This window comes from Molossus molossus, unplaced genomic scaffold (assembly GCF_014108415.1).
Source record: "Molossus molossus isolate mMolMol1 unplaced genomic scaffold, mMolMol1.p scaffold_m16_p_18, whole genome shotgun sequence".
Classification (NCBI taxonomy): Eukaryota; Metazoa; Chordata; class Mammalia; order Chiroptera; family Molossidae; genus Molossus; species Molossus molossus.
The window spans coordinates 61,871,706-61,994,552 of record NW_023425353.1 but is presented as its reverse complement, the minus strand read 5'-3'; the positions used below and the strand labels follow the sequence as shown (position 1 = coordinate 61,994,552).

The 122,847-nt window shown below is 49.5% G+C and overlaps 4 protein-coding genes across 5 annotated transcripts; 1 reads left to right on the top strand and 3 right to left on the bottom strand.

The window, feature by feature from the left end:
* Positions 1–18,165: 18,165 nt before the first annotated feature.
* On the top strand, positions 18,166–49,799 carry LTF (lactotransferrin). The gene is made up of 17 exons (XM_036267053.1): positions 18,166–18,256; positions 23,079–23,242; positions 26,268–26,376; positions 26,686–26,868; positions 27,845–27,992; positions 28,852–28,907; positions 30,501–30,679; positions 31,112–31,286; positions 32,130–32,284; positions 33,351–33,441; positions 34,013–34,060; positions 34,957–35,112; positions 36,684–36,825; positions 43,054–43,121; positions 47,482–47,666; positions 48,698–48,887; positions 49,740–49,799. The coding sequence occupies exons 1-17, from the start codon at positions 18,205–18,207 to the stop codon at positions 49,772–49,774; spliced, it is 2,136 nt and encodes a 711-aa protein (XP_036122946.1). The 5' UTR covers positions 18,166–18,204; the 3' UTR covers positions 49,775–49,799.
* A 7,485-nt stretch (positions 49,800–57,284) lies between these two features.
* Positions 57,285–63,137, bottom strand: CCRL2 (C-C motif chemokine receptor like 2). 2 transcript variants are annotated; one of them, XM_036266589.1, is made up of 4 exons: positions 62,991–63,137; positions 61,337–61,490; positions 60,461–60,535; positions 57,285–59,960 (listed from the first exon to the last, which is right to left on the bottom strand). In XM_036266589.1, exon 4 carries the CDS (start codon positions 59,946–59,948, stop codon positions 58,872–58,874), a length of 1,077 nt encoding a protein of 358 aa, XP_036122482.1. In that variant the 5' UTR covers positions 59,949–59,960; positions 60,461–60,535; positions 61,337–61,490; positions 62,991–63,137; the 3' UTR covers positions 57,285–58,871. The 2 variants fall into 2 exon arrangements, with proteins under 2 accessions (XP_036122482.1, XP_036122483.1); XM_036266590.1 differs by lacking the exons at positions 60,461–60,535; positions 61,337–61,490; positions 62,991–63,137 and adding an exon at positions 60,327–60,452.
* A 14,899-nt stretch (positions 63,138–78,036) lies between these two features.
* Positions 78,037–81,337, bottom strand: LOC118633424 (C-C chemokine receptor type 5-like). The gene is made up of 2 exons (XM_036267328.1): positions 81,226–81,337; positions 78,037–79,695 (listed from the first exon to the last, which is right to left on the bottom strand). The coding sequence occupies exon 2, from the start codon at positions 79,682–79,684 to the stop codon at positions 78,626–78,628; it is 1,059 nt and encodes a 352-aa protein (XP_036123221.1). The 5' UTR covers positions 79,685–79,695; positions 81,226–81,337; the 3' UTR covers positions 78,037–78,625.
* A 10,420-nt stretch (positions 81,338–91,757) lies between these two features.
* CCR2 (C-C motif chemokine receptor 2) lies at positions 91,758–97,969 on the bottom strand. The gene is made up of 2 exons (XM_036267256.1): positions 97,818–97,969; positions 91,758–94,030 (listed from the first exon to the last, which is right to left on the bottom strand). Exon 2 carries the CDS (start codon positions 94,017–94,019, stop codon positions 92,892–92,894), a length of 1,128 nt encoding a protein of 375 aa, XP_036123149.1. The 5' UTR covers positions 94,020–94,030; positions 97,818–97,969; the 3' UTR covers positions 91,758–92,891.
* Between the last annotated feature and the right edge of the window lie 24,878 nt (positions 97,970–122,847).

Genomic DNA, 122,847 nt, shown 5'->3' with positions numbered 1-122,847 from the left:
CTGAACAAGACGACTCTCTACCTTTTTGTTTCAACTCTCAGAACAACAGTTTGTTTCACGGTCTATCTGTGCCATGTTTTCCAAATTTGGGTGCTTTGTGTTGGTGACTTCATTGTTTCAAGCGCCCGAAACAGTGCTGAAGTGTGGTCCTGTGTTCCTAAGCCCGGGAAGGCCATGGATCATCGCTCCCGGGAACAACATCTTGGTTAACTGATCAAGACATAGCCTTGTGTTTAAAGACACTTAGCATATGTTGATTTATTAACACGGAGTGAAGCTTCCCTAACAAACATCTTTCCTCTGTAAGGGACGTCACAGCCTTCTCGTGCCGAATGGCCCGGAATCTGGGGACGGGAGGGTGAGTTCCAGAAAGCAGGTCTGCTCTGCTCTCGGTGTCTGCCAAGCCCTGTGCCTAAGGTGGGCCCTCAGCCTCCCTTTCCCTGCAGTGATCGACGGCCTGCCACCTCTGTGTCGGCCCCGCCGTGGTCTGTGGGGTGTCACTGGGTGCCATCACACACCACTGGGAGCGTCAACCATTTGTTCCCCATGTGACTGGTGAAGAGACATCCACAGACATCATTAAGATGCTCTCCTGTTTATTAAAACAGTATTAGTGTCAGTTTCTGTGCTCTAGGCGCTAGGGACACAGAGGTGACCAGAACACAGACTGCCCTCACAGAGCCCACGTTTTGTGCAGACAGACAGAAGAGATGGACACAGATCCAATAGACGAGCCGGCGGACGCTGTCATGTCAGTGATTAAGTCTCAGTTTGGTGGAGTGGGCTTAGCATTAAGGACGCTGTTTTTGGCCTGTTGTCTTGTTCTTCACAGTATATAGATTTAACCCTTTCATATCTGTCTATTCTGGCTTTTAAGATCTGACTTTCCTCCCCCCAAAATATTTTATGCAACATACAGACAGAATAGTGGATAAAACATATATACTCAGCATAATGAATAATTACAGAGCCACTACTTGCAGAAAAACCACCGAATTAAAAATAGAATATTGTCATTATTCTAGGAGCTCCCTCAAGTGTCTCTTTCTATCAAAACTCTCTCCTCTTCCCTAGAAGTAACCACACTCCTGACGCTGGTGTAATAATCACCACCTGTGTACGCAACTCTAAACTATATTTTAATGTTGCCTTTAAAAAAATGTTACATAGCCTGACTGGTGGCTCAGTGGTTGAGCGTTGACCCATGCACCAAAAGGTCACTGGTTCAATTCCTGGTCAGGGCACATGCCCAGGTTGTGGGCCAAATCCCCAGTGGGGAGCATGTAGGAGGCGGCCAATTGATGTTCTCTCTCATTGATGTTTCTATCTCTCCCTCTCCCTTCCTCTCTCTCTGGAATCAATAAAGAAAAAAAAAAGTTACATACATATAATCAAATTATATGTCTTTTTTTTGAGTCTTGCTTTGGTTAAAGTAATGAAACAGAGACAAGTAGACCGAGGTGGCTCTAACGCTTGGTGGCCTAGCCAGGCAAACCAAGCTAAGCACTGAAACCCGACAAAATGAAACTTAGGAGCCGCCACTCACAGACAGCCACCTGGGCTCGCCCAGGGCACCTGCTGCAGCTGCAGCCAATGAAATCATCTCCTCGCTGAGCATCCGGGTCTTCTCTATGAAAACCCCTCCCCCAGCTTCTGGCCTTGGGGCACAGCCAGCCGAGCTTGGTCTGGCGGGGTCTGATCCCAATGAATGTATGCTTAAATAAACTCTTGAAAAGCAAATGCTAACAGGCCTCAGTTTACCTTTCATTCAGTAGCATATAGGAGAGTCATCTGTGTTGTTCCGCAGGCAGTGACTGATTCACGCCCGATCCGGACAAGCCCACTGAATGGAAACTGCGATGTATTTATCCACACCACTGTGGCGCCCTGTGGGTTGTTCCCAGTGTTTGTTTATTAGGAGTAATGGGCTGTTTCTATACTTAGACGTGTGTTCGTTCACCTTTGTGTGCCGTGTAGCTGGGAACATAACTAAGAGTGGAAGGGCCCGGTCGCTGGCGTTTGTGACAATAACTCCAGCAGTGTGTGAGGGGTCCGGCTGCCCCTGTCCTCCCTGACACGCGGTACTGCCGTCTCCCACGGTTCGGCCTGTGGACAGGGGGAGCTCACGGAGATTTCAGTGTGTTTCCCGGACGACGGGGGAGGTTGTGCATCATTTCATAACGTTGAATGACCTCAGTGGAGAAGTCCTCAGTCAAGGCTTTCGCTCACTTTACAGACGGGGCTTTCTTTTCTCTACTGGCTTCTAGAAATTTCTAAAATGGATTTTCCATACTTCTCTTTTTCAGTTACATGTGTGACAAATACACGTGTCTTGCTTTCTACTTTGGAGCTCTTTTTTTTTAATCCTCACCCGAGGACACTTTTCCATATTTTGTTCAGATAGAGTGAGGGAGAGAGAGAGAAACATCAACGTGAGAGGGACCCATCGAGTGGCTGCCACCCGCACAACCCAACCAGGGCCGGGGACAAACTGCAACCGAGGTACGTGTCCTTAGCGGGAACCGAACCCGGGTCTCTCTGGACCGCAGGCCGACGCTCTAACTGCTGAGCCAAACCGGCCAGGGCTACTTTGGAGATCTTTATAACAATAAATTTAAATAAGACACATACTTATTACTTAAAACAAATAAAATAAAACCTAGAGGAAATGAACAGCTCCCTAAAATTAATAGAACACTAAACCTGACTTAACGGAAAACTCCCATAGTTATGAAAGAAAGCCACAGAAACCGGTTCTAGGTGAGTCCTACAAAGCACGAAAGGAGACCATTAGACTCTTACACAGCGTTTGTCCAAGTCCTAGAAAAAGAAGTGACACAAAGTGTCGCTGACCTCTGACCTGAGCTGCGTATGTCAGCAAGGACACGGCGCAGTCCCAGTACTGAGCAAAGGACTCAAGTTGCTAGAGAATGACACAGTGTGACCCCACTTATGTGAAGAACAGAACCCCAACACCCCACTCTGTGCTGCTTAGGGAACCCTCGCTCGTGCTGAAACATGAAGAGATTCACAACAAGGGGGGAGGCGTGACCGAGGAGGGCACGCGGAGGGGTTGCCTACACTGACCACACTTCTTCAGCTGGAGGTACAGTCTCTTCAGTGTTTCTGCATTCATGTACGTATTAAGTATCTTATAATAAACTAAAGGCACAGGTTAGTGAGGGCCTCGGCTTCCCGAGCCTCCTCCAGGGCTGTGGCAGGACTTCAAAGACTCCGAGGAAGGTTCTGCAGGATGTTTTCCTCTGCTTCCTTCCTGAGCCCTTCGCACGCAGGGCGACAGCTCCGGCACCTTCCTTACCCAAGTCCTCCAGCTCGGATTCGCTCCACCGCCTCCCCTCCTCCAGGAGACGTAGCCCAGGACGTGGACCGGAGCCCACCTCGCACGTGTGCACAAAGGGGCCACAGCACACACCCTGACCCATCGGGAGGCCTTGGTCCCAGTGACAGTGCGTGGACAGCTGTCTGCCTGGGCCGTTGCTACGCCTAGCAAATGGTAGTGACTATTTGTGTGATGGCCTGAAGCTGTGGGAAGCAGAGGAGCTAGTCAGCACGAGAGGGTTCTATGGGGCGGGGGGCACGGGAGTGTGGGGCTGGAGGGCCTTCTGGGTGACAGGCACCTCCTGCAGTCTTTCCTCTGAGGAGGCCCCATACTCTCCCTAGGAGTCAGCTCAGAACCCCAGCCTCCTCCCGCCTTGCCTGCGACCTCAGCATTCCCAGGACTGACATTAAGTGAGCACAGGGTCCTCTATTGCCCCCAGGAGCTGTCACGGGACCTGTGGGGACATCCTGCACCACGGTTCGCTCTCTTGTCTCAGAACCCCATTCCTGCTCACTCTTGCTCCCCAGCAGGGAGCTCCCCTCCCAGGGGCAGGCAGGTCTCCTCGCTCTCGTGGCTGGTCTGGGCCCAGAGCACAGGCGGGACCCAGGAGAACGAGGCCTGGAGCCCGGCCAGCCGAGTGCTCACCTCCTTCAAAGCCACCTGCCTTCAAGGCTCACCACCTGCAAGGCCACCTGCCTTCAAGGCTCACCACCTGCAAGGCTGCACCTGAACTTTCTGACACCAGCTTCCCTGATCCCCGAAACTCCACTAGACCCTGGGCTGCGGTCTGACCTGGTCCAGAATTTAATCAACAGAGGAAAAGGAAGAAGGCTGGGAGTGGGCAGGGCTTGGGAGAGCAGGGGCGGGGAGGGAGGAAGGCCCCTCAGGCCCAGGCCCACAGGGCATGGCGACTCTTTCCGGTCTGGAGCTCACCCGCAGACCCCAGGTGTGGAGCTGGCCGTCTGCCCCAGGGTGGCGGGTTCTTGCCCTGCCCTAGGGGATGGGGACAGGAGACAGCACGGCTTAGGTATCAGTGCGGGCTGAGGATGTCTTTCCCTCTCTCCTTCTCTCCTGCGCACTCCTTTGATGTCTCTGCGTCATCAACCACAGCTACTTTGATGGGCAGCGATGTGCTGGGGCCCTCAGGCCACAGGACTTGATACCAGTGTGGGAGGAGGGGGACATTGGCAGAACATTCCGGGGCAGAACATTCCGGGCCCTTCTGGGCACTGCCTTCCCAGCAGAGACATGCACTTCCCCGCAGGGACACCCCTCTCCCCTGCTTTCTAGAGGGGCAGAGGTGGGGTGTGGCCAGGAGAGCACTGTCCCTGGGGCCTACTGCGACTGGGGCACCATGTCTCGTCCATTCAGATACCCACCCCTCCCCCTCTCCTCCCTTCCGCTCAGCCGCTGGCCAGGGTTGGCCTGTGAGGGAGGAGGTGGCTTTTTCAGGACAGCCCTGCCAGGCAGGCTGCAGAGGGCACCCAGAGGAGCACTACTGATGCCTCCCAGGCGAGGGCAGCACCTTGGGGTGCCGAGGAGACGAGCCAGAGAGCTGCCATCACAGGCATGCCCTCCTGCTGGTGCCTTCTGGAAAGGAACCTCTCCTGGGTTGAACACACATGCAGAGAAGTGGGTTAAGATTCACAGGGCCAGGTGAGTCAGCACAAGATGAACACCGGCATGCAGTCACCACCCGTCAAGGAAAACCTCGTCACCAGCACCGCCAAGTGCCACTCCCGCCCCCTCCATCACTGCCCCCCTATCCTGTGACCTCATGGGCAAATCCCACCTGTTCCCGAGCTTCATGTAAATGCAGCCAGGGGGAGGTGCTCCTGGGCGGCATCCTCTCTGGGAAGATTCGGCCAAGTGGGAGCAGGTGGGAGCACTTGGTTCATTCATTTTTTCTCAGTGGTTAGTTTATAGTATTATAATTTGTTGATCCCATCGACCACTAAGAAACGTTTTGGGTGTTGATGGGTAACGCTTCTGTGAACATCGCTGTGGGTGCTTCTGGTGCACACAGGCCACGCTCGTGCTGGGTGCAGACCAGCAGAGGGGCTCAGTCCCAGCGAGCTGTGCGGGCTGGCCCCCTCTGACCTTCCTCCTGCTGCACTCTGTGGCTCTGCAGTGACTTAGGCCTCTTGCGTGCACCTGGTGGGGATGGTACCTAATGTGACGTTACTCATCTCTTCCTACAGCCAAATTCAGGGATGTCCATCCACGCTGGTAGCAAGGAAACGGCTGTGGGTTTCATACCGTGGAAATCAGCAAATGCTACAAATCAGGGCTTCACAGTTATCGTTTTGCTGTGTCTACAGGTACATTCATGCAAGTAACAGAGGAATTGTTAAGAAGGCAGATTAAACTTGTGACATCTCTACAACTGTAGCGGAGTCTATGGCACACGCACGAACACCAAGGAGACGGTGCGCCGGTGTTGGGGAATGGGTCTGATGCGCCGGTGTTGGGGAATGGATCTGACTCGGGAAGCGGCTGCTCATGTCGCTGATGAATGAATCACGTTCGTACAAAGGTGTCGCTGTGTTTCACCTTACTCTCCAACGCAAACAGAAACATCAACCAAAACTCACGGTGGAACTACACTCGCCCACAGTCAGCGGTTGTTCCGATCTATAGCCTGTTGAGGGTTTTAAACAAAATCGGTTGTTCTCTGTACCCCTGTCTCCAGACCAGCATTTCCTAGAAGCTCAGATTGTGGCGGACTCAGGCTGGTTGATCCTTGTTGGCAGGAGATTCCGTCACAAGTGCTCCTGCCATCGAGCCCCTTGCTGAAGTGTCTGGGAAGGGCAGAGGGCTGCAGGCAGGAAGAGGTCACGTGGTCAACACTCGCAGCTGTTGGCTTCTGGGGCGGGGGCGGGGGCTGCACTCTGGGCCGAGAGTGAACCGAGAAGGGACAGGACACCAGGCACGGGGCAGGGCAGCCTGTGAGTGCGGTGGCATGAAGTATGGCTGGGGCAGAGGGCTGGGGCATTTCCACTGGCAGGGGCGTCCCTGCTGTCCAGGTCCCCGTTCTTTCTGCATCAGCCTATGGCCCACCTGGAAGGAAGCCTGGGCCAGGCTGTCCCTGGGGCAGCAGCCTGGTATGAGGAAGCCCGGCCTCCTTCCTGAGGTTTCTCTCATGGGTTTCATTCTCACATCTTGTCCAATCTCAACACATTGTCTGGTGCACTGACGTTTGCGAGCAACAGAGTGAGCATGAAACAATAAATATTGTCCCAAATGCACACAAAGCCCTGAAGCCTGTGAACATCTCCATTGTTCTTGTGCAGCCAGGGTCAACGTTTCCTGTTCCTTCTCTCACGGAGAGGAGAGGCCGCGGGGTGGGCAGGACCAGCCACAAATCTGTGTGTGTTGTGAAACTGGCCGAGGCAGGCTCTGCAGGAGACAGGGCTGCGTGGAGCAAAGCTTCAGCCTCCTGGATTCACGTGCGAGCGAGGAGCCAACACCTTGCAACAGCGCTGCTGAGCCCCAGGCTTGCGTGGGACGTGGCCTGCACCCCGCCTCAGGCACAGTGGGGCTTGAAGGGGTGGTCAGGGAAGCTGTGGAGTTCCCGACCCCCAAAATGTGAGAATGTCCATGGACATGACACGGAGCATTTCATGCGTCTGTGGAGTGGGACACAGTGCTTTGTGCAGCTGGGCCTCAGTGCTATCTCGGGACCCATGGCTGACACGTAATTTCAAATGAAGTCCCAGACTCTGCCCTCGCAGTCCCGGGGCCACTCCGGTGGCAGCCCATCAGGAGCTTCGTGTCTCACAGTCCATTTAGAGGTCCAAGGGTCTGTCAATCTGCTGGTGTCCAGAACAAACATCTGGTCTACCCCCTTCTAGTGTGTTTCATCGGGTCTTCCCCACCTCCCGTTACTGCAGGTCCATCCTTCCAGCTTCTCAGGCTGGGCACCTGGCGTCATACCCCACTCCTGACCTTCACCCCTCAACCCTTGTACTGTAAACATATCCTATGGTCTCCACCTTTAAGATGCGTCTAGAATCCAGCCCCTGTCCCACTTCCCACTGCTGCGCCCAGACTGCGTTGTCTCATCTCCCTCCTGGATCGTTGCTGAACCTCCACGCTTGTCTCTCTGCTCCTCCCTTGCCCCTTTCTCTCACTCTGCTCTCAGCCCCTCCAGTGGCTCCTACCTCCGCAAGGAAAGGGGGGCGTTCTTCCAGTTGCCCACACAGCCCCCAGTTCCTGGTGCCTATAATTTCCCTCTCAGTTGCTTAGCTCCAGCCCAGCTCCCCTTGCAGAGGTTGCTGGGAGACGGGGGAGGGGGAGGGGAGGCTTCCCTTCCTCCTCAGGACCTGCCACAGGTGGGAGGCAGACCCCTCCCCCATCACGAGGTCTCGGGCACAGCCTGCCATGCCTTTCCCTGGTCATTCTCCTCTCCCCTGTGGTGGTCACTGCCTGCTCCCTCGGCTGCCGTCCTTGGGGGAGGGACCAAGTCTGCTTCATATGGATGACCCAGACCTTGACAAGGGCCTGGTCCAGAATCAATGCTCCACGAGGATGTTTTCATCCCCCCTCCCCCAACACAGCGAGGAGCCAGAAGCCGGGTTCTGTGTAGCCCCACCAGGCGGGTCTGGGTAGGCCACATGCCCCCTTTGGGCTTGGAGACCCCATTCGTAAAATGGCATCAAAAGAAACATTTAGCTCTGAGACTGTCGGATTTTTTTAGTCAAATTATTTCATAGGCGCAACCTCAAGCCAGAATGTTTCCAAATATCCTGGAAATTGCTCACTTTCCCACCTCTTTCCTTCATTTCCAAATAGCCATCAGGTTCTGCTTTATCTCCTAGGTCCACAGGCTTTGCCCACCAGTTCCTCATCCTACAAGCCACCTTCTGCTTTGACAGCCTCCCCTGGTCCTCTGGCAGCCAGTCGCATCCTGCTGCTGCTTCCTCGTCAGCTGCACCGTCCCGATGGCCGGGGGGTGACGGCTGCGAGCCAGCTGGACCTGGCCTCTCACAGGTTTAATTCTCACATCTTACACGTCACCGCTCAGATGGAATCTCAATAAATTCTCTGGCGCACTGACATTTGTGGGCAGCAGGATGACCCGTAAAATAATAAATACTGTTCAAAATGCACACAAACCCTTCCGAGGCTTGTGAACATGCCCATTGTTCTCCCTGCAACCAGGGTAAACATTTCCTGCTCCTTCTCTCGCGGAGAGGTTATGGTGCGGGCAGTAACCGACCCTAAGTAGGTTTGAGCTGCGAAGCTCACAGAGGCAGGCTCTGGGGAGACAGGACCGGGCCAAGCTTCAGCCTCCTCCTGGGTTCATGTGTGCTCTCCATGGCCCGCGCCATTGCCTGCGCACAGGCAAAGTCCATCCCCTGGCCTTAGTCGCCAACACAGGGACATTCGGCTCTCGGGGAAGTGACGCAGTGGCCACACAGGTTCTGGGAAGGCTTCCCTTGCAGCCCGGAGAACCTTATCGGTGGGAGACAGATGCTGCAAAGCAGAGGAAGGACCTCAGAGCTGGGTGGCAGCAGGCTGGGAGACAAACTAGAAAGTGCCCAGAAGAGCCCCTGAGGCTGCTGGGAGGGGACGTTGGAGAAACTGGGGCTGAGGGAAGACAACAGGAGTGGTGAGAGAGAGGGTGAGGCACAGAGACACCTGGGGAAAACGAGGCTGGCAGATGAATAATTTCCCCAGATCTGGGAGTGGGTAAGAGGTAGCGCTGGCTTCAAACCCCGTGTCTGAGACTTCACTCACTGCACTGCCTTCTGGGGCACCAGACTACCTGGTGAATGAAGGAAGGGACAAGGGGTCACCTGGAATGGAGGTGTGGCCTTGGGGTGTGAAGGAAACAGTGGCTCTGAAGAACAGACACAGGCTCCTTTACCCCGGCCAGTGTGGCTCCGTCGGTTGAGCGTCGACCGATGCACCCAAAGGTCACCGGTGCACTGGTCGGGGCACATAACCAGGTGTGGGTTCATCCTAGGTCAGCATCCGGACAGGAAGTGGCCAATCAGCATTTCTCTTTCTCTTCCCCCTCTCCCTCTTTCTCTAAAAAAATCAAAATATATTAACAAAAAAATAAATATATATACATATATTAAAAAAAAACACTTTTTTAAACCAATGAGAATAAGGCTGACCAACCAATTAAAAATCGATGGATGATACCAGCAGCTGCATGACAAAGAGGATATCCACGCGCCCCCAGCCCCCCAAAATGAAGAGGTGCTCAGCTTCGTTCGTCCTCAGGGAAAGCTCAGATTAAAGCCAGATGCTCTCTCACGATAACCTCGGCAGAATGGCTGCAGCGAAGACAGAGAATTCCACGGGTGTGAAGCAGCAGGAACTCACATGTTCGTGGGAAACTGGAAAACCGCAGGACTTTCTGCAGCAGGACATACGGGCTACACATGTACCCCACAGAAGTGAGCACACGTTTACCACAGCAGTTTGTCATAGCCCCGTACTAGAAAGTACCCAGATGTCTACTACTAATAGAAAAGGGTAATATTTGGTATATTCTCAAAGATTACATAAACAAAGATTAGACAGTAATGAAAACATAGGAACTCTTTCTTTTTTTTTTTTAATTAATTTATTTGTTTAATTCTCACCCGAGGACATTTTTCCATTTTTTGTATAGATAGAGTGGGAGGGAGAGAGAGGAAGGGAGAGAGAGAGAGAAACATCGATGCGAAAGGGACACATCGAGTGGCTGCCACCCGCACGACCAACCAGGGCCAGGGACAAACTGCAACCGAAGTACGTGCCCTTAGCGGGAACCGAACCCGGGTCTCTCCGGACCGCAGGCCGACGCTCTAACCGCTGAGCAAAACTGGCCAGGGCAGGAACTCTTTCTTTATGGACCACCATGGGAGCATCTCCTAAACAAAATTTCAAACAAAAGAAACCAGACACGTTCTATATTACTCCATTTATAAAAACCTTCAACACTCAAAACAAATACACTGTGTTAGATGTTAGGAGAGTGGTTACCTTTTGGGGTTAGTCATTGGAAAGAGGCCTGTGTAGGGCTTCTGTTGGCTGGTGATATTCTGTTTTTTGAATTGGGAACTGTTTTCTAGAGAGGTGTTCAGATTTTTTAAATCTGTCAGACTGTATACTTATGATTTGCGCATTTGTTATATTATGTAAATTTCATTTCAATAAAAAGTTTACTTTTAAAAGCTGAATATTACCAGTTGGTTTGGCATTCAAAAATAAGTCAATGCAATTCATCACAAAAGAGAAAAATCAAATGATTAGCTCAATAGATGCTGAAATTCAACATTCATTTATGTTAAAAACCAGAATCAAAGAAAAATGCCTTCATTTACAAATATTTAATGGGGGAAATTCTGAAAAATTTCCAACCTGGATGTCAGTATTTCCACATCTATTAAACATTGTACCCAAAGTCTCTTCCAGTAAAACATGATGGGGAAAAAAAAGTGATGAAGCATTTTGTGGAAAAAGCTTTGTGGAAATTCCCAAATAATTAGGATTAATAAATGAATTTAGCAAGGTTGCCAGATATAAGGATAATACACAAAAATAGATTGTATTTCTTTGTTTTTTGTTAATCCTCAGTCAAGGATATTTTTGCATTGATTTTTAGAGAAAGTGGAAGGGAGGGAAGGAAGGATGGGGAGAGAAAGGGAAAGAGAAAGAGAGAAACGTTGATGTGAGAGAGATACATCGATGGGTTGCCCTCTGCCTGCACCTGACTAGGCCGGGGATTGAACCTGCAACCCAGGTACATGCTCTTGACCAGGAATTGAATTCGAGACCCTTCAGTCCAGGCCAAAGCTCTAACCACTGAGCAACTGGACAGGGCAGATTGTATTTCTCATACTATAAATTGTTAGAAAAGTAAGAAAAATCAGAAAATGAAAGAATACGTATTGTATAATTCCATTTATATGATGTTCAAATATAGGCAAAAATAAACTATAGTGTTAACAATTAGGATAGTAGTTAATTTTGGGCACGGGGAGAGGGTGCTTGTTTGAGTGGGGGCTCTGGACATTGGTAATGTGTTTTTTTGACCAGGGTGGTGGTTACATGAGTGTTCTATTTGGGGTAATTTATTGAATTGTACATTTATGTTTTTACACTTTTTTGTATGAGAGTCAAATTTTTTTTGAAAAAAAAAATTTGGCCAGCTTGAGTTAGATCATCCAAACGGTCAGTTGTCTACAGCCAGATCAAAGAGCCATGCGGTGTAAGGGTTGCCCTGTGCAGGGCAGCAGGGCAAAAAGGGGAGACGTGTGGGAGGGAGAACAAGAATCTCCTCTCGCAGGAGTTACCCAAAGAACAGTGGGTCTCCCCCCACCCCCACTTATATCTCTGTTTCTCAAATATGTCGGCTTGGCCTAATCGGATGCTTATTCAAAGTCATAGTTTCGGAGTTTGGGGAGGAACTCAGGATCCTATTTTTCTTTTCTTTCCTTTTCTCCCCCCCCCCCCAATAGACAACATTTTAACTGAATAGTAGTTCCCCTGACTGAACACAGTTTATAATAAAATAAAACAGAAAGCAGACTAGAGTGAGTGCATGGTGGCTGGTGTGGACTTGGCTTATTGGAAAAGCCTGTGTATTCCAGAGGAGGAAGGAGGGTGTTTTCCTCAAGGACAGGATGGGGAGAAGAGAGGAGGGGCACGGACAGGTGCCTGGGGCCACCGTCAGCTCTGTGGTCTTGAAGATCCCCGAGGGCTGGCCTGCAGTGGGGAGGCAGGAGGCGAGGAGAGTGAGCAGGAGCCCGGCCGCTCGTGGCCAGGGATGGAAAGGGTGGCCGGGCGCGAGGCAGAGGAGCAAGACTGTGCGACGGCACCTGGTCGCATGTCGTGAGCGAAGGAGAAGGGGCCACTGGAAAGGGCACACAGGTGTTGACCTAGAGCGACTGAGAGCCTGGGCCTACCCTGCCCGACAGGGGTGAGGAGAGCACCAGAGGAGGGGCAGGGTTCAGAGAAGCAAGAGGAAGACAGGAGGAGGGCAGGAGGAACAAGCAGAGAGCAGCTCTCTGAGGGCTGAGTTTCCCTCGCAGATGAGGTAACATTGGGCAACAGTGCTATTGGGTCAGAGCCACTGTCCCCACCCCCTTAGCTTCCTCCTGTTCCCCCACAAACTCCGGATGCTCCAGGGACGCCATGTCTCTCTTCAAGAGGGTCAACTAGGTGGCCGAACTTGTAGAGTCTCTTCCCAAATGAATTTTTCTGGAAATTAATACTCTCTGAGAAAGAGTTTGCTCAGGACCAATAACTGCTCGGAGGATGAAGAAAAGGGGGCATCTGCTCCCCCTCTCAGCTCTCCTCTCATTTTTTAAACAAAGATTTTTCAAATCAATTTTTAGAGAGGAAGGGAGAGGGAGAGAGAGAAACATTGATGTGAGAACAAAACATTGAACCCCTACCGGGAATCAAACTGGCAACCTTTTGGTGGGACGACACCCAACCAATGAGCCACACAAACCAGAGCCGGCTCGTCCCTTTCACCGTGAACACACAGGGGCTTGAGGACGAGTGGACAGCACCCTGGCGAGCACCCTGGGCCAGCGCTCTCGGGAACTCGCCTGCCGCAGCCACGGGAGAGCGTATTTCAGTGACGCTCACTTTAAGAGCGAACAGCACAGCACCTCCTAAAGGGGCCCGAGCTTGTGTCTGAACAAGAGTGGAGGGAGAAAGGGGAGGACGGAACCCAGAGCTGGGAGGGAGAGGGAAGGAAGCCATGCTTGTCCTGTGCTGTTATGCTGGGCTTGCCCTCCTCTGTTCCTCCGATGACATCTTGGCTTCAGCCCTGATGAGCCTGCTCCTCAAGGTCGGGGCAGGAGCCGAATGTCTGACCTGCCGGGAGGTCTCCGCAGGGCACAGCCACCCACACTCTGCCTGAGCCCAGTGCTCCGTCCACTGTCACGGGCCAGCTTGGGGAGGATGAGAAAGGTGTTCAGGGTTCCTGCCTCTCACCCCATCTCTGTGCATGCCTTGTCAACAAGCCCTCAGTGAAGCCCACCCCTGGGCCAGGCGTGGAACTGGGTCTGGAGGGTCCCAAGGTGGGTCAGCTGTGGTCTGTTCCCTCCTGGAGCCCAGACTGAGGGCCAGTGATTACAATGACTGTGATGAAGGAAGCTCAGGCCGGCTCAGAGCACCTCCGGGGGAGGGGAATCCATGGCGATTGTAGACACGTGTGTTTAAGAGGGAAGGCGAGAGACAGCGAGAGATGGAGAGAAAAGCCAAGGAGAGAGAGACAGAATGAGAGGAGATGGGAGGGGGCAGAAATTAGAGACAGAAACATGGAGAAGAAGCCAGAGAACAGGACAGGGTAAGATGGACACTAGAAAATGCAGGTGCCCGGGGACAGCCATGTGTTCTGTTGGAGGGAGGGGCCGGGGAATAAATAGCAGCTGTAGTCTCTGCTCCAGGTGGGCTGGTTTTTCCTTGGTCAGAGCTCTCTGCAGCACCTGTCAGCAGACCTGCACGCTGGGTGGCAAACCTCAGCACATGCAGCCCCTCCAGCTGCACCAGGAGCCCTCAGGAGCTCCCTGTGTACCCCTCTGAGCCCCCACTGCGGGCTCATGAGTTTGCCTGAACTAAGCCCTGAGTCAGCATCTCAAATATCAGGTTTTAACTCCACCCCCTTCATGAGGTGAGCATTATTTTTGTCCCTTTTTTACACATGGGGAAACTGAGGCTTAAACAGGTAGAGAGGCTGGCGCAGGTCCAGATGGCTGTTTAGGGTAGAGCAGGTTCAAACCCAGGCATCTGACTCCATCTCCTGTGCTTCTAGCCATAGCTCGCCCATGCCCTCCAGCCTGCCAGGCTGTCCAGAGGACTAAATGGAGGGACCGGGAAGGAAAGTCCCCTGGAGCACCGGTCAGGAGCGGTGAACTCCAGCCTGGGGAGCGGGGGGGAGGGTGGAGTCTAGCCTCGTCCAGGGAAATGGAGGAGGATGGTGACTCCTTGCCCCTCTGAAGGTCCAGCTCAAGCTCCTTCTCAGTGAAGGCCACCGGATCCTCCCCCGCAGGGAGCAGGCCGAGACAGGAAGGCCTCCCTGGGCTGCAATGCTGAAGGCTGCCTGGCAGGCCCCTCGCTGCCGGGACGCAGCCCCAGGGGGGGGCAGCCAAAGGGGTGCAGCGTCAGGTGCTTCTGCCAGGGGCTTTCCCTGGACAGGACCTCTTCCTTCTGGGGAGGAATTTGCATGGCTTGTCCTGTGCCAGACACTGATACCCTGTCCTTGGCTGGCACCTCCCGGAAGCCTCCCCGGGCCGTGCCTGCTGCACACTCTCATCACAGTCGATGTGGTGAGTGGATGCCCACGAAGGTCAGACTTCTGCCAGGGGTGTGGGGTGCTACCCTGGCCAGGAGAATTGAAATCTGGCAAATGGGGAAACCCGAGATGTGATCAGGAGGGGCAAGTGAGGAGGAGGAGGAGCAGGAAGATAGCTCCAAGGGGACAGAAGCTCTTTGTCTGCAGATTCTTTGTAAATTGGGCAACATTTGGTGAGGAGACCTATTAGTAAATAAAACCACCATTTCCCTGCCTGCTGCCCTTCAGTTGAGCTCTCTCCTAATGGCACCCCCCCCCCCCACCCAGACATGCCCAGAGACTCCAGGACCTTCAGCGCTATGCGTGGGAGCCAGTGCAGGGCCACCGAGAAGGCCTTGCTCTGGAAATCATGGTCATCACAGTGGCCAAGAAGCAGGGAGCCCTCTGTTTGTTCTTTTTCACTCTCTGCTCTCTCTTCAGGAGGTCAGCAAAGGAACAATCGATGACAATAGGGGATCCCTAAATAGGGGTCGGAGGTCAGTGGCAGATCTCCCTTGTTCCATCTGAAAGCGGTTCTGCCCAGATCCCACACTTCTTTCCCAAAACTCCTCTTGGGGTTGGAAACTAGAGGCCCCCATAAAGGGCAGGGTGTGGGGTTTACTGCCCGTCGGTGGGGAGGGCTCAGCTTGGGCCAGTCCTTGAGGTAATAAAGGGTCACTGTGTGAATTTCAGGGGTGGAGAGGGAGTGGGGGAAGAGTTAGCATCCCTCACCTGCCTGCTAAGCAGCTCCTGCTATTACATGGTTGGTTGTATCATAGCCACCTTCTCTGTTCTCTATGTTTACGCCAGCCACTGTCTCAGCCTTCAGAAGCCTGTATGCTACCTCCCTGCAGGTTCACGGTGGGATCGAGCGCTGCCTGCACACAGGCTCTGGGCATCCTGGCATAGCCAGCCCTGGCCTCGTTGGTTTCCAAACTTGACACTGGTTTTCAAACAGGAGCCTTTGCCCATTTCCTGTCCCTCCTCCTCCTCATTCATTCATTCATTCATTCACTCAACCAATATTGATCCTCAAGTGCCCATCACATGTACAGGGCTAGCTGGCCAGGGGACTTGAGGAGACTCTGAGGCTCTTCATTTGATGGGTTTGGTGGAAAGTGGTAGGAACATGCGAGCAGGTGCAGGGCTGAGGAAGAGGTTGAGTTCTATTTCAGATGCATTGAATTTAGGTGCCCACAGGACCTGCCTGAGGAGCCACCAGAGACAGCTAGACACCTGGTGTGGAGCTCAGGGTACAGAAGATGATGTTAATCCTTCTAACGAGAGTTCTAGGCCAGAAAGCTTAGAGTGACCTTTTGTTGTCCCTCATGCCCAGGTGATCGGTACTGGTCACTAAGTCCTTGCTCCCAAGCCTTTGCTTGGCTGTTTCCTCCACCTCAATACTCTCCCTGTAGAAACCCACCCTTCCTTCAGGCACCTGGGTCAAAGGCTGTTCTTCAAACTTCCAGAACCCTCGTGATGGGAACTGGCTGGTCTTTCTTCCTCTGGGTCCCACCTGCTTTGCTTTTCCCATGTAGCTTGTGTGCTAGAAGTGGCTCCCTGTGCCCCGCCCCCAACCCCCACTGTGCCTCGAGCTCCTGAGGGTAAGGACAGACTCCTCTTCTTAGTGTCCCTCATGGCACCCACCGGTTCCGGCATGAATGAATGAATGTTAATAACAGATTGTTTGAACTTCATATTCTGGGTAGATCTACCCTTTCATCAGCTTCCTCTGCAGATGGGCTTAGAGGGCTGTTCTGCGTGTGCCTAGCTGAGCACACCCCTGGTCTGGGGCCGGGCCACCTCCTGCAGAACCAGCAGAAAGACAGTCTGCTCCGCTGCCGACCCCAGGCCTGCCTCCAGGGCACGCCTGAGTTCCGCCTCTCCGTGGTGGCCCCAGGTTCTCTGTGTTCCCGTGCCAGACATAACAGGGTCTAGGAGCCTCTGATCTCCCAAACCACCCTTTTCCTAATTGGCACTTGGAGATAGAGATAGGGCTTGTGACGTTACTTTTTTTATAATCATGGAACGGCAAAGCCAGCTGCTAATTTAAGGACAAGGATGCTTCAGTGCTCTGAAGAATTAGTCAATTTTGTGTTTCTTCACTCTTTTTGAAAGAGTTTATTGCAATTATGGATGAAAGTCACTTTTAATGTTGCGATACTATGTTTCCAAACAGTGAGGGACCCTGGACCTGTCACCCAAAACCCAGCTGGTGATTCTAGTGCCAAATTCCGGGTCCCCGCTCTGTGCTAGAGGGTGCTAGAGGATCCCGGCAGACCCACTCTCAGGACTCCCTGCCCAGGAGACCCCAAAGCTTCCTCGAGAGCCTCACAGACTTGGGCGGGGGCTGTTTCTCCGCGGCTGAGGGCCTGCTGCGTGCCCACCCTCCACAGGGCTGCCTCCCTAGGTGTGCCCGTCTGCCCCAGGGATTTCAGAGTCAGGACCAGCTTTTCAGGACAAGCAGATCTGAGTCACATACTGGCCAGACTGAGCTGGCAAGGGGGGTGTTCCGGTGGTCTGTGATTTCCCCCACTGTCAGTACCTTATCTTCTCCCTGAGTATCTCTTGGAGCTAAGTTCACATCCGTACACACAGGGTGGCCTGTCCTCGCTGAGGCCCCCCGTGTGCCCACTGCACGCAGGACACCACACTCCCCGTGACACCCCCAGAGACGGATGTTTAGTTTGCTTCCAGCTGGGTCACAGCAGTGCCGCCCTGGAGACCCTGTGTGTGAGCCCTTGCGCCTCACCGGAGTGTATCTGCAGGATGTATTCTTGGAAGTAGAAGTCTAACTTCGGAATTAAAAACAGCTTCCTAGGGAAGGGGTCTGTCAGCTTATATAGTGAGGACAGATTATGACATTTATCGAAATGAGGTTCATGTTTCCCACTCATTCTGTCACAAAGCAAACAAAAGAAGGGGTGGAACATCCTTCTCTTTGGCAGAAAGAGGCCTGGGAGACAGGGTCATGGCGGGTGACCCTTCCCTCTGAGACCTGCTGTCTGTTCTCTGGGAGCTGCATTATGGTCCCAGTAGGCCCGGGAGGACCCGTGAGCACCCTCTGTTCTCTGTCCAGCGGTGGCAGCTGCCCCTGACCCAGGTGAGGCAAGGGGTTCTCCTTGGGACCCCAGGCTGGCTGCTGTGCCCACCCTGGCCGGCTCCCGGCACTTTAGACACCATCTGCCAAGGGAAAGGTCGGTGTCACAGTCAGGTGACCCACCCTAGGACCCCTGCTCTGGGTCCCACCCTCTAGGAGGCAATGAGACCAGAGGGAGGACAAAGCGCAGGTCTGTTACCTCCGGGGCTTCCAGACTGATGGAGGGAGAACATCCCGTGGGAGGCAGCACCAGGCACACCTGCCGGGGGGGCTGTGAGCTGGGATTCCTCCCTCTCCCGGTGCCAAGCCCTGCCCGGGCACCTCTCCTTCTCCCTTGTCCCTGTCGTCCCCTCCCCAACCCCCAGGGTTCTTCGCCTCCAGGAACGGGGGTGGGGGAGGGTCACGGGGCGGGGCAAACCCCCGAATAAAAGGCTGCAGAGCGGGCAGAGCCTTCGTTCGCCTCAGACCCCAGACATGATGCAGCAGCTCATCTTCCCCGTCCTGCTGCTGTCCCTCCTGGACCCTGGTGAGTACAGGTTCCGGGGGGAGCCCCCCGCCCTCGGGTGGGGCCCCCACCACTGCGCCCTGCCGGTGGGGACCCAGCTACCCGGCGCCTGCGGCCGCCTGGGCACCGTGGTCCCGCCCACCGGCCTGGGAGGAGCCGAGCCGAGCGGAGCCCAGGCGTTTGGAAGCCGGAGGGCAGCTTCCCGAAGCGCCTTCCCAGGCGGTCCCGGTTTACCTACCAGGGCCTTTGACACCTGTGGTACTGTTACCAGCGGTTTGCCTGGGAGCCGGTGAGTGCCTTGCCCAGGACACACTCAAGATCCCAGCTCCTACAAGGGCGGTGCTAACCGGCAAGACAGAGCCTTTCCAAGCCTCAGTGTCAGGGACTGTGCAAACAGCTGCCCGCACAGCTGTGAAGGGCCGCAGCAGGGTGCCACCTGGTCAGTGGTAGCGAGGATGTACCCACACCTCCCGCCAGGCGGGGCAGGGCGGTGGCTCAGACCTCCTGATGAAACCTTCTCAGAGGGTGGGGAGAAGTCATGTCTGGTTTCAAATATGTCCATACCAGAAGGGACTAAACAATTGTTAGTTCTGTACCCAAACATCTGGAGTAATTTCTGGGGTGCTCTGAGTGCACTCCCCCGTGATGGGCATTAGTGATGTCCTATATATGTGGGCAGGGCTTCCTCAGTGAAGGGGAGGGTCCCAGGCAGCAGCAGGAAGGGCTGTGATGGGCAGCAGCTAGGCAGTGAGTGTGGGGTTCTGGGTAAAAGCCCCCCAGTGATGCTTTAGCTCAGTACAGCTTCCTCCTGTCTTAGGACATCTGCTTAGGGGGCAGCAGGGAGCTTATGCCCTCAAATGGAGGGAGCACGGTGCCATCCCTGTCCCTGCCTTCTGGTCCCCTTCTCCACATCCGTTCTCATGGGTGCTGGTCCCTCTCTTATCTAAGGCAGGATTGGGCCTGGCCAGTACCAACTGCTCAGGATCAACTTCCTTCTGCTCCCTGACCTGTGGCCTCCTGAGCCACCTGGAAGGGACCAGAGGCAGGAAGCCTTGCTTTGCTGGAGGTGGTCATGGGCCATGGTCCAGGGTTCTGGCTCAGAGTTGTACCCACTTTCACTGGAATGTTTGGTTGCCTTGGCCCCCAGAGCCCTGGGAGCCACGCGTCTCCTGTACCCTCCCAGCGTGCCTGGGACACCTTGGGCTGTCTGCAGGGGAGGGCTCGTGAGCAGATGAGGCAGAGGGCTGAGTGTCCTACCCCAAAGCACATCCGAAGGGGAAGGGGGCTATGCTACCAAGTGTTTTTGTTTTGTGTTTGTAACAGTTTTACTGGGGTGTATTTTACATCTTGTTTAATTCAAGTGTCTGACTCAGTGCTTTTTAGCAGTTTTATGAAGTGGGGCAACTATCGTGTAAATCAGATGTAGAACATTCCCATCCCCTTAATATGATTCCTCATGACGATTTACACTTAACCTCATTCCCACCCATCGGGCAACCACTAATCTTTCTGTTTCTATAAATTTGCCTTTTATGGACAGTTCATAGGAGTGGAATCATATAATACATGGTCTCCTGTGTCTGATCCTTTCACACAGCATCAGTGAGGCTCATTGATACTGTTGTTGCCAAATACTATTCCACTCTATGGAGGTGCCATTCACCAGCTGTTGGACATCCAGCTGGTGTCCACTTTTGGCTATTCTGAATAATGCTGCTATGACTATTCGTGCAGGAGTCTTTATGTGGACATATTTTTTTTAAAAAACTAGTTTCTTTATTGATTTTAGAGAGAGAGGAAAGGAGGGAGAGAGAGAGAGATAGAAACATAGATGAAAGAGAACATCAATTGGCTGCCTCCTGCATGCCCCCCACTGGGGATTTGGCTCACAACCTGGGCATGTGTCCTGATCAGGAATCGAACCGGTGACCTCTTGGTGCATGAGTCGATGCTCAACCACTGAGCCATACAGGCTGGGGCTAGACCTATGCTTTTATTTTTGAGGGGTATGTCTTTAGAAGTGGACTTGCTGGGCCATGCGGTAACTCTGTGTTTAATGTTTTCCCAAAGTGCAGACCATTTTACATTCTCAGCAGTGTATGAGGGTCCCCATTTCTCTTGCCACCTTCTTGCCAACATTTGTTATCTTCTGTATTAGTGAAACCATTCCAGTGGGTGTGAAATGAGTATCTCGTTATGCTTTTAATTTACATTTTCCTAATCAATAATGATGCTGAGCATCTTTTCATGTGCTTATTAGCCATACATGGATCATCTTTAGAGAAATGTCTATTCATATTAGTTGCCATTTTGGATAGGGTTGTTTGTCTTCCTGTCACTGAGTTGTCAAAAGTTCCTGGTAAATATTTTCTCCCAGCCTGTTGCACATCGTTTTCTTTTCTTTACTTTACAAAAGTTTTGGATTTTGCTAGGTCTAATTCATTATGTTTTTTATTCATGGATTGTGCTTTTGGTGTCATAGCTCATTAATCTTTGCCCAAGCCAAGGTTGCAAAGTTTTTCTTTTGTGTTTTCTTCTAAAAGTTTAAGTGTTTTTACCTCTTATGGTAAATTCTGTGATCCACTTTGAGTTGATTTTGGTGTGTGGTGTGAGGTGAGGCTCTGACTTCACCTTTTTGCATGTGGGCATCTAATTGTGTGAGCACCATTTGTTAACAAACTATCCTTTCTGTTAACCACCTTGGCGCCTTTGTCAAAAATCAATCGACTTGTAAATATAAGAATCTGCCTCTGGACTCTTAAATCTGCTTTACTGATCTATATGTCTATATACTAAAACCAAACTGTTTTGATAGCTGTAGATTTATAGTATGTTTTGAAATTAGGAAGTAAAATTCCTCCAACTTTGTTCTTTTTCAAAATTGTTTTTGGCTTTTCTATATATGGTATATAAATGTAAATTATAAATTATATAATGTTATTTTGCTCGTTGCCAGAAATTAATTTATTCTATATAATTTTTAGAACCTGCTTATCAATTTCTGCCAAAAAAAGAAAGAAAGAAAAAACTTGTTGGACTTTAGAGAGGGATTGTGTTGATTCTCTATATCAAATTAGGGAGAATTACCATCTTAACAAATATTGAGTCTTATAAAGCATGAACACAAATGTCTTCCCATTTATTCAGATCTTTAATTTACTTTGACAAAGTTTTGTAATTTTCAGTGTACAAGTCTTGCATTATTTGTTAAATATTTTCATTAGTATTATTCTTTTAGGATGTTATTTTAAATAGAATTATATTTTAATTTTAATTTTAGGATCATGTAATGCTTGTATGCAAAAATATAACTTTTATTATTATTATTTTTTTAATCTTCACCCAAAAATTTTTTTTACATTTATCTTCAGACAGAGTGAGAGAGAGAGAGAGAGAGAGAGAGACATCCATGTGAGAGAGACACATTGATTGGTTGCCACCTGCACGATCCCAACCGGGGCCTTGGATGAACTGCAACCAAGGTCCATGCTCTTGGCCAGAATTGAACCTGGGACTCTGGTCCGCAGGCTGACGCTCTAACCACTGAGCCAAACTGGCTAGGGCTATAATTGGTTTTTGTATACTATCTTGTATCCCATGACCTTGTACTTATTAGCTCTAACAGCATTTTGTAGATTCCTTAGGATTTTCTATGTAGAGGATCATGTTGTCTGCAAATAAAGACTGTTTTACTTCTTCTTCTGTCAGAATGTCTTTTTTTTTCTTGCCTTATTGTTGTGGCTAGGACCTCCAGTACTCTATTGAATAGAAGAAGTGAGAGTGGAATGCCCTTGCACTGTTCCTGATCTTAGGAGGAGAACATTTAGCCTTTCACCATTTTAATATACTGCTCACTGTAGGTTTTCATAGATGCCCCTTTACCAGGCATCCATGTGTTGTTGTTTTTTAATTTTTAATGTATTGATTTTAGAGAGAGAGGAAGGGTGAGGGGGGGGAGGGGGAAAAAGGAAGGGAGGGAGGTGGAGAGGGAGAGAGAGAGGGAGGGAGGGAGAAAGAAAAACATTGATTTGCTGCTCCACATATTTATTCATTTTTGGTTGATTCTTGTATGCACCCTGACCAGGCATCAGACTTGAAACCTTGGTGTATCAGGCCAACACTCTAACCAACCGAGCTACCCAGCCAGGGCACCTGTGTGGATTTTAAGAGCTGTGAGCAAATCGGGTCCAGCCTTCTCCCTAACTGCATCGATTCTAGCAACAAAGGCAGGCTGGGCAGGAGAACCAGTCTTTGTGAGCAGAGGTGCAGGGTGGTAAGGCAGGCGCTGACTCATTTGGTACACCACTTACTGCAGCCCTGGCAAGGAGCCAGGTGTATCTTCCTTCGTTCCCTTGGCATCCCCTGGCGAGATGCTTGTAGACACAACAATCTAGAGGAACCTGGATCCTTGGCTGGACTTTGCCATTGCTGAGCAGCCAGACACTCAGCCTCCTCAAGAGCCAGTTTCCACATGAAGAGCAAAATCCCTTTCTTGTCCACCTCCCAAGTTCAGGTGGGACAAGGCAAGTGGAAAGAACCCCCTAAGCGGATGCAAGGGGTCGTCGGCATAGTGGTGGGAAAGGTGTGGTCACAGGAAGGAAAGGAACCCAGAGGTTCTGAATATCTCCTCTAATTTATAAAGAATCCCAGCCCTCTGGCCAGCACATAGTTCCTGTCGGGACAGCAAGACACCCCCACCTGCAGAGAGAGGCCTGACAGGCACAGAATGGAGAGGGAAGGGGAGGAGGCGAGAGAGCTGGAGGAGTCTGGAAACTCCGTCGGAAGGTAAGGCGTTCTCTTTTGTGGCAGTGGTTGAATCCTTACTCCTTGGCCTTTCTCCCAGGACTGTGTTTGGCTGCCCCTGGGAGAAACATTCGATGGTGCACCATATCACGACCAGAGACCAAAAAATGCTCCAAATTCCAGCAGAATCTGAGAAAAGTGGGTGGCCCCGCTATCTCCTGTGTACAGAGAACCTCCTACATGGGGTGTATCCAGGCCATTGCGGTAAGTCAGGGCCACATGCTGGGTAAGACCTAACTGAATGGAAGGGAAGGGAAAGACATGGAATAAAATAACAAAATGTGTTCTCTCCTCCTTTCTTCCTGGATGCTTGTCAGCTGGGGGCAGCCCTCTCTCAGAGGACACCGAGCTGCTCAGAACACAGAAATTAACATTGTAATAAGGTGGAGAGACCATGTGTGGGGAACCTGGGATCTCCACATAAATTGTTGATAACAACTGTCCAGAAATGACACAGCAGCAGTCATATTGGATGAATATGTAACACTGGCCAATGTCAAGGTTACTCTGAAAGGTAAAACCTCCAGAAGATCATGAGCTCTAAGCCCTGTGAGAAATGAGCTCAGCTGGTCATGGTCACCGCATCGTGTTTGGGGGCCTGCCAGGGCACTGGGCATGGCAAAGACACTTGCCCAAGACATTTTCAGAGAGAGAAAGGAGAATCATGACTTTTGGATGATTTCAGATGCTTTTTGTTTGTTGGGATGTAAGATCTACAGAAATAATTTTTACTGAGTCACCCAACAAATATGTTCTCTGTGCCATGGGTAATCTGTGTAAAAGTTTTCAGTAAGTTCTAGGTTATCGGGCCCTGGCTGGTTTGGCTCCGCGGTTAGAGCACTGGCCCTCTCACCAAAGGGTCACGGGTTCAATTCCCAGGCAAGTGCATGTACCTGGGTTGCAGGCTCGATCCGGCCCCAGTCAGGACACGTGCAGGAGGCAAAGGATCGATGTGTCTCTCTTATCAATGTTCCCCCCCCCCCCACCTCCTTCCCTCCCTTCCATTCTCTCTCTAAAAATCAGTGGAAAAATATCCTTGGGTGAGGAGTAATCACACAACAACAACCAAAGGATCTAGGTTACTGCAACAGGACTAGGGGGAAACACCTCGTTTGAGCAATGTTTTAGGATCTTGTTTACAGCTGTGGTCTGTGGAGAAAGAGCACCAACCTTCCTGCCGGCTTAAAACGCTGGTTCCTAGCCCTGTTCCGACCTGCTCAACCCAGGCATCTGCGAATGAGGTCACAAAATCTGCCTTTTTAACAGAGTCTCTTTCGAAATCAGTTTCACATACCATACATCGCAATAAAGGTGAGAGAGACCATGTTAACAAACGTGGATGTTGGAAGTCTAGAGGACAGACTGCTTAGCAGCGCTACAGCAGAAAGAGAAGCCTCTCAGCTTTTAAGCAATGAACTAAATGATGAAGTAAACGGACCTATTTTAAAATATAAAAATAGCCCTGGCCGGTTTGGCTCAGCGGTTAGAGTGTCCGCCTGCGGTCTGGAGAGACCCGGGTTCGGTTCCCGCTAAGGGCACGTACCTCGGTTGCAGTTTGTCCCCGGCCCTGGTTGGTCGTGCGGGTGGCAGCCACTCGATGTGTCCCTTTCACATCGATGTTTCTCTCTCTCTCTCTTCCTCTCTCTCCCTCCCACTCTACCTGAACAAAAAATGGAAAAATGTCCTCGGGTGAGGATAAAAATAATAATAATAATAAAAATAAAAAATAAATAAAATATAAAAATAGTAACTCATAGCCAGTAGAAACATTTAAACAAAAATTTAGAAAGCACCCGAGTGAATGTGGACCAGCTCTGACAAGTGATTACAATTTACATTCTATAAAGAACTAACTCAAATGGATAAGAAGTGTAGGATCACACAAGAAGACTGATATCAAGGTAGCATTCATAACGGAATTCATAATGAATAAAAATACTTATAGAAATGTTGCCCTTGAAAAGCAAACCTAAGCAATTGCATTTTTGGAAAGAAGAATACGGAATATAATGCAAGCCCATCCATGGAATAACATGCTGGTGATGCTGCGGTGAAATGACCCCCGCGGTTGGCGGCATTCTAAGTCAGCATCACGAATCTCTGGGAAGCAGCGTGGCCGCCTACCGCAGCCAGGGCCACGAAGGTCGACATGCTCCTTGTCTGGGCGATCTCACCCTCAGATGCCTGTCCCGCGGCAACAGGTCATCAGAAGGAGCAAAAGCGATGAGGACAAAGTGTGGTTTTAATAGCAAAAAACAGAAATATCCCAGGTGCTGAGCATTTGGGGGAATTATTTAATAAATTATAGAACAACCACATTATAATAAAATACTGTAAAGGCAGGAAAACCAATAAAGGCTCTACAGAAGAAAGAGAATGTAGTTTTAGATGAATAAAGCTGACAACAAGATATTACCTATACCAGATTGCAAATACAAGAAATATGTGAGCAGATGAGAATAGGCTAAAGAGGATGAACATGATTTGTTGTGATAATTTTAAGATAGTTTAATAGCCTGGCCAGTGTGGCTCAGTGGTGGAGCGTCGACCCATGCACCAAGAGGTTGCTGGTTTGATTCCCGGTCAGGGCACATGCCCAGGTTGTGGGCCTGATCCCCAGTGGGGGGCATGCAGGAGGCGGCCAATCAGTGTTCTCTCTCATTGATGTTTCTATCTCTCTCCCTCTCCCTTCCTTTCTCTCTAAAAATCAATAAAGAAAAAGACTTAAAAAAAAAAGATAGCTTAATAATTACAATTTCTATTCAATAAAAGAGTTGAAATAAATATAGAACAAATGCAGGGAGAAAAACATGTAGAACAAACAACTTTAAATATAAACCACGGCAAAGAGTGTTATACAGGGTGGAGGGAGAGTAGATTATTGTTGTTCATATAGAAAATAATTCAGTAATTAATAAATAATAATACAAGAATAAACTTTCACATACTCACAACCGTAACCCTACTTTGGCCCACCCTGTACAGGTGGGTGGGCACATGAAAAAGAGGCAGTGTGCCAACCTCGAGAGTTAAAGCAGTTGGGGGGCTGGTGTCCATTGTCCCGAAAGAGGGACCCTCGGCTCATGCCACCTGTCACAGGACGTGAGTGGACATGATCAAAAGCTGACCCTTCTGCAGATTCTTCCGGCCACAGGGCCCTCTGACGCTCGCAGCCACGTGCCCGGGTTAGGTGGGTTTTCTCCTGAAGCCGTCTGGCCTCTGTTTTCAGGCAAACAAGGCAGATGCTGTGACCCTCGACGGCGGTCTGGTGTTTGAGGCAAGCCTGAAGCCCTACAACCTGCGACCTATAGCAGCAGAGGTCTATGGGACCCAAGAGGGTGAGTTCTCCCTGGGGACCCAGAGCTGGGGTGGCCATGGCCATGGCCCTGGGCCCTGTGGAGTCAGAGCGGATGAGTTGCAGAGGTGGGGTCTCGAATGGCATCACACCTGAAGGAACAGAGTCCCTGGGAACTTTGGGCCAGAGGCTGACCCACTGGGGCGGGGCACCGTGAGCTCCCTGGTAACCAGGACAGGCTCTGGGTAGTTCTGCACCAGAAGAAACTGCAGCACGTGGTCCCCTGCCCACCTGGGGCCATTTTTCTCCCTTGGGTCCAGGCTGAGAGGGGTGATTGTCTGCCCCTTTGCAGAGCCCCAGACCCAATACTACGCTGTGGCCGTGGTGAGAAAGGGGAGCAACTTTCAACTGAGCCAGATACAAGGCAGGAGGTCTTGTCACACCGGCTTGAACAGGTCTGCCGGGTGGAACGTCCCTGTGGGCATCCTTCGTCCATACCTGAACTGGACAGGGCCACCCCAGCCCCTTCAGAAAGGTGAGATGGCTGGGGCACTGTGGGTGACTTCATGCCGAAGCCTCTACTCTGCTTCACACACAGCCACTTTGGGGCCACACAGGTGAATGTGCAGGTGACTCCGAGGTGGGGACAAGGTTAACCTGGGGGGTTAACTGCTCCAGCTGCCCTTGGGAGCTGATCTCTAACCTCAGAACCTCAGGACAGAGGCCAGACCTCTGGCAGGGTGGAGGAAGGGGCTGCCCATGGGGAGTGCACCCTGGGAGGGGAGTGCACACGGGGAGGGGAGTGCACCCTGGGAGGGGAGTGCACACGGGGAGGGGTGTACACCCTGGGAGATGAGTGCACCCTGGGAGGGGAGTGCACACTGGGAGGCATGTGCACATTGGGAGGGGAGTGCACACTGGGAGGCCTGTGCACACGGGGAGGGGTGTACACGGGGAGGGGAGTGCACCCTGGGAGGGGAGTGCATACTGGGAGGGGTGTATACCCTGGGAGGGGTGTGCACCCTGGGAGGAGAGTGCACCCTGGGAGGGGAGTGCACACTGGGAGGGGTGTACACCCTGGGAGGGGTGTGCAACCTGGGAGGAGAGTGCACCCTGGGAGGGGAGTGCACCCTGGGAGGGGTGTACACCCTGGGAGGGGTGTGCACCCTGGGAGGAGAGTGCACCCTGGGAGGAGAGTGCACATTGGGAGGGGTGTGCACTCTGGGAGGGGAGTGCACCCTGGGAGGGGAGTGCACACTGGGAGGGAAGTGCACACTGGGAGGGAAGTGCACACTGGGAGGGGTGTACACCCTGGGAGGGGAGTGCACACTGGGAGGCATGTGCACACTGGGAGGCATGTGCACACTAGGAGGGGAGTGCACCCTGGGAGGGGAGTGCACCCTGGGAGGCATGTGCACACTGGGAGGGGAGTGCACCCTGGGAGGGGCGTGCACACTGGGAGGCCTGTGCCTGGCTGCCTCACCCTCTGTCCTCTTTCTCTGTGTTCACAGCTGTAGCCAACTTCTTCTCCGCTAGCTGTGTTCCCTGTGCAGATGGAGACCTGTACCCCAACCTGTGTCGCCAGTGTGCAGGGACAGGGAAAAATAAATGTGCCTGCTCCTCCCGTGAACCATACTTTGGCTATTACGGTGCCTTCAGGTGAGTGAGACTGTACTCTTCTCCCTAGTGGCCCGAGTGCCACGTGTGCTCAGGCCAGGAGGCCTTTCTCTGGCCGCAGGTAGAGCTCAGCCTGCTGTAGGGGCCGAGAGGGGGTGCAGGCCCATGGCTGTGCAGACAGAGACGCTGTGCAGAGGCTGCTGACTCGGCCCAGCGCGTTCCCCTCACCTCTGCATGACCCCCTGGTCTCCCCAGAGAACCATGAACCTGGCTTTGCCCTTGCGTTGTCCTGGGTTCTGCCTTCTGACTTCTGTCCCCTCCCTAACCAGGGGTGGGCTGAAGGAGTCTGGTCATGGGACAGCCAGTCCCAGGCTCCGGCTGGGCAGGATGGAAGGGTGTCTGGCTGAGGGCATTCTGCCCTGCGTGCCCCCACCTCCCGGAGCTGGGAGACAGCCAGCTCTGCCCCGTGACCCCTGCGCCCTCTCTGCCCCCGCGCTGAGGCTGACCGCTCTCCCACCCCCAGCACCTCCAGGGCAGCCAGATTTACAGCGAGGCCTTCCCGCTGCTCTGGCAGGGGCACCTTTGCCCACTCAGTCTGGGAGAAAGGAGCACATGGCCAAGGACCTTGAGACCTTGTCCTCTGGCGTCGAGTCTTCAAAACTCTTACATAGAAAGACAGTTTCGCCCACGCAGCTCTCAACGCGAAAGGGAGGGGGGTGCTTTGTCCAGCACCCGAGTCCTTCCTCCTCAGAATCTACCTGGACGTGGCCTCGCCACCTTCCCCGTCAGCCTCTGAGCCCTGCCCTCCAGGGCGCCGATGCCCAGAGGAGACGCGCCGTTCCCCGGGAGTCACAAGGAAGAGGCCGCTCTGCTGACCCTCTTGTGCCCGCTCACTTCACAGGTGTCTGAGAGAAGGGGCCGGAGATGTGGCTTTTGTCAAGGACAGTACAGTGTTTGGTAAGAGCAGAGAGCAGACCCAAAAGGCTGCCCCTTTTGTCTTATCATGATTCTGGATATTGAACTAATGGGATTGCTCATTTCCGGCACTATTATCCAGGTTCCCCAGAAGGCTCAGCTCTTGCTTGGTGTCATTTCATAGTTTAAATGATCAGGGTTCTTTAAACGTGTGCCCACTGCTGTTCTCTCCCCCCCCCCCCCCCAGACACCATGCCAAGGACCTTGACATGTGTCCTCTCAGATGTATGGGTCTCGATGATGTCCGGTCCCCGTGTGGGTTCCTGGGTCTAAGTCACACGGTTTTACTGAGCACCAGAAACATCATTACTGAGCATTAGGAACCATGCTGCTGCCAAGGTTTTCCACCCAGCACTTTGTTCTAGAGATTTCTCTGTGCTGTTGTCCAAATGCCCAGGCCTGTGGTTCTAACGGCCGAGTAATGGTCCATGGAACCCACCCACCAGATTTTACTTCCCTGTCACCCTGTGATGGGCTGGGCCGTCCTTTACCACAAACAGCTCCATGATTCATGTCTTTACCTGTGTCCTCTTACTGTGTCGCTGGAGAATGTCCTGAGGGACCTCACGTGAGGAGCTGAGCCTGCACAGGCCGAACACATTCTACCCTGAACCACTGGGGACAGACCCACGACATTCCCTGCAAGATCTTCAAAGACAGGCCCCCCACCTCCTCCCAGGACCTCCGGAAACAGGCCCCCCACCTCCTCCCAGGACCTCCAGAAACAGGCCCCCCACCTCCTCCCAGGACCTCCAGAGACAGGCCCCCCACCTCCTCCCAGGACCTCCGGAGACAGGCCCCCCACCTCCTCCCAGGACCTCCGGAGACAGGCCCCCCACCTCCTCCCAGGACCTCCGGAGACAGGCCCCCCACCTCCTCCCAGGACCTCCAGAGACAGGCCCCCCACCTCCTCCCAGGACCTCTGGAGACAGGCCCCCCACCTCCTCCCAGGACCTCCGGAGACAGGCCCCCCACCTCCTCCCAGGACCTCCGGAGACAGGCCCCCCACCTCCTCCCAGGAACTCCAGAGACAGGACCTCCATCTCCTCCCAGGACCTCCGGAGACAGGCCCCCCACCTCCTCCCAGGACCTCCAGAGACAGGCCCCCCACCTCCTCCCAGGACCTCCAGAGACAGGCCCCCCACCTCCTCCCAGGACCTCCGGAGACAGGCCCCCCACTTTCCATCTACTTTTATTTTTTTCTAGATTTGTGGGTAAGTCAGCACCTCCTGGCTGGTTCCTTGGTTTGTCTCCATCAGGTGACCCTTTCCTAGGCGGGGTTGCCATGGAAACAGTGGGGTCTGGCTCAGCTTCCCTGGCTCACCAGCACCAGGGCAGCCCATACGATCCAGTCAGAGCATCACTGGACTGGCGCCCAAGGCTTCCGGACACTGTCTTCACCTTTCTGAGTGTCCTGGAGCAACCCAGTGCCTGTGTGTCAGAACCCCCAGTGTCGTCAGCTGTGTGAGACGTCTCCTCCAGCTCGGATTCCAGGGGAAGGGACCCCAGCTCACGGTCACTGCCTGGAGTAGGCTCATCTGGGCCCCCTGACCGCCTCCTCTCCTCGTTCCCCAGAGAGCCTGCCGGACAAGGCTGAGAGAGACCAGTATGAGCTGCTGTGCCTGGACAACACGCGGAAGCCAGTGGAGGAGTTCCAGGCCTGCCACCTGGCCCGGGTCCCTTCTCATGCTGTCGTGGCCCGCAGTGTGGGGGGCAAGGAGGACTCCATCTGGGAGCTTCTCCGCCAGGCACAGGTATCAGCGCCCACAGCCCTCCCGCCTGCTTGCATTTGGTTTTGGAGTTCCTTCCTCCCCTGGCTTCCTGCCCCTCTAGAAGTCTGCAGCCTGGCCGCCCAGGGGTCTGGGTTCAGGGCGCTGCTGGCCCGGGCTGGCCCCTCACAGCGGGAGCTAGGAGGCCCCTCCGCGTGTGCTGAGGCGGCTCACGGGCTGCAGAGAGCGGGAGGACCCTGCCACTTTCTTAGGGCTCCCAGGTGCGGGCCCCAGCACTGCAGAGAATAGGCTGTAACCGGGCTGTGTCGCAGAAGCGGCCTGAGTCCCTTACAGCAGGAAGTCGGCCAGGCTTTCCGCTCTCAGAATCGCCCCTAAATTCCGGGTCTGTTTCAGCGCTGCGGGTTCGTTTCTTCCTTCCTGCCACTGCCCTCATCGCTTCTGTGTTTCCTTTGTCAGGAGAAGTTTGGAAGAGGCAAGTCGTCCACATTCCAGCTCTTCGGGTCCCCCACCGGGCAGAAGGACCTGCTGTTCAAAGACAATGCCCTTGGGTTGTTGAGGGTCCCCCTGAACATAGACGCTGGGCTGTACCTCGGTGCCAACTACATCACTGCCATCAAGAGTCTGAAGGAAAGTGAGTGAGGCCGGCTGGTGCAGGGGGTGAGCCTCTGCCGAGTCCCTGGGGGAGGGCACCTCGTGCCCCTGGAGCGTGGGCAGCTGGGCCCTGCCCCGTGTGGTACCTGCCCATGTCCCGGCCCCTGGAGGTCTTGGCTGTGGTAGGTCTGATGCAGGTGCAAGGGCCTTCTGTTGACCCAGTAAGGGCATTTGAACACGAGGAACTGACTGCAGAAGAACGTGCCAGTCGCGTGATTAATGCTGCCACCTGTCCCTGTGTGCGGCAGGCCCCCAGCCCTGACAGAAAAGTCAGTCTGTCTCCTAAGAAGTGAGAAGTAGGAACACGAGCCAAGAGAGCCGCGGGCCCTGGGGCGGCCGGAGGCCTGGTGCACCCCGCCCTGTGCCTGGCTCTGCCTCTCACCGTGGTTCTTCCTCTGCGGGGGGCGTGGTGTGGAGTCTGGGTGAACCCAGAGGTTGCACTGTAGTCACTGGGGTGACTGCAGCCTTAGGGGAGGTCAGAGCTCAGCTCAGGGTCCCCTTGGCCATCTCTTGGGTCCTGAAGCTTTTCTCCTGTGGGGCCCAGATATTAGGCAAATCATTACACTAAAGACTGAAGGTGGATCAGAAGCCAGGAGAACGGGGCTGAGAAGCAAGGGGGACAAAGTGGCCTGAGGAGGGGCTGTGCGCAGGCAGTGGGGGGGCAGGGCAGACAGACTTCCTTCTAGAAGTAGGACAGGTCTGCATCTGTGGGACGGCCAAGCAGGCAGGGCTCTCGGAGGGGTGCCCGGGCCCCAGGCAACTTGGCAGCCGGGAGTCCTCGGTGAGGCTCAGTGCCCCGTTGACGGTGGTGTCCCTGGAGCAGAATCATCGGAGGTGGAGGCAAGGCGCTCGCGGGTCGTGTGGTGCGCAGTGGGCCCCGCGGAGCAGCGCAAGTGTCTGGAGTGGAGCAGCCGGAGCCCCGACGTCATGGCCTGTGCCACAGCCGCCACCACCGAGGACTGCATCGCCCTGATCCTGGTAGGGCTGCCCGCGGTGGGGGCCTGTGGCGTGTGCGGTTGGGGCAGTGGGCTCGGCAGAAGACCCCGGGTTGTGCACCCGCTCAGAAGTGATGGGGCCCCAAGAGCACTTCCGTGAGGTCAGGCAGGGTGAGCCCAGGGCCTCCTGCAGCCCAGCGCACGTGGCCAAGCAGGCCCAGCTCTCCTTAGAACGCCGCGGGTGGTGGGCTTGCCGCTCTCCTGAGTATCGGCACCAGGTAATTTGGAAAAGAGAGAAAGGTATGACGTAAGGTAAATAGTAAGAACCAGGAGTGACGTGCACAGAGACACCACAGCTCGTCTGGGGTCCTGGGCGTGTCCACGCATAGGTTGGCCGCAGCCCCGGTCACACCAGTAAGGTGGTTTGGAGTCCTTTTCACTCAATAGTACATCGTGGCCATGTCCCCATGTGAACACAGCGCCTTTGAAAACACACGACAAGGTGATTTCAGGAGACCTCTTCTGTGAAGTGGCTGGGTCATGACCCTGTCCCTCTGTGTCCCCTTGTTCTGTTATTATCAATAACCTGTGCTGTGCACCCTTGAATAGAAATCTTCATATGCATCTCCAGTTACTTTTAATATTATTATAGAAAGTTGTTCCTGGGTCAAAGAGGGCACTTGGGATCTTGACGAATCCATGTTCCCACGCTGGAGCCGATTTAATGAGCGTTGCCGCTCCTTGGTCGGCCCACTTTGGTGTCGCCCTTCGAGTGTGGTCCGCTGGTCCCATCTGTCTCCTGAGTGAGTGAGGCCTGTGGGGAGGTGTCCCAGGCGTGCTCGGAGTGCACAGGGTTTTGCTCAGAGGACACAGGGCTCGTGCGGCCTGTGCCAGGTCTGCCCAGGGAAGTGACGTAGGAAAGACCCGTGGGCTGGCCGAGGACTCACAGTGCCCAGGGTGCTGGCTCTGGGTGCTCGGTTCAAACGCTCCCTGCCGCTTTGTGCGGGGTCACGGGGACAGCGGACGTGAGCCGCTCTCGCAGACGGCCGTGAAGGCTGGCGGGACACGGGCAGCCTGGCCGTGACGCTGCAGTTGCATTGTCTTTGCAGAAAGGAGAAGCTGATGCCATGAGTTTGGACGGAGGATATATCTACATCGCGGGCAAATGTGGTTTGGTGCCGGTCTTGGCAGAGAACAAAAGTAAGTGTCGGGGGGTATCCTCTCTGGTTTATTCCCCTGGGCCATGGGGTAGGGGTATGGAGAAGTCACCCCACTCAGGTCCCGGTGGAGACACTGGGAAGGATGACACATTCAAACAGGAGAATCAGGGAAAAGAGTAAACCAAGGGGCCGTGTTCCCCACAGACCCTCTGTGCTGAGGTCAGACAACATGCAGGACAACTCAGAAAGTATAGTGAATGGGTGGAATCTACTTTATGATGAAAGTGCTCAGTTATAAAGTGTAGTGTCTGTTTATGTCTTGCCCAGTGTTACACAGTGCTTTCTGTCCATATAGGAATATGGCTGTGGAATACCCAGTCTTGCGTACTATTGCATGGGGTTCTGCAGTGGAGGGGCGTCTGGGTAATTCCCAGCAGCGGCTGTGAGCAGTGCTGTGTCCATGCCTGTGGTGACCATTGCATGCATCTCAGCCGCTGGAGCCGCTGGACACTCTCTTTGAATTGGATTCTGCGTTGCTGAGATTTAAAAGTTTATGACTTCTCAGTAGATCCAAGTGTTTAACGACATTTTGCTTGTTTTTATTCTTTCAGAATCCGAAAAAAGCAGTGACTTGACGTGTGTGAATAGACCGGTGGAAGGTGAGTTGGAATCGGTTATTTTCAGGGTCAAGGGTAAGTTCTTGTTGCTGGAAGAAGGGGGCAGGAAATTGAAAAAACTCATAGGCAGAGAAGCAGCCGAAGTTCTTTCACAGATGTAAGTGATTCATAGAGACTTTTAGTTGATGTTTAGGTTGACTTTCACACTTGGCAGAGACCTCTCAGAGTTCCTCACTGCGCCCTGGCCACATGGAGGAGAGGGGTTACCTCCCCGTCTCCTACAGATGAGGAAACACTGGCTCGGAGTCTCCTGAAGCGCCCAGACCTCACGCCCAGGCACAGCTGAAGATGCTGGGGCACCCTCCTCTGTGCTGGTGCCGTGCCCTGTGCACAGCCCCACCTGCCCGTCGGGGCTGCTGCTTGCTCAGCTTCGGAAGAGGTCTGCACTGCCCACAGCGGGAGTGTCAGGTGCACCCTGGGAGGAGGACTGCCACCACATTGACCCTGTCACCATGCAGGACTCAGCACAGGGTGGCCCTTGGAGACACACCCCTGCATCCAGACAGCACTTAGCCTGGCCCAACGCACATCGCAGTTGGTGACTTAGGCGCCATTGGGGTCACACGAAATGTTCAGTGTGTGTGGCTTTAGAGTTCACATCTGAATTGCTGGTTCATAACTCAGGGACAGCGTGTGGCTGGTCAAGGATAGTCCCAGCCTGTTCACTTAAAGAATCAGCTTTTCGTATCTCATTTCATAGCCCCAATTAATCTCACCTTAACAGAGGACAGCAGCCTTTTCGGTCTACCTAACCGCGTTGCCCGGGGAGTCGTTGCTGGTGATGCTCCTCGACCTGCTTTGGCCTGAGTTGCAGACAGCGGCTGAGAGTCCGCACGCCAGGCCCCTAGAGATCAAGGCTTGCTCTTCTGTCGTCCCAGGGTATCGTGCTGTGGCGGTTGTCAAGAAATCAAACACTGGATTCACCTGGAATTCTCTGAAAGGCCGGAAGTCCTGCCACACCGCTGTGGGCAGGACTGCGGGCTGGAACATCCCCATGGGTCTGCTCTTCAACCAGATAGGCTCCTGCAAATTTGGTAAGGAGTCCTGAGCGGGCAGGGCGGCCATCTGGGGTGGGCACGTCCGCTTCCGCAGGAACCTGGGGGCGGGGGGGGCGGCTTGCAGGCCCACAGCCTCTGTTGGTGTGAGCGGGCTCTCCCCTGGCTGCCTCGCAGTCCTGCTGCCCATGTCCCGCCCACCCCCAGGTGATGCTGCGCCGGCAGCCTGTCCGCATCCTGAGAATGGGCGCAGGCTCTGAGAAGTACAGATGGTACTTTTTACCTCCTGGCGCTGCAGGTCTAAATGCCTCACAGGCGCTGGCTTCCTAGTTTGGGAAAAGGCACCTGCCTGCCTCCTGAAAGGGGACTTCTCTTACTAACAGAACTGTCTTCTTACTCCACACTGCGAAGGAGACAGACTAAGACCTCCAGGTCTGACTCCGCCTGCTTCTGGGGCCTTCTGTCCCTGCCACCCCCTGCGTGCCCGTGCCCTGCCTGCTGTGGCCTGGTGTGGCAGGTTCTCGCCGTGGCTCACCTCTGCAGGGCCTCCTTGCTGGCTCTCATGGCTCTGCTCCTCGCCTCCGGTGTTTGCTGTTGTCTCCCTCCACCCCCGTGGGCCGGCTTGGAGCTGTGGGGAGGCTGCCCGGACCACGGTGGGATGCTCCCCAGCTCCCCACCCCGGGACTGGCCCGAGTGCGGCCCTTTGGGTCAGGGACGCGTGGATCTGTCTGATGATGGGAGCTGCTTGCTCATCGAGTTACCTCTATTTCTTCTCTCCTTAACCCAGATGAACCCGTCAACTCCTGTTAAATCCACGATGGGTTAGTTCAGATTTGGTCAAGCTCCAAGGAGAGAAAACCCCAAATAGTAGAGGCTTGAACAAGCCTGAAGTTTACTTTTGTTGTCTGTGGGGCAAGTCTGGGGGTGGATCATCCAGAGCTAGTATGAGGACATCATGTCTGGACCTGGGCTGCCAACATCTGGCTGCTCCAACATATGTGGCTTCCATGCTCAAGGTCACCTCCAAGGCCCATGTCACAAGGGGAGGCCCAGTCCCCGCTTCTGCATCCGGGGTGCAGAATGAAGGAAGGGAAGGAGAAGGGTTCACGGCATGTACCGGTTCTCTTTTAAGGATGTTTCTAAGATGCTGGCACCCAACATTCCCACTCATCTTCCATTGGCCGGTACCTCGCCACATGGCTGTACTAGTCACAGGGCATGGATAAGGCTGGTCTTTAGACCAGGGAACCAGGTGCCCAGGTAAAAGCAGGGTTTCTGTTACGGAGGACAAGGGGAAATCAGACCCTGGAGCGAGCAAGCAGCTGATTGTGCTGCCGGTGGCCAAGTCCATCAGGGGAGGCCCCAGCTTGCGGCTGTGATGGAGGGACCTCTGTGCAGGTAGTGTGTCCCCACCCCAGTCGGGCTCGCTGCCGCTGCCTGCCGTCTGGAGCCTTTCCTGATTTCTGCTGGGCCCTGGGTTGGTGGGGACACACCGAGGCAGTGACTGTGCTGTGTGTCCTGGGCGATCGCACGAACCCCACCCACGCGGTGTCCCCTGCTGCTGGGTTGACCCAGGTGGGAAGAGCTGACCTCCCCGTTCCTCTCCGCAGACCAGTTCTTCAGTCAAAGCTGCGCCCCAGGGTCAGACCCGAGCTCCAGTCTCTGTGCGCTGTGTATCGGCAACGAGGCGGGCGAGAACAAGTGTGCCCCCAACAGCAACGAGAGATACCACGGCTACGCGGGGGCCTTCAGGTGCGTGGAGGGCACGCCCGCCAGCCGAGGCCTCGGGCCTCATCCTCCGACACCTTTTTTTTTTTTTAATCCTCACCAGAGGATATTTTTCTATTTATCTTCAGAGTGGGAGGGAGGGAGGGTGTGAGAGAGAGAGAGAGAGAAACATTGACGTGAGAGAGCCACATCGACTGGTTGCCTCCTGCACGACCCTGACCAGGGCTGGGGAAGAACCGCAACCGAGGGACGTGCCCTTGACCGGAATCGAACCTGCGACTCTTTGTGGTCTGTGGGCCGACGCTCTAACCGCTGAGCCAAACCGACCAGGGCCATCCTCCAGCATCTTGGCACTGCATTTTTAGGGGCCCGACATGGCCTGTCACAGCGGAGCCAGGGGTTCCCGTGGGGGTCTGCTAATAGGCAGCACGAATGAGAGCTCCTCCCACCATCCTCACCCCCGCCCCCCCCAGTGGCGCCTGCTCCGTTGGCTCCGCCCTATGGCCTGGGGCCAAGTCCACCTCAGTGGGCCTCACTGTCCTCATCCTCAGAGGCAGATGGATAGAGCACGTGGTACCTTAAGTCCTATCTACAATTCAGTTTTACGGGGAAGAATAGGTACCACCCTGTCTCCTACTCTAGGTTATCATGTTATACATTTCACTTTTCTCTTTGATTTTGTCCTTAGAAATGGCAAAGAGAAGCAGCATTGCAGTGCTATTCTCCGCCAGTGAAGTGGAAAATAACCCAAAAATAGGTTTTCGGAATGAAGCTACTTAGCTATTTGCAGTGACTATCGACAGCCCACACTTTGTAATCCCATTTGTTAAGCTGTTGCTTCTCAGTGGTGCTCACTGTATTAGGGGTTTGAAGGGCAGAGAAGTCCTCCGCTATCCTTTTCTCCGTTCTCCAAAAATATATTTCACCACCAGATGGCACCATACATCTGAGAGTGCCGCAGGTCAAACTGGTCTTTGAGCTTTTAAATATAAATTCAGTGGCCTTCTCTCCAGTGATGGGATGATATAAAAGTAGCTTTTACTATACTCTGAGTGACTCATAAAAATATTTTATGAATGTACAAACATATCTTTTTTTTTTGTCTTTCAGATTTTTTTTTTTTTTTTATCCTCACCCGAGGACATTTTTCCATTTTTTGTTCAGGTAGAGTGGAAGGGAGAGAGAGGAACAGAGAGAGAGAGAGAGAAACATCGATGTGAAAGGAACACATCGAGTGGCTGCCACCCGCACGACCAACCAGGGCCGGGGACAAACTGCAACCGAGGTACATGCCCTTAGCGGGAACCGAACCCGGGTCTCTCAGGACCTTAGGCCAACGCTCTAACCACTGAGCCAAACCGGCCAGGGCGGTCTTTCAGATTTTTTAAAAATTTTAATTAATTCATTAATTTTTGTTACAGATGTTTCCCTTTTTCCCCCACTGATTCCCCTCCCCCTCCCTCCCAGCCCTGTCCCCAGCTTTGTTGTTCATGTCCATTGTTCATGCACACATGCATATAAGTTCTGTGGTTTATCTCCCCCCACACCCCCTCTTCTGGGGATTGTCAGTCTGTACCCCACTTCCATGTTTCTGGGACTACCCCATTCCTCAGACTGTTATGTTCATTATATTCCACAAATAAGTGAGATCATGTGATACTTGTCTTTCTCTGCTTGGCTTGTTTCACTTAGGATAATACTCTCCAGATCCCTCTATGTTGTCTCAAAGGATAAGAGATCTTTCTTTCTTACCGCTGCATAGTACTCCATTGTGTATATATACCACAGCTTTTTTATCCATTCGTCTACTGATGGACATTTGGGCTGTTTTCAGATCTTAGCTATTGTAAATAGTGCTGCTATGAACATGGGGGTACATATATTCTTTCTGATTGGTGTTTCAGGCTTCTTAGGGTATATTCCTAGAAGTGGGATCACTGCGTCAAATGGCAGTTCAACTTTTAATTTTTTGAGGTAACACCATATTGTTTTCCATAGTGGCTGCACCAGTCTGCATTCCCACCAGCAGTGTACTAGATAAAGTCCCCTTTCCTCCACACCCTCGTCAACACTTGTTGTTTGATGATTTGTTGATGGCGGCCATTCTGACAGGTGTGAGGTGATACCTCATTGTTATTTTAATTTGTATCTCTCTGATGATTAGTGATGTTGAGCATTTCTTCATATGTCTCTTAGCCATTTGTATGTCCTGTTTGGTGAGGTGTCTATTTAGCTCCTCTGCCCATTTTTTAATTGGGTTCTTTGTCTTCCTTTTGTTGAGTTGTATGAGCACTCTGTATATATTGGAAGTTAACCTCTCATCTGATGTATCATTGGCAATGATGCTCTCTCATTGAGTGGGTTGCCTTTCCATTTTGGTGGTTGTTTCTTTTGCTGTGCAGAAGCTTTTGAGTTTGTACAAACATATCTTTAAAGGACTAAGGATATGCAAATGGAAAAGTTGTGATGTGATTTTACCCAGAAATATTGAATAGACACATATCTGATAAAAACCCAAAAGAATCATAAATGGTTTTTTTCTCCCAAACTATGGCAAGGTTATTCTTTTACTGGAAACACCCACACTTTAGTATTTCTACTTATACTAGGAGAAAATGCTTTGTCTTTTGCTCAAATTGAAAGCTGGAACCAGAAGTCCTGCCTACCTCTGTATTTCTCACATCCGAATGTTGCTGGTGCTTAATTTTTAGCTGTAGGCTGTTTCTGATGACTTTCTGTTGCGGTAAAAAAAAGATCTAGCCTCTCATTCTGCTCCCGTTGCTCCTCTACCCACAACCACAAACTTCACTGTTGTTTAGCTCCCAGCAAGATGATGTCATATTCAGTGCTTACACTATTATGAATATGTAAATATGATTCTCATATTAAATATGTGTTCTAATAAGATATTTCCCTTCTCATGCAAAGTGTTTGTATGCTCTGTACAAAGTTAACAGAGGTCTTACTTTCAATTTATTTAATTTTCTGTGCTTTAAAAAATGATCAGTAATTCATCTCAAAACCCTTTGCCGATAGTGTAAATCTCCTAACAAGATACACACAGAGCAGATGCTGTCTCAGGTTCATCCCTTACCTGGCAATGTCACTCCTGAAGACCTCCTGCTCAGTCTGAAGTGGTACCCTCTAAGCCCCCTGCGCATCTGTGGTCCTGGGATTCCCCGGACCATTGTTCTGGGGTTTTCCTTGGTTCTACATTGTGTTAAATCTCCTGTTTCCTGGATCCCATAAACATTAGTTTTCTTGGAAATGAAAAAAAGTCTTGAGAAAGGGTGAATAGGAGTTGCTACTTTTGATTGGTCCCATGTCTGAAGAGATCTTTATCTTACTGAAATGATTATAGTTTGGCTGAAAAACTAAGTGCAGATTGGAAGACATTTTCCCTAGGAATTTTGACAGGATTTTCATATCTGGGAAATGACAGCATTAGGCTGTTTTGACCAATTTTCCTACTGAAAACAAGCAAAAATGCTGGACTAAGTAGACACTCACATTCTTTTTTCTTTTTTAAATCCTCACCGAAGGATATTTTCCCATTTATCTTCAGATAGAATGGGAGGGAAGGAGGAAGCAAGAGAGGGGGGGAGAGAGAGAGAGAGAGAGAGAGAGAGAGAGAGAGAGAGAGAGATTGGTTGCCTCCTGCACAACCCCGACCAGGGCCAGAGACTGAACCACATCCGAGGTACGTGCCCTTAACCAGAATTGAACCCGTGACTTTTTGGTCTGCAGGCTGATGCTCTAACTGCTGAGCCAAACTGGTCAGGGCCACACACACATTCTTAAAAGCAGTGAATAACTGACAAAGTAATAAGGAATTATTAAATTAAAACCTAAGGGAGAATAGGAATTCAGAGAGCTAGTGAAACCACTTTGCCCTGAAGACATTGACCTTTTCTGATAAACTCAAACCCAGAGGTTATATACACCTTTAAGGTAAGAGTGAATCAGAAGTAACTTCCATGCTTACTGCCAGGGGACTTCAAGTTGCCTGGATGCTGAGGGAAATACACACCATTCCTGAGAAATTGAAACCATCAACCAGCTTTTTGCATGGATTTGTAGCTCAAACTTGTGTCCCCTAGGATGGTCTAGAAATTCTCAACTCATAAATTTTTTTTTTAAAGTGGTCCTAGACTGGCAGTTCCTCTAGGAACCTATCTTCTGGTGAGGCCTCAAAGACTGCTCAAAAATCCTATTTCAATAATAATTAGCAGTATACAGTAAAACATAATTTAATACTATTAACCAAACACATAGGTGAAAAAGTCACCAGAAGCAAAATACAGCAGTAAAAACAAAGTTACTATTTTTAAAAGGAATAAATAGAATTTGTAGAAAGGAAAAAAAAATACAGTAATTGAAATTAGCTATACAATTGACCAGTTTAACAGATTAGACATAGCTAAAAAGAGAATTAGTGAAGTGGAGGATATGTGAAATAACTATCTAGAATGTAATTTAGAAAGACAAAAATACAGCAGATTTAAAGCATTGATTCATTGTCTTCTGATTTCTAGACTTTCTGTTGATAAATTTGATACTATTTTTTATTCTTGGTATGTGACTCCTCCTTCTTGAAAATTTTATTTTTGAGTTTTCAACAATTTTTGGCTTCCTAATTCTGAGATAATAACTTTTAGAAGGCTTATGAGGTATCTTAGTCTAACAGATCTACACAAAGACTATTTTGTGAAGGGTAAATAAATAAGACATGTATGATATTTCTCTCTAAATTTATAATGATTGAACAATGAATGAAAAAATTCTTTAGGAGAAATTAGTCTTGGGTTTTATCCAAGGCAAAATGCTTTGAAAACTAGTTTCTTGACAACATTTTAAGTGTAAAAAATAATATTAAAAAGCTATTTTTTAAATCTTCATTGTTCTGAAACTTCACAATGATATTTCTTTATGTGAATCTTTTTTTAAAAATAGAATGGATTGGGCACCTGGTGAGCCCTTTTGTCTGTGATATTTGCTCAGTTTAATATTCATTATAACATTTTAAAGACTTTTTAAGATTATTATTTTTTACTTTTGAAAAACTCTTTTTGTAGTCTTGCTATTCCTTTTTTGTGTGTGTGGCACGTGCCCCTCACAGGAACCGAACCTGGGACTCTCTGGTCTGTAGGCCGACACTCAACTGCTGAGCCAAGCTGGCCAGGGCTGACTATTTCTTTTTACATCTTCTTGTTCTTGTTTCATGAATGCTATACCCCCTTTCATCTCTTTAATGATATTAATTTTAGCTTAAATTTAAAAAGTTTTATTTTCTTTATTTTCTCTGTATCCTCTGAGTGTAATTGCTTTGGTTTCCATATCTTCTGACATTTCTCCAAATATCCAGTGCTCTCTGGCTGTATGTCCATATTTAAGAGAGAAACAACAGAGTTGACTGTTAGCTTTGCATCAGTTGCCATGTCTTGGAGAGTATGGGCCTCACCGTAGGGAAATTGGTTGCTGTCATTTCACTGTGGAGCATCTAAACAGCAGACCCTCTAGGTATTTTCTTTGATTAGATCAGATTCTCCTGTCTATTTCTTGGGAGCCTACGAGAGGTAGGCAGCTATCATTTAACCTTCTAAGATATCAATTTTCATTCCATTCCTTGATTTCAGCGTTGGGCTTCTGCCCTCAGCTGTGTTTGGTTCTCTAGTCCATAGTGTTGTTCAGGTTTAACCTCCCCATGAACAAACCTTCCGTCTTCTGCCAGGGTGAGGAGGTGCTGCATGGGGTAGGAGGGCATCTAAATTGTACCTAGGGAGGCTCTATCGAGTCCTCCTGTTCTCAGTCACTTTCAATGGTATTTCTAGTTATTGAGCCTTTCTGCAGTTTCACAATGCAAACTAGCTTTCTCCGGGGCTCCCCTCACTTCCAACTTACGTTCCAGTTTTTCGTTGCTGTGCTGGGTCAATTACCGCTCATCCATTTGCTCCGTAACTTTCAAATGTTGTCCTTATCTTCTCTCTCTCTCTCCTTGTGCTCCTCTCGTTCATGGGTTTACAACTTTAAAAAGTCTCATAAATATCATTTTTTTAGAATCTTAGAAGGAGGGAAGCTATACAAATGTGTTCAGTCTTACATTTTAAATCCAAAGTTCCTGGAAACATTTGTCTTTATCTTTTCTCTGTTTACTTCAATGTTTCCAATTGGGGAATGCATATTGCAAATATTTATGAAAACGCTAATAGTGTCTCTTCTCCGGCAATGTGTTTGTTTTCTGGAACATTTTAGGTGTCTGGCTGAGGATGCGGGAGACGTCGCATTTGTGAAAGATTCCACTGTCTTGGACAACACCAATGGTAAGTGAAGATGTTTCTCTTTCCCCTTCCGAGCGGTCTTTTCCATTGCAGCACCTCCTAGCATTCATGTCTGCAGCTGGGAAGATAGGAGTTTTCCAGACTTTTGGTTAATTTTGACATTTTTTACTTTGGTATACAACATGGCAATATCTATAGGCGTCACACTGATTTTGACCCCCCCCCCCCCACAAACCCACAAACACACACCAGCAATACGCAGTAGCAATGACTCCTGGCTTTGTGTAGACAACCACAGAAGCATACCATCTGCCTGTCCCAGCCTACGGAAGACTGAGTGTGGATGATACTTCAAAAACAAAAAATAGTCTGACATATGCAAATAAAATTTCCCCTTAAAAAAGGAAGTAGGGACCTTCACTCAGCCCCATGTGAGTTCCCATATGGAAACTCCTCTGGAGTAAAAAAATCACAGCAGATACAGATGGTGGAAGATCATCTACCAGCCAGTGGTGAATAATCATTCTCTTCCGTCCCACTCAGCTTCCCCATTCCTCCTCCTCAGCAGGTGCCCTGCCATTTTGTCCCCGTAGAAAGAATTGCCCCAACTTTCTGCCTTCCTCCTTCAAAGATATAAATAGTCACAGCCACTCCTTCCTCCTCATGTCTCTTGGGACAAGGATTGAGGCCAGACATGTAAATCTGAAATGACCCAATATCAAATGGACAAAGCCAAGAGAGTGGATGGAGGGTTTTCTTGAGAGATGGCAGGAGAGTAGCAGAGGCCTGAACAATGAACCTGCATTTGCACACACACAGCACGCATACAGTTCCACTAGAATTTATGAACCGTCCATCTGTGCATTTGCACACTCACAGGCACGCATACAGTTCCACTAGAATTTATGAACCGTCCATCTGTGCATTTGCACGCTCACAGACACGCATACAGTTCCACTAGAATTTATGAACCGTCCATCTGTGCATTTGCACGCTCACAGACACGCATACAGTTCCACTTAGAATTTATGAACCATCCATCTGTGCATTTGCACACTCACAGACACGCATACAGTTCCACTAGAATTTATGAACCGTCCATCTGTGCATTTGCACACACACAGGCACGCATACAGTTCCACTAGAATTTATGAACCGTCCATCTGTGCATTTGCACGCTCACAGACACGCATACAGTTCCACTTAGAATTTATGAACCATCCATCTGTGCATTTGCACACTCACAGGCACGCATACAGTTCCACTTAGAATTTATGAACCGTCCATCTGTGCATTTGCACGCTCACAGACACGCATACAGTTCCACTTAGAATTTATGAACCATCCATCTGTGCATTTGCACACTCACAGGCACACATACAGTTCCACTTAGAATTTATGAACCGTCCATCTGTGCATTTGCACGCTCACAGGCACACATACAGTTCCACTTAGAATTTATGAACCGTCCATCTGTGCATTTGCACGCTCACAGGCACGCATAGAGTTCCACTTAGAATTTATGAACCGTCCATCTGTGCATTTGCACGCTCACAGGCCTGCATAGAGTTCCACTTAGAATTTATGAACCGTCCATCTGTGCATTTGCACACTCACAGGCACGCATACAGTTCCACTAGAATTTATGAACCGTCCATCTGTGCATTTGCACGCTCACAGACACGCATACAGTTCCACTAGAATTTATGAACCGTCCATCTGTGCATTTGCACGCTCACAGACACGCATACAGTTCCACTTAGAATTTATGAACCATCCATCTGTGCATTTGCACACTCACAGACACGCATACAGTTCCACTAGAATTTATGAACCGTCCATCTGTGCATTTGCACACACACAGGCACGCATACAGTTCCACTAGAATTTATGAACCGTCCATCTGTGCATTTGCACGCTCACAGACACGCATACAGTTCCACTTAGAATTTATGAACCATCCATCTGTGCATTTGCACACTCACAGGCACGCATACAGTTCCACTTAGAATTTATGAACCGTCCATCTGTGCATTTGCACGCTCACAGACACGCATACAGTTCCACTTAGAATTTATGAACCATCCATCTGTGCATTTGCACACTCACAGGCACACATACAGTTCCACTTAGAATTTATGAACCGTCCATCTGTGCATTTGCACGCTCACAGGCACACATACAGTTCCACTTAGAATTTATGAACCGTCCATCTGTGCATTTGCACGCTCACAGGCACGCATAGAGTTCCACTTAGAATTTATGAACCGTCCATCTGTGCATTTGCACGCTCACAGGCCTGCATAGAGTTCCACTTAGAATTTATGAACCGTCCATCTGTGCATTTGCACACTCACAGGCACACACACAGTTCCACTTAGAATTTATGAACCGTCCATCTGTGCATTTGCACGCTCACAGGCCTGCATACAGTTCCACTTAGAATTTATGAACCGTCCATCTGTGCATTTGCACGCTCACAGGCACGCATAGAGTTCCACTTAGAATTTATGAACCGTCCATCTGTGCATTTGCACGCTCACAGGCACGCATACAGTTCCACTTAGAATTTATAAACCGTCCATCTGTGCATTTGCACGCTCACAGGCCTGCATACAGTTCCACTTAGAATTTATGAACCGTCCATCTGTGCATTTGCACGCTCACAGGCCTGCATACAGTTCCACTTAGAATTTATGAACCGTCCATCTGTGCATTTGCACGCTCACAGGCACGCATACAGTTCCACTTAGAATTTATAAACCGTCCATCTGTGCATTTGCACGCTCACAGGCCTGCATACAGTTCCACTTAGAATTTATGAACCGTCCATCTGTGCATTTGCACACTCACAGGCACGCATAGAGTTCCACTTAGAATTTATGAACCGTCCATCTGTGCATTTGCACGCTCACAGGCACACATACAGTTCCACTTAGAATTTATGAACCGTCCATTTGCATTTGCACACACACAGGCACACATAGAGTTCCACTTAGAATTTATGAACCGTCCATCTGTGCATTTGCACGCTCACAGGCACACATACAGTTCCACTTAGAATTTATGAACCGTCCATCTGTGCATTTGCACACACACAGGCACGCATAGAGTTCCACTTAGAATTTATGAACCGTCCATCTGTGCATTTGCACGCTCACAGGCACGCATAGAGTTCCACTTAGAATTTATGAACCGTCCATCTGTGCATTTGCACGCTCACAGGCCTGCATAGAGTTCCACTTAGAATTTATGAACCGTCCATCTGTGCATTTGCACGCTCACAGGCCTGCATAGAGTTCCACTTAGAATTTATGAACCGTCCATCTGTGCATTTGCACGCTCACAGGCACACACACAGTTCCACTTAGAATTTATGAACCGTCCATCTGTGCATTTGCACGCTCACAGGCCTGCATACAGTTCCACTTAGAATTTATGAACCGTCCATCTGTGCATTTGCACGCTCACAGGCACGCATAGAGTTCCACTTAGAATTTATGAACCGTCCATCTGTGCATTTGCACGCTCACAGGCCTGCATACAGTTCCACTTAGAATTTATGAACCATTGATCTAAGTGATCTCCACAGATCAGATGTCAAATTTAATTTTAAACTTCCATAGGATTTTACAACTGTATTTTATTGGAACTGACTATATTTGAGAAACTCTTCCTTTCTCTGGTTATTCTGAGAGCATTTGACTATGAAAGGAAAGAGGAAACAGTTTCTTCCTGAACATAAACCAGCTATTCTTATTCTGGAACTCACAGGAAAATATGGCACAGATGGAAAGTTTTCTTCTTAAAAACTAAAAATTTAACAGCTTTATTGAGATACAATTCATGTACCGGAAGTCTACCCGTTCAAAGCGTTCCATTCAGCGGTCTCAGTACAACCATCAGCACAGTCCAGTTCTAACGCTCACATGGCTGCACAGCGAAACCCATGTCCAGACAAGCCCCCAGCCTGGCCAGCATCTCCATGTCGGCCTTGTCATACACTGAGCGACACTCAGTGAAAACAACCCGGGGCTACGGGCAGGCACTTCCCCACTCCCCCAGAGCTGGCCGCCACCCACCCACTCCTGTCTCCCCAGATCAGCCTCTTCCAGACATGTCACATACACGGAATCCTACACTCTGTGGCCTTTTGTGACTGGCTTCTTTCACTGGGCGTCGCGTTCTCAAGGCTCACCTGTATGTAGCGTCAGTACTTCACTCCTTGTGACGGCGGAACTCATTTCGTTGAATGGATACCGCATTAGCGTGCGATACGTTTGACCGGGCTTTCTCCCCTCTCCACATCGCCAAACCCAGTGCGTGCATTTCGAGAGGCCAGTGGAGGGTGACACCCACCCAGAGGGACCCTTTGACCGCCGCCACCTTCTTCTCTCCCCAGGAAAGGGCACGGAAGCCTGGGCGGATGGCTTGAGGCTGGAGGACTTTGAGCTGCTGTGCCTTGACGGCACCCGCAAGTCTGTGGCTGAGGCCGAGACCTGCCACCTGGCCAGAGCCCCCAGCCATGCCGTGGTGTCTCGGAAAGACAAGGTGGAACACGTGGAGCGGGTGCTGCTGGAGCAACAGGTACGGACCCTCAGGGCCTCGGCCCTTTCCGAACCGCACGGGCTTCTGTCGGGCGGGCACTCACAGCGCTGGGTCGGTCAGCCCACGACAAGCCAGTGGTGACCGTGTTTGCTTCATGCGGTGCGGCTGCCCAGGGTCCCAGTGAGGACAGCAGAGGCTTCTGCCCCGGGATTTCCGGGACTGACCTAACGTCTGCCCCGAGTCTCCTGTCCCTGACTTGGGCGCACGGCCCGGCTCAGCTAGGAGCCTTCCTCCCAGCTCGGCAGAGTTGCTCAGTCAACGCTCCCGAGTCTGGGCCGACGGAGTCCTGCTGGTCATCGCTAGAACGGCAGACCCAGAACGCCTGAAGCTGTCTGGCTCTGTGAGAAGTGGTGGGAAGGAACGCCTACCGCTTCCTTCCAGTCTGGGACTCTATTCGAACTGCCAGTCTTGTATGAAAGCATCATGCCTCTAGGTGTGTTAAAGACAGGGGCCCTGGAATGTCCGCCAGGCACAGGAGTGGCGTTCACGGAGCCCTCACGGTGGCCCACGCACTGCTACTGGTACGAGGTCTGCTGGCACCGAGATGGCCACGTCCCAGCTCAGCCCTGTGGGAGCTCTGGGCACGGAGGCTAAGTGACCAGCCCAAGGCAGTGACCTGGTTGGCGGCAGGTGATCTGCCTCTGGGAGAGCCGGCCGCTGGGAATGCCGTGATGATCAATGTTTGGGGCTAAGTCAGAAACCCTCACCTGTCACTTAGTCACCCCAGCAAGTTCAGGGAAAGAGGCCACAGATGAGGAAGGAAGGAGAGATGGCGGGAGGGGAGATCAGAGTGGCTGAGGGCCTGGGTGCTGCCCAGGGTGAGTCTGTCACCTGGGGCTCAGGCTGCAGGAGGACGCGGGGCAGGGGACACTCTGCCAAGGCAGTGGCTCCGTCCGGCCAGTGTTTGTCCCAGGGCTGATCCTGGACGGGGGACACGTCCTTGGCCTCCCTCACCCATCCACTCGCCTGCCCTCCTCGGCCTCTCACGTGCTGTCTGTCCTTCGACACAGGCCAGGTTCGGAAGAAATGGACAGAACTGCTCAGGCACGTTTTGCTTGTTCCAGTCGGAAACCAAAAACCTTCTGTTCAACGACAACACTGAGTGTCTGTCCAAACTCCATGGCAAAACGACGTATGAAAAGTATTTGGGAGCAGAATATGTCAGGGCCGTTGCTAATCTGAGAAAATGCTCCACCTCCCGTAAGTGGACGTTAATAAGACATCATGGAGCGTTGCAAGGCCGGGCGACGGCTCTGAGATTCTGTGCCCCCCGATCACCCAGAGTCGGGGGCACTGGCTGGGGCGGGGGGCTGTGGTCCAGGGAAGGGGGTAGGGCCAAGAATCTCTATATCAGTGGCTCTCAACTTGGGCGATTTTGCCCTCAAGGGGACTCCCGGCAATGCCTGGAGATATTTTTGATGCTCATAACTTAGGGGGCACTGCTGGTACCCGTGGGTAGAAGCCAGGGAAGCACAGATCGGCTCTCACAATGAAGAATTCCCCGGCCGCAGAGGTCGTGCCAAGGTGGAGAAGCCTGCCCTCTGTCCGCGAGGTCTCGGGGAACTATGCTGCAGGTGGTTCTGGGGCTGCACTTGGAGAAACAGCTGCAGGCATTCTTGCAAGCAGCCAGCTCACAACCACATCTGCACACCCCTGAGGGCAGGGCCTTTCTGTCCCACCCGAGCCCTCGGCCTTAGCACAGTGGCTCGTTTGTGAACAAATGAGCGAATGAGCAGGTGAACACTATTGCCAACAGATCTGCATAAAGATGGCGTGTTAATTGCTCACATGCCAGAGATTAGGGGACCATCACCGTCGGTTAGAGAGAAGTTGGGTGGTGGTGCTCAGTCCCAGAGCAGGGCCCAGCCATGTTGGCGAGGGCCGCAGCTGCCGAGTGCTTCCTTGGGCCATGGGCAAGCGAGGGCAGCCCAGCATTAGCTCATGGTGGTGGGAAAAGGGCAGAAGAAAGTCTCTGTGTTAGTGTCCTCCTGGATGAACTTGTTGATTCAAGAAGAAATCAGTTTCTAATCTCCTGCTTTGTTGTGTCCATAGCCCTTCTGGAGGCCTGCGCCTTCCTGAGGAGGTGAAGCCCAGGAAGACGGCCCCGCCCCCCGGGAGCCCCGCCCCCGGGAGCCCCGCCCCCAGGAGCCCCGCCCCCAGGAGCCCCGCCCCCGGCCTGCTGCGCCCTCCCCCTCCGGAGGGGCAGCTCACCAGTCACCCCTGCTTTCACAGTTCCCTGCTGTCATCTTAGCAAGAAATAAAGTCAGAAGTGCTGTTGGCTTTCATCCCTCATTAAGCATCTTTCACCTTTGATGAAATCTGATACTGAAATCTGGTGTCTGACCAGCTACCCTCATGGTTGGACCTTCCCCCCAGCTCTCAGTCCTCCCCTTCCCACAGTCTTGGGTGTGCCGGATGTTCCGGAATCTAAGGCCAGGCCAGGAGCTGTTCTCTCCGCGGACGTTTCGTTGGACATCGACATAGTTGTCTCAGTGTGCGTGTGCGTGTGTGAGAGTGCGTGTGAGCGTGTGCACGTGCACGTGCACGTGAGTATACGTGTGTGCATGTGTGAGCGTGTGGGTGTGTGCATGTGTGCACGTGTGTGAGAGTGCGTGTGAGCGTGTGCACGTGCACGTGAGTATACGTGTGTGCATGTGTGAGCGTGTGGGTGTGTGCATGTGTGCACGTGTGTGAGAGTGCGTGTGAGCGTGTGCATGTGCATGTGCACGTGCATGTGAGTATATGTGTGTGCATGTGTGAGTGCATGGGTGTGTGCATGTGTGCACGTGTGTGAATATGTACGTGCATGAGTGTGCACGTGTGTGAGTGCACATGGTGCATGTGTGTGAGTGAGAGTGTGTGTGTGTGAGTGTGAGTTATTGCATGTGTGTGTATTTCTAGGGCAGGGGAGGGAATAGAGAACAGGAATCCAGGGTCAGTGGAAGAAACAGGATATCAAGAAGACTGGCCCGTATTTGGTATTTTAAGTAAACAGCAGCAGGTGTAGTAAATATAAAAATATTGGCATCACAGGAAAATGTGAAAAACTTCTATCCCCTGGCCTTATTGGCCCCCCTCCTCTGGCTAATCTCTCAGCACTCGTCCCCCCACCTTTTCTCAGCCACCCTCTTCAAACGCGGTCTATGCGGCTGGCTTCCCTTTCTCCAGCGGGTGGGGTGGGGGGTGGCCACCCTGGCATTCTCTCTCCACCCGCTGTGGTTCGATTCAGACCTGTTCTCTCTCCTGCTTGGTTCTGGAAAGGGCACCCCTGCCTCTCAAGCCTAGTGTCCCCTGTGTGTCCTGTGTGTCCCCATGCTTTCCTTGTCCCGATGCCACCAGAGGGAGCACCAGATGGCTGGTTCTAGCTACAACTGCACAGCCTCCCTCACTGGGGCAGCGGGGTCCATGCTGTGCAGATCCCTGCCGTCACCAGGCCAGCAGCCCTCAGGCGAACACCCAGGGCAGTGTTTTCGTGCTGGGAGGGCACACGGAGAGGGCAGCACCCGGGAAGGAAAGGGTGGTGGCGATCAATAATGGGCAGCAGCTGGCGTGGGGGGAAGACACGTCCGGGGGAAAGGGAGGCCCCGGAATCCATGGACTTCCAGGAAGACCCCGAGCCCTGTGCCATGCGGGAGACCAGCACCAGGGCTGTGCTATCTGAATTTAAAGGAGAATTCCCCCTCCAAAGTTGGAGGGTGTGGAGACTTGGGTAAGGCAAGGCTAGATGGAGAAAGGGGTGGAAGCACATTTCCTTCCGCTGCAGCTTCCCCGGGTACTGGTCAGAGCGTCTGTGCCGAAGGAGCCCACGTGGGGACTCGTCTCAGCAGAGGACGCCCCTCTGAAGGGCTGCAGAGATTCCGTGAGTCTCGTAGCCTGGGGTGCGGGTGGGGACACAAAGCCCAAGCTGTGCCCACGGTGAAGTCTCTCAGTCGGGGTCTCGGTTTCCTGAAGTTAGACATGTGCCCGGAGCCCCGGAGCCGCTCAGATGCTCTCCCTCCAGCCGCCCCGTGCCCAGGCCCCGCAGCCCAGCCCCCGACCTGCCACCAACCTTCGGCCCCGGTCTTTCCTGCTCACACGTCCTTGAGCCCCAAGTTGCTCACTGTCTTCCCGGAGAGCTCACCCCAGCGTCCTGCCTCCTCTACGCCTCCAGCCCCTGGCAGGGCCACACCGATGTCACATAACGTCCTGAGTATGTTACATGGGCTCCTTCCTTCTTGAAATTCCCTGCGCCCCGGGTTCCCAGAAGATTCCGCCTCCTTCCGCGTGTCCCTGTGGAGAACGACCCCTGAAGATTTGGGAATGTGATCTGACCCTCGTAGGCAGACCTCTGGCCTCAGAAACCCAGAGAGGAATGCTCTCTTGGCCAGTGGTTCTGCTCCAGGCCCTTGTCTGAAGAGTTGACTTTTCCAGAGCTAGGTTGTGCTACTTCAACTGCAAAGTACAAAAACAAACAGAAACCAAACCCCAAACCGGTCTCAACTTTCTGTTTCCTCCTCACTGAGTTGGGAGAGAGCCTGAGGGGGTCATACCCTAATATTTCAAATTATTAAATGTAAGATACGTTTTGTCCTCCACCCTCGACTGCCAGAGAAAGGGGGAGAAGGCAGACAAGGCAAGCGAATATGACCCGTGGGGCGGGAACACTGTCCCAGCAGGCTTTACTCCAAGGACCCAAGGACCCACGGACAGGCAGACACACTCCGCAGGGCCACACGGCGCAGGGCGGGCCGAGCCTTTCCCGACGCTGCCCTTCTCGCCGCCTCTGCCCCCCGGCGCTACGGCCGAGCCCTGCTGCACAGAGCTGGGAAGAGAGCCAAAGAGGGTACAGGGCACCTCCTTTTCTGAGCCCGACCTCGTCAGGGGAAGCCACGCCGTCCCCATCTTCCTGACGTGGAATTAACCTGTATGTGTCAGGGGTCTTCAGACAACCCGAACCACTGAGACTCCAAAGGACGGCTACATGGAAGAGGCCGGCACATGTGTGCCACACAGGACGGGGCAGGGCAGTGGCTCGGGAAACACACGGGAGGAAGCAGCTGCAAAGCGTCTCATGGTGCCTGGTCCGAGAGCAGCCAGCGGACCACCTTGCCAGCCCATAGAGGGTTCTGGGCAAAGTCTGGGGGCGGTGCCCTTTCCTGGGTATGTGTATGTACGGCCCCCTTCCAGGGATGGCGGCCTGGTGAGCGATGTGGGTTGGATTTTGGCCCCTGTGTGCCCCACATCTGGGTGCTGTGGGCAGGGCTTGGCCTGCACAGCTGCACGGGCCACCACAGAGACAGAACACTGACCAGGGACAGGGTGGCCCCGACCCCTCCTTTCCCTCTCCCGGTGACCTCTGTGACATCTCAGTTTCTCTTGCACCGAAGCTACTTTCCCTTAGAGAACCGTGTAGTTGCTTCCAGGATGGGCTCCCGAGGGGGAATCAGACACGTTTCTTCTCAGATGCACTCCGGTCAGGCCACGGCTTTATCTTGTATCGCCAGTGACTCCGTGGCCCAGCAGTGACTCCACGGCTCCCACGCCAGGCCACGCCAGGCCACGTCTTCAGGACTCTTTTGGGTTCATGTCCTTAACATCTTTGTATCTATCTAAATGGTATGGGCACAGCAATTCTGAACTCTTTTATGTGTGTGTAGAATCGAGAAAATGAGTCAGTGTGTTGATGTTCTTGGGACCTAGAGTGACTGTGGAGGCAGGAAAATGGAAACACGTAACGGAGAAAACAGGGCAGACCTGTGGGGTGAACTGCAACCGGAAGTATTGGTGCAGACTTAGCATTTAGGTAAACAATTTTTTTTTTTTGGTAATACAGGTCTACTAATGAGAAGAATGAGATTCTTTTTTTGGAGGATAAAATTTTGCTTAAATGGGGCTCAAAGTCAGTATTCCTTATTATTAAAATTGACTGCAAATGTTCATCGGTTAATACTGATCTGTAGTGAAATTTTACATTATTTCATTTTTGAAAATGTCTTTTCTAATAGGTGCTGCCCAATACTGATGCGAGTGTGCAAGTATGTGATTTTAATTGTGCATATTTATCACTTGGAAGAAATGTATTGCATTACATCCTTCTCTTGGTGTTTGCCTTCGAGCAAGGCAGTCAGGTGGTGCAGATGATTGTTCTTCAGGTGCACAAACTGACTCTGAAACATGGAAATCTCTTTGTCTTTGCATTGAGGTCTGAAAAACACCTGGGCCAGTAGTGTGAGCTCAGAAAATAAATCTGATACAAATTTTGTATGAAAATAGAGATCTCATTTATCTGAACTTCTATTGTATGGAAAGTGTGGCTTGACATTTCTTGTGATTTAAACATTAGTTGCCAAGTCACTTTGTGGCTGTATGTGTTTCATATGTAAGTGTGATTTTGCCTTGTAATTCTAGGTTGAGTTTATTAAGAAAATAAGTTTGCAGAAAAAGCTAATTTTCAGAGCCATTCAGTGTTCTGCAAGGTAGATCAGGACAGTCCTTCTTGTTCCAAATAATTCCAGTCCTGGCCTTGACCTTAAACTATCATCAAATGGCTTACTATTGCTAAGCCATCAAACTACTGTATGGCAGGGTGAATCCAGAGATTACATTTTTATTTCTGGGAAAAAAAAGAAAGATCCACAGAACTGATGATGGTTAAATCCATGTGAGTAAATGAAGTTCATGTGGACACTACTGGTTTAATGCACAATCATGTATTAAAATATTTCCTACAAAGTACCACTCATGAATAATCACAGACTTTAAACACCTCCCATTTTCAAAAACTCTGTAAATTTGTCCAGCTAAGCCTTTTTCTGCTTAACACATATTTTAACCACCATCAATCGTAACACATCTTAGCAGATTCCACTTCAGATTGTTCTGAATGAGTTCTTTCTCAATTTCTTTGAAAATATTTTCGCCTGTAGTTACTGCATGTAGCCTATTTATGGAGGCTAATTTTTCACACACTTAAAACTCACCATTGACTCCTCAAACAAAAAACAATTGACAGCATCTGTAACATCTGTCAACCTGTCAAAAGCCATGGAAAACCATTCAAAATCATTTGTTTCATTAAGAAAAAAATTGACTATTGGTATTGTTTCTTCAAGCAGACATCACCAAAGAAAAGTTAACAGACTTAAATGAGTTTATTTTCTCTGGACAAATATATATATATATATTTACTGTTTCAATCAAACAATTTAATTAACCCAACATAGTTAAATGGCTTTCCTTGCTTGGCTAACCAATGAACCATTCAGAAAATTACTTTGCTTACAGCCTGGTGGTATGCAAAACGAGCTAGTCACAGAAGTACTTACATTATGAGAATGAGACTATTTATATAACCTTTAAAACCATCGAAAACAACACTATGTTTTGCTTATGAGTACCTGTGGTAAAAACGGAAAACTGTGGCAGGGAGGGAGGGAGCAGATCTATGAGGCGCCGAGTGCTCCCCTTGCCCCGAGACACAGCCTGTGGGCCGCTCCAGAGGCAGCGCCGCCGGCCAGGCCCTGGCCCCGGCTGGGGAGGAGCCAGCCCTCCCAGCTTCAGGCGGTTGGTGGGATCTGGGTGCCCGCCCCTAGGGGTGTGCTGCTGGCCTTTCCAGCTGAAAACAAACAGCTTCTGAGGGTCTTTACTACAGGGTTCGAAATAGGGCCCCGGCTGAAGTGCCGATTTGTCCCAGCAGAAACCACACCTGAAACTGCCCTGCAGCGGAAGTGCCCACTGGTTACGTTCACAGTGGTCCGCTAACATTCTCCAAGTCCATGTGGCTTCTGCACAAACCAAACCGGCCCTTGGAATGGGGGTGCTCCCCCTCATCTTTCAAGTCCTCGCAGGGATCCCTCCAGACAAGCAGAGTGTTTCTGTTGAGCATTTTGTCAGGTAGAGGCAGTTCCGATGGCCTCCACGTGCCCTTTTCCCCCGTGACTGCCCTCACTCTGCCCACAGGCCAGAGAATCAATGTCAGGTGCTGAGAGTGTGTTCTGGAGCTGGGGGAATAGCTGTTAGATTCGTTCAGGGACCGTTTGGACCCACTGAGACAGACCTGAACGAAAACTCCAGCGATCACTCAGTCTCTGGCAGCCTGAGAGGGGCGGGTCTTATCCCAGGGGTCTGAGGCTCAGAGAAGCCAGATGGCTTATGTTAAGTCCCACAGGAAGACACAGACACCCCTTCCCAGCCCCTCCTGAGTGGTGGCTTTTAGGGAAGTGACCCATGCCCCAGCTTGTAGCTAAAGGCCAAACCTCAGGGAAGCATCAAGGGTTTAATTTGGATCAAAGCTTTCCTTCTGTTAGATGTGCCAGAGATAGTTCTTTGGAGAAGTTTGTTTTTCTCAGTGTCTATAAATGGGCGGCCGAGGGGAGCAGCGATGATAGCACCCGCCGTCCCCCAGTCCTTTGGACCGCTGCAGAGTCCAGCACAGTGATCCACGGGAACTCACTCTGTCCTGCGGACATGCGAGGAAGTACTACTGGGTGGGCCGATGGGCAGGAGAGGAAAGAACACAGATGTCAGAAAGTGACAAGCCCGGATTGTGACGTGGCAGCTGTGACTTAAGCCTCAGTTTCCACTCTTCTAAAATGAGGCCGATGAGACTCAATTTTCTCTGTAAGACTGCGATGCAGACATGATGTCTGTGAAGGTGCTTTGTAAGGGATGAAGCTCTATTAAAATTCAGGAAGGGGTGGGCAGTTCCTAGGAGGGGAGAGAACATGGGCTCACGTGGCTACATCACATTTGAAAAAAGAAAAAGGCAAAATTGTTTGTTGTGTAATGGAAATTCAAATTGAACTGGGCACCCTGAATTTTTTTTTTTTAACTTTAAATGTTATTGCTTTTTCATTCACTCTATTGTGTTTCCTGTTTTCAAATGTGCTCCATTTGTGCCCACAAATAAACAGAATTGAGGTGAGAAGAGAGGTGTTCGTGAGATTTCAATCGTTCTCTCAAATGTCACCGATAAGAATGACAACTTGGTAGGACATTTTTTTGCATTAGGAAATAATTTACAGTCAAAACAGAAACACTATCAGTTTTTCTTGAATACACTAGCCCCCTTCTCTGTTTATTGGTTGTTAATTTTCTAATGTGATCATTTTTAGAGAAGCATGTGTTATTTTTTACCTTTAGGATAACTGTCTTTGTTTTCTGACACGGGAGGAAGACCTCACTGAATTATTAACATTCTCATTACTTGTGTCGGCTGTTGCAGCTGAATCGTCCATCACAAAGTTTTGATTTTTAATAACCATTTTACCCTCAGTCATTGTAAGTTTGTGGATAGATCCTTATTCTCTATACACTCTGTTTTCATTCTGAAAATTCCAACAGGATCTGTTGAGCTCATCACTGTGTCTATAAACATCTGCAAATGATACTGTTTTCTCTGAGATTCTGTCCCACGTGTGGTGGAGGGGTGGAGAGTGCTAACCCACCTGTGTAGATTTGTGGAAATGTCTCTGTCCCTTTTCTTTCTCTTCTTTAAAAATTTTTTTTTTCTTTATTGATATTAGACAGAGAGAGGAAGGAAGGAGAGATAGAAACATCGATGAGAGAGAACAGTGATCGGCTGCCTCCTGCCTGCCCCCCACTGGGGATCGGGCCCTGACCGGCGATCTCTTAGTGCATGGGCTGACACTCAACCACTGAGCTACACCGGCTGGGTCCCCCGCCATTTTCATTTGCTATTTAATGGCATTCTGGAGGAGTCTTGGCTTAGTCTGCTTGGGCTGCCGTAATACAATACCAAGGACTGAGTGGCTTAAACAACAGAAATTTATTTCTCATACTGCTGGAGGCTGGGAAGGCCAACATCAAGGTGCCAGCGTAGCCAGGTTCTGGGGAGAGCCCTCCTCCTGGCTCGCAGATGGCCACGTTTGCACTGCACTCACATGCTGGAGAGAGAGGATCAGGAAGCTCTTTGGCCTCTTCCTATGAGGGCACTAATCCCATCACGAGGGCCCCACCCTCATAAATTTATCTAACTCTAATGACCTCCCAATGTCCCTATGCCCAAATGGCATCATGTTGGGGGTTGGGTTCAACATATAAATTAGGGGGGCACAGTTCATCCATAGCCTCCCCTCAAGATGTGGAGGAGCGGTGCTTGCTATAGACTGTGTTCCTATGGGGTCTCCCCAGATGTCACCTCCTCTTCCGCCCTCCTCAGTATGGAGGTGAAAGGTTGGGGTCCATGGACATCCATGTTTTCTCCGTCAGCTCTACCTGGGACATGTGACAGAAACGCGGGCACTGGATTTCCCCACGCAAACACTTGTGATGTTTTATAGTCACAGGCTGGTGAAGCCTGAGGCCTATGTTACACTGAAAAGGACTAAACATGCATTGCGTTAACTATTTCTTCCTAAACCTATTGTGCACTTACTATTGTTAAATAACAGAAAGATGCAGTAGAAAGATGGGAGGCTCCCAAGTTGAGGGCGCCTGAGGGTCTGGCGGGGGGAGCAGCCAGGAACACCCAGAGAAGGGCCGCAGACCATGTCCTCTACCTGCCTTTGTCCAGCGCCCCCCGCCAGGCGGCTCTTCACCTGTCTGCAAGAACACGTGCCTAAGAAATGCTTCTAGAAGAATGGGTCGCTTCTAATATGAAATGTGGTCCGACTGGTTTCAAAAGTACATATTCATTCCATGTGTTTTCTTGCTCAGTATTTGGAAGTTTGGAAGGCTGGACACAGCACAGGCTCGGGAGTGAACAACAACGAGGTCTGTGTCCCAGCCCTGCCTCTCCGACTCTGCGGTCTGAGACACATTTTTGAGCTGCCGGTTCCTCCGCAGAGAAATGAGACCAATTCCACCCACACACCGTGGACGGGAAGCGAGGCGTGAAGTTCACGTTTGTAAAGAGCCTAACACAGCACCTGAGACAAAGCCAATGCTTGGTAAATGCCTGCTCACCCCCCATCCCTGAACCGACCTCATGCACGCGTGCAGAACAATGAGGGAGCCTCTGCTCTTGCTCCGAGGGCGCTAATCCCATCACGAAGGCCCCACCCTCTAACCGCATCCAACCCTAATGGCCTCCCAAAGCCCCTGTGCCCAAATGGCAGCACCTGGGGGGTTAGTGCTTCAACATATAACATGGGGGGGGCACAGTTCACCCACAGCCACGACATATAAAACAGAGCAGTGAGGAACAAAGCAGCGTTCGTCTGTCCCGCCGTTGGCGGGGCCGGGTTACAGTGCAGTGCAGTGGTCACCTCCGGCCTGCGGCGGCGCTCGGGCAGGGCCCTCGGCGGGCGGGAGCGGGGCGTCGCCACACAGGCAGCAGAGCCGGTCCCGAAAGGCCTTGTCGAGGAGCACGTGGAGGAGCGGGTTGACGCAGCAGTGCGTGCTGGCGATGATCCTGGTCACCTGGATGCTCCTGTCCAGGTCGTAGCCGCTCCTGCAGTCGTGCAGGGAGAAGGACTCCTTGAAAGTGGACAGGAACAGCGCGACATTGTAGGGTCCCCACATCAGAAGGAAGACGGCCATTACGGCGAAGACAAGCTTGAACAGGTCAGACCTCCGCTCCCTGCACCTCAGCGTCTCTCTCATCCGCACGAAGCAGACGATGAAAACCAGCAGCGGGACGAGGAGCGCCGCCACGTTCACCTTCAGGGTCAGAAAGTGCTCCCAGAACGGCCCCCGGGCCGGCAGGAAGTGTGGCTTGCTCAGGGAGCACGCGGGGTGCTGGCTGTCCACCTGCCACCCGTGGAACAGGAACTCGGGCACAGTGAGCAGGATGGCGGCCAGCCACGCCAGGACGCTGGCGATGACGCCACAGGGCACCCTCTTGGCGGCCAGCGACAAGCCTCTCACGTGGGAAAACACCAGGTAGCTGTGCAGAGTCAGAAGGGCACTAAAAAGCGCCTCGCTGTGCAGGCCCACGGAGGAAAGTGTCACGAAAACTGTACACGTGGGGTGGCCCCGAATCTCCTCGTGGGAGGCAGCACGAGCCCAGTACGGTAAGGTAAGCAAGAAACACAGGTTAGACAGTGCCAGGTTTAGGAAATAGATATTTTCCACGTGTCGGAGTCTTTTGTATTTTACCAGGATAAACACAACCAAGATGTTGTCCAGGAGGCCAACCAGGGACACCGTGGTGTAGAGCTGAGGCACCAGCCAGGACGAGAGGACTTGGGGGTCATATCGGTGGCACTGTCCTATGTCACCGTTGTCCAGATCGCCCTGTAGGACGGTTTCATTGCTATTCTGGTCTCCCTCGATGAGGACGTCGTAGTCATCGTCGGGTACAGACGTGTAGTTAGCCATCTTCGGGCCGCCCTGCAGAAAAAGGACAAGTTATTTCCCTGCATCCAGCTGCGTCCTGGGGGAAACGACAGACAGACTGATGCCCACGAAGCAAGCTCTCCCTCTTCTGGGGCTTAGCCTTAGCCAGAGGATGTCCACCGCTCAGAAGAGGGAAAATAAACATTTCTCTGACCGCCCCTCCGTCCCGAGTGTGGCTGTCCCCATCCAGGGGCAAACACAAGTAAGCGGGCGCTTCTGAGAACTTCATTCTCTTGGCAGAAGCGACACTTGCCCACTTGAGGACACCATGTAAGAAACACACAACGAAAGAGAACCAAGAACCAGTTTCACAAAATTGGTGTCAGTACTAATTCCTTCCTGTGTAAAACGTTTGCTCACCCCTGAAACGGCTTCCCTGTGACAGCTGAGAGGTCTGAGTTCTGTCGAGGACAGGAACAAATGTTTGCAAAAACGAAACCATCCCCGGCGTCCACGTGGACCCAGCTGATTAAGTAAGCAGACGGGTGACTTACCACTTGACCGAGCTGCTGTGGGAATGGCCTGGACGGTGGGAAGACCGGCTTCCTTCTGAACAGACGGTCCTGACCCTTCGGGGCAAGAGAAGCCACTGTTTGTCCCTGATAGCTCTGCCCACCAGCCACTCGCAAGCTGCCCCAGACCCTCAGGGTGTTGCTTGAGCCTCTGAGGAAACCAGGAAGTTGTTTTGTCTGCCGCCTCCCCTGCACGCCGCCTCCCCCTGCACCCCGCCTCTGATTTCCCTGTCCCCCTGGCTGCCCCAGATAAGGGAACTAAGCTATGCTGCCCCTCAGTGATATGGAGGGTGGGAGAGGAAGGCATGTGTCACCGAGCAGGGACCAGCCAGCAGCAGAGAATCGTCACCAGTAATGCCTGCAGACCCCAGGGGCCTGATGCTCAGAGACAGTGCCCGGCGTGTGCTTGGGTTTTTATTGTCACTTTGGAGAGACATATGCTTTGGCTGAAGGCCAGGGTCTGAAGAGAGGATTTCCTGGCCATGGCAGCCACAGTGATGCCCCTTGGGAAGGGGGCGCAGACAGGGGGCATCAGTGCAGTGAGTGGGGGGTGCCGTGAGCACCGGCAGGGGGAGCCAAGGAGTTAGGCAAGCTGCTAGGAGCGGATCCTCTCCTGCAGGGAGAACCCAGCGCAGGCAAATTCCACTGTGAGGCATCAAGCTGCAGCTGAGAGAATGTGAGGACAAGTTCAGCCCAGAAGGGCTGCCTGGGGGTGGCGTCTGAGGCCAGAGAGAGGAAACTGAGACGAGAGTCCAAATTTGGAGTGGCGGGAGATGGTAGGAGGGTTGTGGTGGAGAGCACGGGGACGGTTTGGAAGAAAAATGAACTGGGAAGAGGAACTTGAAATAACTGAGAAACCTGGATGAAGTCCCAGGTCAAGTCCTTGCATCTGTGATTGAGCTCAAGCGGGGACCTGCTGTTCAGATTTCTTCAGCATTCACGTCTCTGGTTAAATGACATCCTGTTAGTGCCAAAGAGGTGTTCGAGGCAGCATTCAATACAGGACGTGGACCTGTTGAAATAGAAATAGAAATAAGAAAACCATTCCGAGAAAGAAAAAATAAACACAAGACGGGCCCAGACGGACATGTGATTGAAGATTAAATTTAACTCAAAGGGAGATGCATCATGCCCTCCCCCTGCCGAGGTCAGTGCTGGTGGGAACCAGGGCCGTGACTGGTTCCCAGCGAGTCTGCCCACCTCCACCCAGTGTGGGAGTCTGAGTGAGGGTCACTGTGCCCTGGGAAGCTCTGCCCACTGGTGGCAGCTGAGGCCCTGAGACCAGCAGTGATCAGTCCCTCCTGGGACTCTACCTCCTGCGGTCCGGCTATTTGGAGTCACACCAGCCCCCAAACCCCCAAAACCTGGACTGAGTAGGTGATGGCAGCTCCTATTACCTGATGCCCACTGGTCAGTCGCAGGCAAGGGGATAAAAGTCAAGTCCAGGGTTGAGACTTGAAAAACCCCATGAAAATACCCCCTGCACGGGACGTGCTTAGTGGAGGGGAAAGGCAGGCCGCATGTGATGTTTGAGTTTCCCAAAGGAAAACACTGCTTTATGAATTCAGGATCACCCTGACTTCCTGCTCTTCGCTTGGCCTTTCGCTTTCAGTATTATTTTATTTTGGCTTGCTTCCAGCCTTCTGCGTATCCACTGGTCAGTCCCCTGTCTCCCGGGAAGCCCCAGCCTGAGACCGATCCATCACCTCCCCTCTCTCCTCCATTCTCCCTCTGAGTATGGTTTCTAAGAATAGCTAGTGAGCACCACTTTGCCAGAAAGACAGGATCCATCACTAATTTATGGTCTCCAGTCTCAACTAGCTTCCAGAGACGTTTCTACTTTCCCCGGGTAACTCTTTTGAGAATTCCCAGTGGGCACTTTCTCCTGTTTTCCATCGGCTATTTCAAGCAATTGAGAACACCCAGTCTTCTCAAACCCACCCCCACCATGTACATTCGTGCTCAGATGACTTCATCTCCTTTTCTCAGAACTCTCTCAACTTCTGGGGCCACAGCTGCACATGGACTTGGGGCTACCTCCACGGACTCTTTCCTCCGTCCGTGGACAGCGCTGCTCCGAATTTCTCCTGCGCTCTGGATGTCACCAGCTCCTATCGGTTATTTCCACATTTGGTTTTAGCTTCAACCTCTCTTTCTCTGTTGGATTCTTCAGAATTTTATTTTATTTTATTATTATTTTTTTATCCTCACCCGAGGACATTTTCCCATTTTTTTGTTCAGGTAGAGTGGGAGGGAGAGAGAGGAACAGAGAGAGAGAGAGAGAAACATTGATGTGAAAGGAACACATCGAGTGGCTGCCACCCACACGACTGACCAGGGCCGGGGACAAACTGCAACCGAAGTACGTGCCCTTAGCGGGAACCGAACCCGGGTCTCTCAGGACCGCAGGTTGACGCTCTAACCGCTGAGCCAAACCGGCCAGGGGGGATTCTTCAGAATTTTAAAATGCTCAGGTCTCTCCCTTAAAGAAAGCCTATGAACACACCCTTACCTTGCTTCTTTCCCTCTCTCTTCTGACTCAGCCTCCCTAGTTGTCCAAACTCACTGGTGCTTAGTCATCATTGTTTATTCCCTGCTCAGTCCCCTCCAGCATGGTTTCTGTCCCCACCACTCCACTGGAACTGGTCTCCCCAGAGTCACCAACAACTTCCTGTGGGGAAATGAATTCAATTGCTCAAAGTTGAGGTAACTAACACGTCACGCGCCCATAAACAGGAAGTGTCCGGTATCTCCCTACCCTGAAATACTGCAAACAAGAACCAAACCCTAAAGCCAACCACACACAAACACCCCTGCCTCTGGGGCGCCCACGCTGACGAACGGCTGCATGGTTTCCCCCCATCTTTTTGTTTAATTGTGGCAAAAGATAAATAACAAAATTTAGTGTCTTAACCATTTTTAAGCATACAGTTCAGTGTATGCTTAATGTATTAAATGTATTCATAATGTTGCGCAAACACCACCACCTTTGCTTACTGTTTTTGAAACCCTCACAGAAGTAAAAAGTATATGAGTATGGAACTTCCCAGTGGAGATGGCGGAGTGGAGCAGGATCTCACGCTCCCTCCTGCAGTGCCTTTATAAAATGCCAAAACACAGTTTCAACAAAAATTTTGCAAATTTGCCAGTAGCAACTGAACAAGAAACAGGGCACCATCTTGTTCCCAAAACTTTGAAACGTGGTGCCTTGAAGCTGTGTAGTAGGACCCTAGTCCTACTACAGATACAATAGTGAAGAAGGATGGAAATCAATGAGTCCTGAGAATTATCTCCATGCTCTTCAATGAGGAGACACAGGGACACGGGTGTGTATGTATCCCTGAGAAGAGAAAGGAAAAACACTTAGTGAGTAAAATCTCCCATATTCCAGAAGGTTTTCTAGGACTTCTCATATTCTAAGACAATGTGCTGAGTTAGGGTAATATAACACATCCCATAAGAATGGGATAGACCCTTGTTTACACTGAGTAGGTTCTGATAATAATATTTTGCTCCTTTTTAAAAAAAAATTATCTTTATTGTTCAAAGTATTATAGATATCCCTCATTTTTTCCCCCATTGACCGCCTCCTCCCCACTCCTGCCCCCTCCTGCCTTCCCCACTACTGTCTGTGTCCATTGGTTATGCATATGTGCATAGAAGTTCTTTGGTTTATCGCTTCCTGCACTGCCTCCCCCTTCCTGCTGAGGTTCGTCAGTCTAACAACCAATTTGTACTTCTTAATCCCTTCACCTTTTTCACCCATCTCCCCAAACCCCCTCCCATCTGGCAACCATCAAAAAGTTCTCTGTATCTATGAGTCTGTTTCTGTTCTGCTTGTTCATTTGGTTTGTTGACTCAATTGTTGATAGATATGTATGTATTGCCATTTTATTGTTCAAATTTTTGTTCTTCTTCCCCTTCAAGAAGACCCATCCACATTTCATATAATACTGGTTTGGTGGTGATGAACTCCTTTAGCTTTTTCTTGTCTGGAAAGCTCTGTATATGTCCATTGATTCTAAATGATAGCTTTGCAGGATAGAGTAATCTTGGTTGTAGGTTGTTGCTTTACATCACTTTGAATATTTCTTGCCACTCCCTTCTGGCCTGCAAAGTTTCTTTTAAGAATCAGCTGATAGTTTTATGGGAGCTCCCTTGTAAGTAACAAACTGCTTTTCTCTGGCTGCTTTTAAGATTCTCTCTTTGTCTTTAACCTTTTGTATTTTAATTATGATGTGTCTTTGTGTGGGCCTCTTGGGGTTCATCTTGTTTGGGACTCTCTGTGCTTCCTGGACTTGTATGTCTGTTTCCTTCACCAAGTTAGGGAAGTTTTCTGTCATTTTTTCAAATAGGTTTTCAATTTCTTGCTCTCTCTCTTCTTCTGGCACCCCCATGATGAGGATGTTGGCACCCTTGAAGTTGTCCCCAAGGCTCCTTACACTATTTTCATTTTTGGATTCTTTTTTTTTTTTGCTGCTCTGATTGGGTGTTTTTTGCTTCCTTACATTCTAAATTGATGGTTTGATTCTTGGCTCCACCTACTTTACTATTGAATCCTTGTAAATTATTATTTATTTCAGTTATTGCGTCCTTCATTTCTTACTGGTCCTTCTTTATGCTCCTGAGGCCCTCACTAAGTTCCTTGAGCATTCTTATAACCAGTATTTTGAACTCTGCATCTGTTAGATTGCTTATCTCCATTTCATTCTATTCTTTTCCTAGAGTTTTGTTCTGGTCTTTCATTTGGGACATGTTTCTTTGTCTCCTCATTTTGGATGCCTCCCTGTGTTTGTTTCTATGTATTAGGTAGAGTTGCTATGTCTCCCAGGCTTCCTGGGGCGTCCTATTATAGTAGGTGTCCTGTAGGGTCCAGTGGCATAGCATCCCTGGTCACCCCAGCTGGGCCCTCGAGGTACACCCCTCATGTGAACTGTACACCTTTCTGTTGTAATTGAGTCTTGACTGCTGTTGGCACACCAATGGGAGGGATTTACTTGAGCTGATCAGCTGCAGGGACTGGCTGTGCTCACTGAACACTGACCACTGACTACCTTAGAGGGTCAGCTGTGCAGGGACCCACCACACAGAGCAAGACTTACTTCAGCAGGGCTCTAGTACCCACTGAGTCCACCTCTTGAGTGTGTTGCTTATGGAGGTAGTTGGATCATGGTGCTTTGACGTGGTCTGAAGCTGTCCACTAGGTGTACTGACTCTGGGGCCTACTCAGAAGCATAGGCTAAAGTCAGCCATTGCCAGTGTTCTACTTGGGGCCACCAGGCATAAGCTACAAAGCGATCTGCAGATGGCTGCTTCTTGTGCTGGGCTTGGAGATGCCCAGGAAAAGCTAAGCTGTGAACCAAGGCTGGCTGCTCTGAGTGCTGGGCCTGGAGCCACTTAGCAACAGGTACTGGGCTCACTAAGACCAGATGCTGCTTGTTTGAGAGATTTTAGAAAAATCTGAAGCATGAGCCAAGATAGGTCACTCCTGTGGTAGAATGACTGGAAACAGCTTGGGTGAGGCCAAAGTTTGGGTGGGGCAGGGCCTCAGGGAATAGCCAGGGCGGGGCAAACAGCGTGAGCCAGGTTGCTGGAATCCCAGATATGGCGGCTGTCTGCCGTTCCCATGGGGGAAGGTCTCACCAAAGGAACAACGGCTTCTGCCAGCATGTCTGTCCGGAAGAAAGCTGACTCTCTAGCCCTCACCTCAATGCTGAACAACTCAGTTCTTCCCCGTGTGTGTCTGGTGCCTTTCAAGCCGCCTCCCCAACGCTGGAGCCTGGAGGGTGCGAGTCTGAGTAAGTCCTTTAAGAGGAGCTGCCTGGGGCTCCAGCAGCCTCAGGCTCCCTCAGCCTCAGTTCCTGCTGATTTTTCAGCCAGAAGTTATGGGGACTTCTCTTCCTGGCACTGGAACCCTGAGCTGGGGGCCTGGTGTGGGACGGGGACCCCTCAGTCCTCAGGGGGAACCTTCCCAGCCGAGGTGTCCTCCTGATTTTTTCCTCCACCCGTGGGTGTGGGACCCACCCATCCACCCCTCCTACCAGTCTCTTTGTGGCTTCTTTAATTTTGTAATTGTAGGACTTCCATCCAGCTCCACTTCAGGCGGCTCTGAACAATGCTTGTCCTGTAGTTTAGATGTAATTACGGTGTGGTTCTGGGTGGAGGCAACACCGTGTTTACCAGGCCACCATCTTGACCGGAAGTACGTTTTGCTCTCTTTTCAAGGATCTTGATTCCTTATAAAAATTTTCATCAGATCATGCTTTAATCACATCGTTCAGGGTTTAATCGGGGTTTGTGAAGCCTGCCGAGTGTTTCTGATCCATTTCCTTGTATATTTGTAGTCTCCATGTGGGTTCATATTTATTGGGGATTATTTTCTTTGCAGAAGCTTTGTGTGGCCTGAAGGGGAAGCACTCCCTCCGGAGAGGTTTTGGATTTGTTTCAGCCAGAAGCTCGAGAGGCATCAATGGCCTGCCATGAATTTTCTTGGCCTGGTTTTGGGGTCTCCCATTTTGAGGGTGTTATAAAAATGAACTTCATATTTGCATGAGGCACAGGTTTTGGGTTCCCAGAGGAACCTTTTTCCTGTACTGCTTAGAGCCTAGGCAAGAACTGATGAAGCTGTGGGTGACTGTCTTCCAGTGCCCTTCCCCGCGGGCAGCTTTTCTTTAGGATGTCTTCGTTGTGGCTCCCCAACTCACGTAGCCCAAGGCTTCGCTGTCTGCCTCAGGTTGGAGTCACCCCGAATGGCCTTTTTATGTGCGTGGCCTTTCATTTGTCTACATCAGACAGTGATCGACATGATAAATATCCATTGAGTAGTGTTTCAAGGAATATTTGTTGAAGAGTGTCATTCCTTTATTTCACAGGTATTCAGTGCCTACTGTCCTGTAAATCTTCCTTTCCCCCTCTGTATCCACTCTCCTCTACCCTGCTTTATGTCCAGGGAGACTTTAAGCCCCTGGCCTCTGATTTTCAGCTGGGTTTGGCCAATGGTGAGTTTTAGGTAGGAGATTGGAGGCTCCTTCCTAGTGGGGTCTCTGGGGTCTCCTTCTCGGCTGGGCAGGTCTTGTCCAAGAGCACCCTCTCCTGACCCCTGGGGTGAGAACGGCAGCCCGCTCTCCCAGCACAAAGTCCTGTACTTAGTGCTGAGGTTTCCCCACCCCTGTCTGAGTCTTTGTAAAGAACCCTTCACCAGAATTCCCTCAGTTGCCTTACTGGAGTGCGCCCCATGATTTCTAGCAGGACACAGCTTCCAAGTGTCAGGAAGTTTGCCCTGGGAGAAAATGGTGGGCAAAGTAGACCTGCTCTCTGCTCTCATGGCACTGACATTCTAGAGGGACATGCCAGGTCCATAACTGGCTGTGATTCAGGGCGTCACGTGACATGCCAGGTCCATAACTGGCTGTGATTCAGGGCGTCACGTGACATGCCAGGTCCATAACTGGCTGTGATTCAGGGCGTCACGTGACATGCCAGGTCCATAACTGGCTGTGATTCAGGGTGTCACGTGACACGCCAGGTTCTTAACAAACTTAATTCAGGGTGTCATGTGACATGCCAGGGAAGCACATGGGAGCCATGGACAGTCAGCAAGGGCACCTGGCTCAGCCCAGGGGGCCCAGGGAAGGTTTCCCAGGGTGGGTGTCACCTAAGCCAAAAGCTTGAGTGGGAGTTCGCCAGGCGAGGAGTGCATAGGCCTCTTCTCCTCCCCCCCCACCCCCCAAAGTCTTCTTTGCAGGCCCTTGAGGGGCCATATCCTTGTAGCTCAGAGGTGGGACAAGGGAAGTGAAAGTCGCACAGTTTAAGGTGGCGAAGTCGTATTGCCTACGGGCGTCTGGCCGAGTGCGGATGGAAGAGGAAGCTGGAACCGAGAAGTAGACTGCTTTCGACTGCACTCCTGGGGATGCGGAGCTCTGGGAGGAGTTGCATGCAGAGGTCTTGTTAGGGATGGCTCCCAGGGGACAGCCTGGAAGGGACCCAACCGAGGCGGGCCCCAGCGAGAGACGCTGACCACAAGGAATGACAGCTGAGGCCTCAGCTGATCCTGCAGCGCTGTCCAGCTGAGGGAAGGGGTCAGGCCTCTTGCATCCCACATCAGCCAATCATTGGCCTCAGCCATCCTGTGGGAGGGGCAGAGCCTGGCAGGTCCCAGCTGCTGAGGGTGGTTCCCAGTGAGGGGTGCAGCGGCCCCAGCCCCAGCAGCTGGGAAGGTGGATGCGTTGACCTTTAAGAGGGCATCTGTGTAGAGCTCACAGTGCCCACTGCACATGCTAGGGTTCTGGGTTTCCTGTAAATTTTATTTACCCTAACAACAAGAAATGGAAACTGAATGTGCAAACCGCTATGTTGTAAGCCCATGAGCCATACTCGTGTGCAGGAGTCATGTGCACGCTGACCACTCATTCCCTTGACCGGGCCCTTGCTTACTCACTGTGGTCATCGGGAGGGAAGAGAAGCATCAAAGGAGAACTGAAACGTCCCCTCCCCCGCCTGCCCACACCATCCTCCAGTTTTCCCTTTTCCTCCTTCTCCCTCCCCATCCAAATGGCCATACTTCTGCCTTTGTAAGGTCTGGTGGGTTGGACAGTCACTGGTTTGACATTAAGCATATTTTAAAGAGATAAGAAATCTTGCCTGGCTGGAGTGGCTCAGTTGGTTGTGTCCCATGCACCAAAAGCTTGCTGGTTCGATTCCTGGTCAGGGCACATACCTGGGTTGAGGGTTTGATCCCCAGTCGGGAAGTATATGAAAGATAACTGATGTTTCTCTCTCATGTTGATGTCTTTCCCCCTCTCCTTCTCTCTCTAAGCATATTCTCAGAATAGGACTAAAAATATTTAAAACAATAAAGAGATAAGAAATCTTTTCTTATGAACAGAGGTAAAGGTAATAAACTAAGTAGTATCCTCGCCTTAAAAACCTTCCCTTTGCTGGCAGGTGTAGCTCAGTGGATTGAGTGTTGTCCCATGGACTGAGAGGTCCCAGTTCAATTCCCAGTCAGGGCACATGCCCCGGCTGTGGGCTTGATCCCCAGTAGGGGGCGTGCAGGAGGCAGCCGATCGATGTTTCTCTCCCACATTGATGTTTCTATCTCTCCCTTCCTCTTTCTTAAAAAAACCAATAAAAAATATTTAAAAAATATTCTCTTTAACAAAATTAAATCATGACAGATTTTAAGTGTGCAAGACAGGATTGGGGTCCTTGGCCTGGGTGGTTGCTCTGGGCCCTGCTAGCGCCAAGGCCCAGGTGAGCCCCATGCTTTGGGGAATGAAGGCTGTGCTCCCTCCTTGCCCAGTGCTCCCCCAGGGAGGGTCCCTGAGACCCCCAGAGCCATTCCTCTAGACTCCCAGGACTCGGTTTGAGCTGCTGTCTGTGCACCCAGTCTGAGCTGCCTGTCTCTCCCCGCCTCAAAGGATTCAGCCACGCCCTCTGGAAAGGTCTTGGAAAGGGCCCCTCCTTCTCCCAGAACTAGGATCTCCGAATCACAAAGGCTGGTCCTGTCCCCTCCGGAGAGCCCAGAACCTGGGGACAACGTTGTGCGTTTCTAGAGGGGAGAAGGAAGTACGACTCTGTGCCCCTTGCCAGTCTGCACAGGAGGCCAGGCAGGAGCTGTCAGGGCTCCTGCTCCCCTGACTGCATCACCCCCACGTGGATGTTTTTTCCGCCTTTATCTTGCTTGGCGTCTCCGCAGCATTTGCCATCGCTGACATTTCCTCTTCCTCCCAGAGCTCTCTTCTCTGCAGTGGCTCTGCCTGTCCCCACGCACCTTCTCCGGGGCTCCTTCATGCCTGCCTTCCTCAGGGTTGTGCCCTGAGCTGCGTGTCCACTGCCTGGGACCCCAGCCAGGGTGCTCCCCGTGCGCTCTGCTGGGCTCAAGGCCAGCCCATCCAGCTGGCCGACTTTCCAGCTCAACCTGTCCTGAAGACAGAACTCCTTACCTCATATCCTGAACCAGGCTGCCCATCCGCTGGCCGGGTCCCAGCCTCGACCTCCCTCCCTCCCTGAACCCAAGTCCCGATGAGTCATTCTCCTGGTAGCTTTCAGAGGTGTGAACGCTCCACTCGGAGCTCATCCCCTGGCGGAGGCCTCTGTTGTGTCCCCAGAGCAGCACTGGCAAAGCCCTGCCCGGGGGTCTGCCTCTTCCTACACATTCTCCATATGCCAGGGTCGATCAGATGTCCAAGCTGTGCGCACCCCCTGCCACCAACCGCCATCCATGCCTCCGGGCCCCACATCCTTAGCAGGTGCAAGGCCCGCCCTCAGCTGCCTCCGACTCCGCAGCTTCCGGTCCCTCTTTCCACTCCCTCCTCACTCTGCTCTCATGAGCACTCACGGGCCCAGAAGTAGCCTCCGCCCGGGCCTGCTTGTTCCCGCAGAGACCCCCGGGTGTTCACATCCATGCACTTCTCGTGTAAGAGACTCCTCCATTTACACACAAACTGGCTCTCTGGGAAGACACCTGGACCTCTGTGTTCTAAGGGCGGCTTGCCATTTGGGGACAGGGACACTCTGTCGCCGGGTCCACGCCTGCCGCGCGGGGAGCCTGAGAGCGTCTGGCCCCTGGTGGGGTGCACCTGGTGGAGCGACATGATGGATGGGTGAAGATGGAGTAACCGGGGACCCCAGAGTCTCCTGTGGCCATGCCAAGAGTCCAGAATGTTCCATGAGTCTGGAGGAAGCTGCAGCAGCCTGTGAGGGGCCGAAACCAGCCCACCACGGGCCTCAGTGTCCTCCTGGTGGGGCTGGAGTGGGGTGTCCCAGCCACACACTGCTCACACTTGGGACTGGACGCGTTTTTCTCGTGGGGCATTGTCCGGTGCCTTTAGGGCGTTGAGCAGCCTCCCTGGCCTCTCCCCCAAGTCCTGACGACCAAAATGCCTCCAGACAGGGCCGGATGGCTCCCAGAGGAAGATCGTCCCCTGGTCGAGATCCCCTGCCCCAGAAGAATCAGCTGTGGGAGTGGGAGCAAGTGGTACCCCACAGCCAATGAATTCCATGCACCCTGACATTGACTGGGAAGTCAAAGGCCCCATGAACGTGCTGGGAAGGGTGAACTGGGGCGGTCTCTAGGACAGATGTGGCCCCGGATGACAGGTGTGCTTGGCTGTAGGTGGTCTCGTCTGCGCTTCTGAGCTGGGGCTTGTTATACACACAAGACATCAGAAGGCTGCCCCCTGGTCCTCAGGCTGTAGCTGAGCCGGGTCCCTGCCAGGAAGCCAGTGTGAGCGCTGGGGCTGGGAGCCGGCCTCCCTCCCCGTCCTGGGTCCGGTCTCAGATCTTACCTCTCTCCCTGGGGACAGGAGCTGGCTTCTCAGCAAGTGTGGGCGGATTAAGTGATTCTTAAAATGCAGCCCCTGCCGTGAGGACACTTTCCCCTGTGCTCTGTCCGGAGAAGGACGGGAAGGAGCTTCGACGGAGGAGGAAGAGGGTGGGAAGCCAAAGCGACATTTGTTTGGTAGTTAATCTAAGGCCGTTTGCCACAAGGCAAACACCTTGTGGAAGAAATGCCTGATGTCTTCGCCAGCCTGGTCTGCTAGAGCTAATCAGGATAGCCGGCGGCTTACACACAGACGCCTCTCTTGGCCTGGAGCCCGGGCGTCCGAGCTCAAGGTGCCAGCCCTGTGGTGCCCAGTGCGAGCCCGCTTCCTGGATACAGGTGGGCATCCCCTCTGCCCTCACATGGGAAGAGCGGAGAGAGCTCTTGGTCCTTTTCCTAAGGCCCTCATCCCATCTGTGAAGGCTCCACCCTCAGGACCGGCTCCCCTCCCAAAGGCCCCACCTCCTAACACCATCACCTTGGGGTTAGGATTTTAGGGGTCACAAATCTTCAGTCCCCAGTAGCTGGCGAACAAATACCAGTGTGTCTGTGTGTGAAAACCTGTCCACTCAATGGACGAAGAAAGGGGCAGTTGAAAGTGTGGAGTGAAGACATGCTCCCTGCCGAGTGGGTGGGAGAGTGGGGGCTGGGGTGCCCCAGTGAGGGCCCACCCGGCAGCGAAGGGTGCTGGAAGCTCCTTTGGTTGATGGCAGGAGAGAAGGAATAGATGAGCATCCGGCCTCAGGAAAGACATGACCCAGGGCAGCTCTGTGTTGGGACATCTCCCCCAGGTGTCCTGAGTCTTCTTTCCAGGGCCCTGCAGCTCCTGTGGGGCCCTGTTGCGGACATTATTTCTGGGAGCAAGAATCTGACTGCCTCACCTAGATTCCGTGGTCGGCAGGTGGCCTCTGCTTTGTCCACTGCAGTGACCCTCGAATGATCATCAGAGGCTGATGAGGAGTCTATAACGGATCTGACTGACAGCCCCTGAACCCACTGATCGATGTTCGCATCACAGTAATGGTGACCGTGTGCTCCCCACAGGTGATATGGAGCAATGGGTGGTCCCCAGCCACAGAGGGATCTTGCCAAGGAATCATACCGACTGCTGATTAACCACGAGTTCAAAGAAAGTACAGGGCACAGAGACTGTTCTCTGTATCTGTGAGTTTGTTCATCTATTTTGTTTTTTTGACACCACCTCTAAGTGGAATCATGGTATTTGTCTTTCTCTGTCCAACCTAGTTCATTTAGCTCAGCACCCTCTAGGTCCATCCGCATGGTCACACATGGTAAGACTTCATTCTTTTTCATGGGTGAGTAATATTCTCTTGAATATAGGTACCACATCTTCTTTATTCATTCAAGGGAGTTAGAGGGCTAGGTGGAAAAGGTAAAGGGATTAAAAAGTACAAATTGGCAGTTACGAAACAGTCAGGGGATGTAAAATGCAGTTTAGGGAATATAATCTAATACCGTGATAACAATGTCAGAGGGATACCAGGCTGATCGCGGGGGTTACTTTATAAGTTACATAAATGTCTGACCCCTACGTTATACACCTGAAACTCATACACTGTTGAATATCAATTATAATTGATATTCAACAGTGTTAACTGCAGAATTATGATTGCCTTCTCTAGGGCTAACATGGAGTTCCAGAGTTTTCCAGCTCTTTTGGGATAATGTTTTACTGGAGAGTTAAAAGGGTGGTTCCCAGGAGGGAGGAGGAAGTGGTAGGGGAAGAAATCTTTACCAACGTAAGTGAAATCTGTACTCACTAGTAAAACATCACTCAGCAGCCCCTGTTCTGCACGAGAGACATGCTCTCTGGAACTCGAAACCACAAGCTCAACTCGGGCGCCAGACATCCCCCTTCTGTTTCCTTTCCACTTGGAATGGACGAGTCTAAGCACCACCCCCAAACAGCAATCATCATGAAAACGTAGAACCTCTACTACAGATATTTTATATTGCCAATTAAGTCTAGATTGATATGCTTACAAAACCAGCTTGCCAGAAGACAGTGTTAACGTTCTGTTGTGAAATTCAGGAGCCGAATCCAGACTCCCCGGCCCTGTGCCACCCACTTCCAGCCGGGTGGGGTCGTCCTGGGACGGAAGCCCTGGCTCCAGCATGCTCCGCGGGGCAGGCTCTATGCAGAGGTTTTCAAACTGGGCTATACTTAGAATCACTTCTAAAAGTCAAAAAACCAGAGGCCACATTGCAGACCAATCCAATCAGAATGCCTGGGGGGCGGGAGTCAGGTGTCACTATTTGTAGGACTTCTCAGGCGACTGCAAAGTGCAGCCTAGATTAAGCAGGGCCCCCTGAATTCCAGACATACCGCTCCAGCTCCCAGCTGACCAGCTCAGTGGCTCCCCCTGGCGCCCATGTGGGGAAACACCATGCCTGAAAACCTGCCCCTGCGCGGGCACGCCCAGACCTGTCACATCTGAATCTGGGGCTGGGGTGGGCTCTGCTCTTCCTCTATAAAGTGGTGGTGGTGGGGGGGTTGGACTGGCTGATCTCAGCCTTTCTGGTTTCAAATTCTGTGATACCATAAGAGTGATAAAAACAAGGTGACAACCGTAAGGGAGAAAGAAGGGTGTGAATGGAACGGAAACCCACCTGCATCCCGCCCCTATTTGATCACTTCAAACACTTGGTGCCTGCAAGGGATACGTGGTGTTTTATGGACTGTGAAAAAGCTCGGTCACAACACATTTTCTGACCTTGCTGCCAGATTGTGAACTCAGCGATCTGTCGAGACTGGCAGGGGCAGCTGGAACTTTCATTTCACCCAGGCAGCAACCTGTGTCCTCCATGGACACCCCCGTTTCTTCAGTAACAACAAGAGCACCTGCAGAGACCAACTTTAAACAACTGAAAGGGAAAATACCCCCTCTTCGCTCTCTGTGGTCCCCGCAGCTGGGCGCGCCCTTGTTGGTTTGCCAAAGTAGCCACAGGGAGGCAGTATAACCCAAGTTCTTAATGCCTCTGACGGCCTTGCCACCCACTGGAGTTTGAAAAAGATGTCTACACCTACACTCAAAGAAAACTAGTTTCACCTTCAGAAAAAGAAACAAAAATAAATTCCCGAAACGTGACAATGACAACGACACAGAACTTATAATCAAAGTAGTAACAGTATGGAGCCAACATAAGTCAGACTCGTAAAAAATGCTTGAAGGAAATGAAGGAGAATTTGGCACGGTGATGACATAGATAATCTAATGTGTTAAAGTTTGATGATGTTTTGGAAAAGTACAAGCAAGGCTTCTGCAGTGGATTCTATTAGAAAGCAAAGGTGCTGTGGAAATGTGGGCCTGTTTTGCTTTCCGTCCCTCCTGTCCCGCATGGGAGGGGGCTGTCCACACTGACTGCACGCGGGACGTCCCTCCTGTCCCGCATGGGAGGGGGCTGTCCACACTGTCTGCACGCGGGACGTCCCTCCTGTCCCGCATGGGAGGGGGCTGTCCACACTGACTGCACGCAGGACGTCCCTCCTGTCCCGCATGGGAGGGGGCTGTCCACACTGACTGCACGCGGGGACGTTAAACCAGCCGGGAGGGAAGTCAGAACACACACGCTCTGGCCTCCACGTCCAGCCTCTGGGGTAGCTGCTGGCAAGTCGACCTTCATCAGCAAGGTCGCCCTTGAAAGTTGATGTTCATGTTTGGGAGTCTGTCCTTCCCACTGACAGAACACAAATGACTTGTAAATGTTATTGTAACCGTGGAAATGCCAATACCTCCTCACTTAGACCTGTTTAAACTCAAGAGCCCTTGGAATACAAGTGTAAACAGAATTCTCATTTGTGCATCTGCGCCTTATTCCTCCCTGCTAAGGACGATCACCCTTACTTTGACTTTAGCCATGGCAGGGGCCCCGGGGTTGGACATCAGGGTGCCTCCACCCAGGGGACGGCGAATGGAAACAGAACTCCAGAGCAGAGTGGGCAGTGGGGGGACCAGGCCGACGAGGAGTGAAGAAACGGGCAGGGGGAGCTGGGCCTGTGAGGCTGCAGACACCTCGGGGGGGCTATCTCTTCATGTTCATTCTGCGTCACTTATTAAGATGGAAAGAAGACAAGAAGCGCACGTATATCGGCCCTAAACATGGACACCTTCCAACCTGCCCATGCAGCTGCCTTCGTCGACGGGCAGATCTCCCTTCTCCCAGCCCCTTCCCTCTCCTCTACCCCCGGCCATGAGGGGCTGTGCCTCTTCTTGGCCTCGGATGGAAGGCCGTCCTTCAGTGCTGTGTGGGGGAGTCGCCTTGCGAGCCAGTCCCAGCTGTCCTTGTCTTCTGCTCATTGCAGGGACCTCCAAGTGGGCCCGTCGCTGGCTCTGCTGCCACCTGCTGGAAGGTGAGAGCCCAGTGGGCTGACAGCCAGGGGTTCCCAGCTGTGAAAGTGCACAGATGTCACCTCTGCCTGGAGCACCTGTCCTCTCTGAGGATAGGGGACACGCACAGAATTCCACACCGGCACCCTTGTCATCACCACGATGACAGCCGGGTTTGGGGAGAGATTTTAAGTGGAAGAAAAGCAACCTTGACAGCAGCCAGCTCATCCTCCTGTGTCACGTTCTCAGCTGGGGACGGCAGGTGGATGAGGCCGTGGGGTGACACGTCATGCTCATTTTCAAACATACACAGGCTCACACACATGGGCTTCCTTTTTTAAAAAAGTGTCAATTTTTTTACATGAATTTCATAGAATTAAATTCGAAATTTAAACGTTTTTAGGGTCAGTTGCTCAGAAACGTCATCCTGGGGGCAGCACGTTTAAATACAAATTATTTTGGCAATCTGACCCAGGTACAGAGTCAACTTTAAAAAATATATTTAAGAAAGTACAATTCTCAATACGTGTGTGAACATTTCCCAAACGGCTGCTCACCGGAGGCTCTCACAGTGGTGGGTGCTGAACTCTGACTGTACCCTTCACTGGAAGAACAAGAATCCCGCCGGTTATTTCAGAGGGTGGTTTTATTAGACGCAGATTTTCTTCCAAGCAATGCGCAACTCTCTATATACATCAGAATATCACATATATACGTGTATGTAGACAAAGGTATCAGAATGTCCGGACCAACCCGGCGCTGGGGTCGCAGGCTGCATACACCCTGTCAAGGGCCTTCAGAGAACAAGACAGGGCATGTCCCTTCCCGCTGACAGCCACAACCGGAGGCTCAGGTTTCAGCGTTTGAGAAACCTCAGTAACACCTCCTATTTTTCTGACACCTTCATCTCCTGGGTGATTCTCACTCCTTTGTTCCCTCACCTGATGTTTACCACTGTGGTCTTAGCTCCCCCCGAATTCAGCACACACGCAGGCCTGTAAAAGTAGCAACTGCAGAAAGAAAATCAAACATCGCCCTCCCTTAGTGCTTGGGTACGATTTGTCTGCAGAAGGCCTCTCTGCAAAGAGCATCTAGAGGCCTCACACCCAGCCCGAAACACAGAGCTTGGTAAATTGCACTTTTTGTGGCTCATAAAGCAGGGTGCAGCCTGTTTCCAAATGAGTATGTGTCTTCTCCTCTGTGCCTACGGATACAGTTAAATACGGAAGAGGGTACTTAAACCGCGGTGGTGTGTGCGGCCGGCAGACACTTAGATATCTGCGCTTCCCTCACCTCTCGGCTGTTATGAAGCTCTGGATTTGCACGAACTGTAGATCTCCTCTCTGACCTGGGAGTGTCCCTGGACCTCAGGCACATGCATTACAAAGCTGTTTTTTCAAAGCTTCTGGGAGAAGCCTCATGGAGTTGGGGAGGGAAGGATGCTCGGAGAGCCGGGCGTGCCTGAGAGACAGCCAGAGTCTGTGCACCAAATCTCCCCTCCCTCCCTGCTGAAGTCTCTTTTAGGGCACCTCCAATCTGCATGTCAGAAACCTAGGGTCTCTCTGGCTCCTTTGTGCCCCTCCCCTCCCACCCGATCTGCCCAGTTCTGCTGACTCTGATCCTAAATGTTGTGGACATACACCCCGCCACCCCACTCCTCCTTCCCGTGCCTTGACCTAAGTGGAGGCCTCCTACCCCGACCTGCTTGTTGCTGGTCTCCCTGCCCTAAATGCTCACCTTTCCAGGTGGTCCTTAGGCCATGGAATGAGCCTCTGCAACACCAGCTGAGGCCTGGCTCTGCTCTCAGACGTGGATGAGGCGTGCTGTCCAGGTTCCCCCGGTGCAGCCTCCGCCTTCCTCCCCCAGCCAGCCGCACACCCGTGCCGGCCGCGCAGCGCCTGCAGCCTGGGGCTCAGCTCCCTCTCTTCCGCCAACAGCTGGTGCCCCTCCAATCCCTCCTCACTGAAGAAGCTTGCCCAGCTCACCTGGCCACGGGGCTCGCACCTGGTCCTGAGTGTCTGTGCAACTTATTACCTACATCGGAGGGGAGATCACGCGAGGAAGATGGCCCTTCACAACTGACCCCGTCCACGTCTCCTCTCCCCACGGCAAGACAAGGACCCCTTTTAAATGCATTTACAACCTGTCTGTTGCCTTGTGCAGGCAAGAAACTATACAGTACGTTCCTTGATTCATTTTGCTGTTCCTGGGCAGGTTACCAAACTCAAAAATCAGCAGTTCTCTGGGGATTTTTAAAATAATGAACTTTTTCAGTGAAGGGAGAGTTCATCCAGTTGATGCAGGTGGAGGGCAGAGGACAAGGTGGCTCTTCCAGCCACATATTTTCCATTTGGCATTCTAGAATGGATGGGCAGAAGCCACGCAGGAGGATGGGTCTCCGACACTCTACGACAGTAACTTCCTTTTTAACATAACAGCTGCCACCCTCAGTCTGTGTGTAAAAACCCATCCGGGTCACAGGCCCGTAGAGATTTCCTGCTCCCCAGTGGACCGGGTGTAGATGGAGGCTCCGCGCTCGGGAGCCTCCCGCTGGGACATCAGACAGCGTTTGCAGAGGCGCCTGGCGATGTGCTTTCGGAAGAAGCCCACCAGGTAGCTTCGGAACTTCTCCCCGACGAAGGCGTAGATGATGGGGTTGATACAGCAGTGCGTCATCCCCAGGGTCTCCGTCACCTGCATGGCTTGGTCCAGCCGATTAGAGCTACTGCAATTATTCAGGCCAAAGAAACCCTGGAAGGTGTTCAGGAGAAGGACGATGTTGTAGGGAGCCCAGAAGAGAAAGTACACGATCATGATCACGAAGATGAGCCTCACGGCCTTGTGCCTCTTCTTCTCGTTGCGGACCCGGAGCAGGGTCCTCAGGATTCCCGAGTAGCAGACCACCATGACGAGCAGCGGCAGGACCAGGCCCAAGGCGACCATCTTTAACGTCTGGAAATTCTTCCAGAAATAATACTGACTGGTTGGGTAATGCGGACTGCATGTATAACGGGGACCCTCTTTCTGGGATTTGGAGAAGATGATCCCTGGGATAGAGGTGAACACAGCCACCACCCAGGTGACCCCACTTGTCACCATTCCAGACGTGACCGTCCTGGCTTTGATAGCAAACACAGCGTGGACGATCGCCAGGTACCTATCGATTGTCAAGAGGATGATGAAGAAGATTCCAGAGAATAAGCCAATAAAATAGAGCCCTGTCAAAAGCCGACACATTGTGTTCCCAAAGACCCACTGGTCTGCTGCGTAGTGAGCCCAGAAGGGGATGGTGAGGAGGAAGAGCAGGTCGGAGACGGCCAAGTTGAGCAGGTAGATGTCCGTCATGCTCTTCAGCTTCTTGCAGTTTATCAGGATGAGGACGACCAGAAGGTTGCCCACAAAACCAAAGATGAACACCAGCGAGTAGAGCGGGGGCAGGAGCTGGGCTGCGATCTGTTTCACATCGGTTTTTTGGCAGGGTTCTGAGATGCTGTATTCAATGTAATCGAAGGTAGTTGTCACTTGATAGTCCATCTTGCTCAACCCTGGGAATAAAGAAACAGTGATTTTTAAATAAAGTCCTGGAATGTACCTAGTGGTCCTCCAAGAATGCAAACCATCTTATACGTGAAGAGGTCCTTCAAATTGATACATAGATTTCTGCGTTTAACTGAGCTCCCTCTTTTGGCCACACAATGAACTTCTGTAACAAGCGGAAGGCTGGCTGCTAGCTTCCCTGCTGGCTTGCTCTGTCGGGAAAGCATCATCTCACCAAATGCAGTCTGGCGTTCCAGAGCCACGTGGAGTGAATGAAGCTTTGGCAATGATCTCAAGAAACTGAGTCAGGCACCCTCAGCCCAACACTGTCTTACAATCTGCGCTGAAGCTGCCGTTGCAGGCAGCGGGCTTACGTGAGCATCACCACGGGTGAACTGGGATAATTAGCAGTTCCCAAGGGCACGATGCGTGCCCACCACTGTTCTTAGCTTCACATCCGCTGATTCAACTAATCCTCACGGTGACCCAACGAGGCAGGTCACGTTATTGTTCCCGTTGGGCAGATGAGGACCTCAAAGCCCAGAGGATGAATAACTTACTCCAAGACACACAGCTAGGAAGCAACTGATTCTGAACACAGGCAGCCTGCACTCATCCACCAGGTCACCCTGTCTCTCTCCTTGGTGAGCACCTGAAGAGCAGGGCCAGCAGCCCGGAGCCTCTCTCTGTGAGGATGAAATGGGCTGGCTGATGCTGGGCCCCCAGAGAAGGTCAGAGGAGCCAAGGGCCAATTATAATATCCTTTTCCTCTGCAGCTTGTATTCCTGGTTCCTGAGTTGCTGTGATTAAGAGACTTCCACATTCACAAGAAATGGCCAAGTGGGAAATGGTCCATCTACCACCGTACTGCCTGGGTTAGCTCAGTTCCCTCATGCCCACCGGCTTGCCCCATCTACGGGGGTTCCTCTTCTGGACTGAGAGTTCTCTCTAATTCATCCTGGGCAGCTGGGAGAAGCACCCAGAAAATTTCCCCTTTAAATCCTGAGCCAGAAAAAGAATCATATACTAAAATGTGCTGTGGAACTCATATATTAAAGGCAGATTTTATTTAATATTTGTAGTGATATTAATATAGACAATTTTTAGGCTTCCTCTTTTCTGGGGGGGGGACCCCAAAGAACCAGACTTAGACACAACTTCTGGTTGGACCGTATTCAGAGGGCGTCCGGCTGGGAGGTTTTAGTTTTCCACATCAGAAGATAATCTCTGCAGGATTTTGGCCAAGAATCACCTCTCTGAAAAAAATCTTTCTTTTGAAAGGTGAGGGTTTTTAAAGAAATAATATTGTTCCCTTTAAAATCTTTCATTCATCATCTGCTTTGTATTTTTTTTTATGTTATCACAGTCTGAAACTCATTCTAAATTCTAACCCGTTCCTTATCTTAAAGATTATTTTTTAAGATAGTCTCTGAGCATCTGGTGTTTCTTTAATGTCTTCTATGGGTTTCCTGCCAAGGCTCATAGTCATCACAGAAGCTGAGCTAACTGATAGGCAAAGTGGCTGAGAGGTGACTTACCGGGAAGTGTCTTGTGGGAAGGAGAGATGTCTCAGCGGCTCTGCCCAGCTGAGCCGAGAAATCAAACATAAAACAGCACAAGTAGGAAATGCACCGCAGCCAGAGGGGCGGGTTTTCATGCATACGTATGCTGCAGGGCAAAAATGTCAGTGAATAGTTCTCCTTTTTTTTTTTTTTTTTTCCTTTTCCTTTTTTTTTTTTAAATTGAGCTTTAAATAGGCTGGAGAATGGCTCTCTCATCTGAAAGTTTATTTGTGGGCCTCCTTGGTTACACTCTTTTCTTGGGTTTCTGTTCATCTAGCCTCACACAGTCTGTTAGGAAATAGAAAGAAGGATATTAGAACCATGTATTTAGTCAAAAGCCCTCACGGTACTGAAAACAAACAAACAAAAAAGCCCCCTCCCCCCAAAAAAACCCTGCCGTCCAAAGCAAATGATTTGTACCAGATCACAGGGCTTATCAGCGGTGAGGCTCAAAGGATGAGAGATTCCAGTCCTCTTGCTATTTGTCATCAATGAAAGCCAACTCAAAACAGCTTGAAATTGAGAGGTGACTACTTCATGTTAACCCGTGTCCCTCTGACCCGCCTTTCTCCCAACGCCCTTGCCTATTACAACTCACATGGGCTCTCCACCCTACGCGAGTCTTCTCTGTAACTGAAACAGCCGGGTGTCTGAAGCATTTAACTGTATGTTCACCCGCGAGCTCAGCACGCTGCCCACCTTGCCCTCAGGCATCTGGGGGCATGTCCTCAGGATTTTTCACTCTGTCTGTTCACTGTTTTGCCAAGCCAGCAGGCCGTGGCGGCTGCCCGGGCTGCGCCAGGTGCAGGCGGAGAGTTCTCACTCCAAGGATGAGGTCTGTCTGGAGCGCTGAGAAATTTTCAACCTGAAATGGGCAACAAATGCCAGGAGAATAAGGTCAAGTTCAAGGTTCTATGACAATACTATAGGCAGTCACATGAAGCTTTCTTGGTGTTTGCTGACTTATCGAAAAACCTCAATTGTTGGCCAGTTGGGCTCAGTGGTTAGAGCGTCGGCCTGCAGACCAAAGAATCATGGGTTTGATTCTGGTCAAGGGCATGTACCTCGGTTGTGATTAAATCTCTGGCCCTGGTTGGAGTCGTCTGGGAGGCAATGAATGTGTCTCTCTCACATAATGTTTCTCTCTCTCTCTCTCCTCCCTCCCTCCCTCTCTCCTACTCTATTTGAAAATCAATGGAAAAATATCTGTGGGTGAGGATTAAAAAAACAAACAAAAAACCACCTCAATTGTTGACAATAGAGCCGAGAACACAGCAGAGCCAATCCTGAGCCACAAGAGCGCCCCCTAGAGGCTCCCCTCTCGCTAGAATGAGAAGCATTGGCTTGTGATTTAAGGGAGGGCAAAGGAGACCCCAGACCTGTGGAGGGGCAAACATAGGGGCTATGCAAGTGGCCTCTGCAATCAGATTGCCTGAGCTTGAAGCCTGGCCCTTTCCTCAACGTTCTCATCTGTGTAATGGGCTGAATACAGTAGTTGCCCCATAGGTTTGTTGGGTGGATTACATGAGGCATCCACATCTGGAATTTAGCACTTAATATACACTCAATAAACACCAAACTCTTGTCACTCATTTAGTGATCCCTGCTTAGAGAGATTTGTTTGATAGAATTCTCACAGAATTGGTTCCCTGGGGTCCTCATACAGAGCTACTTAGTATCAGCAAACAAGAAGCTGATGCCCAGTGCCTGGAGAGAGGAGGAATAGGGGCCCGTTGCCTGGAGAGAGGAGGAATAGGGGCCCGTTGCCTGGAGAGAGGAGGAATAGGGGCCGTTGCCTGGAGAGAGGAGGAATAGGGGCCGTTGCCTGGAGAGAGGAGGAATAGGGGCCGTTGCCTGGAGAGGGGAGGAATAGGGGCCGTTGCCTGGAGAGAGGAGGAATAGGGGCCCGTTGCCTGGAGAGAGGAGGAATAGGGCCCGTTGCCTGGAGAGAGGAGGAATAGGGGCCCGTTGCCTGGAGAGAGGAGGAATAGGGGCCCGTTGCCTGGAGAGAGGAGGAATAGGGGCCCGTTGCCTGGAGAGGGGAGGAATAGGGGCCCGTTGCCTGGAGAGGGGAGGAATAGGGTCCCGTTGCCTGGAGAGAGGAGGAATAGGGGCCCGTTGCCTGGAGAGGGGAGGAATAGGGGCCCGTTGCCTGGAGAGGGGAGGAATAGGGGCCGTTGCCTGGAGAGGGGAGGAATAGGGTCCCGTTGCCTGGAGAGAGGAGGAATAGGGGCCCGTTGCCTGGAGAGGGGAGGAATAGGGGCCCGCTGCCTGGAGAGAGGAGGAATAGGGGCCCGTTGCCTGGAGAGGGGAGGAATAGGGGCCGTTGCCTGGAGAGGGGAGGAATAGGGGCCGTTGCCTGGAGAGAGGAGGAATAGGGGCCCGTTGCCTGGAGAGGGGAGGAATAGGGGCCCGTTGCCTGGAGAGGGGAGGAATAGGGGCCGTTGCCTGGAGAGGGGAGGAATAGGGGCCGTTGCCTGGAGAGGGGAGGAATAGGGGCCGTTGCCTGGAGAGAGGAGGAATAGGGGCCCGTTGCCTGGAGAGGGGAGGAATAGGGGCCCGTTGCCTGGAGAGGGGAGGAATAGGGGCCGTTGCCTGGAGAGAGGAGGAATAGGGGCCGTTGCCTGGAGAGAGGAGGAATAGGGGCCCGTTGCCTGGAGAGGGGAGGAATAGGGGCCCGCTGCCTGGAGAGAGGAGGAATAGGGGCCCGTTGCCTGGAGAGGGGAGGAATAGGGGCCGTTGCCTGGAGAGAGGAGGAATAGGGGCCGTTGCCTGGAGAGAGGAGGAATAGGGGCCCGTTGCCTGGAGAGAGGAGGAATAGGAGCCCGTTGCCTGGAGAGGGGAGGAATAGGGGCCCGTTGCCTGGAGAGGGGAGGAATAGGGGCCCAGTGCCTGGAGAGAGGAGGAATAGGGGCCCGTTGCCTGGAGACAGGAGGAATAGGGCCCGTTGCCTGGAGAGGGGAGGAATAGGGGCCGTTGCCTGGAGACAGGAGGAATAGGGCCCGTTGCCTGGAGAGGGGAGGAATAGGGGCCGTTGCCTGGAGAGGGGAGGAATAGGGCCCGTTGCCTGGAGAGGGGAGGAATAGGGGCCGTTGCCTGGAGACAGGAGGAATAGGGCCCGTTGCCTGGAGAGGGGAGGAATAGGGGCCGTTGCCTGGAGAGGGGAGGAATAGGGGCCGTTGCCTGGAGAGGGGAGGAATAGGGGCCCGTTGCCTGGAGAGGGGAGGAATAGGGGCCGTTGCCTGGAGAGGGGAGGAATAGGGTCCCGTTGCCTGGAGAGAGGAGGAATAGGGGCCCGTTGCCTGGAGAGGGGAGGAATAGGGGCCGTTGCCTGGAGAGGGGAGGAATAGGGTCCCGTTGCCTGGAGAGAGGAGGAATAGGGGCCCGTTGCCTGGAGAGGGGAGGAATAGGGGCCCGTTGCCTGGAGAGAGGAGGAATAGGGGCCCGTTGCCTGGAGAGAGGAGCAATAGGGGCCCGTTGCCTGGAGAGGGGAGGAATAGGGGCCCGTTGCCTGGAGAGAGGAGCAATAGGGGCCCGTTGCCTGGAGAGAGGAGGAATAGGGGCCCGTTGCCTGGAGAGGGGAGGAATAGGGGCCGTTGCCTGGAGAGAGGAGGGATAGGGGCCCGTTGCCTGGAGAGAGGAGGAATAGGGGCCGTTGCCTGGAGAGGGGAGGAATAGGGTCCCGTTGCCTGGAGAGAGGAGGAATAGGGGCCGTTGCCTGGAGAGGGGAGGAATAGGGGCCGTTGCCTGGAGAGGGGAGGAATAGGGTCCCGTTGCCTGGAGAGAGGAGGAATAGGGGCCGTTGCCTGGAGAGAGGAGGAAGAGGGGCCCGTTGCCTGGAGACAGGAGGAATAGGGCCCGTTGCCTGGAGAGGGGAGGAGATAGGAGAGCCGGCAAAGCACAGGAGTCGCCGGGCGTTAGAGAACCGCTCCGAAGGCACATATGTCTGTGTTGCTGCCGAGCCCAGTAACTGGTCATCCTGGCAGGATAGTGAACCATGAACAAAATGTCCAAGTTCATCCTATATGTCATTCAAGAGGTAATGATCAAGAACCAGACCCTGCAGTCATGTTGCTGGATTTGAACCCCAGCTTCAATATTTACTATTTGATCTGAACAAGTTACTGAAACTCTCCAGGCCTTAGTTTTCTTACCTGGGAAATGGGGCAACAAACCAAACACACAAACCTACTCGACAGGTTTGTGGTCAAAATCAAGTGATATCCAGACCCATAGATACAGAGAACGAGCCGGTAGTTGTCAAAGGGGTGGAGTAGGGGGTAAAAAAGAGGGAAGAAAAATTCTAGGTGGCCTGTAGTTTTTCAGCAAGGCTCAGAAAAATGATGTTGCCCTGCCAATGTGGCTCAGTGGATTGAACATCGTCCCACGGACTGAGAGGTCCCAGTTTAATTCCTGGTCAGGGCCCAGGCCCAGGCTGTGGGCTCGCTCCCCAATGCGGGGTGTGCAGGAGGCCGCTGATCTATGTATCTCAAGCACATCAATGTTTCTATCTCTCTCTCTAAAAAAATCAATAAAAACATATTTTAAAAAAAAAGAGAAAAATAATGTTAAATTCTCTCGCTTATATTGTACTCTCTATGTGCCGGGAGGGGGGGAGGGGGGATGATGGGATGAGTGTAGAACCTTTTGCAGATACCTCTGTGGGTTATTTAAGCAGTGAAATAGGAAGAATGCTTTAGAAAGAGTTTACGAAATAGGTAGCGAATAAATGAATATGAAATGTCACAGAAAGCAGGTAACAGTTTTGGTTCTTGGCAGAGCCTGTGTTTGCTGGTGAGACACTGTGTGGAGCCCCCAGCTGCTCCTGGACACAGGACATTTCTGTAGGAGACAGGGCTGGTTTCCGGTGGTCCTTGCGGAGCTGTATCTGTCCCTCGGTGGCGTGGCCGAGCACGGACAGCATGCTCACCCCCAGAGGGCAGTGTGGAGCAATGGAGCAGGCTCAGGCGCCCAGACCGCGCTGCCCTCCTGCCGCTGTGTGCTCCTGGCGACATACCTCTCCTCTCTGAGCTCCCTCTTCCACGTCTGGACCCCAGGTCTATCTTAGGACTGGCCAGCGCCCCAGTCCTGGGGTCCAGAGGCAGCTCCCCACTCAAATAATAAGTGACTCCACGGCCACATTGGTTTGGAAAATACGTATGGGATGGGACTAGGGTGAAGAGTCACAGGTGGAAAGGAGGAATCAATCACAGCTTAGCAGGGTGTCTTACCCCCGTTCAGGTTTCTGGGTCCAGGGGTGAGTCCAGGTCAGCTCTTGGGAGAGGAGCTCATCCCAAGGATTCACAGGAAGTGAGAACCCATGAGAACTTCTTCAGCATTTCATCAATGAAACATTACTCTGGTCACAGCAGCAGTGACAACAAACATTAGCCGTTCATCATGCTGTGACTTACTCTCCTGGTCTCTCCTCCTCTGCCTTTGTCCCGCCCACTCTTCAGGGCTCCTTCTCGTGTACGCCATTCAGAGATGGCGTGTATGCCATTCCCCACCAGAAATGGTCTTCTGACTGCTTTGTCACTAGACTCGATGTCTGTATTGGGGGGTGTCTCATGCCAGCTCTCCTTTCGGGGCCTGGCCAGTCCTTAAACAGCTGCTCTACATTTGATCATTGCTCCCGAGTTCCAGGGATGGTGCGCGCTCCTTGCCCACGCCGTCTCTGGATCGTGTACTCAGAGCGCCGTCAACGGGATGGGGAGAGCATCCAGTCTTCTCCTTGGGTTCCAGGGGCCACCTGCACGAGTACAGTGAGCGGAAACCCCTCACGTGAACATACCTGGGGCTCAGGTTGACTCCAGGTCAATGTCAGTGAACAGTGAGCTAGGTTGTAAAAATAGTGACTGCATCCTTTAGTCGTTTAAACAGATGTTAATTATAAAGCCAACACATGCTCATTGTATGCAGTTATGAAAAACAGAAGTGGGACAAAAGTTAGGCGTATTCTCGGGATCTCAAAACAGTCCCTCTCAATTTATGATGTGTTTTATCCAGACCTTGCTTTTTGTGTACTTTTTGATTAATTATTCTCCCATGTATACCAGTCTGGGTGGTGCTTTTTCTTTTTATACTAAAGATTACATTGTAGGCCCGGCCGGTGTGGCTCACTGGTTGACCGTCGACCCATGCACCAAGAGGTCGCCGGTTTGATTCCCGGTCAGGGCACATGCCCAGGTTGTGGGCCCCATCCCCAGTGTGGGCATGCAGGAGGTGGCCAATCGATGTTCTCTCTCATCTATGTTTCTATCTCTCTCTCCCTCTCCCTTGCTCTCTTTCTAAAATCAATAAAGAAAAAAATTAGCCCTGGCCAGTTTGGCTCAGCAGTTGAGCGTCAGCTTGTGGACCAGAGAGTCCTGGGTTTGGTTCCCGCTAGGGGCACGTAGCACAAAAAAAAAAAAAAAGATTATACTGTAGGCATTTCTTCACATTATTAAAAGTTGTTATATAGTTCTTTAACTGTTATTTTTATTGAGGCATAACTTACGTGCAGCAAAGCACCCTAATGGCAGGCGTACAGCCTGGTGAGGCTCAGCGAATCAGGCGCCATGTGACCACCCGGATCGAGATGACAGTGGCCCTGTCACCCTGGAAAGCACCCTGCGCCCCACCCAGAGGCCAGGGCCACTCTGACTTGGCGTCAGGGATTCGATGTGCCTGTCCTTTCACTTTGTGTAAGTGGAACCAGACTCTGGCTCCTGTGTGTCCGGCTTCTCTTGCTCAAGAGAATGCCTGGATCTGACAGTGACTAGATCTGACAGGGCCCCGAGGCAGGTGGCTGGGCTGCCCTGTGGTCACTCCTATGGACAGCGTGTTTCATGATATCCCTGCCAAGGAAGAAGCTCCCAGTGTCCCCGAAGCCACCTTCTCCAGGAGAGCCAGAGTCCCCATGGTCCTTGAAGGAAAAGGAAGAAAACTACCCAGAGCCCCCAGCAATGCCACGCGTGGTCCTGTGCCCTCGGCTTGCTGTGGCCTCCAGGGGGTCAGGTCACACCTAGCTCTCTATTCAACTCTGTGCATAACAGGGTAGTAGGCGGGACTTTTCCTGTTGCCCCAGAACTGGCAACTGTACCCTGAGGCAAGGAGGTGTTAACTACCCTGCAGTTCTAAAGAAAACCACTGACACCAGCTCACACCTTCCTGGGGCCACTGAAACTGACAGAGTCAGCCCTGTGCCCCCGAGTCACCATGTCAGCTGCTCCCACCATCCCTGTAAGGAGACAGGTGGCAGAAGTGGGTGGGATCGATGGGGAGAAGTCGGGGAGCTGGGGGGCAGGGCCAGCACCGCATTCCTGGGCCGGGCATGCACTGGGCTGCAGGCCAGCTGAGCACGGGGAGAGGGCGTTGGAGAGAGGTGACCGTGAGGACAGGGCACGGCACAGGGCAGCAGGATGTGCACGGATGTGAGAACACCCAGGGTCAGGTTTAAACATGCTGCGAAAGCAGCAAGTCTGAAGACGTTTCCAACCTCAGTCACCACACCCCGGCCGGCCCTCACCGAAATTCACCTGCTGCCTTGCAGCGGTCTCCTCACCAGCCTGGACGCCTCTTCTCTCAGCGAGTTTCCCCGGTGGCCTTTGCCACTGGTTCATCTCACCTGAGGCCATTTCAATGTGTCAGGGCAATTTTAATAATGGGGAAAAGCCAAAGTGGAAAGATGGGGTCTTGATGGCGTATTCCCAGGAGGCTGCAGGACCGCTCTGAGAAATGCTCAGATGTCCCCAACTGCGTTGAGTGCCACAGATAAGGAGGATGGCATGGAGCGGCCTACGCGAGCCCCCAGCTCTGCTAAAAGACTTCAAGAGATCCCTCCCGTGGAGTGATGAGCTTTCCTGCTGTGAGCTTAACTCACATGTTCTTCCCGGGAGAAAAGGCTGGTGGTCTCCACTTCCAGAACAGGAGACGGTTGGCACTAAGTTCACTTTCTCTGATGGTGATAAAATCCTACCATAGCCATTTTACTATGATGCAGGACGATCATTGAGTTGGTCCCTTTCTCCTCTGGGCTCTCAGAACATGTCACCTATGCATCTGTTTCTGTGCTCTGCAGAGTCCATTGTGATTTACAAGCACCCCATCCTCTACCCTCCCCCCATCTGCAGTGAGGTCTAAGGGCACAGGCATTGACATCCCTTCTGGTGTACTGACCAGCCTGCACCTGGGGACCCTCAGGTGTGTGTGTCACGCAGAATTCCATGATGGAAAAGCTAGGACGCTTTGCCAAATGTTATTTATGAAGCCTCTCAACGAATTCATCAGCTTTTGTGCGTCTTAGCAAACAAACCCCACGACTCAGGGGCTTAGAACAGACCTCTTGCTTCGGGGACATGTGGCTGCCCTGCGGCTGGGGACATGGCTTTGCTCTCTGTCTTCTCACTTGCTCACCAGATGCCTGGGCTGCGGGAGGCCTGGGCTGGGACAGGCCCACCTATGGCTGAGCAGGGACAGCTGGAGGCTCAGCCCAACCACTTGCAATGGCAGATGTCACTGCTGCTCACTTTCCATGGGCCGAGCCACCTGTGGATGGGGTGAGGGTGTCATGCCTGGAGGGCACATGCCAGTCACTCAGCAGGGACAGGCTTGTGTGACCACATGGAGAAGGAGTGAAAAGTTGTGATAATCATACCACAGTACAACAAAACAGGCAGTTTTTTTTTTTTTTTTTTTTTTTTTATCCTCACCCGAGGATATTTTTCCATTTTTTGTACAGATAGAGTGGGAGGGAGAGAGAGAGAGAAACATCGACGTGAAGGGACACATCGAGTGGCTGCCACCCGCACGACCAACCAGGGCCGGGGACAAACTGCAACCGAAGTATGTGCCCTTAGCGGGAACCGAACCCGGGTCTCTCCAGACCACAGGCCGACGCTCTAACCGCTGAGCCAAACTGGCCAGGGCAAAACAGGCAGTTTTTGAAACAGATTTTATTGTGGTAAGAACACCTGACGCGTGGTCTATCCCCTTATCAGACCTTGGAGCGCGCAGGACAGTCGTTACGTGGGGACTCGGTGCTGCAAAGCGGACATTAGAACTTAGTCATCGCGTGTAACAAACTGCACATGTTGATGAACGGGTACAGAAAATGTGATATGTACATGGAGTGGACTATTATTCAGCCTCGGAAATGAAGAAATCCTGTTACATGTGACGACATGGACAAACCCGGAGGACATTAAGTGAAATATGCCATTTGCAGAAGCACAAGTAATACCTAATCCCATTCACATGAGATATTTAAAATAGTCCACCTCACAGATGAAAAGGATGGGGTGGTGGTTGCCAGAGTTGGGGGAGGAGGAAATGGGGAGTTTCTAATCAACAGGATTAAAAACAAAAACAAAAACAATGGAGTTGATTCCTTTTCCAAGTCATAACAATACTTACATTTCATCATCAAACCAGAATTCAATGCATTCATCAGGGTGAAACCAATACGGCGGGGAAGGGCGCCCCCCTCTGCCCCCAGCCCATACACTTCCCTGTGAAACCCTCCAGCCAGGAAGCTAGAAGGTGAAGCCTCGGTACCTCCCCGCGGGGCGCCAGGGCCCGGCCCTGGGTTCCTGCTGCCGGTCAGACGGCCCCCGGGCCATGAATGCACATCCCTAACCCACTCCAGCGAGACGGAAGTCTGCCGACTTAGGGGAATCAACTCCCCATCTTTACAAACAGCGTTTCAAAGCTTTGATTAGGGGTCAGCTTGAGTTACTTCCCACTGGCCAAATGGGGCAATTCAAACATCAATAAGGACATCCACAAAGCACCAGGGCATTCAAATATGATTACATCCATGACCTCAGAGACTTACTGATGCAAAAACACGATTTCTGGCAGCAAGTGTGAGAGAGACAGACACAGCTGAGAGGACCCCTGGGAGATGCTGTGACCCAGGTGATATCCGACACCACATCAGCATAAGCAGTAGGCCAGAGGTCACAGAGCACCAGCTCCCTCCTCCACAACCGTGTATGTTGACTCGGCCGCTCCCAGACATGCTCCAGCATCTTCAGCTCAAAGCCAGAATTGTCTCCATGACTAATACAGTACTTTGAGGCTTGGCATAATAATAACGCTTCAAAGGATACATTAGCATGCTCACAAGTTGTGGTTTTCGCCTTTATTTTTACTTAAAAAAAAAAAAAAATGCCCTGACTGTTTTGGCTCAGCGCTTAGAGTATTGGCCCGCGGACCAGATAGTCCCAGGTTCGGTTCCTGCTAAGGGCACGTACCTTGGTTGTGGTTCGTCCCTGGCCCTGGTTGGGGTTGTGTGGGTGGCAACCAGTCAATGTATCTTTTTCACATCGATGTTTCTCTCTCTCTGTCTCTCTCTCTCTCTCTCATCCTCTGTCTCTCCCTCCTGCTCCATCTGAAGATAAATGCAAAAATGTCCTCAGATGAGGACTGGAAAAAAAAACCAAACACACACACACACACACACACACACACACACACACACACACACACACATATATATATATATATATAAGCTCTACCCCTGTGTCCAAAAATGAAGCCCTTGGAAGGTCGTTTGGAGGACATGTTTATCCCACCCTTCCAAACCCGTCTTCATTGTTCTCCCCAAGTTCAATCTCTGGGGCCTCCGCAAACTGGACTTTGAAGCTGTTCACCCACAGGCAGGAGTTAGTGTAACGGCTCTGGGGAGACGGACAGGGCAGGGGCAGCGGGAGGCCTGGAAGGACAGCAGGCCGGGCCGTCAGATCCGAGACACAAGCCTTCGGAGGTTCTGGGGTGTGCTTCCCGGCCTCTCTCTCAGCTGATTCTGGAACCATTCCTGGGGTGGTCTCACTCTGGCTATAGCCCTGCGCCCCTGATGGGGAATTCATTTATCCCCACCCTTTCTCCTAATCACTGCCCTTTCCCTCGAAAGACCAAACAAAGCGCTTTCTTTTTCATCTCATTTCATCTCATGCATATTTTATAAACAAACATCTGTATACATTTTGGTTCTATAGGGGACTGTGGCCTAAGAAACGTGGGTATTTAACAGATTTCACAGGTCAGGTGTGTGGCTGGATAAACCAGAATGAATAAAAATGGGTCCTGCACTCACGCAGATGAGGGTCACCGCGCTCAAGCAAAGCTGTCAGAACATGATTCCAGTCCCCACGTTCTCCAGGACCTGGGGGTGCCTTCGAAGTCAAACGGGGGGGGGGGGAGGGGGCTCAGGGCCAGTACTCGCACAGCTGAACGAGCAAACCCTTTACCTTCATCCAGTCCCGGCTTCGCTGTGCTCCCGCTCTGTCCTCGCCACATGTGGCTGACCCCCTCCCCCTCCTCTCCTTCCCCCACAGCTGTCTCCCTGGGCGCTTGATTAAAGAGACTGATAGAATCCGAGAGCAAGCGGAGAAATGGTGAAGACGGGAGAGAGGGCAGAAGCATAGATGATGTGGCATTTTCCGGGAACTGAGACGAGCTGGTGACAGAGTCAAAGTCTCTCCCACAGCCGTTCTGGCATATTTCTCGAGTACACATGGACTGTACCAGGAGTGACACAAGTCTGTCTCGGTACACGCAACCCTGAGGCTCCTGGGCACTCGCCTGAGAGACTCGCAGGCCTGTGTACTTCAGCAAACCCTCGAGGCTTATGATCATGTCTAGGCGGCTGTGTCCCTTTACAAACCGACCGAGACTTCCTGCTCCCCAGTGGAAGGGGTGTACGTCGAACTCACGCGGTCCGCTGTCTCCCGGTAGAAAACCGGGCATTGTTTGCACAGGTGTTTGGCCACGTGCTTTCGGAAAAACACAGAGAGGTACCGTCTGAACTTCTCCCCGACGAAGGCGTAGATGATGGGGTTGATACAGCAGTGCGTCATCCCCAGGGTCTCCGTCACCTGCATGGCTTGGTCCAGCCGGCTGGTACTCTCACAGGTACTCAGGCCGAAGAACTCCTGGAAGGTGTCCAGGAGAAGGACGATGTTGTAGGGAGTCCAGAAGAGAAAGTACACGATCATGATCACGAAGATGAGCCTCACGGCCTTGTGCCTCTTCTTCTCGTTGCGGACCCGGAGCAGGGTCTTCAGGATTCCCGAGTAGCAGACCACCATGACGAGCAGCGGCAGGACCAGGCCCAAGGTGGTCGTCATTATGGCATGGAAGTTCTTCCATTCTTCCGGAAAATAGGGGGCGCAGGAGTCCTCGTACTCATCAGCTTCAGATTTGGTGAAGATGATCCCTGGGAGAGAGGCGAACACGGCCACCACCCAGGTGACCCCACTTGTCACCACACCGAAGGTGACCGTCCTGGCTTTTAAAGCAAACACGGCGTGGACGATCGCTAGGTACCTGTCGATTGTCAAGAGGATGATGAAGAAGATTCCTCCAAAATAGCCGACGTGATATATCCCTGTGAACGCTTTGCACATCGCATTCCCGAAGACCCACGAATCTGCCGCAGAATGAATCCACACCGGGAAGGTGAGGAGGAAGAGCAGGTCAGAGACGGCCAGGTTGAGCAGGTAGATGTCCGTCATGCTCTTCAGCTTCTTGCAGTTTATCAGGATGAGGACGACCAGAAGGTTGCCCACGAAGCCGAAGATGAACACCAGCGAGTAGAGCGGGGGCAGGAGCTGGGCTGCGATCTGTTTCACGTCCTCTTTCTTGCAGGGCGCACTGCTGTCCCCGTAGTCAAAGCTGCTGGTGGGGTCTTCATCCTCGTTCACCCGGATATTGGTTGCAAGCAGAGAATGGGTTGTGGACAGTATGCTGTGGCTGAACCCGGTTAACGAGTCCGTGTCCCCCATCTTCCTCTGTCCTGCAAATACAACAAGACGGTAACACAATATAACGGCGGCAATTCCTGGTCTTAAACACATCTTTGCCCCCTTACGCGCCCTCCGGTCTTTGTCTTTGCTTCGCAGCCGTCTCCCCAAAAGCATGTGTGCTAGTGCACCCCTTCCCTTTAACTCTGGCAGCAGAAGCCAGTCATGTCCCCAACAGCCCTTTACCAACACCCTTGGTCTTCCCGGAGTGCCCGACCCTCATTGTCAGGTGACTAGGTTGGATGCTTGCTTTCTCTGTCTCCTCTGCCAGGGACCTATTCCTGGGTGATGACCTAGAAGGAGACTCTGCTAGGGGGCTTCTGGGAACACGCTTCTCTGACAAGAGAGAGCAGGAGAAACCCTGGCCTGACACTTCCACTCTTGTAGTTTACATTGTGAGGGTTTGGTGCCTGGGACCATGAATGAAGGACCCAGAGAGCCAACGTGAGCAGAGTCTGAACGTCACCAAGCCTCAGGCCCACCCTTGTGGTCTGAGAGACGTTAGCCCCTGCGTTTAAGCCACGATGAGTTGCATTTCCTGTGACTTGCAGCCACAAGCATGCCAACCGATACCCCTCAACCTTCTGCCTTGATCATTTGGCCAGAATGTTTCTTGCCAAGGATGCGATGACAACCCAATATCTAAATGCCCTGGCTTCGTTTCAGATTCATCCTCATTGAGCCTTTGATCCTTCTGATAACTTCTTCCACTAAAACACTTTTGGCTTCCAGGAGCTTAGCACCTGTCCCACCACTTCTAATGAAATGTCTTCGTTGGAGTGTCCTCCCCCTGCCCACGCTGTAAGAGTCCCCAGGCGTCATCCTTGGCTCCCACCTCTCTGCCTTTTCCCTCTTCATTCTCGCCTTGGAGTCCGTCCTAACCTCAGGCTCTAAGTCCCCTGAATGCCAGTGCTTTCCAAAGATCTGTCTTCCAGTCCCATCTTTCAACTCCTACACCTCGGAGTGGAATGCTCCATTGTCTGCTGCGTATCTCTCTTGGATTTATGGTTTAACCTGTACTGTTTACTGAGCGCCTGTTAGGAGCCATGCTCTGTTTTAGTCACTAGAGCTACAGCAGTGAATGAAGTTGGTTTCATACAAGTACTTCAGATTCAACTTACCCACACTGAGCAGCCCCGAGAACTTGCATCAACCTGTGGATTCCTTATCTTGGCCATTGTCCTTTACTCTATGACCCAAGAAGCAGAATGTGGCATTATCTTGGTCCCCTCCTCTTTAGAAGATTAGGAACCAGCTCTTGGGAGCCAAACAGACATAAATTTGAATCCTGCCTCCAACTTACAAGTTGTGCAGTTTGGGGCTAATTACTTTTTCACTGTCGGATTCTTTACATATAAAATAATGGCTCTGCTGGGCTGCCGTGAGGATGACTGGAGACAGACAGTGCAGCGTAGAGACATGCGCTGTGTTGTTCTTATAATGTCATAAACACCTCCGAGATCATCCCCTCTGAACCGCTTTCAATTGCCCCTTTCTTGCCTCTTATGCGTCTCACTTATGGCTTTGTTGTGGTCTCTCATTGGCTCAAGGCTAATTCCTGGCCATGCTCCCTCTCGCTCCATGTTCTCTAAAACTGAGATTGGATTGGCACTTTGCAGCTTGAAGCCTCCAGTAGCCCCACAATGTGTTTGAGATGGGACTTCTAAGGTAGTGCCCCAACCATTCACCTTTTCTAAGCTCTCTTCTTCTCAGCTTCATCTCTAGTCCCTTCTCAAATCCCAGACCCTGTGCCCAGACACAGCCATTTTCTCTCCATTTCCCCAGACTCACCATTTCCTTCATGCTTCAGGGGTTTTGCATATGCTTGCCCCTCTGCCTAACACGGCCGGGGAGCTCCTATTGACCCTTCACTGCCTCAGCTCTGATTCCCCTTCTCGGTGCAGCCTCCTCTATCAAATCGCTCTCATCCCCTGGTAACACTGTGCACGCCTCTCGGTAAGCACTTATCACCGTATCTTCTACACACGGTGTGCGCCTCGAGGTCAAGAACTAGGTCATGTTTCTATCCCCAACTCTTCTGATGGCATCTGGCTAACGGAGGCACCAATCAAAAGTTTGATATCTAACATCATTAGCCTTGATTCTCAAGAATATTCATTTTTTCTGGCAGTGACTGTGATTTGTTTTCATCTCTATACACATCCTTTTAGATATGTATACATTCTTTAATTTGTCCTGCGATTGATACACTTCACAGATCCTGCATTTCACATCCCTGAGCCCGATTCTTGAGATCTGCAGCACCCAAGCGAGACCTCTGATCAAGCTTGGAAGACAACGCTCCACCTACAGAATGACAACTGTAATCAGCTCCTCCAGCTCTGCACACATTCATTGATTTAATCTTTGCGACAAACTTGTGAGATAACTATGCATTTTACAAGTGAAAACTGCAAACATGGATGGATTAAATGACTTTCCCAAACCCACAAGGAAGCGGTGGCTGAACTGGAATTTGAACTCTGGGCTGTTTAATTTCAAAGCCCCCAGAGCTTCCACCTCCAGGCTCTGAGAGCAGAGATGGGTGTAGAAGAAGAGGTAATAGATTTTCTAGGTATTCTTCCATGCCTTAGAATGCACACTCATCCACATGAACATGCCCCACCCATGCATGTACAAGCATACGTGCACATGCTCGCGCGCACACACACACACACACTCTTCCACCAAAACATAAGCTCCATGAGGGCAGAGATCTTTGTCTTTGCAATGAGGTATCCCAGTGTCCCAGAACCCAAACCAGCACCCAGTGGCTACTAGGTAAATATCCACTGAATAAATGAGAAACAGAGAACTAGCAGGCGGCCAGTGACTGAGAAACAGAATGCTCCACTGTGGACGGGACTCCCAGGTAATCCAGTGGGAGACCTTATAAAAATGAATATATTGGGGATCCTAGCACTTGGCACCTTCATGGCAGCAAGCTCTTGGGCTGTTCTGTATTTAATCAGGGTTTAGTTTCCTCTTTCGTATGGGAAAGTGTGAACTGGAGCGGTGGTACTCAATGCTGGGCTCCAGTATCTCACAGGAAGTCTGTCCGTTAGAAATATAGAGCCCAGATCCTTGCTCTGATGATTCAGACCGGGGGTGAGGGGGGTGCAAGGGGCTGAATCACCCAACGCCTTCCAGTGTGTGTTCTCTGCACCTTGTTCACCTGCACTGGCCTCTCTAAGGCCAGCCACCTCCTTTCTCCTGTCACCTAGCTCCTGCCACAGCAGACACTTAGCAAGCTGGCTGAGACGCACTGTCAAGTGTCAGGACACGTCATCCAGAATCTATTAAAAGCTGCCTCTCAGAAAGTTAAATCCCTCTCTTCAGCTTCTGTGGGCCTTGTGAATTGGGGCAAGAGGCACATTTGGGTTTGGAGCCTGGACTATGACATATAAGGACTAGAGGGGAGAAAATTCTGGGGAGAAAGTTTCAGCTCCTTAAAGCCCTTGGGAGTTGGAGGGACAGAGTGAAGGAACAGTAGTTGAAACACCTGATTGTTCCCACTTTCTAGGTTCTTTTTTCTTCTGCACACTCTCTAAATCACCTGAGCCCTGAGGGGGGTCTTACTCTGCTTTGTATTTGTCATCATGGTCTCCCTTAACATTTCTGGTGCAGACACCACCTTCTACCCCTTTCTCCCACATTTATCACCCCCAAGTTCCTGGGCTATGCAGACCCTCTGAGTGCTCCCAGTCCCTGCATCTCCAGAGCTGAGATGCTCAGATGCACAAACTGATTAAAAAAAACACACACACACACACAACTCACCGGTAGATGTCTTCTTCCAAGTGGCACTGGTGTGTCAGGTTTCTCAGCAACTGAGCCAAGCAGATCTGAAGGTAGGAACTTGGTGTGCAGAAGTAGGAAATAAAGTTTCTTGCAGAAAGAGAAGGCGGAGATACAAGAGTAAGGGTAAAGGTTTGAAGAAAAAAAAAAAAGAATTATGCAGTTCTTCTTTTCTAGCTAGGAACATTGTACACTAGCTTGAGGTCTCCAGAGTAGGATTAATTTTGAAATCTTGCTTATGCAACCTTGACAGTGAGTTAGGCACACCCTGTACATCTGCTCCTGTGTCTAAGTCTGGGCTTCTTTGTCTTGTGGGTCCCTATATCTAGAAAGAAATCTTCTATTCTCGTCTTCCAGTGATAATTTGCATGAAATGAGCAAAACAGTGTCATTTCCCAGAGGACGAATGCTAAGGGGGGCTGTTGGTGTTGGTAGAGGAAATATAATGAGGTTTTATGTGACAACGTGCCCTGGTTTCAGTGGATTTAGGATCAGGTTAGTAATTTCATTAAATATAGCTTTTTAATGAAAGGTAAGGGCTTTTTGTGTCAGAGATTCATTCCTTAGTGAGAAGGGCCTCAGTTATTATAGGTCTTATTCCCCAGAAAGAAGTTTTGTTACAAGAAACAACCAAGGAGAGTCTGGGGAAACGGTGGAGTAGGAGGCATCAGGAATCTCTCTCCCCACCTAGACAAGAATGTTCCTGGGAGAATCAGTCTGATTTAACTGTTGTGGAACCCTTGAGTCTATTGAAGGTTGGTAATTTTAGGGGGGGGCTTGAAGGATCAGTGCAGTTCACGTTGGTCAATTTCAGCTCTTCACACAGTAGCAGCTACCCTTCTCCCCTCAGTGCCCAGGCAGCCTTGCAGACGTTCCCAGGGAAGTTGGCACACAGCTGAAATTGGACTATGTTCTCCAAACATCAGGGGTCTGTGCTCTGATCACTGGCTACTGCTTCTGCTCTCAGAGGTGCAGACAAAGAGGCAGTCATTGTTGTTGCATTTCCCCCCATTGCTGTAAGACCCTCCTCCTCTGGCTGAAGTGTCTCAGAAGATTTAAAGGGCCAGTGCCCTTTATTTTTCTCTCCATTTTCCCTTTTCCCCTTTGGAAGCCAGGCATTAAAAGTTGGACATTTAAAAGCAACTGCATTTCTGGGGAAAATTAGGAAGTGACCACACATACCCAGGGAAAGGCACAGGCTCAGAAAAGACCCACGAAGACCTTAATTTTTCACCTCAGGCTGATCCTTGGCACAAACACAACTTACAATTTAAAAAAATAAACAAAAGCCATCAAACCCTGGAGAAGAGGGAGAACCTGATTTCCAGCATTATCACATTATTAGAGTCAAATGTCCAGTTTTCATCAACAACAACAAAATCACAAGGCATGCAAGAAACATGAAAGTATGGTCCATTCAAAAGGGGGGGGGGGTGGATCAACAGATACTGTCCCTGAAAAAAAATCTAATGTCAAATTTACTGGACAAAGACTTTAAAACAAAGTCTTAAAGATGATCAAACAACTAAAGGAAGATGTGGAGGAAATAAAGAAAACTATGAACAAAATGTAAATATCAATAAAGAGATAGAAAAATCTAAAAAACAAAGTAACTGAAATAAAACATTCACTACAGGGCTTCAAAGTCAGATTTGAACAGGCAGAAGAAAGTAATCAACAAACTTGTAGATAGCACAATGGAAATTATTGAGTCTGAGGAACAGAAAAAAAGGTTGAAGAAAAGTGAACAGAGCTTAAAGAACTTGTGGGAGTCCTGGGGGAAAAGAGAGAAAGAAACAGGCAGAGAGAATATTTGAAGAAATAATGACCCAAATTTTAAGGAAGACATAAATATAAACATTCAAGAAGCTCAGTGAACTCCAAATCAGATAAATTCAAAGAGACTCACAATATGACACATTATAATCAAACTTATTTTTTTAATCTTCACTCAAGGACATTTTTGCATTTATCTTCAGATAGAGCAGGAGGGAGACAGGGAGGAAGAGAGAGAGAGAAACATCAACATGAGAGAGAGAGACGCATCAACTGGTTGCCACCCATATGACCCCAACTGGGGTTGGGAACAAAGTGCAACCGGAGTACATGCCCCTAGTGGAAACCGAACCTGGGACACTCTGGTCCGCGGGCTGACGCTCTAACCACTGAGCGAAACCAGCCAGGGCTATAATCAAACTTTTAAGAGACAAAGACCTACAGATAATCTTGAAGTAGCAAAGGAGAAACAATTCACTACATACAGGGGATCCTTATTAAGATTAGCAGTGGATTTTTCATCCAAAACGCTGATGGCCAGAAGGCAGTTGGCTGATATATTTAAAATGTTAAAAGAAAAAAAAGTTAACTGAGAATCCTATATCTGGCAGAACTGTCCAAGAGTGAGGGAGAAATTAGGACAGATAAACAAAAGGTGAGAGGACTTGTTACTACCACGAGACCTTCCCTGCAAGAAAGAGCTTAAGGTAGTGAGGTGCCCAGTGACCAGCAGCAGTAGGAGCTTTTAGCCCTATGTTTGAAGGATTATAAAATAAAGTATATCTCCTGAACCCTGTTGAAAGCTGGAGTTGAGAGTTGAAAGCCAAAGGATGCAGCCATTACTAGAACATTGTCAACTCAGGAGAAGAGCAGGAGCAAAAAGTACCCTAACCTTTGGCTTCCACTCCGATCTCCTGCAAGTGCCTGCAAGTGACTGCACCCCAATAAGGCAGAGGAAGCAGTGGGGAGTCTAGGTGATGTAGCCCATAGACATTGGTTTCTGGGGCTCAGAGTGGATCTGGGGGAGAATAGCAAATAACCACACAACTATTGGGCCAAATGTCTTTTGTGTGTGTGTGTGTGTGTGTGTGTGTGTGTGTGTGCGCGCGCGCGCGCGCGTGTGTTTTTTTTTGTCAAATTTTTCTCACCCGGTCCATGTAGATAGTCAGAAAATTGAGAACCTTGGTAAGTACACCTTAAAATTCTTTATTAACATGGAAAGACTTAGGAAATATGCTTTTCTTTAAGTTTGAGATCCCCATATCTGCCTGTGGCATTGGGTTCATGGTTTCTGAAATTCCAGTCTGGAAGAGGAGGGTAGTGCTTGGAGCTTGGGGGAAAGCATGTCACCAGCCTTCCATTTCTGGTTTGCCTGTTGACCAAGCAGGATCACATAACAGCCATGGCAGTGTAACTCAAGGTGACCTGTGACAAGGATGAGAAGACACTCGGTTCTTCCATAAACCCATGAAATAAAAATGATTCATGCTTCCTGAATAAAGAGGGAAGAACAAGCCCTACACTGGCCGGGAGAAGTTTAAGATTCTTGTTTATTTGTATTCTGAAAGCCAGCAGCTGCATTGGAGGTAGACCATTGAAGCTGAAAGTTAGGGTTTTTCCTAAAAATCTCTGCCCCTCCATGGATGGCAATACTCAACCAAATGAAAACATGGGAAAGAGCATGGCTGGAGAGAATTGCTGCCCAGGCAGGAAGCAGGCATGGTTTATCAACATCTTGAGGATACTTTTATGTCCCTTGCAACTTCTTCACTTATCTGTGATGGATTTGTTAGTTGACATCTTTAGAAGATAAATTCTTGCTTTTTTTTTTCAATACAGATGCTTTTGATGATTGTGGTTTCTATGATTTGCATGCTTCCTGTGACCTACTAAAATAGACTAGTGAGTTCTAGGATTTTACATCTTCAGTTTTGGTTGAAAACAATGATCTGGATTAATATGATGCTCATAGAAAAACACAGTTATGAAAAAGCATACCTTCATAATAAAAGTAATACAAACCATTCCCACTGTGTTTGTTGCATGTGACAAAGTAACACAACAGGGCATATAGTCACGGCAAGAAAACTCCAGAAACTACAAATGATTTTTGAAAAGTGAGTGTCTCCCTCATCCTCCAAGTTCACCACCATCTCCAAGTGAACCAAGAACAGACAAAAATATGTAATTAAAAATAGAAATAAAAATGACATAAACAATGGTAATTCATATCTTTATTAACTTAGAGTATAGAGGTAGCAGATTAGATGTTTTTATACTTTCGGGACCAATTAACTTTGGGGAAATAGAGGTAAAATCAGGATCTTTAATACATTCACTTGCTGAAAAGCCCTCTCAAGTGACTTAGGGGATGTCACTGGAACCCTGTACTAGGAAGATAATCTTATGTTCTTCTATAGCCCAGATGTTTAAACTACTCTGAAACTAGACTTGGGTCTTAGTTTAGATGCCTCAGAGGTAACCTGCTCTGGGAAGGAAGCCTTGGCTGAAATGGGTCGGGACAGAGTACTTACGAGGCATTTTTAGATACCCCAGGACATGGCAACAGCTGGCTGGGGGTTTCCTGGGTGATGAGAAGCTAGAATTTATTCTTACTACCATCACCTGCCATCCCCTCTTCTTCCCTGCCCGTGATTGGTGAGTAGGAGGAGGATGGGGTGAGTGCCTGCAGGATGTGGTTTCATACATGGCATAGGGGACTTATATACTCCTCTCCCACCTCTGACATTATCTACCACTTGAGTGTGGCTTCCGAGGTGTCCCAGGAAGTGGCACCATGCTGTAGCCAACTCAAGCAACCCAAATGGTGATCTTTATTTGGGTATAGGTGGCATGAGAAGAAACCCACAAAGCTGGATGTGGCAGACATTTTAACTAGAGGACATGACTGAGGCCTCATACTGGGTGGGCAGTGGGTGATGGAAGATAGGAGGAAAGATTTAACCATGTGTGGCTAGTTGGAGATGTACCCAAGTGCTGTTGGCTTTGCAGTAACCATATATATTTGGTGGTGGGGAAATGACAAGTTTGGGAAGAAAATTATTTGTAATACAACTCAGTGTGTGTGTGTGTGTGTGTGTGTGTGTGTGTGTGTGTAATATAATATATATGTTTTAAAGTAGTTCATGCTAAAAGCAAAAATTTGTTCTTTGACAAGATCAACAAAGGTGACAAACCTCCACCTACACTAAGGAAAATGAAAAGACACAAGTAAACAAACTCAGATAAAAGTGGGGATATTACTACTGACATACAGAAATAAAAAAGATAAAAGAATGCTGTAAACAATGTTTACCAATAAATTAAATAACATAGATGAAATGACAAATTCCTAGAAACATGTAAATTACCAAAAATTGACACAAGAAGAAATAGAAAATTTGAAAAAATCTGTAAAAAATAAAAACCTCCCAACAGAAAAATATCCCAGGACCAGGTGGGTTCATTGGTGAGTTCTATCAAACATTTAAAGAAAAATTAACATCAGTCCTTCTCAAAGTTGTCCTAAAAATAGAAGAGGAGGGAATATTTTCTAACTTATTCTATGAAACCAGCATTACCCTGATAGCAAAGCCAGACAAAGACACCATCAGAGAACTGCAGACCAATATTCCTTGTAAATAAAGAAGCAAAATTCTCAACAAAATGCTAGCAAACTGGATCCAACAACACATTAAAAGAATTATACACTGTGACCAAGTGAAATTTATCAAAAGAATGCAAGGATGGTTCAATATAGGAAAATCAACCAAAGTAATACACAACATTAACAGAATGGAGGGAAAAAAAAAAAAAGATAAGTTCAGTTGACACAAAAGCATTTGACAAAATTCAACACCTTTTCATAACAAAAATACTGTAAAAAAATAGAAATGTAAGGAAATTACCTTGACATGATAAAGGACATTTGTGAAACCCCACAGCTGGCATCTTACTTAATGGTAAAAGACTTTCAGAATTCTAACTTCAGGAACAAGATAAAGATGCCCACTTTCACCACCACTAGTCAGCACTGTACTAGAAGTTTTAGCCAGAGCAATCAGGAAAGCAAAGGAAATAAAAGGCATCCAAATTGGAAAGGAAGAAGTCAAACTATTTCTGTTCCTGGATGACACGATCCCATATACAGAAAGCACAAGAATCCACAAAAGCCTACTAGAACCAATAAATTCATCAAAGTTGCAGATAATAAAACCAGTGCACAAAAACCAGTTGTGGTTTTGTGCACCAGCAACAAACAATCAGAACAAAAAAAAATTAAGAAAATTCCATTCACAATAGTATCAAAAAGAATTAAATACTAGGAATAAATTTAATCAAGGAGGTGAAAGACTTGTATACTGAAACTATAAAACACTGCTGAAAGATATGTAAGAACACCTAAATGAATGAAAGAATAGCTCACATTCATAAATTGGAAGACTTAAAATGGCTGAGATGGCAATAGTGCCCAAAGCTATCTAAACATTTAATTAATAATTCCACTGGCCTTTTGCGGAAATAGAAAAGCTGATCCTTGAATTCATATGGAATTGTAAGAGACCCTGAATAGCCAAAACAGCCTTAAAAATAACAACAACAACAACAATAAACAACTTCAGAGTACTTGAACTTCCTGATTTCAAAACTTATTACAAGTCTACGGTAAGAATGGACATATGGGTCAATGGAATAGAATTGAGAGACCAGAAATAAACTCCAACATCTATTGCCAATTGATTTTCTACAAGGATGTAAAGACCACTGAATGGTGTGCTGGGACAACTGGATAGCCACATGCAGGACCCATTACTTATATCACTTACAAAAATTAACTCAAAATAGATCAATGATGAAAATATAAATGCTAAAACAATAGGATTCTTAGAAAAAATATAGAGCCCTGGCCAGTTTGGCTCAGCGGTTAGAGCGTCGGCCTGCGGTCCGGAGAGACCCGGGTTCGGTTCCCGCTAAGGGCATGTACTTCGGTTGCAGTTTGTCCCCGGCCCTGGTTGGTCGTGCAGGTGGCAGCCACTCGATGTGTCCCTTCACATCGATGTTTCTCTCTCTCTCTCCTTCCTCTCTCTCCCTCCCACTCTAGCTGTACAAAAAATGGAAAAATATCCTCGGGTGAGGATAAAAAAAAAAAAGAAAAAATATAGAGGTAAATCTTTAAGACCATTGATTTGAGATGAATTCTTAGATATGATACCAAAAATATGATTAACACAAGAAAAAAGATAAACTGGACTTCATAAAAAAAAGACTTTGTGCATCAAAAGACATTACCAATAAAGTGAAAAGAAAATATTTTGAAGTCATGTAATTGCTAAGGGTCTAGTATCCAGGCCAAAAATTTAAAAAAGCCTATATCTCAACAACAAAAAGGCAAACAACCCAATTTAAAAATGGGCAAAGCACCTGAAGACACATTTCTCCATAGAACATGTACAAATGACCAAGAAGCAATGAAAAGGTACTCAATATCATTAGTCATCAGGGAAAACACAAATCAAAATCGCAATGAGAAGCCATTTCCTACCCACCAGGATGGCTAGAATTGTTTCTTTTAAAAAAAAATAATGTGTTGACAAGGATATGGAAAAATTTGTATTCTCTATGTTGCTGGTGGGAACGTAAAATGGTGCATCAGATTTGGAAAAGAGTTTGACAGTTCCTTAAAAAAACAAACAACAAAACATACAATCATCATATGACCTTGCAATTCCAGTCCTAGACATGTATCCCCAAATTGAAAATAGATGATCAAATACTGTGCTATACCAATGTTTATAACAACACTATTTACAACCCAAATGGGTTAATCATCGAAGGAATAGATGAACAAAGTTTGGTCTGTACATACAATTATCCATAAATAGAAATGAAGTACTGATACATGCTGCAATGTGAGTGAGCCTCAAAAACATCATGCTAAGTGAAGGAAACCAGACATAAACAAATCGCATATTGTGTTACTATTTATATGGAATATCCAGAATAGGGAAATCTTTAGCCAGAAAGCAAATTGGTGGTTGCTGGGGCTCGGGGAGGGGAGAATGAGGAGTAATAGCTTAATGGGTTCAGGGTTTTATTTTGGGGTGATGAACATGTTCTAAAAGTTGATAAAGTGGTGGTTGCACAACATTGTGAATGTACATGTGCCCTATTTTGCCTCGATTTATAGGTTTTTTGTTCTTATTGTTTATATGGCATTGGAATCATGTGATACATGTATATATGATATTGTAACTTTTAGTCTTTCCACTAAATGGGCCAAATTTTTTCCATGTTGCAAATTCCTCATAAATATAATTTTAGTGGCTGTATACTGGTTAAATGGTAAAATGGTTTATATATTCATTCAACAAATAAATATTCAGAGTCTGTACCAGTTCAGGCTGGACAGTGGATATAAAAAGTTAAATAAAATATACCCAGCCTTGGCCCTCAAGAAACTTCTGTATTCAAATGTAGTAGGATGTTAAACAACAACAACAAAAACACATATTAATATACAACTATAAATTTTAATACATGTATGAACAAAAAAGCACAGGATCCTATGAAATCTAACTTATACTGGAGAATCAGGATAGACTTCTTTAAAAAGTAATATTTTAACTGATATTTAAAATGTGAAGAACAAATAGGAACTTACTAGACAAGGTGATTTAATAATAATGGTGGTGATGATGGAGCTATTGATGGTAATGATGCTAGTAATAATGGTGATGGTGGAGATATTGATGGTAAATGGTGGTGATGATGGAGCTATTGATGGTAATGATGATAGTAATAATGGTGATGGTGGAGATATTGATGGTAATGATGATAGTGATAATGGTGATAGTGGAGATAGTGATGGTGATGATGGTGATAATGAAGATATTGATGGTAATGATGATAGCGATAATGATGATGGTAGAGATATTGATGGTTATGACAGACATTTATTAAATGCTCATAGGTATTGTTCTGGTGCTTCACATACAGTGGCCACATTGAATCTTTGTAACAACTCTATGAGCTCAATGCTATTATTATACCCATTTTTAGAAAAAGAAAAACTGAACCATTAAGAGATTCAGAATCTCTCTTGAGGTCAGCTCAGTGCTGAGATAATCTGGCTGGTTCTACATTGCCACTCTTCCCACGGCATGAAGAATCCGGCAGAGGGGGTCATACAGGCGAAGGCCAGGAAGTAGAAAGAGGTAGTCAGAAAAATTATGCATGTGTGTTTTTTAAAAATTTTAAATGCACTATTTAAATATTCAGAAATATTCAAACAATAATGACAGAATGTTTGTGTACCTACTGCCAACTTTAACAATCTTATTTGGTCATATTTACTCTATTTTTGTTTTTAATCCTCACCCGAGGACTTTTTTTTTTTTTTCCATTTATCCTCAGACAGAGTGGGAGGGAGAGAGGGGGAAGAGAGAGAGAGAAACATCGATGTGAGAGAGACACATCGACTGGTTGCCGCCCACACAACCCCAACCGGGGCTGGGGACAAACTGCAACCGAGGTACATGCCCTTAGTGGGAACCAAATCCGGGTCTCTCTGGTCCGCGGGCTGACACTCTAACTGCTGAGCCAAACCAGCCAGGGCGTATTCACTCTATTTTTAAGGAGCAAAAGTTTAGAACTACAACTGGAACGATCAGTTTACCTTCCCCTAGTCCCCATGTATCTTTCTCAGTCTTTTCCTTCCCAGCGTCAACACTGTTCTGAATTGAATATTTATCATTCTCATGCATGATTTATTTATTTTTACTATATATGTAGTATTGTTTTATGTGTTTCAAAATAAAAAGTGATCTACTGCTTGTATCATCTGTAATTTTATGATTTTAAGATTTATCTCACTAGTATTATTGCCTGTTTGGAACAAATTGCTAAAAAGTAGAAGTACTATATCAAAGAATATGTTTGCCTTACATATTTATGCACAATAGAGGAGCCCGGTAATCAGACCATGGTTGCAATGGTCCTGGCGCAAAAGGTTTCCATCTGGGGAAATGAGACCCCAATTACTTTATGTAAATTTTTTACTGCATGAATAAACCACAATTTAAAAATATTTCCTGATGATGGATATATAAATTGATTTCAGTTTTTCACTATTTAAACAATGCAACAGCAAGCCCTCTTTAGATATTTAGCAGAATTTCTCTAGGCTAAATGCCCCAAGAGTGCCATTGTAGCCACTGGGGATGAGGCTGAAATGCTAGGTTGGTGTACGGAAGTCATGGATGACCTTGGATGTTAAGTTCAAGGGTTTTAGGCAATGAGGAGGAAAAGATTTTTAATTTCAAACCTGCCTTAAGTGAATTGGTGCTTTGATAAGGTAAATCTGATGGAGGAAGCAGTATAAATTGAGATCAAAGAAACCCACTAGATAGACAAACTAGGAGGCCATTACAAGGGTTACGTGATGTTGGGTAACTGAAGGGAAGGCGATGGAGGGGAGTAGGGGTGGGTGTAGGTGAGAGGGCTAAAGAGAAAACGGATGGGATTGTGTGTTACTAATTAGGAGTGGTGGTGAAGACATTAGGTTCAGAACTTTGGTTCTTATTCATTCGCCACATCAGTTTGATCAGTCTTCAAATTAGGGATTATAGATCGGACACATCAGCATCACTTGGGAGCTTGTTAGAAACCCATTGGTCTAGAGCAGCAGTTCTCAACCTGTGGGTCGCGACCCCTTTGGGGGTTGACCGACCCTTTCACAGGGGTCGCCTAAGACCATTGGAGAACACATATCGCCAATGGTCTTAGGAACCGAGACACGGCTCCTCTATCGGTCTCCAGGTGGGCCCGCCCACACGCAGATACACCCACATACATGAGAAACTGTATTAAAGGGTCGCAACATTAGGAAGGTCTAGAGAGAAAAAGATTTTCTATAGTAGAAACGGAACTAGATATGCCGTGGTGAACATTGCCTACAGGTGTAGTGCTGCCCCCTAGTAACCTGGATGACCAAGTACAATCAATCGTTCAGCCTTCCTGCGCCGGTGAGCTCTGGAGACAGACAGCATGCATTCTAATTTCAGCTCCTCCAGGCCCACCTGGTCAGATCATATAGAAGGCCTCAGAAAATGGGAGCTCCTAGTATTATTTCTTCATCTGTACAGTGACACAGTGGACCTAGCGTTCTATGCTTCTAAGACTGCTCTGAAAGGTTGCCCCAGCTGACAGTTTTGTCTGGAAGTGATAAGGGATCAGTTTTATCTCGGAGTTCCGTGGGCAACTATGCTGATTTCCAAGGCAGAAGAGTCAGTTGCAGTCCTGGCCCTTTTCCCTCTAGACCTGCCACCCCAGCAATCGGGTACCCTCATCTTGGAGATCATAAGATAGGTCTGTCAGTACCTGACTTATTCTCCCAGGGACACCAAGAGAACTCCCCGCCTTCCCTCACCGATCAAAAAGAGCGCAGGTCTTTTGTAAATCGTGATGTACATGTTAATTATTATTCTGCTATTGTGATGCAGAAAAGGGATATTACTTCTTGCACTAGTGATCCGCAAACCTTACTGCATCAGAATTTTCTATTGGGCTGTTATGACTGGCCTCTACCCCCAGAGTTTCTGATTCCATAGGTCTGGGGTTGGGCAGAAATTGTAAATTTCTGACAAGTTCCCAGGTGACACTGCTGCCTGGGGACCCCACTCTGAGAACCACAGACTTAGATACAAACCTGGTACTAGGAAACCTCAAAGGAGAGTTGCCAATTTAATTCAATGTAATGAATACATCATATTAATATGGGGGTCCACTGAAAAGCACAGGACAGATGTCAGAAAACACCTTCCTAGCCTATCTTTGACCCTAATTAACTCTGTGATCCCGAGAGAGCTTCAGTGGCCTCTCAGCCTCAGTTTTCCTCTCTGAGATGGGAGCAATGGACATTTTTGAGAAAGGCTCTTGCAGCTTAACATACCTTTAGGCACCAAATTGCCCAACTCTTCAGTTCAGCTTGTTTGAATTCTCAGCTGTAACAGTGCAGAGGCTTATTTTTCTCATGGCTGTTTCCCATTGACTACTTTTTCCCCTTTTTTGATGGAGGATTCAAGGAAGGGGGGAAGCTTCTGGACATTCTTTGTAAAAAATTTTAATTTCCATTCCTCTTTTTTTTGTAACTAAAGTTTTATCTTCCTCTTTTTGTTCCTTGGTCCTGAGCCCTGCCTTTTCTGAAATGTTTCAGTTCCCTCTCTTGTATTTTTAGACCAACTTTCCTTCTTTCAACAGATGTGTCAGGATTCTTTTTGCAAAGTTCTTTAGGGATCAGGACCCCAGAGAAAGACCTTTTCTGGAAGAGACATGAAGTGGGTCAGCAAATTCTTTCTTTATTTCTTCAAGGCTTCTGGTTTTAACTGTTTTTGTTTGTTTGTTTGTTTTAAGCTTACACTAAAAGCTGAAGGGCTGGAGTTTTCCTGGGAAGTCATTCGTGGGAATAAAAGCAAAGCCAATTCATTCAGTGATGCTCAGTCAACTCCAATGAAGACTTTTTGCTTCTCCTAGTACCTTCCACCATTTTTCTTTCTTTTGTGATCTATTAAACACCTATGGGAAAATAGAAGTATATGCAGCACAATACATTATGTTCACCAGATACTTCTCTCTCTCTTTTCTGATCTCTCAGTATTATTGCTAAGTAGGTTAATAAAATGGTCTCTTACTTAGCAAATGTCTGAAGTTCTTTAACTCTGAGAATAGATTAAAAATCTTTCAGACCATGAAAAACTGAAAGTTTTTCCTCTAAGGTTAGGAAAATATAAGGATGTCCGATTTTACCAGTTCCATTCAACACAGTACTGGAGGTCATAGCCAGAGCAATTAAGCAAGAAAAGGAAAAAGAAGACATCAAAACTGGAAAGAAAGAAATAAAATGATCTCTATTGCAGATGACATGATGTTGTATGTAGAAATTCCTATAGATTCCACAAAAAAACCTATTAGAACTAACAAATAAATTCAGCAAAGTGGCAGGACATGAAATCAACACACAATAATTAGTTGCATTTCTATACAGCAAATGAGCAAACCAAAAAGGAAATTAAGAAAACAATTTTATTTATAATAGTATAAAAAACCAACGATTTAGGAATAAACTTAACCAAGGAGGTGAAAGACTTGTAATTGGAACTACAAAAACACTTAAAGAAGACAAAAATAAGTGGAAAGACAGTCTATGTTCATGGATCGAAAGACTATTTTGTTAAGATGTTAATACTAACTAAAGTGATTTATAGATTCAATGCAATCCTCATCAAAAATCCCAATAAATTTATTTTGCAGAAATACAAAATCCACCCTAAAAGTTATATGGAATTTTAAAGGACCCTAAATAGCCAAAATAATCTTGACAGAGAACAAAATTGGAGGTCTCAAATTTCCCAATTTCTAACTTATACAAAGCTACAATAATCAAAACAGTGGTTCCGGCATAAAGACAGACTTATAGTTCAATAGAATAAAATAGAGAGCTCAGAAGTAAACCCTCACATATATGGTCAAATGACTTTTGACAAGGGGATCAAGACCAATCAAGAGGGAAAGGACAATATTTTTAACATGGTACTGGGAAAACTGGATATCCACATGCAAAAGAATAAAATTGAACCATTACCTCACTTCACATTAAGAAAAATTCAAAATAAATCAAAGACCTAAATGTAAGAGCAAAAACTATAAAAATCTTAGAAGAAAACACAGTGCGAAAAGTCTATGACATTGGATTTAGGCAGTGACTTCTTAGATCTGACACCAAGGCACAGGCAACAAAAGAAAAAAACAGAAAAATTAAACTTCATCAAAATTAAAATTTTTGTTCATCAGAGGACACTATCAACAGAATGAAAAGGCAATCCACTGAATGGAAAAAAATTATAAATCATATATCTGATAAGGGATTCATACTCAAAATATATAAAGAACTGCAACTCAGTGACCAAAAAACCAAACAACTCAATTTAAAAATGGGCAAAGGGCTTGAATAAACATATCTCCAAAGAAGAAAATGGCCAGTAGGCCCATGAAAAGCTGTCCTACGTAACTAATCATTAGGGAAACGCAAATCAAAATGCAGATATGACGCCCCACCCATTTGAATGATGTTATTTTTAAAAACCCAAGAAAATAACAAGTGTTGGAGATTTGGAGAAATTGGAACCCTTGCCCTGGCCGGTTTGGCTCAGCAGTTAGAGCGTCGGCCTGTGGTCCAGAGGGACCCGGTTCTGTTCCCACTAAGGGCACGTACCTTGGCTGCAGTTTGTCCCCGGCCCCGGTTGGGGTTGTGTGGGTGGCAACCATTCGATGTGTCTCTCTCACATTGATATTTCTCTTTCTCTTCCTCCCTCTCTCCCTCCTGCTCTATCTGAAGATAAATGCAAAAATGTCCTCGGGTGAGGATTAAAAAAAAAAAAAAAAGAAATCGGAACCCTTTGCTTTGCTAATGGAAATGTAAAATGCTGTAGCCATTGTGGAAAACAGTGTGGTAGTTCCTCAAAAAGCTTAATAAATTACCATATGATCCAGCAATTCCCCTTCAAGAATTGAAAGTACTCCCTCCCAAACAGATGCTTGCAGCAGCATTATTCACAACAGCCAACGGTAGAAGCGACTCAAGTGTTCATCAGCAGATGAATGGATAAGCAAAATGTGGTCTATCCGTACAATGGAATATTATTTAACCTTAAAAAAGAAGGAAATTCTGATACACACTATGCCATGGACGAAACTTGAAGATGTGCTAAGGGAAAAAAGCCAGTCATAAAAGAACAAATATGTGATTTCACTCACATGAAGTTCCTACAGTAATGAAATTCGTAGATGCAGAAAATGGCATAGTGGTTGCCAGGGGCTGGGGAGGGGAAGGGGGAATTAGTGTTTCATGAGCACAGAGTTTCCATTGAGCAAGATAAAAACGACCTGGCCCGGCTGGTGTGGCTCAGTGGATTGAGCGTTGTCCCATGGACTGAGAGGTCCTGGTTTGATTCCCGGCCAGGGCACATGCTCTGGTTGTGGGCTCGATCCTCAGTAGGAGGTGTGCAGGAGGCAGCCGATGGATGTTTCTCTCTCATGTTGATGTTTCTATCTCTCTCTAAAAAATCAATAGAAACATATTTTTATAAAGATTAAAAAGGTCTGGAGATGGATGGTGGTGATGGTTGCACAACAGTGTGAATGCACTTAATACCACTGAAATGCACACTTAAAATGGTTAAAATGATAAATGTTATGTATATTTTACCCCAATAAAAAATGTCTCTCAGGCTGAATTTCATCACATCACGGGCTTGCTGCTGGGAGTGATCGCTCTGATGGCTGTGCCCACCCGCCCCGTTCCAGCTGAAGGGCCCGAGGCCCTGAGAAACCGCACGACTTGATCGAGGCTGCAGAGCCCTGCACAGCCACGGGTGTCGGTCTTCTTTCCGTCACACTGCGCTCAAGTCCCACGCGGCTTCTCCCACCAGCCGTCTTGCATCTAACTCTCCTGCCCCCAGGCCCACCCCCGTCTTCACACACCCCCTGCCAAGCCTCCAGACTGCTCATGTGAGATTCAAGTTCAGCTGTGTATTCCCCTGATTGACGTCTTCCATGAACCCCCGCCCATGCCCTGCGATGTAATTAAGGCCTGGTGGGGCACAGCCGACCTTCTGAGATCTGGCCCTCTGCCTCCCCACCCTGCCCTCCTGCTGCTCCCCACGTGAGCTCCCATCACAGCGCTCATTCTAGTTCTCCGAAAGTACCACCCCGCTTCCCACAGGGCTCCTGCCCGCGTCCCTTCCCCCCTCCGCTGTCTAAAAGGCACTGTTTCAAGTGTCCCGTCCTCCAGGCAGCCTCCTGGATGCCCTGTCCAGGACCAGCCCGACCCACACTGATGGCGACACTGTGCTGAGTAACACCCTCCACCTCCCACGACCATCGCCTTTGTCCTCTGCATGGCTGGACCATGTGTATCCGGGACAGGGGTCCAGTCTGATCTTGTTAACAAGCAGTTCTCAGTCAGCGCCATGCACCAGCCCCAGACAAGGAACGTTACGGCAATGCAGGTGTGCAGGCGTCTCCCTAGACCTGCCGGATCGGATTCCAGCGGCAGAGTGCGTGGCACATCTGGGGGCCAGTGAATGACCAACTGCAGGGACCGGGAGGTTTAGCTAGGAAGATGGGAGATGTGCCAGCACATAAAGAAGGTTGGCACACGGGAGGATCTGGTCTTGGGGAGTGCAACATGAAATGTCCCTTCTAAGAAGGTGAGCCTGGTGGTATGTGACACGAACTGGGAGGAGAGGCTGTGGACAGAGGGCTGAGTGAGGATTGTAAGAGTTGTTTCATATTTGCATTTCTGGTGCCTAGTGTGGTGCTTACTAAATGAGTAATTAAATCCATGATCTGGAGTCATGGTAGCAGAAATGGTGTGGCAAACTTTGCCCTGGATTTCATCTCAACTGCATACAGTAGGCTCAAGGGGTAATGCACAATTTTTCTTTAGTATCTTAGAATTTTGGCTCCCTGCCCCCCCCAACATCTAAGACCGTGCTCATTTCACCCTGGCTCCATGGTGCTGACAGGAATGGAACAGGTACCTAAACACACACACACACACACACACACACACACACACACACACACCCTGAAGTGTAAACAGGGTTGTAGCTGAGCTCAGCAGATCTCTGCCCCACTTCCCCGCTTCTCTGAGTCAGCCGCAGGGAGGGAGGAGTCGGGCCCTTCCTGGACACACTCATTTTCTGTAGGTCAGCAAGGAGCTGGAGTTACAAGGTTAGGGGTGTTGAAACCAGTGCTTCTCGATCTTCGATGTGCACACGAGTCCGCTGGAGGTCTTGTTAGAATGCTGATTCTGCTCCAGCGGGTCTGGGCAGGGCCTGAGATTTGCATTTATAACAAACTCTTGGTTGATGCCGAAGCTGCAGGTCCCCAGACCACTGTGCGAGGATCAAGGTTCTGCAGAGCTTTCCAAGGGGTGTGGCCAGTGAATGAAAGGATATCAGGTGGCCCAGAGGTTGAGTCTCCGAGTGGCCAATAGCTGCATCTTGTTTGCGCCAATATGCAGAACAAGTGTTCTCTCTGGTGGCACAACGTGACAAAGGTTGAGACGCACTGCACAAAGCACTGCTGCTCCCGTTCGGGTAGGTATTAGGGTCACCCAGAAGCTCGTAAATCCACAAAGGCCCACACCCTATCCTATATCAAAAAACCTGGTCTTCTAGATGATTCTGATACACAGCAGTGTTTGAGAAACCACTGCACTCACAGATAACTTCCGATGCCCTAGGTAATAAGATCTTGGCTGGAGGAAAAGAGCAAAACAACTGATCTACTAGTCAGACACAGGGAGACGTGCTTTCCCCCAGCTCTGCTGAGGTCTGACGGGCAAATAAAAGTTAGGGGCTCATTTTTGTTCATTCAGTTATACGTTTGGTCACTCACCGATGTATTGTGTGAGGCATGGTTTTTTATTTATTTAATTAATTTATTTATTTTTGTTACAGATGTTTCTCCTTTCCCCCCACTGATACCCCCTCCTTCTCCCTCCCTGCCCTGTCCCCAGCTTTGTTGTCCATGTCCATTGTTCATGCACACATGCATATAAGTTCTGTTATGTTCATTATATTCCACAAATAAGTGAGATCATGTGGTATTTGTCTTCCTCTGCTTGGATTCTTTTGCTTAGGATAATACTCTCCAGGTTCCTCCATGTCATCTCAAAGGATAAGGGGTCTTTCTTTCTTACAGCTGCATAGTACTCCATTGTGTATATGTACCACTGCTTTTTTATCCATTCGTCTACTGATGGACACTTGGGCTGTTTCCAGATCTTAGCTATTGTAAATAGTGCTGCTACAAACATGGGGGTACATATATTCTTTCTGATTGGTGTTTTAGGCTTCTTAGGATATATTCCTAGAAGTGGGATCACTGGGTCAAATGGAAGTTCAATTTTTAATTTTTTGAGGTAACACCATATTGTTTTCCATAGTGGCTGCACCAGTCTGCATTCCCACCAGCAGTGTACTAGAGTCCCCTTTTCTCCACACCCTCGCCAACACTTGTTGTTTGATGATTTGTTGATGGCGGGCATTCTGATAGATGTGAGGTGATACCTCATTGTTGTTTTAATTTGCATCTCTCTGATGATTAGTGATGTTGAGCATTTCTTCATATGTCTCTTGGCCATTTGTATGTCCTGTTTGGAGAGGTGTCTATTTAGCTCCTCTGTCCATTTTTTAATTGGGTTCTTTGTCTTCCTTTTGTTGAGCTGTATGAGCACTCTATATATATTGGAAATTAATCCCCTATCTGATGTATCATTGGCAATTATGTTCTTCCATAGAGTAGGTTGTTATTTTTTTCTAGTAATTAACTAATTTATTTTTGTGAGTCATGGTTTTGAATGCAGGGATCATGGGAGCACAGACGTAAGTCAGACATGAATTTCTCCCTCAAGAAGTTTGCAGTTTAGTGGGGAGACAAGATGCCAAGAAGATCACTGGAATACTGTTATCAGTCCCTGGAGCTCATACTCTGGAAGAAATAGAATAAGACATAAGTTTATAATTCACCAAACCTTCATGAAACAGCTATTTGGGTCACTTGCTAGGTTACAAAGATGAATAAAACCAAGTCTGTCCCCCGGAAAGCCCTAGGCTAGTCACAAAGAAGGAATCTGAAAAGGCTGTCACGTTGGGGTTCCTTGGAGTCTTGGGTAATAACAGAAAAGACGAGGATTCTTCTGACTCAGGGATTCTTGACATTGAAGCCTAGTGGGTCACCGTGGAAATCGATGGGTTCTCATTCAAGGAAAATGTTTAAGTGCCTAATTGATAATAAGTTCTCCTGCTCCATCCCAGCTATGTCCCATCCGTGATCATAATCCATATCCCACAGGGCACTGAGGAGGGTAGTGTTTTGACGTTTAATCTTATCCGTGTTTCACCTTCCTTTGACATTCCATGGCCAATGACACCAGCAGTGTTGTCCACAACCACTCCAGCTCCAGAGCTGGATATTTCAAATCCATACAGGAGACGGAATTTACCGACCAGACCAGGGAGGTTGCACGTTGCTTTCCTCGTTAGAAGCCTGCAGCTGTCTGAGCAGAAATGCGTCATTTCCTCTGGCCTCCCTCTACTCTGACGTTAAGGTCCAAACTCCATGGCCAAAGTCAGGTTTGTGAGGGAAGTAGGACTCGGGTGTCTGCAGCTGCCATTGCTCTTGTAACAAGCCCAGTAGGAAGGTCATGCACCTGGAATAGAATGTGTTTAAATCTCTTTGAATTGTTTCACCGAATATAATTCAATGAAAAGGGGGAATTGTCATCTCCCAACAGGGATGAGAAGCCAGAGTATAGTACACTTCCAATAAAACGTTACCACCAAGCACTGGGATAGCCGTGGCTTTCGAAAAAGAGTGAAACTATTCTATTTCTACCAAGGACACTGTTTCACACACTCTTTCTTTTCATATTAATAATTTCCCCGTGGCCTTATCTGTACAAAACCCACAAACATTTTCATTGTCTCCCATGCAAAAACCCCCTTTCCTCTTCCTTTTTCTCTGCAACAATTCATGATAACGTCAATGTTTTATCCATGTGATGGCTCAGCAAGTGCTGAGCACTGATGGAGGTGCTGTGACGAGAGAAAGAAACACCGACGCCCCCTGTCCTCAGGAAGGGTGCTTTCTGATGAAGGAGGTGGGACTGAACAACCTGGCAGGGAGCCAAGTGCTGGCTGGCTCCTTTTCCGGAAATGAAGTCCCAGTTCATGCGGGGGGTTAGATTGTACCTGATTTCTGTTCGTGAACGATATTGATCTATTGTTTTCTTCTACTGTCTTTGCATGGTTTTGGCACCAGAGTACAATAAAATGAGTTGGAAAGTATTCCCTCCTCTTCAGTTTTATGGAAGAGTTTGGTAAGAACGGGTATTGTTTCTTCCTTAAATGTCTAGTAGAATTGAAGCCATCTGGGTTTAGAGTTTTCTTGGTGGAAGTTTTTTTCCCTACTGCAATTTAAATTCCTTTGGTAGCTATAGGGATATTCAATTTTTTTTTTTTTTTTTTATCCTCACCCGAGGACATTTTTCCATTTTTTTGTTCAGATAGAGCGGGAGGAAGAGAGAGGAAGAGAGAGAGAGAGAAACATCGATGTGAAGGGACACATCGAGTGGTTGCCACCCGCACGACCAACCAGGGCCGGGGACAAACTGCAACCGAGGTACGTGCCCTTAGCGGGAACCGAACCCGGGTCTCTCAGTACCGCAGGCCGACGCTCCAACCGCTGCGCCAAACTGGCCAGGGCTAGGGATATTCAATTTATCTATTTCTTTTTGTGCAAGCTTTGATTGTATCTTTCATGACATTTGTTTTCTCTAAATTGTCTAATTTATTGATATAAAATTGTAGGTAGTATTTCCATACTATCTGTAGGATTTAAAGTGACGTTACCTCTCTCATTCTTGATATTGGTCATTTGTGTCTTCCTTCTTTTTTCTTGATTAGTCTGGCTAGAGTTTCATTAATGTTTTTTCTTGAAGAACTAGATTTTCCTTGACATTTCTCTGTATTTTTGTTTGTTTTATATTGCACTGATTTATGCTTTTATCTTTATTACTTTATCTCTTCTGTTTACCTTGGGTTTAGTTTGTCCAACATTTTCTGGTTTCTTAAGGTGTAGCCAGGTCATTGATTTGCAACCTTTTGTTTTTCTAATAAAGGAGTTTAATGCTATCAGTTTCCTTCTCAGCACAGTTTTAGCTGCGTCCCACAAATAGGCTGCAATGCAACAAAATCTAAATAAAAGCAAAAATATATTATCCTTAAGAAGACTGAAAATCCTTAAGAAGACTGAAGAGAAAAACTTCTGTTTCTCATGTACTCTACTCACGACACTTGAACTACTGAAACACCCTGTTTTCTCTCCCCACAGAATACTTCTGACACTAAATGTGTGGGAAGTTCTCCCTAAACCAACCAATTCTCCACTATTGTCCAGACACTAGTTCTCCCGCACACCCCACAGGTTAGGGCCTCAGTTCCCCAAAACTGCTTCCCACTTATGACACCAATTGCAACATCATACCTCTCATACTTCTGACTAACTGGCTATAAATTGAGGGACCCCACAACCCTCTCCTTGGGTTTAATAATTTGCTAAAATAGCTCACAAGCTTTTGGGAAACAGATCTCTTACTAGATTATCAGTTATTTATAAAACATACAGCTCAGCAACAGCCAGATGGATGAGAGATATGCACAGGGCAAGGTATGGAGAAGGGAGGTGAAGGTTCCATGCCTTCTCTCATTGTGTCACCTTCCCAGCACCTCAGTGTAGTCACCAATCTGTAAGTTCTCTGAACCCCTTAGATTAGAGGGTTTTTTTTTTTGTTTTTTTTTGAGGCTTTATTATGTAGACATGATTGATTAAATCAATGGCCAGGGGTGGGACAGAAAGTTCCAATCTAGGGAACCGTGGTTTGTTCCTTGACAAACACCACCCCATCCTTAGAGGCTTTCATCAACATAAAGTCAGATGTGGTTGAAAGGCACTTGTTATAAATAACAAAACAGCCCTGGCCAGTTTGGCTCAGCCGTTAGAGCATTGGCCTGCAGACGGAAGGGTCGTGGGTTTGATTCCTGATCAAGGGAAATTACCTGGGTTTTGGGTTCAATCCCCAGCCCTGGTTGGGGTTGTGTGGGAGGCAGCCAATCAATGTGTCTCACATGGATGTTTCTCTCTCTCCCCCTCCCTTCCTCCCACTCTATCTAAAAATCAATGGAAAAATATCTTCAGGTGAGGATTAATAATAACAACAACAACAACAACAAAACATACGCCTTGCACCTTAATTGTTCCTGAACTTTTTCAAGAACTGGGGACAAGCTTGGCTACTGTGACTCAGTGGTTGAGCATTGACCCATGCACCAAGAGGTCGCCAGTTTGATTCCTGGTTGTGGGCCCGATCCCCAGTGGGGGACATGCAGGAGGTGGCCAATCAATGTTATCTCTCATTGATGTTTCTATCTCTGTTTCCCTCTCCCTTCTTTTCTCTCAAAAATCAATAAAGAAAAAAATATTAAAAAAAAAAAAAAAAGAATTGGGGACAAGAAAAAAATCAAATATTGTATCAAAAGATGCTTCTTTATTCCTATCACTTAGGAAATTACAAGGGTTTTAGGAGCTCTGGCCAGGAGCTGGGAAGAAGACCAAATACATTTATTCCTATTATGTCACAATATTGCAGAAGATGAACACAAGGGATGGGTGATCTGTTGGTAAACACAACACAGTCATTGAGGACCTTGAGAATAGTTTTGTGGTTGAGGTGCTCCTGGAGGCTCAGATACAGCCCAGCCCCTGCTCAGCGAGCTGAAAGCTGACTGTGGCTGCTTGGAAGGAACACTTTTCCTAATTTGCCTGCAGGTGACCTGTAGCTGCTCTGCCAGTGTCCCCTCGCACGGTTAGAGCAGATCACTGTTTTTCAGTTTGGCTTAAGATAAGGTAGTTGGCTTATTTTGAGGAGCCTGTGGGACAAAATATAGAAGGGTCTTTATTTTGAGGGGCTATTATCACGTGAGACTGGATAATAATTCTTGGGCTGTTAAAGGTGGTAAATATCTTCTTCTGCTCTGTTGCTTACCTTTTCACTTGGTTGATTGTGTCTGATTGGCTTCCTTTTTGCTATGACATTGTGCTTTTACTTAGTAAGACCTTCCTTATCCCAAAGGAATAAACATATTCTTCTGTATTTTCTTCTAGTACTTATAAAGTTTTATTTTTTACATTTATATGCTTAATCCATCTGGAACTTATATTTTGTATATGGTATGAAGAGTTTAATTTTATTTTTTTCCAATGTATAACCAATTCAAATTCAGAACAAATCCCCAGGAATGAAGTTACTATGTCAAATAGAAAAAAATGGTTTATGACCATTGAAACAATTGACCAATTACTTTGTAACAATATTATGACAATTTATAAAATATGAATGGTTCATGTTCACTATAAATTTACAAATATTAGCTATTATCATCATTTGATATTTTTGAGATGTAGTTTTTATGCATTCAAAAACAAGACTTTATATTTATTTCTATTAAATTTTATCCTCTTATTTTTAACTAGTTATTTTAGGCTGTCAGGATGTTTTTCAAATCTAATTCTGTTATTTAACTCATTAATTGTCATTTCCCATTTTATGCCAATTCACATTCCAATAAGACAGCTTTAGTGTCCTCATTCAAATAAGTGATAAGCCATTGACTAGAAAAGAGCTCAATGTGATGCATTTTAGCTTTCTCCTAATATGAACCCATTAATCAATTATTGTTAAATACCATTGTTAAACCGTCTTCATTTCTCCTTTAACTACTCATAGGTCTCCATTCAATCCCAATTAATCTGATCAAACCCAAACCAATCCAATCCAATCCAAGCCTACCCTATCCCATTTATTTCTCATTATTTGAGTTCCAAATGCCAAGATACATACCAGGCAGCAGAGAATCTGCCAATTTCCTGTTGTTAATGAGCTTTATCAGCATTCCTGGATTTACCAAAAAAGTAGCTTTGCCAAAAAAGGGAAATGTGCTTGGGATGGCTTACGTTTCTTTGAGTGGATGTACGTTGTCCTGTAGTGGAAGAGCTGGTTGCTCTGTGAGGGGCGTGGCGTGGCACAGGGCCAAGGGGTTAGGCAACAACAAAACGAGGGTGGGCAAGGGAGGGGGAATCGAGAAGTCGTCGTTGAGCAACACGCGACGGGATAAACCAGAAGTTCCTAAGTGTGGTGAACTAATTGCAGGGAAATTTAGGTCAGAGATTGGGGGTGGAAATAAAAGAGTGATATTCAACTTCATGAACTTTGGACATTGAATTTACCAGAGTTGATGAGTAGGTATTTGTCCCGTAAATCCCCCACCCCCCACTTTCTACCTGTACTGTCCATCTCTATCATGTCTGGGGGCCCCTCATGATGATGTCTTTTTTTTTTTTAATCCTCACCTGAGGATATTTTTTCATTTATCATTAGATAGAATGAGAGGAATGGAGAGAGAGAGAGAGAGAGACATCGAAGTGAGAGGGACACATCGATCTGCTGCCTCCCGCTTGACCCTGACCAGGGCTGGAGACGAACTGCAACTGAGGTACGCGCCCATGACCAGAATCGAACCTGTGACTCATTGGTCCCTGGGCTGATGCTCTAACCACTGGGCCAAACCGGCCAGGGCATGATGATGTCTTTTAATATTCATAAGCTAGCATTTCATTATTCTGCCCAGCATATGTAAAGGTTCAGTACCAATTTCATTAAATCAATATGCTAGAAGTTCTCTTTTTATACAACCGTAGTAAGGATATTACCCAATTCTGTCTTACTCTCCAAATATTACTAGCAATTCTCCAATCATGCCTCCAATTCTTACATGACTTATAATGTGATTTATTTGAGTCTAAAGAATAAAGCCCTTTTGGGGGGGAAAATGTGTGCTTTCAATATATTTTCATCTATCTTAGGCTTTAATTTCTTCTATTAAAAGTTTGTTTCTTTCATTATGAAGGTGATACATACTCATTTTGGAAAAATGATTAATATAGAGAGAGGGGTTATGTCTCTTGTTCCACCATCAAAAGCCTGTTGGCACTGTAGAGGTCCAGCTGTATTTCCTTGCCTGTTTTCTTTCTTTTTTTATCCTCACCCGAGGACATTTTTTGATATTTTGTTCAGATAGAGTGGGAGGAAGAGAGAGGGAGAGAGAGAGAGAGAGAGAGAAACATCGATGTGAAAGGGACACATCGAGTGGCTGCCACCCGCACGACCCAAGCAGGGCCGGGGACAAACTGCAATCGAGGTACATGCCCTTAGCGGGAACCGAACCCGGGTCTCTCAGGACCGCAGGCCGACGCTCTAACCGCTGAGCCAAACCTGCCAGGGCTCCTTGCCTATTTTCCTCTTCACACATGTGTTACTGAATGCCCACATCGCCTGGGCAGTGCCCCGGTTTCTGAAATGGTTTTGGTAAACAAAACAGGCAATAGGACATAAAAATAAACAAAGAGAAACTTCCAGGAAGATGGAGTAAAAGTACTATTTTTTATTCCTCCCACCAGCATGATAAAACCCCTGCTCATCGCATATAAAGTAAACACAAGAAAACTGTGACAGGTGGAGAAAAGAAGGCAAATCAGCTAGGGACCTTGGGACCCG

What these genes read in the sequence shown, in the direction of transcription:
- LTF (XM_036267053.1), top strand. Translation starts at nt 18,205, where the DNA reads ATGATGCAGCAGCTCATCTTCCCCGTCCTGCTGCTGTCCCTCCTGGAC. An exon ending in AGCTTCTCCGCCAGGCACAG is followed by an intron (nt 30,680 to 31,111) that starts GTATCAGCGCCC and finishes TTCCTTTGTCAG; the next exon opens with GAGAAGTTTGGAAGAGGCAA. An exon ending in GATAGGCTCCTGCAAATTTG is followed by an intron (nt 35,113 to 36,683) that starts GTAAGGAGTCCT and finishes TCCTCTCCGCAG; the next exon opens with ACCAGTTCTTCAGTCAAAGC.
- CCRL2 (XM_036266589.1), bottom strand. Translation starts at nt 59,948, where the DNA reads ATGGCTAACTACACGTCTGTACCCGACGATGACTACGACGTCCTCATC.
- LOC118633424 (XM_036267328.1), bottom strand. Translation starts at nt 79,684, where the DNA reads ATGGACTATCAAGTGACAACTACCTTCGATTACATTGAATACAGCATC.
- CCR2 (XM_036267256.1), bottom strand. Translation starts at nt 94,019, where the DNA reads ATGGGGGACACGGACTCGTTAACCGGGTTCAGCCACAGCATACTGTCC.